The sequence below is a fragment of the Aquila chrysaetos genome, chromosome Z, assembly GCF_900496995.4.
Source record: "Aquila chrysaetos chrysaetos chromosome Z, bAquChr1.4, whole genome shotgun sequence".
Lineage (NCBI taxonomy): Eukaryota > Metazoa > Chordata > Aves > Accipitriformes > Accipitridae > Aquila > Aquila chrysaetos.
The window spans coordinates 33,571,463-33,715,641 of record NC_044030.1 but is presented as its reverse complement, the minus strand read 5'-3'; the positions used below and the strand labels follow the sequence as shown (position 1 = coordinate 33,715,641).

Here is a 144,179-nt window from a genome sequence, read left to right as displayed (position 1 = left end):
CAGTTCTTTGGGCAGACACTAGAAAGAGTTAAAGCATCCCAGTAATTCCCTAATCTTGTGTGTCTACCTCCTAATTCCATCATCTGCTGCCATCCAGAGAATCTAAGGTTACATGACTTGATCATGTCTTCTCTGTCTATTGCAATTACGGAGCGAACCAGCAAGGTGCTGAGCATTCACGTGGTGTCAGCATGGGGTGGGACCACCGTGTGCTTTCAGGGGTTGCTCCCTTAGACTGGGCCCTTAGAGGAATTCAAGAGTCGAATGCCAGTGACATGCTATCACTCCATCAGGCAATATAAAACAATGGGCAAATGTGTGCAAGGCTTGTGAACAATCTGAAGAGGAAAAGGAGGGTGCAATCTCCCAAGTCTGTATTTAGTTTTGCCTATCATTAGCGATTAATCCTGCTCTAATTTACACCCCCTTAAGTATATCCAGGTCACAATGCATTTGTGTGAGGAACAACATAGTATTCAAGATCCAAGTTTGTTTTTCATTCCTTTAAGCAACAGCTGACATAAACCGTTATTCCAGATTGTCTCCTAACGTTCTGTGGAGGGATCATGTATTCTGGGCACCAAACCAGCATCAACACTCCTGGGTGGGGGTGGCTGGTGAGAGGAAAAAGACAAGTGGAGGTATGAATATCTCGCCAAAACAAAACAGCAGAACTTTATGGCTTCTCCCCAGTCTTCTCATGCATTGGTCTTCCACAAGGGTGGAAATTCCACCAAGGAGGATTCTTTGAAATCTCAGATTCTTGTAGATCTCTGTCCTGATTTGTTCTGAATACTGCAGAAAAGAATGCTTGCCCTGGTCATGCAGAAATGAGTATTTATATCACACAGTAGACACATCCAGGGAATATGCCACTTAGGAAGTAAAGTTACTGGCAGGAGTAAGTTGAGCTATTCACACAACCTACCTGAGAAGAAATAATACCTTTCTTTGTGCAGAAGTACAAAAAGTATATGGTAACACAGCTGAAACACATTCTTAAGTAAATAGCTATTAAAAATAAAGCTGTTAAAAGAATGCAATGGTTGGGCATTGAGGTTAATGCATTTGCCAGGGTTTCTACAGCAACGCAGCGAATTAACTTTCAATCATGATGAAATAGTCTCCTATTTTAACTATGAAGAATTTAATTTGTATGTCTTCCACTCTCCAGCTTCTCCACTCTCCTTGACTCTTTTCAGGGGAGAAAAAGAGAATGAAGGAGGCACAACCATTCATTCAGCTTGACAATTTAGCTCCTAAAGTGCACATGTACGGACTGACCACTTCACTGCGTTTGCAACACAGCTGTTATCTTCTGAAAGTGAATCAGTTGCTGCACAATGAGCTTGAGAGATGCTGAGCACTTCAAGAGTCCTGTTGGCTTTAAAGGGAACTCCAGCATCTTCAACACCCTTCCTCCACTCCAGGATCAGGATCTCTAAAGACCGGGTCAAAAAAATACTTAGACATGCACGTCACATTTAAAACTCTGAGCCTTTTTGCACCTTTTTAGGATATGGGAATTAAAATTATTTCTTGGCATATGAAGTACCTGTTGCAAATATGCAGACCATATAAACGCATTTCAAATAAAGTGATTACCATGTTAGCACCATGTTTCTGAAATCTGCTGAGCTGATCCCCCAACTCTAACTGAATAGGCTTCTTTCAGGTCTTTGCAATATTTACCCCAAGTCTGGCACACAGGCTAACAAGAATTATGGTCTTCTCACAAACCAATAAGCATAATGGTACATCTTCTACAATAGGAGCTTAGTCTCTCTCTCTTCCTTACTGCCACACACTGACACATCCAGTCCCTGACAAACCTGCCTCCACCCATACACTGTCCCACCAGAATAACTACAATTTGCTCTACATGTTTTCCACCAGGCAACACAACTGATATCTTCCTCTATCTGCCCTCATGCATTATGTAGAAGAGACATAAATGGTAGTATTAATGCTAGCTCAAAGTCACACACACATGCACACACACGCTCTCAGATAAATCCCTCTCTCTATTACAATAAATATCTCATAAAAAATTACATACCCTGAATGGATTCAGCAGCAAAATAGCAGCTGTTGCATAGTTCGAGTTTTTTTTTTCTTTTTAACTTATTAATATGCTGATCAGATTCTTGTAATCAGAAACAAGGGACATTAATCTCATAAAACATGTAAACTGTATTTTATCTGGGGGGAAAAAAAAAAGGAAAATGTTGGCAAAGCCGTAGATTCTTTCCTTTTTTTTCTTTATTTCAGGAGGTGAGAGCACATCTGCAGTTGGAGTTGAAAGTGACTGCAGGTCATCACCATAGGCCCAGAGCAGTAGAAAGAGATGAAAGAAAGGACAGAGAGCATTTCACCTTTTGGCCCATGGTTTAACTCTTGTCCTGATCTGCAGACTGACAGCAGTTCCTAGTCACAGTTTGTGTGAACAGAGTTGGTGGATGCCTCTATGCCCATCTCAGAAGACTCATGTTTACAAAAGGTATCCCTTGTAAACAGAGACAAACAAGAGGCCCAGGGATTTAGACCAGAACCTGTTAAAGAGAGTGGGACCCTCCTCAGTGACTACAAATAAGTATTGTATAATACTATTAGACAAGAAGAGGGGATGGCCTTCTCACTTACCTCCATGGACAATTTCTTCAGAAGACGTGCAAAAGTTTGGCAAGGAAAGAGGCAATAGCAGGAGTCATTAATTGGCATGCAAGAGATTCAGGTTTAAGCACCGATGGTTCAGAGACTGTGTTATCAAATCTGAGATATTTTAAATAGACCTGATGATAGGAAAGAGGTAGTTATTTGGTGCTTTCTGAAAATTGTAACTTCAGTATAGCAAACTGAACAAGATAGAAAACTTGAGGTACCTATGTATTTAGTCAATCGCCAATCTAGTAGAAAAGAAAAACAAAACAAAACAAAACAAAACAAAACAAAGGAGACCTGCATTTTTAAATTAAAATCAACAAATGGTTATATTTTATTGAACTAAGGACATTGAGTTCTTTAGATGTTTTAACAGTTTAATCAATATCCTTCTCCAGGTTCATTAAAAACAGGAGTGAATGTTTCAAAAATACGTGTAGGGAGATAGCAATGCAAAAGATACATGAGTTTGATCAGTCAGGGTGTTTTCTAGTGGTGAAATACAATTAAAACTAATTGGGTCTTCCTGGGCTTGTCATACATATGTTCTGAGGGAACAGTACTCTGGTCATCTCCATTATAGTCAATCAAGAGATGCATTTACAATGATGATTATATCAGATCTCATTTAGATTGACCCAATAGGATTTGTCATCTAATCTTCCATGAATAGATCCGGTCACATGAAGTTAAATCTAGTGAGGCCAATCCAGTTATATGCACAAAACCAAAACATTTGCAGAGTCTTGGAGGCAACCAGGTAATTATGACATAACTGGCAAGCACTGAGTTGATGAAGCTAACAGCTAAAACTTTTGCTTTTATTTTTCCAAAATATAGGATGTTTTTTTTAGCTGCAGCTTTTTGTTTCCAGGACTAACCTGCCATAAATTACTTGCAAACTATGCATTAGATATCAAATGCATAGCTGATTCTCTAAAGACTGGATATAAATTTTAGGTCTGTAGGAAAATTCTGTTTTAACATCCCTGCATAAGATGAGAACTTTGAGAAAGATGCCCCAGGAGCCATGAATTCTCTTTGAGACAAGGAGACTTTTTTTCTTGCTTTTTTGGTAGAGCATCATAGCACTGGCCTAAGCCCAAACCCACGTTCAACATCCAAACACATTTTGGAAGTCTAGGATTTGTCATAAGCCAGATGAACACATGGGGTAAAATAATCATCCTGTACAAACCCTGTGTCCTGCCTCTTTCCCCAGGAATCTGGTAGCTGTCTGAGGCAAGATAAGGGATTATGTTTGCCTTTGGTATGATCTGCCATCCTTATGTTCTGTTGTGTGGATACAAATTGTAACTTGGTATAGCTGAGAGAGGAGCTTAACAGAAGGTAGAACCAGTGTCCTTGAGGACAGTCAAAGATGTAGAGGTAGCCCTGGGCTGACTACAGGCAGCAAGACACAACAGCTTCTGTAGCCGAATAACAGTCCAGGTAACAGACTTAAACCTTCATCTGCTGTAGCAGAAGTGTAGCATTTCACCACTGAGTGCCCTACACTGCTCTGGTATTTTTCTTTGAATCAGAACTATAGCCATAGGAAGGGAGTAGCTAAAGCATTAAGCTGAAGTGAAAAATTTGAACTGGAAAGATTTTGTGTGTGTGTGCATTTTCATAGAAGCTGTTTTACATGTGATAACCTTGCCAGACAGGTCATTTATCCACAGTGGTCACTGAAATGAAAATCAGATGACACCTACCAGTTCTGTTTGCACATTTGCTATTACTGTTTTTATTTACACGATGCTGGTGAATCTTGTAGAATATAATGCCAACATTGACCTTAGAAAGAAAATGTTCTCGGTTCTTGAATCTCTAAACCTTTGGGAAAACCCTGGTAGATCAGCAAATAAAGGCACTCAAGAGGACAGTAAGAGGGATTTAGCCTCAAACCTTGGGCTGCCACTTGCTACTCATACTGATGAGCTCCAGAATTCCTGTATGAGATACAATAACAGCTGAATCATTCCAGTTCAGGTATTTGCAGATATGCAAGATCTAAGACTTGAAGATACACACAGATGTTGAAGCCTTGCTCAAAAAGATTGAGAGCAACTTATCAGTGCTTTCTGATAAGGCAGATCTTGTCAGTCCATTGACCCACCAACCAGTCTGGCAGATGTTGCTGATGACGTATGGAAAACAAAGCAGTGGAGCCAGCATAAGATGACTGCAGGAATGATGATCTCAGGAGCGATCTTTTTGCACAGCCATTTCATGAACTGATGTCCAAACAGCAACTTTGAAAATGTTTTCAGACAGCTAGAAAAAAAGGGGCTGATGAGGATGTCAGGTCCCAAGGACGTGGGAAGCATCTTGGAAATACATTATTTGTGACCCAGACCAGAGAACTAGACACTAAACTCTATATTCTGGGTGCTAGCAACAATGGAATGATCACCATGAAAAAGAAGAAAGGCAACTAGAACTGGAGAAATATCACTGCATGTATACCCTGCTGAAGCCATCTCCAGGCAACTTGTCTGCTTTATTGATGAAACAGGTTTGGTCCACAGCAGGAAAGTTGTTTACAAGGCATTTGCAGACCTTGTGAAATCTGAGGATCATTAGCATGAAATGAAGGTGCAGAAATTCACAGAACTGAAGCAGTGTCAGGTTCCTTAAAGTTAAAAGGTGCTCAGATGGACAACAGAGGAGACACAAGCATTAATTTCCAGGACAGAGCTCCAGGTGACACAGTCCAATAAAAGAGAACAATTTCACATAGCCCTAGGAAGAAATCACATTTCTTCTTCCTTGAAGAACAGAACAAATAGCGGATTGCAAAGCTAAATTGTATTACAGCGTTCTCTGTACACCATGTGTGAGCTGGTAACCTCCAAGCTCACTGAAGACCTCAATGAAGAAATCAAACATTTAAAATCATCCCTTCCATTCTGTGCTTGAAATAAAGGATACTAATCAGTCATAATCTCTGCTGAACACCCAGCAGGCTTCAGCAAGCCAACATATTGCTGATTGTGTCAGAAAGATGGAACTCTTGAACCAGAGTTATAAGATTCACTGACTTTAATAATATGGCATAGCACACTCCCTTGGGCTTGATGCATGCAGTGTACCAACTAGCCTGCACGTCTTTTTGAAGTGGCACCCTATTAGTACTGTGGTAGGAGAGCAAAGGACTTTAAAACTTGCAGAATTGTTTTTTTTTTAATTTGGACAAACACAGAATCTTTTTCTCAGATCCTTCAGAAGCTGCAGAAGTTAACGTGCCATCTGGATGTCCCTGACGTGTAACAACAGATACCAGTGGCTGCTGTTATCAGCCTTCTGCACCAAAAAGGCAAAATCCAGACTCAGAACTCCAAGATTTTTTTTCTTCCATGTAAAGACATTCCAGTCTTAAGCAAGTGCAGTCACACAGAGGTATTTTGAGATGTAAACCTAACCTGCTGGGTCAGAAGTTGTGAGTGGACAACCAAGGCCAAAGTCAATTTGGAAATTCAGAGGAATGACTATATCAGCGGTGCCCAAAGTTGTCTCCAGGCTTATGAAATGGTGCTATGCCTGTGCCTATCACAGCACTGTGGATTTATGTGTCTGCTACAGATTCACAATTGCATCAAGCTGTAGCAGCTGTAGATCTATACAATCAGAAAGGCTGAGAAAGAGGTGGAGAGGAGCATGAGCCTGTTCCATGAAGATTTTGAGAAGAAGGAAAATTATCTCAGTGTTTGAAAAATAGAGCTAGTGTGGGCATTATCTGATGGACATCACTACTAGAGGCATTAATATGGTCTCCCTTAACAGGCATTTCTAACCCACAGAACATCTCATCCTAAGATAGACATCTCAAGTAGGTCACTGGATTGTGCCCTAGAAAGATTTATTCCTCTCCATTGCCTATAAAAAGCAACCTAGATGATTAGCTGAGATTTAGATATCTAGAATTAAGTGAGCTAAGATGCTTTCATCATAAGAAGATACGGTTATTTGCTTAGTTATTTAAACAAGGAATAAAAATGTTATGCTTGTGCTAAAAGAATCACTTTCTGACTAGTAAACAATTACAGTGTTATAACACAGAAAGAGAGTTTCCTTAGAGGGAAGGTTGACATGAAGAACACAGTTCCCTCAACACAGCTTTCATTCATTGAAGGGTATGTCTGAATGAAGTCTGCAGGCATAAGTAACTCTAAAAGCATTGTTAGAACTTACTGCATAAGTCATATCAAAGCTGAAATTTTAGTCTCATTGACTTTGCATGATTAAAGTACCTAGAGTCAGAAAAATTATCCTGTACTAGAACTACTGTAATTTCAGACCTCTGGCTGTTGTAATGTGGTGCATCTCCATTGATGCCAGCATACCTCTGATAAATTACCCCACAATGAATGTGCCAATTTCCACAAAACTGGGAGGCTCAGCTTATTATCCACCTTGCTTTGCATCAGGAGTGAGTGCAGCTGCAATGGTCTAACAGAGTGGTCTTCCATAGAAACTCCTGGGCAGTCCTGACAGCAACAGACACTTTCAGCTGGCCAAATACTCCAGTAGGTCCATTTGCAAATATTCACTCATTTCTGTAATTATTATATGATTTAAAAAAACTTTTATTGGAGTGGGTATTTTGTTTGCAGTATTGTCTAACGAACAGTAGAGGATGCACAAAGTATACAGGGATTGAAGAGTACAAGGTGTCTTGTACTGTACAGGGCCCAACTTTGTGCAAATCCAGTGTTTCCAACACCTTGCACACAGGAAGCACAGAGAAATTATGATTGCTGCTCCAGTTCAGACACCCTCCGGTGGGATGGACAGAAGCCAGACACACAGCAATCCCCTGCCATGACCATTTGAATGCTTTATATCATTTCCTTAGTTTTACTATGCTCCTTACCATCCATACAAATACCTGAACACAGGCAAGTTTTCCTTTAACACAAAAATCTATATCTCATGCAAAAATTAACACACCCTGTTCTCTCTTAATTTCTATCAGTATTTGAAGTAGGCACTAAGATGAATCATATTAGTCAGTCATTATTTGTCATCTTCCTGGTTGCTGACTAAAATATTTAAGTCAGGGCTTTCACCAGGAGAAAAAATATAAGTGGCTGAAACATCAGTATCACTTTGTTCAACCTCATGCTATTGAGTTTGCAAAGAAGCTGTCCAAAGTGACAATGTAGGGAACCTGAAAACAAGAGATAGAAAGAATGTCCAGCATTACTAAAAATTATGGGTTAAATAATTAGGCAGGAAAAAAACTTACCTAATCGGAACTTTGGCCACTCCCAGGTAAGCATCTGTTTTAAAGGGCAATTAATTTGTCTCCTTTGTTTGCTAGCAATGAAAAGGCTAGCAAGGGTGTCCAAAAAGAAGGTAGTATCAAGAATTAGCAAGGGGAAAGCTGCAGCTTGTTGCTTATTCAAAATTTGATCATGAACAACTTACAACTTGAAGATCAGAAAACAATTTTTTTTTACTTCAAATGTTATTTCTACCTTAGCATATGGATGTGAAATCTGGAATTCCATCAGAGGTATAGTCAGATGTCTAAACGCCTTCAAAAGCAAATGACTAGAAAAATACTAGATATTAAACAGAATTAATTTATAAAGAGTGCTGACATCCCTCAGGCAATGAGTCTTTAACTCTAAAATTATGAAGTAAGAAAATAGAAGTATCTGGAGTATGAGTTAATAATTAAATCAGAGCATCTGCCATTGCAAGTGGGTTATGAAATGCTGTGAAAAAGCACGTAGAAAGGGTTTTAACTGGTAAAATTGTCAGAACTTCACAGCACAGAGGCTTTGGAAATTCCATCCCATCACTGAAAACAATGACTGAACAATCTTTACGACACAACTGGTGTTTCTTACTGCACACAAGATTCAGATTCAAATCGTAGAACAAAATAACAGAACCTCCTGAATTAATAGACCAAGCATGTAACCACATACAGCAGATATACTGAGAGAAAATTCTCTTAGAAATTTGTTCTTACAAGCTTGCTGGCAAACTTGAAGGTAAAATATGTTCTCAGAAACATTGATCAGCTCACAAGTCAGTTGTGAATAGAAAAGCAGCAAGTCCTTTTTTTTTGCAATGAATAATTTTTCTATTTCTAATGTAGGTCAATGCCTACTTTTCACTAACTGTACTGTTTGTCTTTTAATTGAATAATGGACATTGGATTTTAATGTCTTTTCTCTTTTCCTTCAAACAAAACAACCAGTGAGACCAAAATGGTAATATATAGGACAGAAAAAAAAAAAAAAAGCTTATTGTTCTGATATGGAATGGTAATTAACCTAAAATATAAATTATATTTCTTCTAAATGCATCACAGAAGTTTATATTTTGTTTTTTGAACAGATACTTCTGCATCATCGGTTGTTCTGAAAAAGCTAAAATAATCTAACCTTTTCCTCCCTTCCTAATAAGGAGTGTAAACACTTCTCTTTTTTAATTAAATGTTGAAAATATATGAGATCACTGAGATTTATATAGGCAGATTTGGCAGCCTTTTCTTATTTTCTTGGACTGTGAGGTATATTTTTATGTATGCCTCTGTCAAAATAAGTACGTAAACCATTTTTTATTTTAGTAAGTCTTTTTTATTAGACATGGATCAGACACTGATAATGTCAGTGGACCTATTCTCTGGCCACTCAAAGTTGTGTAAATTAGGAATATCTTCGCTGAAGTCAGCAGAGTCACAGTGATGTAAAAACAGCAAGAGGAGAATAGGGTCCAGGGTGTTTGAAACAACTGAGGCACGTGAGTAAAATCACTCCTGTCAGTCAACAATTGCAGATTGGCCCTGTGAGTTAGGTTGGAATTGCATTTTCCTTCTGCAGCCTTGTATTGGTTTTTCATTGGTAATAAGTTACACCCACTTAATTTGTTCCTTTATAAATGCATTTTGTCACTGCCAGTTGTCAATGGGCCTGCACCACAAAATTCAGATCCAGACCCAAATTCAACTCATGTTCCATTCTGCCCTGAACGAGACTTCTGGCTTGGTCTATTGTATAATTGAGAGTAAACCACAGCATGTGGATTTGGACGCAGGTCCAGCCTCAACTCCCCTGGAGTCTGGGATTCTTCTAACCCAGGGTTTTCGTTCCAGACTCCTTGTAATTTGTGCTATTTAATATCTGCTAATCTTTTCTTTTTATTTCTTTGTGTCTCATTTCAGACTTCAGAAACGTATTTGGAAAAAAAACCAGAGGGAGTCAAACAAATCTTTGCATATTTATTCCAACATCAGCAAACATTTGTAGGAAGATGACAGATAAAAAAAGTGGGTGGGAAACAGCTGCCGAGTAACATTTAAATACACAGGGCCAAACAATAAAACTGTTACGAAGAGCAAGTTTCCATCCTTAGGACGGCAAATTGCTTCCTGAAACTATCCAGGACAATGTGGGATGGTGCCAGGGATGCTCACAGCCTCTCCTACGTGCCCAAGCACCGGGGAGACGTGGAGACACCAGGCACCTGCAGCAGGGGTTTGGAAGGAGAAGCAGTCCCACTGCTTGAAGGCTGCAGCCACGGTCACACCTGCCTGACAAAGACAGGATGGGAGCTGGTCACAAAGGATTTCACGCTGTCTGCCCAGAAGCAGGTCTTTGTGCTCTTTGTGAGGTGCACTGCTTTTGGCATCCCCATGCCTGTCCTCTCTGTGGATGTCTCCCACTGGAAGCAGCTCTCCTCCAGCAGGGCTTGCGCACCCCAGGAACCACAATCCAGGGAGCTGGTGACAAACTGGAGGTGAATCAGAGAAGAACCGTGAGAACAATTAAAGTATCAGGAAATGCGCCTGATAGCTTAAATAAATCAAGTCTTTCTCTCTGAAAAACACATTAAGGGGATGAATTAATTAGAGATTACAGCCACCTATGAGGAATAAAAATTTGATAGGTTTTGGTCTGGAGACAAAGGCGCATCAAGGTTTAACATCTACTGATGTTGAAAGTAAAACAATTTAGAGTAGAAAAAAGGCAGGACAATTAACTGCTAGACAAACACACCAAATTTGGATTTAAAGATTTGCACTGAATTTCCTCCACAAATACTGGATTTTTTTTCCCTAGAAGATAGGCTGCAGCTTAAGCAGGAATTAATTTTAGGAGGTTCAACTGCATGCATTGCAAAAGGAATGAGAATAAAAGATCAAAACAGGCCCTCCTAGCTTTGTAAATAAGGAGTCCAATAATAAGCAGCTAAGTTCACATTCCAGGCTCCTGAGGACACATTGCAGGCAGCAACGTAACATGACTTTCCAAAGGCTGCATGACAAATCTATGCCCAGACCTGAAAAGAGACCCCAGGATGCCCAACCGGAATGCACTTTGTCCCTGCTGTGTTTCCATCCCTCCCTTTTCTTCTTTAATGCTCTCATCCCCTTCCTGTCCTCTTTCTTCATGCTTTCCTCTGTGTTTGCCACAAGGTCCTGTCCCTACCCGGTCTTTTCTCTAGCCCTCCTCCCCTCTCTCCCTTTTTTCTGTGGAGCCTCTTGAACACTGCACTGATGTCTTCTGCAGAAGGATTAGGCTGGTGCATGTCCTAGCATGAATACAGTGATGTTGACCACATTTTCCAGGAAACACCCATGGAAAGGGTCACCTGGAAAGGGTCACCAAAGTTCAGGTGAAGGAGGCAAAAGAAAAAGGAAGCCTACTCCTGGCCTGAAGGTCAGAAACTGGGACCAAATGGCTATGCCAAAGAGGCTGAGGGCTGCAGTCCTTCCCCACCAGCAGCTGTCCCCGAGAGCAACACTCAGCCAGCAGCAGCACCAGTAACAGCAGCGTAGAGCTGCTGCTCCAGATAAGTGACACATGGAACTATGCCTGCCATGAAAAAGGATTTAAAACCTCCTTGGCCATCTACCTAACTGCCATGGAGCACTCTGCAGGACCACATGAGAAGTCATCCCACCACTGACACCAACTCAATCATGTTACTGTAATCCTACAACAGGGAGCTGCTTGTCTGAGCATATGGAAATGAGGACGAACTCAGGAGCAGCTTCAGCATTGGCCCTCATCATTTTCCCAGTTTCTTCTTACCATAATATTCTGCAGTATGTTTCTAAAATCTCAACCTTGTCTATTGCTTTAAACAGTCATTTTTCCTCTATTTCCAAACCCTTAGATCAGTTCTGTTCAAAAGAAGAACATATTAATAGCAACCTCTATATTCCCTCTAGGATGCTCTCAAGCCTTACTGTGTTTTTAATCTTTGCAGAGCCCAAAAAACCAACCACATCAGGTGATGTGAATACCAGGTTTTTTTCATTTCTTTATGGACATGACTAGTTAGGAGTTCTGCAAAGATTAAAAACCCCATTCAATAAAACTATAGATTCGAAAAAGGCGCATCATGATATGATTAACAGGGGATTCAAAAGAGAAGATAAAAAGAATATTCCTGACATCCATAGAGCCGTAAAAATCTACAGAATAAGTGGAGCAGCATTGACCTGCTCTCTAACAACAGTGAGAGATAAAACAACCTCATCAAAACTTGGGAGGCATCAGAAGCAGAAAGATTAGGCTGAGATTTCTGGATTTCCAGATTGCAAAGAGAAAGAGTCTGTTTAGCTGGTCTGAAACCACAGAACAAGTAAAACTGTTAAAATGGAAACCAGAACAATTTGGTTTGTATATGGGCTGCAAACTAATATTCATGGTCAGGGGGTAGAGAGGAATGAGTTTCTCATGTGGACTGGGGGAGCAAGAAGGACTTGGAGCGTGTGACATTTAGAACTGTGGTCTGTAAGCAGAGTGCCATGACTGCTGTATCATTTATGATCTCTAACTTCAGTTTTCTCAGTTTGCATTAAGGATACATTCAAAACTCACTTCTTTGAGCTTTGTTTTCATCTTGCTCTTCAAGTATGTTTTTCCCTTCCAGCACACGGTAATCTTTCTGGTTTGTTATATAACAGAATATCCTACCCTGGGAAAATATTTTTTGTTCTTCTTGTTTGCAACTTTTCACTCTTTTCTGAAAAGTTAACCTCCTTTGGGGGGAAAACACAGTAAAACAGAAAATGACAGGCAGAAGAGATGCTTATTATTGCAGCTTTTGAGTAAGTCAAAAGACAGTGCCATGGTCTTGGTCTGTCACCCCAAAAAGTATCTCGACCATTTGCTGTGACTTTTTGTAGGCTGACACATTATGAGGCAATAAAGCTCATCAGTCAGTGATAAGTCTGTTCCATGGCAACTTCCTGTGCTTCAAATTATTCTTCTTCTACACTGGGGCATGAGGAGAATGTTTTCTGAAAGCCTGTAAATGCCTGCTCTCAGGCATTGCTGTTACCTGGTGACTAGAGTCCTCATCCAGGACTTTCCTTTTTTTTTTCCCATTCCAGACCACTCAAAGTGAAGTGTTTGTTTTCCCTTACTACAGTCAAGACGTAATCCTTTTCTCCCCATAATTTCACCCCAATTTTTGACTGGAGTGAAAGCAGTGTCAATAACAGCTAGGAGTTACTTCCATCAGACTTCAAAACTTCAAAACCGAAACCAAAAACCCAATACTTGCTTTACTGCAGCTACACAGTTTACCCTCATTGAAACAACAACAAAAAAAAGAGAAATCTCTTTTACATATCTTTTATATATCTTTATACAAGGATAATCCCATCAAGTTTGTTCAAGTAAATGCCAACCTAAAGCTGTGCAAAAGAAGGAAGAATCAGACCCATTGAACTGTCAGTCGTTAAATAAATCCACCATGAGGATAATACAGACTGAGCACCAAGCTGCAGTTCTGAGTCCAGCATGTGTCTTCTAAACCAGAGTGGGGTCTTTGAGATACAAGATATTAAATTTGAGGGTTTGGGGTTTTTTTTGGTGATTCTCCAATATGAGCAAGAGACTCAGACAGTCTTAGACACCATGTGTGTGCAGCACCTTCTGCACACCTAGTGTCCCCACACATCCTAAGCATCAGTGTCCTGGTTTCAGCTGGGATAGAGTTGATTGTCTTCCTAGTAGCTGGTACGGTGCTATGTTTTGAGTTCAGTATGAGTAGAATGTTGATAACACTGATGTTTTCAGTTGTTGCTAAGTAGTCTTCAGTCTAAAGTCAAGGATTTTTCAGCTTCTCATGCCCAGCCAGCAAGAAAGCTGGAGGGGCACAAGAAGTTGACACAGGACACAGCCAGGGCACCTGACCCAAGGTGGCCAACGGGGTATTCCATACCATGGGACATCACATCTAGTATAGGAACTGGGGAGAGTGGGGGCAGGGGGATCACCGCTTGGGGACTAACTGGGTGTCGATCGGCGGGTGGTGAGCAATTGCACTGTGCATCATTTGTACATTCCAATCGTTTTATTATTACTGTTGTCATTTTATTAGTGTTATCAGTATCATTATTATTTTCTTCTTTTCTGTTCTATTAAACCGTTCTTATCTCAACCCACAAGTTTTACTTCTTTTCCCAATTTTCTCCCCCATACCACTGGGTTGCGGGGGAATGAGTGAGCGGCTGCATGGTGCTTAGTTGCTGGCTGGGGTTAAACGACGGCAATGAGTTACCACCATTGCTTGTTAACATACTCACTTCATGCATTCAGCACCTTTAAGGAGAAAAACGTCAATCACCACTAGCCTCGCTGCAGCGTGTGACTTCATCACAAACTTTGTGATATATTTAGCAAGGGAATATCGCATAAACAGCAGGGTAAATTTGTCTATAAGAGGTGATGAGTGCTTAGTTTTGGATCAGACCTATTTTAATTGAAGGAGGAGACGGTTACCATATTCCTGACATAGTGCTTTTCCCTGTACTGCCATATCCTATTAACAAGACACGAAGACATGAAAGCTTAGAGCTTCCTCCATGTGGTCACACAGTACCACACTTGATTGTCCTAGCCAGATTTTTGCTTTCCCAACCCTCTTGCCGTTGAATTACGCAATGTTTTCTTGAGCAGCATCTGTGCAGCAGAAATCTTCAGCCTCCAGAAAGGCTTGGGAAGACAGACTGTTTCCTTACACGTGGTTGCTTTTGCCAGCACATAAATCAGCCCCTCAGAGGCCGCAGCGAAGCGGTGTTGATCCAGGGGGGATGTGCCTTGGTTGGATAGGGGGGACCAACTGTTCTAAGTCTGGCTGAGAAAAACAGGGAGCTAGGAAAAGCCCAGGAGCCCGGAATTTTATAGTTTTAAAATTTTCAAGGTGCTTTTTGTGATAATGTAACTTCCTCAACAGACATTTCCACAGGAAATTATAGAACATTTTCAGCGTGTATTATCTAACTGCAAAAGATGGGCATCATGCATTGCAGAACATCGCAGACACAGCAGAATAATCCCACAGGAGACTGTACAAGCAAAAAACTTGCAGTATCAGACAGTTCCTCATAGGCAGACACTGATCTCATGGGATTTGAAGGGACTTTTGCTGCTACTTCTATTGCAGCAAAATCATATTTTCCCAGCTCTCCAAGGGGTCACAAAATATTTCTAATTCTCTGGAACATCCAAGGGTTCACTTCCATATCTTAGTCATGGACCAAACCAATGAAAGAATAGCTCTAGCAAATGCCCTTTGAAGAAAGATCATTTGTAACAGGAAAAAGATGCCTGGTGAAGCATTGGAGGTCAATCTGCATGCACGACACCCATGTGAAATTGCAGCTATCCCCTTTCTGAAGAATAGTTGCTTCACTAAAAGCTTGTATAGTTTAGCAGGAGTCCCTGCTTTCCATCAAGGATCATGGAGCAAACTCTTGGCATATAGCAGGGAAACTTCCTCTCCCAGATATAGCAGAAACAGCCTCTAGTCCTCACGTCTTCAAACTGTTTAAAGATGCTTTAAAAAACCTCCTTGACTGCTATTTCTCTACACTAATCAAAGCATCTGAGTGTCTATCAAAGAAGTCAAAGATGCTCGCAGGGTCTTTGGCACACACAGAACTGATTTCACTATTTTCCTTTTCAGCCTCTAGTTTCTCAGCAACTGCTTTGGCAGTACCTTCAAGTGGATCGGCCTCAACTGTTGTCAGCTTACAGCATCCCAGTTTGCATGCCCTACTTAATTGCTTGGAATTCAGAGGTATTGAGCACCTGGGACTCCAGTGGAATTTAATGAGAGCTGTGGCTGCTTCCTCACCTCTGAAAAGTGAGGCCCGGAGGACTTCTTCTGAAGACGTCAATCGCTACCCTCTACCCTGACTTTCCATATTATTTCCAAACAAGCATCTATCACTCTCTATGCTGGTAGGTTTAGCTTTTGAATGTTAAGTGTCCTGGTCAAAGGCATCAATTTTAGTCCAACTTCACATGTTTTAAAAGGGACAGGGATTATATTACTTTGTAATTCCCTCTTAACTTTGTTCTATTCTATATCAAATATGAATTATTGACAGAATCACCCCAATCTGTCATATTTGATGAGACAAACATACCATGGGATATATTAAATGGAGAATATAAGCTTAGAAGCATATGCCAGTGAATCTGAAAGAGAATTAATTTCAAATTCTGTGCATGAAACAAACAACAATGAAGAACTTTATGAAGCTTTGTGACCTAACAGTAGTACTAATAATGAAAGGTTTCAATAAAGTCTAACAGGGTAAACTAGAGTCCCTTGTAAGAAAAAGCTTAAAATCAGACACATGCACAAACACAAACATACAGTTCAACTAGCAAATATGATTTAAGGACCAGATTCCAAGGCTTTTAGTCGTGTTGAATGGTACCTTCCCATCCATGAATGACTCCATTGAACCAATGGGACCATTTGTGGAACAAGGTACTATTCAGCTCAGGAGTAAAGCAAAAGGAATAAGAATCCAGCCCAAAGTTAAAAGTAAACAGGAAATTCCAGCAGCATATCTCACAGTAGTCAACATGAAAAAAGAGTCAGCATTCTCCAGTGGTTCACATACTAAGGTACTGCAGCCATCCTCACACACCAGAAAATAACTGCAATATCCCATATGACTGTTAGCAAATCATCTCCACTACATATTTGCATATAGGTGTTGATTAGAGAACTCAACAGAGAACAGGGACTACTGTGCTAGGTATGTAATATTAGGTAGTGCCTGTTCCAAGGAGGTTATGATCTGGTAGCATAGCCAGACAAATGTGTGTACAGAACGAGTGGCTATGTGACATGGTCATATACAGCTTAGTAGTGGAGCTAGAAACAAAATGTTCAGAGCTAATACAGTGTCTAACTCTTACCTGTCACCGCCACATACCTTATGTGACAAACACCACTACAGTGCTTCACAGGCACTGTAGACATATTGCCAGATGATCAGTGGGGAATCACCTGGCTCATTAGGCATCCCTCAGGCCTTGGCATTGCAAGTTTTTCTTTAAAGACCCTTTACATGTAGAAGTGTTTCACAGTCATTGCCTGATGGACGAGGAGTGGATTTGACTCTGCTAGGTGGCTGCCTAGCTACTAGGCATTGCAGTGTCAGATATATGGAGGACACAACACATATGAAATATTGTTATGTCAAACCATACTCAGAAAGAAACCAATGGCATAAATTACTGTAAAAGATATACAGATGGTTTACAGGGAAGAAAGAGAGAATGCATGAAGGCATAAAGGTGTGAATCAGACTAAAATACAGGGGACTAACCTATAGTGTCAAGTGCCCTTTCCCTCTCCAGTCAGATATTCACTGCAACAATAAAATATTAGCTCAGTAGCTAAACCCTCCCCCCATGTCTTCTTGGAGTAACTTTGATGGGATAGGAGATCTTCTTGGTAAAATTACAAAAGATTTCAATATTGTGAGAAAAACAGTGGAGAAATGGAAGTTTTTTTCAAAAAATACTACTTGTGTACAAATGCTACTGAAATCCTAGAATGTTTATTAATTATAAATTAGCATGGGCAACTTGGCTTGCACATTTTAAGCAGAGAAAAAGAGAACACTGAAACTGGAAGAGTCTCTCTGAGCTACTGAGCTTGCTCCTCTTTGCAGAGTACAGCAAACTGACTGTAATTAACTAAACAGTAATTAAAAGCTTCAGAAAGAAGGTTGTACTACAGTTGTGGAGAGGAAAAGCTTATCAACAGTTGAAGCACAGTATCTTCACACCCAGGAAAAATCAGTATCAGTGAACCAACTGCTGAAAGCAACTACAGGGACCAGCTGAAAATGAGGAAAGTAAGCTCAGTGAGACAGCACACCTGAGAGACAAAGAAATGACACTCTGTTGATGGTTAGGAGGAAAGCCAACAATAACAAAGACTAATTCCATAAATGAAAATAATTCTATTCCCATTTTCACTGGCAATTCTTTCCTCAGTAGAAGGAAAAAGAAACAGTAAAGCAAACTTCTGCCTTTTGCCAGTAGGTATGATGAACAGAGCATAAATGCAAGTATGGGTAGACAGACAGATAACAATCCATGCCAAGTTTACCTGTTTGACCATGGATGCCAGTAACGTTACCTTCCACCAAACTTAAGTCGAAACAGTAACTCACATTACTGATGTAAGAGATGTTTCTGAGGTCCCACTAAGGGGAGTCCCATTGCTGGGTTGTTGTTTGTCTGATATGCCTTAAAAGCAGTTGAAACTCCGTCATGTAAATTAAGGTTTAGACAGTGCCCCACAAGACCTTTCTGAAGAGCTCATGTTGTACCTCAAAAACAAAGATGGTACCTTCCCATGTGCAATGACAGCTAAAGGATGTGTCATGGACTGAGACACAGATGACCACCCTTTCCTGCTCTTTGCAGATTTCTGTGTGTAGGACAGTGACAGTTTGACAGTGACATACCATACACAGTGCCAGACTGCAGACCACAACTGGACATCCTCTTCCTACCAACACCTCTCAAGTTTTAGATGCTTCCTTCCTAAGGAAGCACCAGTGTGCTGTTCCAGATTCTCAACTTTGTTAGAGGGCTTGACTTCAGGCATGCCAGGCTTTTCTGTGGGAGTGGTAGAGTGGGAATTGTCCTTTTTCTCCTCACCAGAATGGGAACTACGAGATTCAGCTTCTGCCACAGGGGTTCAGAAGCGCCAGAGCAAACAGACTGTGAACACTCCCCTGTTTGCTCCAGGGACCACATATAGCGTAGCCTCTCAGAGATGCCCCCTTGCAAGCCTGACAAGGCTGCTCACAGCTATGCCTGGTCCCCCTCTCCATTCCTAAGTTATTTTCGTCTCATACCAAGCAACATTATTCCCTGGCTTCACAAACACAGCCCACTGTAGCTGCTTACTCTAAATCTTCAAGTGTTTTCACTCTCTGCTCTGTGACTACACGCTGGCATTCACCATCACTGACTTCACAACTCAGTCTCTTCCTATACCATGAGCCCTTTCTTCACCGCACTTTCAAGAAACTTCTTTTATATTAAAGCTAAGCTCAACTAATAACCTCCAAGCCAGCTTGATTTACCAAAAGACCAACCAGACAACAGTTTAATTGACACGCTGCTGAAGACACCCTTGAAGTTTCATCTGAACAGGTTACCAACAGCACTGCTGCTTCTTTTTCCTGCTAACAGAGCCACTGAAAATTATTAGAAGTACCGTGTGCTGTTCTCTGCTAGCTTAGTTTCCTCATTTGGAAACTTTAATCTTTTCTGAAGATAGCTTCTGGCTCTTTCTCTCCAATTCTGGACAGACTTTATTTGAATGAGAAGGAGAAAAAATAATAAAAAAGCAGAGTAACAACGACCCCTCCCCTTTATTCGAATTTCTCAGCTCTCAAAGCTTTGAATACACTTTAGAAAAGGTGGTAACCTTTAAAAATTAGCTTTGCCTTCTCTTCCCATGCAGCAAAAATGACCTAAAGAATCCTTACCTCAGGACTGACTAAATTACACCCATTAATGAGCTCTGTAAGGTACACATATCATAGGCTAGTGACTTTGCCCTGTTTTCTGATCAGGATAATGACTACATCTTCTTTCTATTACTCTTCTCAACACTCTCTATATGTGTAATATTACAAATAATAGGGACATGAATTTCTGTTACTTAAATGGATAAGAATCACAAGCATGTGAGCTAAATGTTCAGTGGCGATTATATATCCAATAATAAATGAGGTCAAATAACAGAAGAAACTCACTACCAGAAACTTAAAAAATCTTCATATACATGGGAATTTTGACCATTATTGTGCTCATACATAGCTCACTACAATTTCAGGCATGCATTATGTTGAAACAAAGTATTGATTGTCAGATATCTTCTGGTTGCAATGTTCTTCATTCAAAACTTGTCTTAGACCTATTTACCAAAAAATTTCTCAGAAAACACAAAATTACTTGCATATTCTTCCTTGTGACACACTGCCAGCAGTTCTGCGCAGCAAATCCATGGAAAGACTGACTTATAAGGTGCCTATTCATTTACTCCAGGTCCTCAACATACCTGTAAAATTCCTGGCTGAGATAAGGTTAAGGTTTTAAAATGCTGGATGTTGAATAACTCATGCTGCAAGCTTTCACCTTCTCGGCCACTGTATGATATCCAGCCCAAAATACTGTAGGGAAGGACACTTACCATTAGCACTGCTTGGTAACATCCATACAGGGTAAAAAGGGTGGAAGGCACACGGCATGTCACATGGCAGCCTTTCAGCAATTAATTTACTTCAGAAAGCAGTGGTCCTGAATCTATAACAAAGGAAAACAAACAGCAGCAAGGTGGCCTTGAGTTGTTCTTAAGAAGGCAGGAGATCTGCACCATCTAGAGACCTATTTCAAGGTGAACCTTGGGAATTAGATGAGAAAGGGTCACTTATTCATAGCTCTTCCCAAAGGGTGCCATAAAAGAGGTCTTTAGAGTCATCTTCAATCAACTGTGAACAGTGGTTTCCTCTGCAAAAAGCCTGGCTCCCACATTTTCAAACCACATTCTGTAACTTGAACCTATATTTAATTCATTTTTCCCTTCAGACTACAGGGTATTTAGCCATCTGTGACATGGCTACGCCAGCTACCAGATTCCCTTCACTGCTATGAATGCTGACAATTCAATAAGGTCTAATTGACGACCTTTTTAAAAGGACCCAGTTTAAGAATAATTAGCACACAAATGAGTAACGCTCAAGATTCCAGTGATGTAGTGATTTGATCAAATTCAGCATACCTTAGGGGAGATACACTGAGCAGCAGTATAAAGAATGATCAGATTTATTATAAGAAAAACAACAGACATCTTATATTTATATGCTTACATTCCTTATTAATTGAAGATTAGCCTCAGAAAAAAAGGTATTGTGAGGAAACTGAGAAATCCTTTAATTAATCATGGTTGAGAAAGTAAAGAAAACATTCATACGGTTAAGTGTCAAGACAGACGAGAGTGATATAATACTGAGGGAAAGAGCTAAGTCATGGATAATACTATATGAATGGAGAAACTCTACGCTTAGAAAGAGGTACTTACCAAGAGTTCCCCACATGGGCGTCTGTGTGTCTGTGCACACACTCAGACACACATATGCCATTAATCAGGTATTCCCATGGAGGGATCTGGGTAGTTAGGCAGAAAGGGAGGCTGGCAAGGATAGCTGTCTACATTAAGGACCAGAAAGAAAAAAGGAGCACCAATGAGTCCATGCTGACCTTCCTTCTTAGAGCTGACAGGCAGAAGTCATAGAGAAGCAAGGGAGAAGGTCTAGCACACCCTTAGTACATGTACTGAGAATATCTAACAAGAAAAGTGGTGAAATCTTTCCATCCTGCTGGAGGTTTGCTTTGACATTGGGTGAGAATTGTGCAGCACAAAGGTGCTATGTGGTCACAGCAAGCTTGCCTTCTTGTAGTCCTGTGGGAAGTACCCTGTGCTTTACATTACCAGAAATGGAGCCTTTCCACCATGGAGTTTGGCAACACTGCCAGCATGATGCAAATCTCTGTCTGAATACCACTCTGGAGCTCTCGGACCCCATGCCCTGCAGCAGAATGAAACCATAGCCTGCCTCTCCCCCTCCACTGCTGCAGGCCAGCAGGAGAAGGAGAGGAGTGTTGTGACTTCCACCACCTCTCCCATGCACCACGATGCAACACAAGCAGGATCCAGCACACACCAGAACAGGGAGACAGAGCACAGATGTACCACATAGCAAGGAGCTGTCAGCCTGCTGGCCCAGAAATAGAAGTGCTACCTGAAGTGTTAATACAGACCTCGCTGTCAGATATCTCAGCGTTTCTCCTCGTGCCAGAGGACTACACCCTTGTGACATCCCAGTAGGGTGTGGAGGAGGGAGGGTTAAACCTCATTTTACAGAAGGAGGGTGATGCACTAGGCAGATTCAGAGACTTGCCTAAGGTGGGAGTGTCAGCCCACTAAACTGTTGACTCCACATTATGTTGCAGCTTTACAACTCTTATTATTTGGTCTTATACTGAAAACCGAACCACATTATTAACGTAATTTATTTTGAACAACACCAGTTGGTCATGATGGAGTTCTCATTAAAATATATCACCATGATAGTGTATGTATATATATCATAGGTGGGCTGTACCTCTCAAAGAAGTTTGTCTGCTCTTACTGATACAGTCACTTCAGTGGATGTGCTTGAGTTAAGCCATACTGGCAAGCAAGCCACAAATTGGGCTACTGCATGCACACTGGTGTTGCCTTTTTTCATGCACAGCCTTGCAACATGTTGGTGAATGTCTCCCCTTGTTGTTTGTGTTGCAGTAATTGGAACCACCATGGAAACCCCAGATACAGGAGATACCATCTATCCCTTCAGGGCTTTGGGAAGAAGATGGGAAAGGCACTGGAAATGGGCAGACCCAGTTGCAGGGTGGCTGTGCTCATCCAGGCTCTTTGATGTGCTCCCCTTTGGCATAACACAGAACTCAGCCTGAAGGCTTGGGTTCAGGGGAGATAGATGGGAAACTCAAGTGAAGGCTCAGCCTCAGTGAGATCATTTCAGAGTCTTCAGAAATGGACTTAACCTCTTCTGGCCAATGCTGGAGATAAGATATCTTTGATTTTAGCCAACATCACCTGTACAATTTAAGATGTGCAATACCCATGATGGGGGATATCTATGCTGGATCTGCTCTGTGAGGAGCATCAGACCAGATGATTTCCTAGGGGTTACTCCTTCCTACCTAAGTTATTCTGTGAATCCAGCTTTAATTCTATAAAATACAGAAATCTGGTCAGGAATTGAACTAGTCTTGGAGACAGTTTGGTTTGTTTGGGTTTTTTTCCTTTCTGTCATGACACAACTTCTATGGTTGATATTTTTAGCATGGAACAAGCTGTAGTTGTGTTTCAGATAGGGGAAAATGTCTTCCAAGGAGATATCTCTAGTTGGTTGAGATGGAAAGCAAGGACAACTTTGTCTCATAGAGGGGAAAAAATGCATTAATTTTTGGCAGCATTTCAGACAATATTTTTTATTTAGTTAGGTTTTTTCCTCTTCTGTATAGTTCACTCAGCATTGTCTCCATTACTAAGCAGCCTTGCTTACTGAAATCTGCCAATTTAGTCCAGCCTATATTTAGATCCAGGAAGTTTTATTTTACTTTATCTTTAATAATACCTTTTGCAAGTGATAAGAAGAACACTCTTGGTTCCATACTACCACAAATCTTTCATTTGTGGTAGCTAATGAAAGTTTAAAACCTATTAGATTACAGAAAGCAGGGGTAAAAGTGGCTCTAAATATGGTCCTACCTCCTCACTGGCAAGTTAATGACAGTATTACCAGTGACCTCACAAAACCTTCTACCTCAAAATTCCGTCTTAAAAGTTATGTACTGTAGACCTCATTATAAATGTGAGTAGTGGTATATCTTCCTACCAGCCCAAGTATACTACATAGAGGGGTCACTAATTGCAAGTTTATTTTCCTACGTAGCATCAGTAAAGTCTCAAAATAGTCTTTAAGTGAGAATTAACTGGTGCATAAAATCTTGCTGGCACTTTAATAGAGCCTGGGGGGGGCTCAGTTTTGACAAACTATCAATTGCAAAGGATAATAGGAGACTGTTAAAACCCAGGTAAAGTTAAAGCATGTATGCTAAAAACATATGTGAATAAGAACATAGCCACAGCAAAACAGAGAACAGTTACACTATTAACCTTGGCATATAGACATCCATGAAGCACTGCACCACATGAGTGGAGCCTTAGCACCATGCATGAACCTGGCTCAAGCTAACTTGGGTGCCTCTGGATGCACAGGAACAGTTACCACGCAACCTGGACTAACCAGCTCCCAAGGAACTGAGACCTGACCCCGTTCACATGCAGTTACCTACCAGGCAGTTTACCTGGGAAATGTCCCTTCTCCATATATGTAAATTTCTTTTCTTAGGTCCCCAGATTTTGGAGGAAGTCTAAGTCCCAAACCTGGAAACAAATACATTCATCCCACCACCAACTATGCAAAATTTAACATCCTTGGTACCTGTACCAGGCAGGGTTTCAGAGAGATGTAGAAGGAAGAATCCCAGTTTCACAGCAAGAAGAGCAACTCTTTATTTGTAAGCACAGTCTTGTAGCCTTTAAAAAAGGGTTTCCTGAGTTTGTTTTACACAGGTGTCATCACAAAGGCAAGCACATCAAGGAGAAGACATTCTGCTCTTTGAGTGTCACTTTGAGGTAGCATCCCCTGCAATGCAGTGTGCAAAACCTGCAGTTAAATCTCAGTTAGATAGTTTAGATCAGTCATTTAAAACAGTGTTTTTTCTTATCACAGTCTTCACACAAATCAACACTTGATGACTAAGATTTCTGGCCTTACAGCTCTAAAAGAAGCTCCCACTTCTCACTATGTATTCAAGGCTATGTTTTGAGATGCATGTGGCTCACACAGAAAACATAACAAGAAGATACCAAGAATTTGCTGCATTCTGTCTAGGATGGTGCCATAAATAACACACCAGTTCAAAATCATGCCAATAAAACTTCATGAAAGTACCATCCAGTTTGTCCCATGTTTATCATTAAAAGGAAGCAGACATATTTATAAAGCTTCATTTTCAGACTGTGTAGCTTCATCAAAAATATAAAGAGAAAAAGAACAAAGCACTTCTTACAGCAGCTAACAGCAGCTACATACAAAAAGGCTTTTTTATGGCTTTGGGTCTTGCTGTTGCACAGTTGCAGGCCCAGCCCAGAAAAACTAACATGCTGGATTTCATGTTTGTATAGAAGGCAGCCCTATCTAGCTCCATAATCATTCATATAAGTATGGAATGACTAGTGACTCTTCCCCCTGTTTCAAGGCAAAGACATGTGAAAAGGAGAGTAGAAGATTGTGTGATAAAAGTACATAAATTTTAAAAGGGGTTTTCAGGGGAAGAGTGGGACTTTTGGGGGAAATGTATGTCTGTATCTGTATGCATGCAATTCTTGCTTATCTTGTTTATGTGAGTTTTTCTCTTGACTGAGGTGTATGAATTACTGTAGAAATGTAAAAGTAGAAGTGCTCTCAAGAGGACATCTGTTTCACATCACTGACAGATGTCTGTCTGACCCATTTTCAGGATTTGAAACAAGGATTCCAGAATATCCTTAGAAACCCTGCTTCAGTGCTGTACCATCCCCATAGCCAGAGCATCTATCTGAATTCTATCTCCTCTGAGTATCTCTTGCTTCAGCTTGCTCCATCCATTTCTTTTTACACCATTTTTAGACAGGGAGAGCAAATAAGTGTCCCTTTCTTTATAACATTTTTTAATAATGTTTTTGTATACTTTATGTGCATTATGCCTCTTTCCTTTCCTAGACAACTCAGTTAATTCAGCTTTTCCTCATAGAAGATGTTTTCTAAGCTTTGTTCTTTCTCCTTTCAAAAGGAGAATGATTTCCAAGTTGTCTGTAGTTTAAAATGTGCCATCACTGTTGGACACAGATGAAATATTCCTAGGTCAGGCCCCACGACCCAGGGCAGAACTAAATAGTTACTTCCCAGTTATTCACAATATTACTATTAATTCATACCATCATCAAATTTACTCTTCACACATCTTCACATTTCTGGATTTCATTTTGTTTGTGCTCTGTGCTAAGCCTCTTTTCTGAACACTGCTACCAAACTCGTTGTTTCCCATTTAATATTTGTGCATTTGAATTTTTTTCTTCCTCAAAAGTGATACTTTGCACTTGTCTTTATTGAATTTCATCCTATTGATTTCAGACCTTTTCTTCAATTTCTTAGTCTCATTTTGTACTCAAATCCTGTTCTCTAAAGTGTTTGCAGCCCCTCCTAGTTCAGTATCATATGCAATTTTAAAAAATTTTCTACCTATTCCATCATCAAAGCTGAAAATATTGAATAATACTGGACCTAAGACAGACCACTGTGGTATCTTATTTGATATGTTTTCCCAGTTTGACAACAAACCATTGATAACTGCTTTACCGATAAGCCCAATTTTTCAAACAGTTTTGCACCCATCACATAATAACTTCATCTAAACCATATTTCTCCTGCTTACTTATGAAAATGTCATGTGGATGTGTGTCAAAAGCCTCGCTAAAGTCAAGATCTATCACATCTGCTGCTTCCCCATTATCCACTGGGCCAGTTACCCTGTCAAAGAAGGAAATGAGATTGCTTTGATGTGATTTGTTCTTGACAAACCCATGCTGGCTGTTTCTTATCACCTTATTTTCCTCTAGGTGTTTACAAATTGATTGTTCAATAATTTGCTTCTGCATTTTTCTCAGTATCAAAGTCAAGCTGACTGGCCTATAATTCTCTGGGTCTTCCTATTTCCCCTTTTTAAAGATAGGTACTGTGTTTGCCTTTCTCCCATCCTCCGGGATCTCACCCATCCTCCATGAGCTCTCAGAGATAATTGCTAATAGTTCAGAGATCACTTCAGCTGGTTCCTGAAGTACTCCAGGGTGAATTTCATCAGGCCCTGCTTACTTGAATATATCTAACTTATCTGAATATTCTTTAACCTGTGCACATTTTTCCTGTATATTAAACAACTTGCTGCCCAGCGTGTGTTACAGTTTTAACGCTCAGAGGCAGTATTTCTAATACTGGAAGTTTTAATTTATTTTGACTGGTAAAGCAGTTACACTTCACTCCACAATGTCAATAGAGTGGCTATATCAACTAAATGGATAGGAAAGACATCCCTAAATCCAGACATAGGATGTTTCAGAAAGTGCCTGCTATTCTGCCTCTAGAGACTAAGCACTCTGTGGACAGCATACCACGTGAAGCCCAGTTAGACTTCAGCAAGCTCTCATACCCCCAAAGCCTGCTTTAGGGCAGGTCCAGGGCAGGTCTAGGTGCAGCAGCTCAGAACTCCAGCAGCTGCTTTTTACTTCACCTGAGTGAAATCCAGACATCAGCCATTTCTCCACCTATTTTTCCCAAACCTGGAAGTGTTTCCAGAACATGTAACCCACTTATACAATCAAGCTTCATATAGAATGCAGCAAGGACATCCATTAGGAGATAAAACAAAAATATATTGATCTAGAATTATACCTACAGGGCTATACTGGTTGTCCTCCGCAAATAAGGTTTCTTCAAGCTAGGTATAGCTACAGAATGACCCTTAGCTATTGTACTTCTCTTTCACTAGCTCTGCTCCTGTTTACAAAGCAGCCCTTACCTCTGTCTCTCAAATGCACACTTGACATACTTGCTGTACTTGCAGTTAGTGCAGGAGAAGCCCATTGTTCATGTTTTCCCCTCTGTCTTTTCTACACAAGTATTTCTCACTGGGGACCTAAAAGACAAAATATTGATTTTTTTTTTTCCCTTTTTTGTTTCTAATTGGCTTGTTCTTTTTTATTATGTTATCCTGGTGGTTTTAATTTCTTACCGCCTACTTTGATGTAGCAACCTAAAGACAGCCAAAGATGAAGTTCTAACTCTAAGGCCTTGAAACAAAAGATACAGCATCTTCTCTCTGTCCCTCAGAAACAGAAATAAAATGGCTTAGTTGAAAGGAATTTGCAGCAAGGAGGGTGTGAAGAAACCTTTCCATTTCCTTACCTGTCGATTAACACAAAGGATGCACCTTGGACACTGGAATGGCCTTTCTCACAAGCAAGAATCCATCTTTCAAACTGTCTGTGGGCTACAAAATTATCCCAACTGCAATCCCATGGTGAGCTTCATGGCAGTCAGTGCTGTATGAGCAGGGGGGAGCCTCAGGGAAGCCACCAGGAAGCCATGTGAGCACAAGATCACCACAGGGCTGGCAGCTGGCAGCAGCAAATGAAGGAACTTTGAGGAACTACATTTCACAAGCATGCAAGCATATCATCCATAACTCAAGTGGGGATTCCTTAAACAATGCAATTCTCCCACTGCTTTTATACTCAAGGAAAGCATCACTAAGTTAAAAGCTTCTGAGTGAAAGGTATTATAAGATACTTTATTTCAAGAAACAAATTGGGGTGGGCGGGGGGAGTCTCTGAGGTCAAAAATTGCAGAAATAACCAGTGGTGCCACCTGTAAGCTCTGTTTGTACTTCAGTCAGTAGTCATGGAGTGGGTCAGACTGGACCTCAGGCACTCTCCAGTCCACCCCACACAAAGCAAGGGCTAGCAGGATCAGACTCTAACCCTGGATGGAGATACCACGGCCTCTCTGGGTAACCTTTTCCTGGGTCAGGCCACCATCCCAGGGACCAAATGTGCCCTCTTTGCCTCAACGCAGCATCCCCTTTTGCAAGCTGTGTCATAGAATCATAGAATCATTTAGGTTGGAAAAGACCTTCAAGATCATCGAGTCCAACCATTAACCATGCCCACTAAACCATGTCCTTAAGTACCCTGTCCACTCGCTTTTTGAATATCTCCAGGGATGGTGACTCAACCACTTCCCTGGGTAGCCCATTCCAATGTTTAACAACCCTCTCAGTAAAGAAATTTTTCCTAATATCTAATCTAAATCTCCCTTGCCTCAACTTGAGGCCATTTCCTCTTGTCCTATCTCCAGCCACCTGACAGAAGAGACCAGCACCCACCTCACTACAACCTCCTTTCCGGTAGTTGTAGAGAGTGATAAGGTCTCCCCTCAGCCTCCTCTTTTCTAGACTGAACAGCCCCAGTTCCCTGCACTCTGTTAGTGTGCGCCTTTTAGAAAAGCCCTGCTGCCCATCCTTCCTGCCCACACAGCTTTCTCTACATCCAGCCTGGCCTGGTGTGTGGGTCTGTCCCACCAGTGGCACAGGGTTTTGCATTTGCCTTTGCTGAACTTCGTGAGGTTCTCGTCAGCCCATTTCTTGGGCTGTCACTTACTACAGGTCAGTTACTACTTCTGTACCAGGATCAGCCAGCAGCGATCCTGCAGAGAGACAGAAATACAAGACAAGAGACCTGGGGCCAATATCCCATAAAAAGACAACAAGGCAGAAAACTGGCAGGATAATGGGGTAAATGCCAATGGATGATACAGAGACTCATCAAGAGCTAGGACAGAGTGCAGTGACATAAAAATGCCAGAACTTCAGTCTTGTCAGTCCCTGACATGATACCACCAGAGCCATTGACAGTAACAAGAGCTTTCGTGAGGAATCTTGGCAAGTACAAAACAACCTTAATGGTGTTAAACTCTTCTCTCATTCCCACAATGATCCAGCCAGTCTACGACTGACTTTTACAAATAAGAAAGCCTGGAGGAGCGCTCTCTAAGATGTAATGGTGCTGTAGAGAAAGGCCTCATTCTTCTTACCTGTAAGACACTTCTATTCCAGAAAGGAATAAACCCCCAAAATGTTAATTGCAGCCAAATATCACAGACATAAACCAACAGTAAGCTCCAAAGATGCTTCTTCATGAGGCAAAACGTGATGGGCAAGAGCAGAGGAGCACATTCATATCCAGACCCGTATTTAAGTTTCCTTTCCATTTATGAGGACTGAGGCTTGAAAGCTGAGCTGCAGTTCAGGCCAAGAGTAGCTCCAGCAGGACTGAGAATGGGGGAAAATAAAAAAAATTATGTTCAACTTCAGCACAGATTAGTGATAAATATAATGATTCATGCACTCTAGAAGCAGAGAGATCAAGCTTATTGCAACACACAAAAAAGCACAATTTGACAAAAATATGTTCCGCCATAAAAACAGACAAGCTGCTTTCTAGCATTAGCTGCAAAAAGAGGCTTCCATTAATGCCTCTGAAATAAAAGCACAAGCAATTCACAGCCCTTAAAGTCATTCTATCTGCTTTCTGTGACCAGAGAAGGCTCAATGTTTTCTGAAGCAATGGGCCTGTAGGTCATAACAAGACAACTCTGGCCTTTATTTACAAGCACCTGCACCTCACCTTCTTCTCTGTAACTCTTAATGCACTCTGTGAAGATAAAGATCACAGAAAACCTAAAAATACACACCAGCAACAGATATGCCCTATGCTATTGGCAGACCCAGCTCCACCAATGTCAGTGTGTTGCCAAGTTTTGATTTGGCTCCAGAGGTGAAGTTGTACTCTCCTTGCCTTGATCAAAAACTACCAAAAAATGGTCATCTTCAGCACATGCTGCTCAACACCTTCTTCTTCAGCAATGTAGAATACAGTGGCAGAGAGAAGGAAGTGTCAGTATCACACGTGTTTGCGCTAGGCACACTTTAACACCAAGCTCTTGTGAGTTAGGCTGGTGTTCTCCTGTTATGGTAGTGTTCCCTCCAAAAAGATGCCTCTAAAAGGTGTGTTGAATGTGCATCTCCACACTGGTGAGGTGAAAGGCTCTCTTCACTGGCTGCAGTCACAAACTTCAAATGGAATGTGATAGCCAGGGGCTCATTTCTTAGTATGTTGAACATACTAACCATGTTAACATATATACCAACACATGTTGGTATGTTCCTGCAGTTTCCCTGTCAAGCCAAAAGCCCGAGAGATCTTATGAGATCACATGTCCTTGGTACTCTGTAGGAAGACTCTTCTCTTTAACCTGGCTTGGGAAGAGACCTGGACAGGTCTTCCCCCTGCTTATGCAGGATGCTTCTGATCTCCTAATTCACCAGAATTTTGATCAACTTTAATTCAGCTGCTGTGCTGAGACTGCTGAGCTGGCAGATTCTGTTGTTTGCTTAACAACTTCATTTTATTCAGGGACAACAACCAAAACCTAATGAAATTATTTCTGTGTAGGTAACTTTCTCCAAGATATATTTCAAGGTATATTTTTCAATGTGTTCCTTATTCATTGTCTGGAAACCTGCCCATGAACAGCTAGAGGCAGTATGGACCGAAGGAAAGGTCTTGGTTACTACCCACCTCTGAGAGAAAGGCTATCTCAGTAAGAGAGAACTGAAGATTACGAATATGCATTTCACACAGAAATATCATATGAATAATATAAAAACTCTGAGTATATTCCAGAGAGTCAAATCATAAAATCCGTCCTGAACAGTTTAGTGGCTGGTTGGAGAATCAAACTCACTCCTCCCTCCAGTTCCTCTGATGCTGGCAGGGAGCATGTCTGTCTTTGGTCAGGGGGAATGCAAGCATGGCAGGGCAGGTGGTGGCATGACTTTTCTCAAAATGAAAATCTAGCAATAATGGCTGCAGCAAAGTTGCTCCTTACCAAGGATGTCAGTCAGATGCTAGGCTTTTCTCCCACTCTTCTTTCATGTTTTTTTAGCAGTCTTCAAGCTCATTTCTTTGTTCTTTCAACACAGCAGGTGATCTGTGTTGGGCAGCCAGTAAAACAAATTTATGAACTGTCTGAAAAAGCACACCGGGGCTTGAGCAGACTGTTGTTCGGGTTATTTTTAAGGGTACAGCCATGGTATTGGAGGCAAGTAGTCAGGTCCCCAGCTGATGTAAACCAGCACTGCTTTACGGGCTTTAACACAATGGGGCTACTTCTGGTCAGTCCCTTGCTGCTGTAACTTGGCTGCTGGAGAAACATCAGCAGAAGATCTGACCTACCTATTACTTTGTGCATGCTAAACAACTACCATTTTTCCCTCCAGTGGAGTCAGGATAGTGCTGCTTTGCTGCAGTGCCATCATAAAGAAGATGCTGAGGGGACTTCTAAAAATGCTGTCTGAACCACCATGGGACAGAATTCAAAACAAAGGAGAGCTGAAAGCACTAAACTGTATCTACAAAATGCAAGCCTGTACTTGCGCGCTCAGCTGTTCTGAGAACATTCAAAGGGCATGCCGTGTTTGCGTATACTTTAAACATACTGCTGGCATGTAAACACTCCTTTTGTGAACTACAGCTAACAAAGGGAAACACAATTAGAAAACAATTAGACCTATTTTTGATGTCTTTCCCTTCCTCTCAGCTCCCCTTCTGTTTCTCAGCCAGGTACATTGTTCACACTGAGATGGTAAGCACACACAGAAGCACAGATATATATATATATATATGCGCCTTTGGATCCCATTGCATTTTTCACACATGTACCCACAACAATGCCTGTGTTCTGCTTTGACTCCAGCTCAGGTAGTTATATCCTGCCTTGCTAATGATGCAGGTTCTCTGTTCCTTTGGTGCAAAGCTAGTAGCTACAACTTGTCATTTGAGCACCACCAACATAAGGTTCAACTTGTATGTCTTCTGCTTTTTAAACACCTCTCAGTGCCATTACACCTTTGAGGGAATTTCTCAGTAAAGTGACTTACTTGTAAAGATAGACTTCCAAATTCACATTAGGTTTAAGTGTAAAGTCCTCCATGTTTGCACCTAGCAAAATTAATCCTGGGAGGAAGAGGGAAGACTTCTTATATGATCATCACATAAGTGTACAACACCTCTTCACCCCAGAACTACACTGTAGAGATGAGATTAGCACCTGAGGATCATCTTCAGACAACATATAAATACAATATATTTTAACTCAAAGTACTGTTTTCTTTTGAAGGCAGTATCATCTGCTGGTCTCTTCCACTGCCACTGACTCTCTGGCATAAGTCCATTTTAACCAGGTCTGGTATGAGAAAGCCTGATAAACAGACTTTGCACAACTTGCACTTCAGGGGTGCTACAAGAAGAGGCAAGTGTTTGGCTACTCATAGTCATTTCCATGGCTCTGGGGTTCCTGACATGCTAAGGTCAGCTTATGGCTGATTGATCAGCCACATTCCCTTCTGTGGCTTAAGGCACAGTGTATGTAATGTCCTTTCATGCCATGCCTTGGAATGATCTCAAGTTTGAATGATTTCATATGACCTTCAGAAGGTAAACCTCCTTCTACTTATTTAAACGCACACAGTGTCTGGTAGAAAGCTCTTCTGTGGCAAAGAGAAACATTTCTGGATTCCACCCTGCAGAGCACTGGAAGAAAAGACAATTCTCTTCACATTTGATTGCTGTCACTAGCTACTGTAATGCACTATCACAGGGTGAAGAAAAATGCAGGCTTGGAGCACAGGTTCCTGGAGGCTACTGTCTTGCTTGTGTCATGCAGGAAGCCAGGCAACATTGGCCTTGCAATTTGTGATATTACTCCACATTACATTTTAACCACCGTCCTTCTTTGATGACTTATCTTGGAAGAAAATAAAAAAGCAAGTGCTACAAGTAATAAATGACAAATGACAGATCATCCATCCAAGATTTCTTTAAAGACAAATCAGACTAAAAGATGGAAGTGAGCTGGATAATGTTAGGGTCCTCTTTTCTACCCTGTTGTTTGATGTAGGATGGAGACAAATCTTCGAGTCAAGATGCTAAAGAGAAAAAAGAATAATGTTTTTAATGGCACCCACGGACATGACTTGTGGAGGCCATCCAAATGTCGTTTGCAGGCTTTGTGCTACAATAATGCCTTGATGGCTACAAACAATGCTCTTGGCTACATTAACAACAAAGAGTAGAGTGAATTTTGTTCAAAACTCCACATTTTAAGGAAATTTTTTTCAAACACTCTTTTCAAGGATGGGAGAAAGGGAAAAAAAATCAGCATTTTTTTTCCTCCTGTTTTTTTCAACCACTTCGCAAAATAGCTTTAGAAAATAGGTAGGCAGGCCTCAGTATTTACTGTTTAGGTGGACAGCTCACATGGATAAGGAAGAAAATGTTCTGTCTTGTGTCACAGCTTGATCCAACTGCCTAATTGCATTTTGGAGATTTTGCCCTCCACTTACTCATTTGCGGTTGGATTCCGTCAAAATCAGCATGAAAACAACCAGTGGTTTGATCTAGTATGGCTACACTATTCCTGCATGGTTTTGTATGATATTGGGCCTTGCAGAGTACTGGGATTTTAAAACTCACTTCAAGAATCAGTTCCCTTCCTAAGCACCAAGAACCCACCAAATAACAAAGAAATCTTCTTGAAGTAATGACTAGCTTGGTAAGAACCATAATGAATTCGGGCTGAGGAAAGGAAATGTGGACTGTTCCTACACACAGAGACAATTTGACAGATAATTACTCCTGTGAGTCAGTCATGAAGTAGACTACCTCTGATAAGAAACAAATTGCCATCATCCCTTTGTTGTTGTTGTTGTTCCTTCCTTAGTCTCATGACAGAGCCTGCTGGGGGAGGAGGGAGGTCTCTATGGTCACCAGCTGTTTAAGCAAAGAGGCAGAGCCTGGCACTTTTAGGTTTACAGGTATTCAAATACCACAGTTAAATGTTTTTAAAATTGAGTTTCTTTCTGACCACCCTGAAATTATTGGAACTCCTTCCATGAGGCCCCACAGGAAACAAGTTTGTCCTCCAACACAGTCACTCCTGATTCTGTTTCCACAGGGAAGCAACAAAAGACTTCAGGAGGGGAGGGATTCTCGTTGGGGCACCGATGGCATTTCTCTGCATTTTTGCCATTAATGCTGTCTGATTCATTAGTGTCCTTAGAGAAAGAGGTGCAATGCATGAAACCTTAAAAGTGTTGGGATTAATAAGATCACACACAGTCATACTCCATTCTGGATATACCACAAAAAGTTACCGTTCATCTCTGAAACACTGACTTTGTGGTGAACCTGATCAAACTGACTTTACAGACCATGCAAAGACTCCTACTAGATTCACTGGGTGTTGGATTCAGACCCATGAGACTCAGGTGGAAAATTTTAAACAGCATGCAGTAATTGCTCCTTAGATTGCAATGATTTTATAAACCTTCCCGTTATCACAGTCAATACAGTGCTCCAAGCAGGAGGGGCAGGAATGTATTTGACTCAAGGTAAGGAGAAAAATTACAACATCCTTCAGTTCCTGTTTTAACCAAACACTTTCCAGTTCTCAGTCACTGGTCTCTCAGTAGGAGACAAGCACCCAATCACTAAGGATGGGCATCATGTTAGGAATGCAAAGCACTTAATAAAAGGAAGACTAGCATCTCTGATGTGCAAAAAGACACTAACATTTGATTACCTGGGAAGACACTCCAGGGAGAAATTCATGACCACAGAAAATAGTTTCCAAATTAAATACGGTACGATGCAAACATCAAAAACTAGATGCAAACTGTGTAAAATGGACTTTTCCAAAACAGCATCAAATGGTGAATTTAACAATAACTTGCAGTGGGGTCTGACTTTTCTTTGCTTGGAGTTTGCTTCGGCTGTTTACACCCAAGAAAAAAAGTCAAAGCTGCCATCAGTTGGAGCAGGGTTGGCTTTTTGTCTGCTTTCCATTGCTGCAAACTAAGGTGCAAGATATTAGCAAATAAGTTGCAGACAAAAGGGAGAAAGTCCACCAGTTTTACACTTTCCACATTGCAGCAAAAGCACAGGGTAATAGGGAAGAACAAAAATTGTTTAAAGGTCTGTAGTAAACACTGAATAAAAAAATGAAATCTGATGGGACTGTCCAGTACATTTACTCCACATGGTCACTTGAGGCTGATTTGAGCACTGCAGACAGCAAGACATATAGCTTTACAGCAAGGCTACTATCTTGCTAGGTAAGTCCTTCAAATTGCTGCATTGCTCCTCCTGACTCAACAGCAAGAGGCAGAGATTACCATCACAGGAGAGAGGTACACAAATAATCACAGACATTATTCAGAGCACCAGACACTTAGACCTTGAACTGAAAGCCCACTAAACTCACCAGGAGCATTCCCATTGTTTCCAGTGTGCTTTGGATCTGCCACTAAATCAGTACATTTTAGGGTGGGATTTCCTCTTTCCAGATATGTGCTTAACAGATACTTTTTTCATTTCATCACAAAGGAACAGATGAAAAATAGCTTTCAAACAGTTAAGTTGAGGTTGGGGGCATAGAATGTGTGTCCTGAAATAATTTAAATACTACCATCCCTCACTTTTATTTATTATAAGAGCACTTCTCCAGACTGTAATACTAACACTTGCAGAATTGAAGTGAGCAGGAAGGAAAGAAGCTCATCCAGCAGTTGTCTGTATAACCCGTCATTGCTGCTGGTGGTCTCTACTGGAAAGCCTCAGTGGAGCCAAACCTCACCCAACAGTCATTCTGCCTCCTCCTGGCTGGAAAGAAGAGAGATAAATTGCTTCATCTGATCTTCATGGTTAGAGGGATCTGCTTAATATGAGGTTTATGACCTTTGTCCTGAGGGGGGACAAAGTCAAAGAGACCCTAAACCTCTTGATGAAGAATAGTTTTCTCCTCATTTTATGCAGGTCTGGCCTGCTGGATCCCCCCTCTGCTCACTCCAGACCCATTCACCCATTTTCTTCCTGGCATTCTGCAATAATGCTATGCAAATACAGAGTAGGGATATATTCTTCACCTCCTTGCATGGCCCCACTGGAGTAACCTGGCATTTCCAGGTGGTGCTATCTGAGTCTATTTCATTGAGTGAGGAACCTCAGCTCAGACACATGACAGAGGCTCTGTCAACAAAATACAAACAGCCACATTCACAAATACACTCTGATATGTGTGTGTGTATCAGAAAATACCTGCTGTGACTGCATGCTGCTATTTTTTCTACTAACTAGCCCAGAAGAAATTATTATGAGGCAAAATGAAAAAGAGATTAAAACTTCTCACAAGATTATAACATTTCAGTGCTTTAGCAAACACTTTGAAGATGCTTTCCAGTGTTGGTGTTACACATACCCTCCAGCCTGACCTAACCCCCTGTTGAAGCCAGCAGAATCCCATCCATTCATTTCCACAAACACAATTTAGGCCCCATGTGTGTGAGTAACCAACATTATCTCTAATCCCATCACCTGATGTGTTTACCTGCATACTCAAAAGGAAAAGTCAAACAGGTGAAAATAGCAGCAATGTCACATTTTCAATCCAGCTCTAAAAGCAGGAGCCAGTGGGCATGAATTTGCATGGATCAAGTGATAGCACTGCTTCTGCACCTGCAGAAATACACGGTGCTGTGTTTCTGAGCCTGCCGGCATGATGAACACTACCACCACCCCTTGTAAGTGTCACGTGGGGGGATATAGCCAGCATTGCCACTTCCACCAACACCAGTCCCCACAGAGGGTGTTACAGCATGTGCAGTTGAACCAAGGGTGAATTAAACAGAGGGCCCCATTTGGAGATGTGCAGGGAGGGATGACATCTGCGTTTGTGTGCACATTCAATGCCAGCTGAACCAAAGAGGGGTGTCAGGATGCAAAAAACTCCAAGGAACACTAGAGGACAAGTAGGGGAGGAGTCACAAGGCAAGAAAAGGCATTTTCTCAAGTGCGCAAGCTACTTTATCCCAACGAATAGTTTAGCCAGACATCCCACCAGGTCAGTAGTATGGGCTGACACCAACCATTGCAATATAAGCAGAAGATGGTATGTTTAGGACCAGTTAATGCTTTCCACTGCAGTTAAACCAGCTTGTCCAGGAAAAGCCTATCAATTTAATCCTGCCTACAGAACACCAGGGCTGTCATTTCCCACCTGTGCTACAGAACTACTAGTGTATATTCATGAATAGTGGTCTTATTGCTAAGAATACACCTAATGTGTATTTCAGTGTAACAGGAGACAAGTTACAACAGCCCTATTAAAGGAAATCACAGAGATCACAGAATTGACACATTCTGTTTAAAGGCAGCCACACTTATACTTGATTGCACAACCAGAGGCAAGTTTGTTATGTACCTCATCTTTCATGAACACTCATATTTACTGGTTTAAAACATAAGATAAAAGCCAGCCGTGCTTTGGCAAAGAAATAGGGGACAATATCAGATGATAAACTAGGCATATTTATAGGTTTAAACAGATCTAGAAAAGGAAGAGTTAGATATAATAAGCACTCAATGATATTGGGCAAGCACCGTGAAACTTGAAAGCAAAAAATATCCAACAACTTGTAACATCAGAACTAACAATCACAGGTCTTAGCAGGCAAATGAAATATGAACAACAAGTAAGTATTCATAAGAAAGGAGCAACCACATTAAATACTTTGATCATTGCTACAGAATAAGTGTTTTACACTAGAGCAATACAAAATTGATCTGGTAAGTATTCATAAATGCTGATAATTTTGAGAGTAAGTATGGTTTATCTAGCTTATACCAAGGAAGCCATGCTGCATTTCAGCTAAACTGATAATTTTGGAAAAACAAGGCAAGATATCAGGAAGCTTGCAGAGGGAACACTGAATTGTTAGTAGTGAATTAGGGCCACAGGTTTAGGTGATATAATACTTACAGAATTTAAAAAAAAAAAAATAGAAATTGAAAGTCAAAGAAGCATCCTTGGATGTTTCCACATGAAGGCTGTGTCTAAGAGAAATGGCTTATGGACTCAAAAGTGAATTATATAAGGCAGTTATTTGATTTTTGTAAAAAAAAAAAAAAAAAGAGGACAAAGAGACATAATAAAAAAGGAACACAGACTGGACCATGTTAATGTCAGCAGTAGAGACAGCCTGGGAAACTATTTTAAGAGATCAAGAGGAAAAATATTTAGAAAAGCATGAGTTGATTAAGAACAGGCAATGTGAATATCTGGAAAAGGAGATCAAGTCCTCCTTGTTGGAATTTACTAGGAATGATGCCTCTCAGGTCCAACAGCGTTGCACATTTGGAACAGCAGTAAGGTCTGCTGTCATCTCCACAGAAACTCATACACACCCTGGACCTGTTTATGGCTTTTTGTGTCCTGCACAGAACCTGAGACTTCCCAGCTCCTGCAGGAAGGAAATCACACAGTGAAGAGCTTGATTCTGTGGCTAGAAAATCCCCTCTGAATTAAATGCAGAGAGCAACAGGAATCTGCTTCAGAATGCCTTAATGCTCTTTGATGCACAGCCAAAGATCATTCTCCTCTTCATATTTCCAGCACATTTAGTCCTAGGCTGCTCAGTTCTGCATTTTTCACATAAGTGGCCATTGTCAATGAAGGAAGGGTTGTGACTATTACTGTTCAGACTGGGGTAGCACAACTGCAGAAGCAGCATATCTGGCGCATGGGGAAAAAAGGTATATGCTTCATTTGCCTGCCAGCAGACATGCAAGTAGCTGATAGGTGAAAAGTAAGGCCATCTCATCCTTCTCAGATGAGGGTAAGCCATGAAAATCAATGCAGCTCCATTTATTTGAGTTCTGTCATGCCTAGTTAGGGAGAAAAGACATGGCAAGTGACTGGCACAGGTAGACTGGAATAGTGAACACACATTAGCTAATACCAGTTGGGGATCTTGTCTGGTGATAAGACCAGGATAATGCTGCCTGGGTCATTTCAAATCTCACAGCCTTACAAGCTGAGGACACAAGACAATTTGGGGATCACTTCAAGATATTATTTTCGAGCACCTTCTTCTGCTGAAGGAGCCAGAAGTCAGTGTGATAGCACTGGACCACACGCCAATGTCCAAAACCAGAAGCTATTAAGAAAAGTTTGTCATTTTGGTGAACAGGAGGCTAGCAAGGAGAAATGTGTCTCTTTGCTCAATTATGGGAACAGTGAGAAGGAAAGGTCACCACAGTCTAGACAGTCCCGTTCAGTAAATCTCTTCCTCTTCTTACATGTGGGTTCTAACAGATGTTGTGCAGCAATGATCATATCAGGACAGAGAAGACAGCACAGAAGGAATGGCATGGCCGGAATCAGCCACTCACTCATTAACGAGGAATGCCTCAATGGTGCATGTTAGCAAGGAATCTCCTGCAGCACACTTGTGCCCAACTGCCTCTGGAGCACAGGCACAGAGAAATCAGACCCATGGGTCTATGCAGACTCTTGCCTTCTCCAGAACTTTTCATTTTAGGGGGAAGTGCACAATTACACCCAGGAACCGCCAACCTTTCCTTTCAAACACCCTGTTACACTCAACAGACACAGCATTGCTGCAGGAATCTTCTTTAAGCCACCCACTACTTTGTAAACCTCTAGCCCGTGTTCTTCTTATCTCCCCTTTTCTCAGGCGGTCAGTCCTGACCTTTTCATCACCTGATCCACTGATGGCCTTTCTTGTGTTCCTCAAAATGAATGCCTCAAACTCCCAGCAGCTGGAATATGTTTGCATTTGACAGGAACTTTGCAGCCCACCCGAGTCAAGCAAGAATGGTGCACACTTCTTGGAGATGAAAGGGATTAGGAAACAGAGGGCCTGATGCCGATGTGACTCAGTGGGCCCCTTGTGTACAGAAGGAGAGGGGGAGGAGAGATGGTGCTCTTATGGAGAACAAGGACAGGTGGGGTCTGTATACCAGTGTTGCCATTTCAGATGCCTGTGGAGAAGAAACAATAAATACTAGATAAGGTGCTTTAAGGGTTAAGAACTTCAAGGGGATAGCCTGCACAGTCTCAAAGAAGAGATAATAAAGAGCCTGTAACACTAGATCCAGCCTCTATGTAAAGATAATCTACTCGATGGGGGCTTAATCCTTGCAAGGGCTCTATAAAGTCTGGGAAAAAAAGGGAGTATAGTGTGAACCCTGAATAGTCTAATTGATCCCAAAAGTAGAGTCCCTTTTTATATGTAAATAACCCGTCTCTCTTCAACCTCTTCATCATTCAGGGTCTAATCAAGGAGTTTCCAAAAAGACATCTGCTGTCAGCAGGAAAAGCCATTCCCTTGTTTAAGGCTCTTCTCTCTCACCCAAGGTTTGAAGCTGTGACTCTCCTCATGCCCCTTTAGTCTCAAAAGCTCATGCTGCTGACATGGACATCCTCTGGCACAGGTGACTGGGTCTCAGTGCAGACAAAAGGATCTCTGCCCATCACTCCATGGGCCATGGCAAGCACAATGACTAGAGAGACAAAGCTGAAGAGCAGAGCTCATGGGATTGCTTCAGGAAGTTAGTTACTTTTGAGCACTTTCTTCTGCCTAAAGAGAGAATTAAGTGTGGCAGAAGCTACTTTAAATGGAGATCTCATAACCTTTCTATAGCAGCTAGCCATCTCTGTTGCAGGACCAAGAAGAATTACCTGAGATACCAAGCCAACAGTCTTCTCAGGTGCTGGAAAACAGCATAATTCAGTTTACCATCATCATGGCTTTGATATTTTGGAGAATGCAAGAAGAGGCAAAGGCTCCTGGTAAAGGAGGGCAAAACATTGAGCTGATGAGAACTTCCTCTTGGACAATCCTGATCCAAGAAGTGATGAACCACCAGGCTTACCCTACCTCCAACGGCTGGGTTCATCGCCAGAGAAGCAGCAAGGACACAGCTAATGGTGATAGTGCTGCCTCTCCAGCCTGCCCCACTGCTTAATATATACAGCCAGATGGGTCGCAGGATGCACAGTCACATAGCACCTGGAGCTCTTCTGTTACAGCAACCTCTTGACATGAAGTGGAAGGACAGAGATGTTGTTCCCTGGCTAACACTAATCCCACAGACACTGGTGGGAATGGGCTAGGGATTCTCTGGTCCCCCCAAGTAAGCTCCCTTTCTGGGAGACTGCTGTCTTGGACTTGCTGATGGCCATAAAGCCTTGCTCCTCCTGAGGAAAGAGGAGGTCTGAAGACAGCTTTTTGCCTTCAGGGTGCCAGGAAGGCCAGTTGAAATGGGGTGGGACGAGAAGGGTTCCTCGCCACAGGGGAACCATTTCAGTGGTTTCTTCCTGACTTTTTCTCACTTGTCAACTGTTTTTGCTTCCTTCTTTATTCTGGAGGAAGAGGTAAGCTTGGGAAAATGAGAAGCTCCAAAGACATATCTGGAAGCCAGAGTGAGAGCCAGTCCCCTCCTGTGCTCACTGCTCACCGTCTGCATAGCAGAAGGCAACAAAATCAGCAGAGGTAAGGCTAGCACATTCTGCACACCACAGTCTGATCTAAAGCCCATTGAAGATCACTGACATTAATTAAACTTTTGCCTTGTTTCCTTCTAACAGCTTAGATGGCAAAGCAAAGGAAAACTGTCTAGAAAGAGATTGACTGGGTAAACTCTGTGAAAACAGAACAGCAAAACAGCAAAACCAGCAGATGTGATTGACCAAATGGCCTCTGCTTGTTCTGCAGAGGTCTCACAACATATCCCTGTTACTTGCATTCTAGATATATGTGCTTTTCTTACAAATTGCATTACTACTGTATATTGTCTTGTCTAAAAAATTTCCTTCACTCAGATGAAAACAAAATCAATGCTCTAGCTGGTGCTTGGAATGATGTGGCCCCAACACACAAACACACACATCTGTTGTCAGAACTTTTCTGCCTTTCTGTTTCTTGCTTTTAATACAAGTCTGGAATCCACTGAGTGTTCTTCAAGTCTAAGCTCCAAACATTTCAAACAGCACAAAAGGTATGACAAGATGAAAGAAAATGTCCACAAATAGACAGCTAGACAACTAGTTAGCAGCTGTCTGCTTTTCTTCAGGTTTTTTTTTTTTTCCTACAGGGAAAAAAAAACTTTATTTTTCAATCTTGAAGGAGCTGACTGCAGATTCTTTTGTGCTGGCAAGAATCCAACCCTGTTTAGCACTGGAAGCAGGGGAGGAGGTGAACTCCTTATGATGCCATGTGTAACCCTGAACCTGAGAATGAATTGTCTAACACCGTATGTGTACAGTTGCAACTGTTTAAATAGCTTTGCTCATTTTCCATCTTTTGTATTGTAGTGATCGCAGCTTAATGAGGTTTTGGTGTTCTATCAAGTCAGGGCATTTATATAGAAAAAGGAATCAAAAAGAGCAGGTTTTGATTAAAAATGTGTATGGGCTTTTGGGACCTGGTTTAAATATTTCAGATCTTGAGCAAGCATGGAGCCTGCAGTTGAAGTTATTTATCTTCTCCCCAGACAAATCTGGCTAGGGGGAGGGGCCGTAATGCTTAAATCCTTGATTTTAATTACTACTGTTGTTTGCAAGTATTTTTCTTCTGTCATTTCTGTTCTCCTTTTCCCCCTAAACAGATGATCAGCAGACAACATGGACTCCTGTCTAACTTGCAGATTTAATTTGGAAACCTGAGCATCCAACGCAAATATGAAACACAAGCTGCAGTTGGATTCTCCTCCAAATCTTTACTGCTCGTTCAGAGAATTCACTCACTCCCTTTGTGAGGCTGAAAACTTTCTCTCCTCACCTCCTTCTGGGTCTCTTTGTGTGTACATAAATGAGTGCGAGTGTGTGCGTGTGTGTACACACTCATGCACAGGAGTCAGCATGCCAGACAGCATTCCACAGCAGATGATAATTCCTCCTTCCTCCCTTTGTTTGCACATTTAGCATGAGTTGCATTCCTCCAGTACCTGCTGAAAGGGTGAAGAGATAGTGTCCAAAGTTGTCGAGGATGGGTGGAAGGAATCTCCCTTGTCTGGATAGATCATACATTACCAGACACGGCAGACTTTCCATCCCTCTGAAATAAACTTGTATGACAACACTTAACTCTGCAGCTCTTTCCATTTTCAGGTTCCAAGCCATTTTGCTTCTTTTTCCTTTCCCACCCATTATCTTCCTTGTGCTTTTAGGTCTCAAGTTCTTCAAGATAGTGCCTTTATTACTGTATTTGTACAGTACCTGCTACAACGGGATTAGTAGAATGGGACACTGATCTCAATTAGCATTTAGACCAGCTTTCATACAAATAATTAACAGATAAATAGGTCAGGTTAACACCAGATTTGGCTGGCTGACACAGGTGTTCCAGGTTCAGCCTTATCCAAATTGTACTTGGGGCAGCGCTGGCCAGAGAGGCCATATTGGTTTGCATCTCCCTTGGACTGTGGGACATATTCTCCTCAGCATGCACAAACCTGAATCCTAAGCTAGGACTGCAGGCAGCAGTATGCATTTACACCACACACCATCCCCACTGAGCAACATTTGCCATATCTAACAGTGAGGCTACTTGAAATTTAAACAGTAACTTTTCTTGTTTGGCTACAGAGCTCATGTTCAACTGTTTTACCTCCCTTCAGCCAAAAAGCTACTGGAATTTTACTCCAGTGGCCCTGTATAAACTTCATCATTCTTAACAACTAGTGACATCTCTCTCCGGAGAAAGAGTAACCATCAGGTTCAGGTTACGGCTGTTACTCACAAGATTGAACCATGAAGAAAACTCAGAAGAGCAGCTCCTTAAAAGTGGTGAATTCCTGCAGCTAAGTTAAAGGGAACTGTATGGCTACACCTTGCCACCTCATCCCTTCCTGGAAATACCAAAACCCCAAACTTCTTGAATCAGTGAGGATTGTCTAAAGTAGAGAAGGCAGCAAAGCACGCAACTCTTATTAGGCAGGAGTCCTGTTTGTGCTTGTCAAGGTACCTCTGCAAATATCCACCTGCTTGGAGGACTCCTGAGGCTTGTGCTCCCAATTGAAGCCCTCAGTGGATGTAAATGAGACACACTGATAGAAGCTGAAGGCCCGCTTTTCTGTTTTTTACTGCAGTTCCTGAACTAGAGGTCAAAAAGACAAGGAGGTCATTGTATTTACGAGGGAAGCCATGAGCTCAAGGCAAAGTTTATTACAGAAGTGGGGCTCACAAGCACCGATGGGGCTATAGGTAGGATTATCAGCAAAAAAATCTGACTTAGTCCCTTGCCTTTGCACCAGTGTAAGAGGTATGGCCTGGTGGGACATTACTCCAGCGTTTTTCTAGCACTGCTTAAGCATGAGTGATTGAATCAGCCATGGAGGACTGGGGAATCAGGTCATGAGCTACCAGAAGGTTAAAAGGACTGTGCAAATAAAAACTCTTTCAGCACAAAGGACATTACAGTTCAAGGCCAAAAGCTTCCCTCTGTTGTTCTGGAACTAATTTCAAACACAAATCAGAGGCCTAACATGGAGATGTTACTGTCAGTAACCCCTTCCTGAGAGTGCCTTGTTTAATGGGATGTTTAACAGGATAATACACAAATGAATTCATAAGCCACTGAGGGAAAAGGTCCATTGCTTTCTTTTTATCAACAAAGAAGGAACAAAGGAAAAGAAGGATACCGAACAGATACCAAAGGAGAAGAAATGAAACAGATGGACAATAAGCAAAAAAGAAATAAATTATGTGAACACGCACCCAATAAAAAGCACTTTACCCAAAATCAGTGGCTCACCATAAGGAGGGTAAGTATGTGCTGCTAATAGTGGAGACTCTTGGTGTGCAGGGGAGAAGGATTTTGGACTCTAGCACTGTGTGAGCTCAGTGTGCAACTGCAACACTTGGAAAGTCATTCTCTCCACTGCAGTCCAGCCACCCAGCAGCCAAGACTTCAGCAGGGAGGACTGGGACCATTGTAATTCACTCAGTATAACAAGATCCTCCTCTGCACCATTTTTAAGCCTCCAGAGTAGAGCAAAATCTCAGCAATTTCAGGCCACCAAAACATTTCTTCACAGTAGTCCCTTTTCAGTCCTGTCATCATCAGCACATGGTAAACGAGAGATTCAAAATCTCAGGCCTGGATCTATAGCAGATGTTTGCTATCTATTTCCTGTGTAGGCACAAAGCTCCCACTGATATCAAGGCATGAGGAGCTCAAATACCTCTGTGGAGCTGAGCCTTGGAGTGCAAGACAAATATGTGGGAAGGAAAAAGGCACAGAGAAAGCTGCTTCGCAGCCTCCAGGCAGCTCTAAATTAGATGAAGGCACTGCTCCAACTCCAAGCCAGCCCTCTGGACATGTTTCAGCAGCCCACATCTGCACTATGGAGCCTCACCGAGGACATCCACAAAGAGCTCCCAAGGAAAGACCCACTGTTCAAGCAAAACACACATTGCTGCAGAGTGTCAGGACACAGAGTCTGAAATTTCCCCACATTTTTCCTGCCTGGGCTGTTCATAGAGCCATTACAAAGAGGCCTGCTAGGCTTCGGAGGCTCACTGCTTTGTGTAGGCATAGAGGAAGGAGGAAACAGGACACTTCAGGTATTTATTTTAAAAGTCTATCATGCATTTGTATGGTTGCTAGTGCCAAAACTAATCATGCTAGTGGAAAAGGTATGGAAGCAGAACAGGCAAAATACAGAGAGCAAGTAAAAGGGAAGGAGCCTGGAATGACAAGCAGAAAAGGTAGCTCTACAGATCAGAGGGTTTTCAGTGTGTTGCATGTGTTGCAACCTTTTAAACAGCATATTATGGCTCCTGAAACCTTATAACAACATAACATGACTTGAAGATTTAAGACTATGGCATGGCATCTCCAATGTATATCTCTGCTGGAGCCAGATATTGCAGGCTGCTCTCCCAAATTGATAGGAAGAGAATTAAATTCAAAGAGGAAACAAAATACTCATTTTAATCACACGTGTACTTGGAAGAGTTTTTCTGTCCCCTTTGTATAGTAATGCAGAGTAACAGGCGATTGCTATACCCCCAGCTGATAGTTAGACTACCCAGGATCCCAGGATTATAAGCTCCCTATTTTCTCTGACCTCTTTCACAGATGCATCTTTATATACAGTGACAACCGTGTCAGTGCCATTACCTTTGGATGGAACAGTCTGCAAAGTGAAAGCATCGGTAGCCAAAAGCAACATAATCAGGGGTTATGGGTGTTGTTTGTAGAAAAATTATAGAGGTGAACAAGGCTGACTAATGAAAGTGCAGAAGAAACATGTATATGAGGCATTTGCCTCAGGATGAGGAAGTATAGCATTATCTGAATCATACTGGACTCAGAAATCATCCCTCCTTACTATCTGGTGTCCTTCAAGAAATGAATCCCACCCACAAGGCATTTAATGGACTTTTGCAAGAGGCTTCATTAACTGAGGTTTCAAGATATCTAAAATACTTAGTGCAGGCCCAGGTAAGTGAGGGGATTAAATTATACTTTACTTTGCTAAGCTATCTTTTACCCAAGTATGTTTCCAAGTAAACTATTGTTTACCCAAGCCATCTTTTTACCCAGGTATAAATTGCAATGGGTGCAAACTGCAAACTGTACTGCTTTGGGAGGAAGGAAAAAAAAGAGGTAATCATGACAAATTATACTTTTTTCAAGTTATCATCATCTTGCTCTGTCTCTGTCAAATTGTTCCTCAAACACAGCAGTCTGCAAAGCCACCTGATTCCTCTTCTTGTTTTGGTTTTTTTTTTCTTCCTCCCTTTGTACTATTTATACTTCTTGGATAAAACGTGCACTTTTGCATATCTCAGCCATTTCAAGGGCTGAGATGATGAACTGCACTGTTTAGTCCTTTCCATCACAGTGTCACTAGTGGTCATGTCCCTGATTATCTTTAAGGACAATGCATTCAATAATCGCTTCAATCCAAATCTGTCTATAATTATGATTGAGGATGATATACTAAGTTATATATGTGAAGGAATGGTTCATTTTTCAAGCCTACATGTTGTTTTCCAAATTCTTTGTAACTGCAACATAACCTTGGTCTGCAACTTCACCAAAGAGTGAATGTGACTTTTCACTAAACTGATTTCAGCTCTCTAAAAGAAAAAAAGGAAGAAAAAGGACAAACCATCCTTACACAGTCTAGTTTTATTCCACTTTTACCATTTCAGGGCTGTTGGTTTTCTCCTGAGCTTTAGACAAAACAAATCCAGTTGCCTGTAAAGCTCACTCAGTATGTGGTGTGGACTTGTGGGTGATGAAAGAAAAAGAGAAATCTGCTCTGAAAAGAAAAGCCCTGCTCTGTAAGCTCATTCTGTGCTCAGGACTCCTTCAGTGTTTTAGGAAGGCAGGTAGAGCTCTGTTATTGCCTGCTTGGACCTTTAAAATTTCTCTTCTGCTCCTTGCCTCTGCTGGGAGCAATTTCACTGCAATTACTGAAACGAAGCCCCTGAATTCCAGTCTGTAGCTATTCACATGACCCTCAGTGCTTTGGACTTGATTTTTCTCCAGTTTTCTCCACAACAGGAACAGTCGTGAGGAAATTTTCCTCAGTCAGTGGCTTCAGGTTTCTATTAAAAACTTTTGCTACTTGCAACACTTCTCAAAACCTTTAAAAAACAAACCTTGCATTGGAATTATTCAATCAAATGGTATTAAAAGCACAGATTATGCTTTAGAAACGACTTACAAAGAAGGTTTTTACAGATCAGTGAGGACGCTAGTGAGGAGGGGCCCCTGATATGAATGGAAACGTTTGTTTCGATCCTCATTTATCTCAAGGCCCGGGTGCTTTCTGGACAGTGAAACATTCTTCTCCTCCCCGCGCTTGGAAAAGTGAGGATCGAGTTGCGAGAGAGTGCCCTTGAATGCTCAAGTAAGGAATTTGCTAAGTGGCCTGCTCAGCCAACACAACTCCCATGTTAATGGTGGCTTCTTAATTCCCTCCACCCTTGACAGCAGGTTACCCATCCTTTCTCACCGCAAGGCATCACCACCAGCTGAGCCCCCACAGTTGTACCCAGGCACAAAATCATAACCACTTCTCAAGTTAAAACATTTGCCATTTATCCACCACCCTGAAATTTTAACCAAGCCTTGATAAGGACGTAAAACATGGTTTTGTAAAGGTCCTAGTGTTCTTACTTTTTCCAGAGCTGCCCAGGGATCTCTGTAACTGCATGTGTGTACGGGACTGCCCCAGCCTGCCTGGATTCCACACACCCATGCAATATAAGCATTAATTAAAGAATAACAAGTCACTATTGTCACTGACACCAGCAATCATGTTGCTCTGGAATCCTCCTATATTCAAGGGAAATGTGAGAAAGCATTGGAATGTTTTGGTTTTCTTATGAAGAAGCATTAGATGGATTAAATCTAGTTTTGCCTAAGTAACATATTCAATGCAAATGTGGGGTCCCAGTGGGTCCCTTCTGAAAGCAGCAGTGAAGCTCTTTAACAGAACCAGAAAGTGAGACAGTGACCTATACAACTGTATCAGAAACCAAATTTGCAGCCCTAGTCTCAAACACAACTTTCATTGATGGCAGTGGAAGTTTGGCCAGAGTAGAGTGCAATGTTTGTCCTGTAACTTGCAGAGCTAACCTCAAGCTTTTCTTCCTGCTATCCAAAGCTTCTTGGGATTAGTCAGGACTGATATTGATGTATGAACATTCTAAAAGGACTGTACATAGCTCCCAGGCTGAAGACTAAACATTGCTGCATAAAACAGAATTTGGCAGTGATTCTATAGGATGAACCTAATCTGAGCAGACAGATTACAATACATGGTAAAGGCATGGAGTTGAAAAGAGAAAAGGACTTGCTCTGCAGCATTGCGTAATATATTCTGGAGAAACTAGAAAACCTTTCAGAGCAGCTGGGACAGAGGGAAATGAACCATTTGTTCCCATGTGAAATAAACAAAAGAAGGAAATGCTCCAATCTGTCTCCAAACTAGGAAAGGAATGGTGGTGAGAGAAGTGACCAGAGACTGAACCAAGCTTTTCACATTGTCCAGGTCCTGATAGTAGCTGTGTTTGAAGTGCAAGGAAGATCACTGCACAGGCACATATCACCTCATCCCCTGGTCAGACCTGGTGAGCCACAGACCTCTGCAAGGAAATGCAGCCTTTGGCAGATGTCACTGGATGCCTGCAGTATAGCACCAGAAAATAGAGGTGCTCTATTTTTGAGTCCTGGTATACTGCCTGATAAAGGAAAAATCAAAGCAAGCCCATATAGCTCCAAATCACCTGCACTGCTCTGTACATGACCAAGAAAAGGTTCTTCTAGACACTTGCAAAGAGTTTCAGTGAGAAAACCCACACAAAAAAATTCAGGCAGAATGGAAAGACCTGCAATTCAGAAGAAGGACAGAACTCTGTATGGTGTTGGCTGTGAAATATTCAACACAGCCAGTCATCTCTTCCTTGCTTGTGTTTTTTTGTCACTAAAGCTTCACTTGTTGGATTTTGTTTATAGATGACAACCAACTCAATCAAGAAAGAGCGCATAAAACTTACTCCTGGTACCTGCTTGACAACAGCATAAGTTCTCCACCACTCTCCTTTTAAGGGTTAAAGTTAGGGACCATTCTGATGTTTTGATTCATGTAAGAAAACTGTTAATATGAACTTGAGAGCATGAAGTGAAGCCAAGCAACCATCTTGTCCAGACTTGTTACCTTTGTAGTGGACCTCTCAAGATTTTGTATTTCCTATTTCAAGACAGACAGAAATGTCAGCACTCCTTCCCCTCCCAAGCAGAACCCAGACAAGGTTCTTGTTTAAGTAATATGACCATGAGTCAGTCTGCAACTGTGATCACACTGCCTTTGTGTGGACACTTTATTAAATACTTAGAAGATAAATTGCCCATTCTTTCAAACAGCCTTAAATTCACAGCCAGTGAATTAATGCAGATGGAAAATGTTCGCAACTGACCCATACATTCTGATTCATATTTCTTCAGTCTACTTCTCAGTGCAGACCAAAAAAGATGAGCAGCTAAACCACTGAGCATCCCCAAAGGGACAGATTTGGAGCTTGTGAGTGACTGCTTGCAATCGCATCCCCTAATACCTCTTGCAAATGGACAAAATTCAATCAGCTTTCCCCTGCACACTTCTGCCTGTTCAGAGGCTGCTCCAGAACTTCCTTCAAGTGGTTAAGGATCTTCACCTAATTTCCAGAAAAAAACAAAAAACAAACAAAAAAAACCTCTACAGAGAGCATGTAACGATTTCTTCATATTACAGCTCTGTTCTTTACTAAAAATTTTCTCCCCCAGCTCTTCCCCCTCACCCTAGTATACTTATAATCCAACAGTCATGTTCCCTGTCATTTATCATCCTGTTAAGCCAAGCAGATTTAGCTTCTTAAGTTTCTGGTCTTAAAACAAACTGCATGTCCAGAGCAGTACACAGGTGTATATAGATGTGGTCTCACCACTACCTGGTTCTGCAACAGTAAACTGCTGGACATATATCTTCTCATGAGCCCTAAAGCACACCTGAGGGCTCTCTTTAGTCCTTGGTTAAGCTGCAGCAGTTTACTGAACTGGGAATTGCACTTTACAGGTTCCTGTGCCAAGACAAAGGAAGAAGGTAAACACGTTTCAGTGGCTGGGAAAATCAGACCCCTCTTGACCTTGCTTTTTCTGTCTGAGAATAAGGACGGTTCTGCTTGCCTAAATTCCCATATTTTTCCTCCTTTCATACGGAAATAGTGGAGTTCAGGCAGTTGAGAGAGGCATTTGGAGAAGGAACAATCAGAAGAGGGTTTCATGTTGCAGCAGCTTCCTGAGTGAGGGAAGACAGGCATGGGAAATAATAACTCTGCTCCAATGTCAGGGCTGAGGAGATTTCTATTTCCAATTTAAATGTAATTTTAAGAGCTCTTTGTAGCAGTGAGGGTTCACTTCAAGAACCCAGAGGCTTAGTACACAAACTGTGCAGTCCACAGAAAGGTTCCCATCAATTTCGGGATGGTGTGCCTTATGAATGTATGCTCTTATGCCACAATCAGGAATGAGGAAGCACTTTAAAAATGCTGGTGCTCTGCAATATTTATAGGGTCCTTCTTCCTGCATCATTCAGTTCTTACACTTGGCTATTCAGGCAATTCCAAGAATTGCTCATCTGCAGTTTGTGATGCTTGGTTTCCTTCACAGAGAGCAAAAGAGAAACTGGTAGAGAGATCTTAGAAACATGGGAAGAAGGGGAAATCTGTATTGCTGGGGTTTAACAGTCTTAGGTTGATTCACAACAAATAAAGAAACAGTTAATGGCTGAGTACTAAAATAACAGACTACCCACACATGCAACACACTATGACTTGACATACCATAATTCCTGTAGCCCTCAGAAGGTAAATATGTGCTCATCATACTTCCCCGCATAAAGTTTACAAATCGTCACTGTTGTTTTTCACAGTGATTAATTAGGTTGAATAATCAGATGGACTAAAAAGGAAAGGTTTTTTATTCTGGAAGGACAACCCATTGGCCAAAAAGAAGGAGAAGATTAAACACTGTGCAGGCTTTTCAACTTCGAATATCAACAAAGTTCTTCCAAATAAATTCAGCAGTAGAAAAGAAAGACAGGCAGTTCTGAGAAAATGCTCACTCAAAAAAGTGCTTGAAAGGAATCCAGTCTGGAGAGTGAAGAACTCTCCAAACCTAGAGGTGGTAAATTTTGACTCAAGTCATGTCCTAGTTTTGCCCAAATACAGTAGCATTCACTCAATTTCCATAAAATATCAAGTAGCTGAAACAACATTCACAGCACATGCCTCCGAACTACTTAAAGCACAGCAGGATTTCTGAGCTGTAAATCTAGTAGATATCTACTCTAAAAGTAGATATGGCATTCCTCCACTGTATCAATGCTCTGGGTAGTGCAGGACTGCAACCAGTAAACGTTAAGAAAATATGTACAAATAGGAAATGCCATATCTGGTTTTACTCTTGGCATTAGAGCTGCAAAATCCAGATATGTGGAAGCAGAGTGTGAGGCTGTGTTTCAGTGTCTTTGCAGCTGTATGAAAACCCTGGTTTTCTCAAAGAGCCACCCAAGGGGATAACTTACTTACTTTTTCTTCAAACATTTTTCTGTGTTTTTATTACTAAAGGGGAAGTGCTGCAGGACTTATTTAGGGAGTGATAGTGGATGACAGATTAAATATGAGCTCACAGTGAGAGACTGTAGCACAAAGAGGCAAATACCATACTGGGATGTGGAGCAGAATTACTTGCAAGACTACAGAGGTAATAATTCCTCCATACGCAGCCCTGATGAGGCCCCTCTTGGAAGGCTGTGATCAGTTTTGGGCAACTCAATATAAAGAGGATGGCAATAAAATAGAGCGAATACAATGAACAGTGATAAAGATATGTGGGTTGGAAGGTATGATGTATGGGTAAAAGGTAAGGGAACCTAACTTACTAAACATAGCTGAAAGATGGAGGAAAGGAAAGGGAGAGGGGAGGAAGGACATGACAATGCCAAAGTATTCCTAGGTGGGTGGGAAACTTGACTGCGTCTGTAGATATATTTCAGAGACAGTGAAGAAAAAATGGCATTTTTCATGGAAAATTTCAAAATAAGTGTTAAGAATTCCCTTGCTCCTCCTCATCTTATAGATGTATTTTGGTTGTGGGAGGGAGGAAAGTAATTCATTGAGGAAAAAAAAAAAAAAAAGGAACATTTTGGAAAGAAAATAGAAATTCTCTCAAGGAAAAAAAAAAAACAAAACAGACTACACACACACCCATGCCCCTCCTCCCCATACATGTTCTCGCACACATGCACATTTTCTACCCAAGAAAAAACATTAATGGAGCATTACTAGCCAGCTCTAATCAAAGGCTGATGTTGAAACTTCAGTCTGTTCTTAAAAAATTAGATTTTCCTATGTAAGTTTATCACATTCTGGCCCACTGTTCATGTAATCACTCTCCCCTCAGCAGAAAGATGTCCATCATCGCAAAAGGGCAGCACTGTGCTTGCAAAGGCTTCCTTCTGGATGAGTTGGATGATCTCCATCTGGACTGATGGTCAGAGAAGAGCAGCTGGCATTGCTCCGAAGTAAGAAGAGCTCTTAGATTTCAAACTGCTGAAGCCTAGACTTGCTTGGCTGTCTTTAAGCGCTCAGGTAAATATGATTAATAACAAGGTGGCTGAGCCAGGCTGGGGGTGGAGGTAGCAGCTAGAGCCAGAGTAGAGGAAGACTGTCAAAGTCAGCACTGTATAGTTCAGACAAAGCTGGGTTGGAGCTGGGGGAAGGGGCTGGGGGGGGGCAATAAAAATACTCTTTTGCGTTGTTCATTCCCACTCATAGCTTTGCATTAGCTCAGCTGCACACCTGTAATTAATACATGAAACTGTCTTCTGGAGACAGTATGTTTTACGAAGTTGTTTGCATAATCCTTCCACCAGCCCATCTGTTTCCTGGCAATTTGTGACTTTCCTTCAACTTTCTAATAACTTTCCTGGAAAAAAAAAAAAAAAAAAAAAAAAAAAAAGACACTGGAACAAAATGAACTGTTTAACCAATTTCTTTCTTTCTCCCTCCCTCCCTTACTTTTTCCAGGACAACTAACAGAGCCGAAGCCTCTCACTTTGACTCGACAATATCTTTCTTCTTCCAACTATTCTGCTTTTGACTGGCAGTGTGTCCTGCTTATAAATCTTCCACAAAAATTGGTGTTTGCTTTTCAAACCTTCAACTCCAAATACAAGTCAGCCTTTAAATTTATTAAACTGCATTTATTTTCACTGTATATTCTATAAGTTATCCTGGCCATCTTTCCAGTTCTTTTTCACCCTTTTTTGCTCATGAAAGCATATTTTTTGTTGTTGTTACGCAGGTCCTCATCTCTAAAATAAATAGTCTTCTCATTCACTTTCTTCCCTGCTTTCTTGCCTAACACTTACAGTAGAAGTTGGGTTCAAACCATTAGCATTTGGTTTGTTATTTTAAGGTGGGAAAGATGTCAAAAGAGACACTGTCATCTCTTTTAAATTAACTGCTTGGTACTGGTCAAGTCAATAGTATGCATTCACTGTACAGTAAGCTATGATTAACCAGGAGCCTGACATACATGAACTACGCAAGCATTGGGAACCCTGGAGCAAAATCCTACACTGTTACAGCATTCTGAGCCATGTGCCAATATCCCAGCATCAGCTGTCATCCACAATACCAGTGCCCTGACTTTCACAGGGGCTATTCAGCAGTTTAAGAATTGTAGGCACCTTACCACTGCTGAGAGAAATTGAGCAATGGTTTCACAGCAGGATGAGTCCGTGAGTGTTCCTTGTGAAATTACATACTTTTAACCTGAAAAAAATATATAATTTAGAGGTGAATGTGTTTTTCTGCAATAGTTAGTGTTGCTTTTATTTACCCTAAAGGAGTGAAGGTGAAAGAAAATGTTGCCACCCATAAGCACTGTGGAAGGGAACTACAGCAGATTCACTTGCAGGATGGAAGCACTGTAGGATACCTGTCATTTCCATGGGGATTCTCACATGTCTTTACAGTGTTGTCTGATGAAAAGGGGAGCTGCCAATGCGGAGTCAAAAGCAAACAGCCAAAAGAGAGATTTTGTCTGCATGCACATTGGATGAGAATCACTGAAAAACTTCCTTTGCACATACACAGAAAATTCACATCAATGCTCTTATCAATGTTGAGATGTTCTAGGCCTGTAAAAAGCTGTATCCTAGAGAGATTTGAGTCTCCATCTGGACTTGGAACCCAATTGGCATTTCTTCTACAGTGTGCTCAACCAAAACTTTTTATTCTCACTCAGACACCTATTTCTGATGTGTAGACATCCACCAAATTGCATCTGGTTTGGATCCACACTTGCTTACACTTGCTCCTAAATGAAGCCTTATTTGCATTAAAATTTGATCACTCACCCACTGCAATTCCACAAAGGCTGAATTTGGTTAAAAAAGAAAGCTAGAGAAAGGTACAAGTCTGATGTGAATTCAGCTGAGAATCTCCACCTTGGCTAATGTTGGATGCAACCCATATCAAAAGCTAGAATAAATAATTTAGATACTGTCAAGCAATGTATGCACTACCTGATCAAGGAGCATTTCCCCTTTTTAACCCCTAATGGTAACCAACTACTTACATTACTAAGAGAGCTTCTTCCCTTAGAAAACTTTCATGTTGATTTACTTTCAACAGAACAAATAATTAAACAATTAAACTCTGCAATACTGTCAACACTGAGTCTGAAAATGCAGAAGTCAGAACTTTTTTGAAGAGAATAGCTCCCATTCCCCCACTAGTGTGGATGCAATGCTTAAACTCTGAGATTTTACTAAATTTCTCAGTTCGGTTTGCAGATTTAGTTCAGGCACATACCAAACATGGAGGCTCAGAACTGTCATCACATGCTTGCCTGGAAGTCCAGCACTGGTTCTGAGACTGTGTACAGAAGTCTCACATACAGCCTAATACCAACATCCTTTCAGATATTACACACTTCCTTGCTATCTAGAACTATGACTTAGTTGAAAACATCCCAAGTCAGATGTTCTGAGAATCTCATTTATACCTAAAAATACTGTCATGGCTTCTTCCATGAGAGAAAAAAAACCTCTCCAGTAACCACAGTAAACACCTTGAGAGAAACATATGCAGTGGGCACAGAACATTTTGAAGTCACAGGTCCACTAGCATTCAGGTCAAGATCAAGGTTATTAGGCAGCGCTCCAGCCTGGGTAGCACTATGGAGGCTGGGTGCCTTGGGGGATATCTGCATAATGAGGTGCCCTGGCAGTGGAGGGGACGTGCACCTGCTACTTTGGGCCATGTGATGGTCATATGTGGAAGCAGCAGAATCAGAGCTACCTATTTCCCATCCTCCCCTAGAGCCGCAGGCAACACCCAAAATGTAGGCAAGGGATGGACAGTCTGCTTTAACCCACATGTGGGCAAGGATAATGGAAGATATCTTTTCTCCCTTCTCCTTAGGTATCCAACTGCAAGGAAATGGCCAGGCACAAGTCTGAGCCTGTGGATTTCAAGACGCATGGGAGCAGGAACTGGCAAGGGGTATAAGGGATCCCTAAAAAACTCCACAGGGGACATAACTGTTCCTGTACCAGGATGACAGCTGTCAACTGGGTGAAGCTTGGCACCACTTTGGATTTCATCTTCAGAAGATCCCAATCGACTGGCTGAGGGGAGCTAAGGAAGAAAAGGAAGTTTCAGCTGTAGCCACAATGAAGAAAATTCATTTGTCCCAGCAATACCTCCATAAAGACCACCACAACAAATGATGAACCAGGAAAAAAAACACAGTGTCCTGGAACTATTTATACCCTTTGATACAAAACAAGATCAGGTCAAATCTGCCTACTAACATATCCTGTATTAGCAGCCAGCAAATGGATGTGGATAAGGAACACTCTTCTTTCTCCCCTACCATGTAGCCCCTTGGGTAAGAGACAGAAATTCATGCAGTGAAACAGCAACAAAGTGGGGACTCAGCAAGAGTTACTGGCTGTGCTGTTCAAGCAGCTGTGCTGTGGGGGAGCACAATATTAGCGCTGCTGCTCTTTCCCCTTGAAACCCTGCACTGGCAGGACTGCCCAAAGAGGATGCAGCTTTTGCAGAAATCTCAGTTGTCCCTGGTTAAAAGCTGTTCCCTTTTTATGGCTACACGCATCCAAAACTCACTTCTTTCATGTCCACAGTCTAAAAGGAAGTAATTTTGCACATTTTACACAAATACACCATATTCTTTTCTCCTGCTTAAAAGGGCTGGGTGCTATTCACTTCCCCAAAAATTCATTAGTCAATGGACCTATAATCCAGCCTACACTGAATGAAACCAGACCACACCAACTAATTTCCAAGCTAGTAAGATGGAAACTACTTCAGACTCTGAATGACAGCCAAAGCTTCAACTTCTTTTCTGCAAGAGTTTCCAGACATCACTCAGACACCACACATCAAACTGAACTTGCCACCTTTGTTGAAAAGGGCTTCTTTCTACAAAAGCAGCAAAACAGACCTGTAGATTGAAGAAGGAGACACCAGATGTAACCCTCTGGAGGAACAATATTACTTGACCATCAGCCCAATCAGGCTTCCCTGAGAAATTATAATGTAAATTTCTTCATCAGTGAGATTCCAATTCCTTAATGAGAAAAGGCTCACCACTCCTTTTGCTGAAGTCACAAGTCACTGTCATTGACCTCAATGGCAAGAGGAAGATCACAGTAGCCTAAAAAATTACACAACTCAAAATCACCTCCCTTCCCGTCTGAAAGGTAGTTTGAGGATCCTAAAAAAAACCTTTCCTTAGAAACAGGACATCCCTTACCTACCTAATTTAGAACTTCCTCAATCTTGGAACTTCTTGCAGCACAAGAAATTAGTGGCAAGATGTCAGACTAGATAGACTATCTATCTCTGGCTTAGTGCCAATTGGTTCCCACATGCTGCTAAACCCTCAGCTATATCTACGTACCCTCTACAGTTAACTTTGTTTAGAATTTTTAGATTTGTCTACCATTTCCAGCTTTGAATAGAGTGTGATGTGGACAGGTGGAATTGGTGTGTTCACACTGATAATTAATACATATTTATATCTCAGGTGTATGATCATAGGCATATTTTAGCTGTGGACAACATGTCCAAGGTCATTCAGAGACTCTGTGGAAAAGCAAGAAAGACAATTCAGGTACTCTGCTCTCTAATGCAATGACCTAAACCCAAGACCACTCATATTCCCTCTATAGATCCTGATAAAACATTGTGTTATTTGTAATGCATATAAGTACTTTATTTTATTTGGGGAGGTCTTCATTGCCCATAGTTTTTCTGTATGTTATTATTCAAGCTCCAGGTTGCGTTTATTTATTTATTTATTTATTTGGGGGTGCATTAGCACAGTTTTGAAGGAAATATGTAGGTGGAGAACATAATGCTTCCAACTGAACTGCACTAGCAAGCACACACTACAGTAGTTTAGAGATTAAAAATAGGATCATTTGGATGCGTGGATTTGAATGTGATTTATGGATCACTTCCAGAGACATTATTGTTGCTTATCATTCAGATGACTGTGAAAGTGAAGACTATGTGGGAAATCATGCAAGAGATACATTGCCTATAGAATGGGGAAAAACATTAAATCTTAAAGTGGCTGATGCAGCAATTAATATTGCAACCTTCACTGACTTCAATACATGGAAGAAAAGGGTGAGATTGCCTAGATGTCTGCTTCCCATAAATAACTGATCTCAAGACTTAAAGGGAGAGACAGGCTTAAACACACATTACATACTAAAGCCCCTTTCGCATTTGCCTTGGAGGAAATGCTTAAAATAATAGTCACTGGCAAGTCAGAAATTTATATACAGGTATGATACTCAGGACTCTTGGGCTGCACCAGCTGCACCTACAGGTCTAACAGAGTGCAAAATATCAGGGCAACCACATCTTCGGCAGGGATGGATGGGAGGCGAGGAGACGTGCTGTATGTTGTTCTGCTGCTGTGTGAGTAAGGACACTTGGTGTCTAAAGATCTTGACTAGAGCAGTAATTACAGGGGACCACAACTTTCCACAGCTGAAATTCAGACGCAACTATTTAGACACCTACATGACATTTTTTTAGTGGATTTTTTTCTTTTGTTGGCTTGGTCCAGAGGAGACTATAAGTGCCAAATAGAAGCATTGACACAGCACTCAAATATCTGAGTCTCCTAAGTTTGCTTTAAACAGCAGGCTAACTCCACTTATTTCAGCAAAGCTCATCTTCATTTACAGTGGCATCAGTGAGGCAAGGATCACGCTGCTCATGCTTTATGTCCATCACTGTGAGGACAAAAAAAAACCCCCATATAACTGACCAAGCTGCCAGAAACGAGTCCTTGGTTTTGGCATACCCTTTCTGACAGAAAATAATGAAAGATGCAGTAAAGCACATTTATTCCTCAAAACAGCTGATGTGCGGACACACTCAACTCCATACAGAGACAAGTAAATTTAAATACACATGCACAGAATTGTTGGAACAACATCTCAGAGGCATTTGGCCATCACCTCAGTATCCTTCCCTTACCTCCATAATGGATGCTGGTTTGCTGAGAAAATTATGGCTCCTTAGCCAACAGTCATAGTTACTTTTCCAAGCTTTTTTTTTTTTTTTTCACATATGAATTCATAAGGTTCAAATGAGACTTTTTTTTTATTTCACACTTTTGTTAAGTTATTTGTGAGTTGGTTAATAAAAGTGGTTACCAATATTCTTTGATAACTGGAGTAAAAATTTAAACTCTTCAGTGTGCAAAGAAAAATTGTTCATGTTCCTCAAGAAATTTTCTTTACATTTTGAGAAATGTCCCAATGACTGCAAAGTTAATAAGTCATGATTGCATTTCCAAAACTGAAAAAGTGAAGACCCCTGAGAGAAGGAAAGAGACTTTGCTCAAAAACATCAGCTATAGCTGCCTCAAAACCAGCTGTGAAGGTCAGAAATTATTTATGGAATGCATGTTTGCAAGCTTCTAATTAAAGGGGCTGGAGACCAGTGTGCTAAGAGGGTAATCTAACACTGAAATATAATAATAAGCCTAATTCAGCCTCACTGTAGAATTCCACTGGTGTGACTTATTTGGGAGAATAGAATATGCACAATGGGAGTGCCAAGGTGAACCGTATTATAACCAGAATTACGGTCATACTATCAGTAGTGTGCATATCAGTATTGGACACAGTAAAATACACATCAGGATATAAATATGCCAAATTTTTCTCTAACTACCTTACTCGCTGCCAACAGTGCAACCCTGATGTGGCCCAAATGTTGTCTTCTGAGCTGCTTCTTCCAGCAAGATCTGGCTCAGCAACACATTAGCAGTGTGGCGAACTTGGTATTTGGTGCATTTGGCAGCTTTGGATAGAAGAGGACATTGCATCTTCCTGAGCTGTGGAGAGAGAAGCTCAGGGTAGCTACCCACTTGCACAGAGAAGGGGAGCAATGCGGTCCCTGCTGCTCAGCCAGCAAGAGAATGAAAAGCAAGCGGCACACTCCAGGCCCCCTTTATTTTTAGCTGTATCCGGAGCACACCAGTTCTGCTGGCTGCATTTAAAGAGGCTAATGGCTGGTCCCTGATCTTCTGGGTGCATTTTCTTCAGCTCTGATGCCAACCAAAACAAAAAATGTATCCCTCTCAACAGAGTGCCTAAGAGTTTTATTTGAATGAGGGCTGAAAGTCTTGGCCAACAGGTGGCAAAGGGCTGTACATCCAGCACAGAGGACACAAGACCATCAGCAAGACTTTCCCCCTGCCTAAAAAAAAAAAAAAAAAAAAAAATACAGTACAGAAAGTCCTAGTTAGTTCAATTAATTATCCACTGGCCATTTACTTAAGGGACCTCATTACAAATATATCCTCATCACAATGACAGGAAATCTATCTGAAAAGTCTGCAAAAAGGCTATTAATGAAGAGAGTTTCTAATGCCTATAAGCTGAAATACCTTTTCACTCCTTTCGCCAGTAGTTCCTGTGGGTCATTTCTGGGGTCAGCAGTGGTGTGCAGAGTAAAGACTCTGCCAGTGCTGGAGAAGAAAAAAAAAAGAAGAAAAAAAGTACCTCAGTATTGTCAATCTTTTATCCTTGAATGGTACACTAGAGGCTGACATTTAATACCCTAAGGATATAGATGTTTGAAAGCTGGTTATTGTAACAAAGGAAACCATCCAAACTCTGCAAGACCAAATGGATCAGATAAAGCTGACACTGAGATAAATCTGTTTTACATCCATTCTTGCAAAAGTTTTGCTAATCTATGTAGTTATAGCTTTCCTGGAGCAAAAGGAGAGGGAAGAAAAAAAGAACCCTACATTGCAGCAAGTCAACGTCTTGCCCCTATTTGTAGTCTCCAAAGTGTAACATGATGGTCAGAGGACATTCTTGTTCTGGATCTTAGGTGAACTCTATTAAATAGAGAAAGATAAAGAAAAAAATTGAGAAAGAACACAGAGAGTGAGAGAGGGCATGAGGACAAACATGCGTGCTCTTTCTGGTTGAACTTCCATGCTAACATAGATTCTGTTTGTTTGTTTGTTTAACACACAAATTCAGATCCTTCATAGACATAGACTCATCTTCCAACCAGTCAGAAACTTTAACACCTACTCTTCATTATCCAGTATTTATACCACCAGATTGGACTTTCATATGGAAGCCTGGAGCAATGCTGGTACAGATGGCAAGATGACTCTCATGAGATTGATGACTCTGAAGAAATATACAGTATTAAGTCAGAAGGTGCAAATGTTAACATTCCAGCGTAGAAGAGAAATATTCCTTGCATACACTTCCCAGGTTTGTTTTCTCATGCATTACAAAGAGAAAGAAAAAGCCCTCAACACACCTCGTAGCTGGCAAACGAATGATAAATTTACTTTAGTTTCTTTTGTATGTCAACTGTTCATGCCTCAGGTACTTAACCTTTACTTTAAAAACATGGTTCAGATCCTAGCCTTGAAGGTGGGTGGGAAGGGGGGGGATGGTATTCCTGTAAATGTTTCATTTAACAAAGGCAGTACTATAAGAAGGTTCAGTGGTGAGACTCTGAATGGTATTTATTGTTTCAGATTTCAGGGCTTCCATACATCTGCTGCCTGTCAAAGGCAGATACCACATTCATAAAACAAGTGCCCTGTCTGAAAAAAAGAGAAAAAAAATGACTCTCTTCTCTGTGGCTCAGCCTCTAGGATTATGCGAGATGGGAAGCTGCAGGAAGTGAAAATTCTAATTTGCTGTAAAGATGATCAACAAGAAAATATTTTATTATAAGGGGGAAGGGAAACTACTTTCTCTTTTACATTTGGGGGCCCTGATTCAGCAAAGCACTTAAAGAACTATACTGTTCAGAAAAGCTCTTAAACATGTTCTTATGCCTCTCCATACTCAGCAAAGTGCCTAAGAACTTAGTTAGCTGAAGTAGAGCCCTAAAGAAGAACCATTTATATTTGCACTAACTCAGCAGCTCATTTTACCAGGCCCATTACATGATTTCTGACTTTATTAGGTCTGGAATGTATATTTCACCCATGGTGAGAAACATGCTCATTCATTTCTTATGATATCATAGTCTTCTCCATGGTAATCTGGTGCTATGTGAGGAAAAACAATAGAAGAGAAAACTTTTCATGCTGAGATGAAGACGGATAAGGAATTATGTTCACCCGGGTGGGAGAATATATAAGAGGAACAAAACCACAGAGCCCCTGATTCTGAGGATCTGATTTATTTAGTATCTGGCATTGGCCATAAAGTGTGGGCAATGAAAAGAGGAGCTGACCTCAATGCCTCCTTAGCAGCAATCAGAAATTCATTTCAGTGTGGGAGCATTTAATTAGCTTCAGTGAGTTTACAAGACCTTTAGTCATTTTAAGATACTCCAGGCAACTACCCTACGCATAAGATTACCCTGAATCTGGAATGCCAGCCACTTAGGAAGAATGTCTGGAGAGTTTTAATTGAAGGGGACTCCTTTGTTTTTATATCCATTTGATGTGCCATTACCGTTTCCTTCACCACAAATTTACAACAAGGGACTCAACTAGTCCAAACAATTGTTTTAATCAGTAAATTACAGAAAATCTTCAAGAAAGTTTAAGGTTGTTCTGTGTCTAGGAAAATTCAAATAGCACCATTAAATTTTTAGAGCTAATCTAATCATTATACAGTGCAGTCATTACACTGGTGCATTGTACACCACACCACTTCAGACATTTGGGAAGAGAGTCATCATCTTCCCCGTTTTTCCAGAGGACCTGAAATACATTTGCTGCATGCATTTATTGCATGCATACAATAAATATATATGGAGTGGGATTAACTAACAGGAGGCAATTACTAATTTTATTATGGCTTCATGAGGTCTGTATATCAAGCTCCTCTCCTTGGCAAGGATGAGGAATTGCTAAATACAGTTAATTTCTGGGTTGATCTTATTTATATACTGGACACTAATCCCTTTCATATATCTCATGTGCTTCTTTCTTCTCAGAGATACTGTCCCTCAGTGACCTCCTTCTAGCATTTCATTAAATGCCTTCAGCCTCAGTAAATTACAGCACTTTAAAAACATTGAGTTTAGCATATAAAAAGAGTTTCTGTACACTGCCATGGGATAAGGTGCAGCGAAAATCCCATACAAGCTGAACTGTACTTCCTAATCAAATGGGTGTAACAGATGGCTGCTAGAGCAAGCCATCACAATGGAAATATCTGCAGTTCTCATGGTAACGGAATCTGCCAGGTCTGAGGGATTTGCTGTTTTCCAGGACATCTGAGCTGCAATCTCTTTCGAGCTGTCTAGCAGTCTCAGTCTCGCTCTCTCTCACTCTCTCAGCATGATGGAGATAGAGTTGAAAGGTGGAGCCTGATTTTGCATTCCAGCTGTGATTAAAGACATGCACACACAAACGCACACGCGCGCGCGCACACACACACACACACAGAGAATCAATAGGACTGCATATTCATTATGCTATCTAGAACCTCATTAACTACTCAGGCAGAACAGCAAGGAAATTTTAATATGCCTCCTTCTTTAGGGAGGAAAAGAGAGAAGTGTAATGGGGGAGAAGTAGGAGAGAGGAAGATAGAATGTATATGGGGAATTAAGATGCATGAGACGTACCTTTTAATAAAGATATGGAGCAATGTTAAATCTAGCAGTTGTTTCCATTTCATGGCAGTATGTCAAGATGACTTAACATAGCAGGGTGAAACATCTGGCCTGGAAGAAAAAAAAAAAATCATGATGTCAAATTTCCAAAACATTATATAGAATGTATGGAAGAAGGAGGAGGAGAAGAAAAAATAGAGCAACTATGTACCTTAATACTAAGTGAAAGCATGTGACGGACCTCCTGGTACCATGTAATTAGAAAGGTGATCCTTCTCATAAGGTGTAGGATAGCATAAAGACAACGAGCTTTAATTATAAATCTAAAGGACTGGGTTTAAACCCATAAGGCGCTCTTAAAAGGTTCTTACATTTCTGCATGCAATTCAGAATCATCAGCAGGAAGAAAATAATCGTTCATGAGACTTTAATAAAAGTCTTTTCCTTCAAATCCCTATCAATTTAAAGAAATAAGAAGAAGCATACTGCCTTCTTTGCTAGACTACCTGCTAGAAAGCACACAGAGGGTTGATTCACAGCTGCCTATTCTCTTGGGTATTTGAGACTGAGATCAGACAACATGTAAGAATTCAGCCGTGGTTCAAAATGGAAACAAAGAGGACCATTCTTAACCAATGTGAAACGAAAAACTACAGGCTGTAGACCGTAGCCCTTAGCATGCTGATCCACCACATTGTCCTTGAGGGCACTACACTTAAATACATATGACAGCCAAAGAGATGGGAAAAATGCTTTCCAGAATAAAATGACTGGATCTCCTTTTTTCATGATGTAGAATAAGCCACGCAATGCAAGCTCCTAAAGTACCCACTCGAGAACTGGATATTGTAAGATGGTATTGTCTACCTATCATGCAGCACTGAAGAACATTTTATGTGACCTTTTCTGAAGCGTGAACTGCTTTTACCACAACTCTATTCCACTGTAGTAATGATTTCTGGATGAGAAATTTAATTCTTAAGTTGGGTTGGTTAGTTTCAAATAGATATATAGAGCTCACTTACAACAGTATCGTATTACACCTTCAGGGAACTCCAAACACATTAACCAGTTAGAAATAACTCCTGTTGCCAAGCAAAGATGTCTGCAACAACAACAGCATAATAGTGGTAATTGTTTGCATTTATACTGAGCCTTCAGCACCAAAAAACTCAACAATATGAGGGATATAGTCAGTCACCTCTGCTCACAGTAAGCTATGACTTGATTCATAAGCAGCTCCTCGAAGTTCAATAGGGCTTCTCACATTGCAAGGTGCAGGGCTACTTAGCATGAGTTAGCAGTGCTCAAATCCTTGTCTACTTTCTGCCACCCTTGTGCAAACTAAATAGCACACTTACTCCTTCACCTAACTATGAGAGGCAGCTATCCCTGGAGTGAACTTGAACTGATTTTCAAAAGAATGTCACATTCAACTGAATCAGTAGAAGATTTCAGATCCTTTCTTAAAATACAGCAGCCATTCACAACAGGAAAAATGGTGCACAGTTTTACCTTTTAACAGAGAAAAAGCAGTTCTGGGTGGGAGTGAGGGAATAATAGAAGAACATGAAGAGGTAGTTCTGTTCATCATCCCATTATTTGGGGCACTACATGTCTGTATTTCCCCATAAAGTCAACTGAGATTGTCAATGCTATGGGCACACATACCATTTTTTTTATGTTGTACTCAGCACTATGAGGACAAGCATTCTGTAAATACAGCCCCCAACACGGTTGGTCAAAAATTATTGTTTACTCAACTTGGAATATATCCAGGGTTAACACTGTGATTCTTGTAGCAATCATGCCAGCCTCAGCAATGACACAAGAAGTCAAGAACCTCTTTTATACATTCTTACTTGATAAAGCAACCCTTCAGGTAACTGACCATTCAACATTGCACTGCACTGCTAATATTTATTAAGAGATCAGAGTGCCCCTTGCTGAACAGCTTATTAAAAGGTTTGACTCAGACTAGATCCATGTGAAAGATGAAACAACTGCTGTGCAGTGTGATCAATGACACTCCAAGCCATGGAGCTTCACACATTGAATTTACCCATGGGGTCTATTAGCTGTTCCTCAAACAGTTAATGTTAGCACACACAGAACACAAGTCTATCTTCAAAGAGCTCTCTTTTCTAGACACCATTCCCTCCTATTCAGAACCAGTGTGTTGATAAGTCACCTTTTGCCCCTGTCTGCCAACATCTCCTGCCCAGTGTTCCCAGATGGTGCACTTATTTGTGTCCCCTAGCAGGCATCCCATGCCCGCTCACCCTGCTTTGAAGTCCAAGTCCCTAAGTGCTGTTACTCTACCAGATCCCCAGATCTACTAATTTCTGCTGTGCTTCTCACATATGACATTCCTTGGAGGTGAGGACATCCTTGACTGTCTAAAAGGCTTTCATTTCTCCAGTCAGAGCTCAAGCATCTGACCTTCAACATTAGCAAGCTTTCCCAGAGTTCCCACACATCTGGTAGGCCTTAACAGGTTCTCCTGCATCCAGTCTTAATCATGACTTCCTAAAACCCTGTCCAGTTTGAGCCCTGAGACACCTTTTTGGTTGGGCCAATTCCATTATGTATTTCTGATGCAGGAGACCTAGCGAGTCCAGCTGACCTCATGGTTTCCAGCAAATCTTAAGCAGTCCTCAGCCAGACTCTGTGGTGGTCCTTGTTCATCCCCAAGGTAGATCAGAGGATTGTCTTTCAATTTTAGGGTGTTTATGATGGTACATCTCAACAGCTGAAGCTCTGAGAAGTCCTGCATTGGGTACACAGTTTCTTTCAGTCCAAGATTGCTCTTGGTCCCCAGCTGACTCAAGCCCAGACAGAAAAATCATCAGAACTTAAAATTAGTGGGGTGGTGCAAGCTGGTGTTATAAAACTCTGAAATAGACCCTCTTGCTATTTCAGTTCTAATTGTGCTCTTTGCTGCCTGGTTAGCAGGCACTTTTCAATCAATTGCTGCGTTTGTGCTGACAACACTGGATTGCAAGAGTTGCTCTTGTCATTTCTGTGACCTCCATCTCCCATTCTTCTTGCTTTCTGGACAGGAGCTAAGGGACCTTATTTCTAACACTCACAGCTACGAAGCAGGGAAGGAATCTTCCCATACCCAACAGCCTCAGATTCCCAGCTGCTACAAAGAGCATACTGCTAACCTGCCACTGCACATGAGTTGAGGGTCTGACCTATAATGTTTACATGCCAATGGATTCCCAGGATTTGGCATTTTAATGATAACAAAAAAATACCTAAAAGTCCCCTTTCACCCAAAGTTGGTCCTTCCTGGCAATTTCCCACAGAGACCCCAGACCCCAAATTCCTCAGCCCAGTGAGCCTTTCCCATCCCCTGCAGGGACTTAACACACTTCACATACCACAGTGAATCTGCTCCAGTCAATCAACTCCTGCAGCTCCCTGCAGGCTTCCAACACCTGCTGACAGGAGGGGACAACAGAAGAGCCCTGCCCCACCCCTTCACACATAGTAGTGCCTTATTCTTAAAAAACAGAGCTCAGACCATGATGCTCCATTACAGGATGCTCCTATAAATACACTGCAATTTCAGAGGGAGGAAGCAAGCATGCTCTAGTAAATATTTTAGTAATGAAGTGGCATGGGGTTCTTAATGCTTGTCATTTTTCAATATAAGAAGTGATCCATCAGAAGGTGCTTTATACTCAAGGGAGTGAATGTGCATTCTAACAATAACAGGACAGCCAGCGGCCAACACCTTATCAGTATTAGCTTCCCTTGAAAACATGTTTGGTTCTTCCTCCACTCTACCACCTAATGTTCAGGAAGCACTTGATTTAATAAGAAGGTTCATAATGTCAAGTTACAGGCACCATGAGAGGGAAGCCTAGTAAAGTATAATTGGCAAATCAACAAATTATAAAAAAAAAAAATCTTGGCTATCTCCAAGACAAATTTTTTTTTTTAAAGAGCTTTTCTCTGTGTGTTAAGCTCTGTGGTGGTGGAGGACTGCTTGGGAAGATTGGGGAGGGGAAAAGCAGCAGAGCATGGTGGTCTGGAAACCAGTGTGCAAGCAAGGAGTCAAGGGATGCAAGCCCTAGAGATGGCTCTGCTGCCACTAACCTACTTGTTTTGGGGGGATAATAGTGACTGCTGACCGTAGAAATGCTGTCAAGACTAACTAGGACTGCCTAAAACAGGGACAAAGAGCAGGATCGTATTTTACAGCATGCCTGAAGCCCAGACAGAAGAGCTCCATGGCAACATGCAGGGATCTGTTATTCTTCCATTTGTTCTCAAGTGCAGCTCCTGGCATTGATGTGATCTCTACACCATGAGGCAGGAAGGATCTTTGCTCCTCTTTCTCTGCAAGCTGCCAAGTTGCAGCTTTTTCTTCAGCCTTATCTGTCCTCACGGGTGGGGCTGAAAGGGTTACACAGCTTTGCAAAACTGTTCTGGGATGCCTTGTGAGATAATGGGAACTCCAGAGGATGGTTTCTGCAGGACTTTGAAAACTTTCTTTTCTGTGGAAAGTGATGAACAGCCCCAGCCCTGCAATGTGCAAAGACTTGCCCAGAAGTTTGACTTTATGCATGTGATGATTTCTAGAAATCAGACATTTCACAAGCATGTGCACCTGTGACACACACACATACACAAAAAAGAAAAAGAAAAAGAAAAGAAAAAGAAAAAGAAGAAAAAGAAAAGGAAAAAGTCCTGGTCCCACTCCACACAACTTCTCTTCCACCAGTTTGAAAACTGTTTGCAATGAAGGGAACAAAGATCATACCGTATTTTCTTTAGATAATGGAAGAGAAGAACAAGAATGAGGACTGTGGCAAGTGCAATATTTCATTCTTTCTCTCACATACTCAGCAGACTTTGTAATCAGGCTTCCTCAGTTGAAGACACTCTTCCTGCAAGTATGGAAATGGGCAGTGTCTGTTTCTTGGATTTGTGAAATGTCATCTTATCGAAACTGTTATAAAAGAGACAGGACAGACTGTCACCTGACTGTAGAATGGGAGATGTGTTCTGTTGCTTTCCTGCAGAGGTGACCTTGGACCTCTCTTTCACTTCCAAAGCTTTATCTGTCTTGATCATTTAGATGCTTAGTTCGTAGGAGGAACAGAGAAGAATTTTTTACTGTATGTAAAGCATACAGCACAATGACTCTATGTCAGGTGAGGTAATGTGTCTGTACAAATACTTTCTTTTTTTTACATGAAGCTTAAAACATCTGCAAAGACATCAAAAGAGGAATGAGCATGCTGCATAGTAACACAATGCAGCTGACAACTAGCTGATCTAAGATTACTTGAAGTTCTCTTGCAAGCTGTTCCTCCCATCGCTCATCCATAATGTCATTTGGTCAAATTCTAAACAAATGTGGCACAATGCAAAACAAACAGCTGTGGTTCAAAGGAAGCATGCAAGGCACAGGCCCTCGAAGCAATGCCCAGAGGATAGGCAGAAAAGGGCCACTTCTAGCAGGAAGTGTGAAGAACTCACAGGATTACAAGAACTGCACTTTTGCCTTTCAAATCTAAGGAACAATAAAGAGCAAGAGAGCACACCGAAAGACATATCCTTTTTTCTTTTTTTTTTCTTTGCATATCCTTTGCAATAAATAAACCTTCCTATTTCAATATCTGGCAAGGTGACAGAGTCTAAAAAGGAGCGGGAGAGATAATTGATATATACAGGAGAAGAAAGTGCAGTTAAAACCAGGCAAAGACTACTCCATAAATAAGAGGTTCATACTGAGAAAGATTATTACCCAGACCTCTAGGCTGACACCTGAAATCAAATCACCCTTAATGGATAATGTGAACATTATTAGGGAAAAAAAAAAGTCATTGTAGATCTTAGGCTCTGGATTATGGAAGAAACAAGATTTGCTTCTGACCTCACTTTTTGTCAGTTTAAAACAATAAAGAGATCATGGTTTACTCTTGGTAAGCTTAACTTGACATAACAGCAATTTTTTTTTCCATGTACTTAAATGTTCTTCTGCTCTTAACTGGAAGAGGATGCTGGATTGTTTAGAAACAAGCTTCCTCCAGGTCTTAGTCCTGTTGTGCCTAGCTATTTTCCAGAGGTCTTAATATACATTCACCCTACACAGAAACAACAAAAGGAAAACATTTTTCACCTGAACAAGAGGCTCTGAAGGAACAAAACTGTCTGAAATAAAAGCTGAGAATCCAAGCTTCAGAACAGTTTGCACTTCTGGTCCAATTCATCAGGCATGCGTAAGCATTTACATTTCCCATCTGAATAACAGTCCACATTGTTGTAACTCACAGGAGGGTTTTTGGCTTCTGCCAGTCTAAATAGAATGATTCGAAACTGAATCATTTCCTGCAATTTAATTTCATAGCTGAATGCAAACTATAGCAAGATAAGGTCACAAACACATGGAACTACCTCCAGAAAGCCATCTAACCCTCTGGGCTGCTTTAGGTGGAACCCCTAACTGACTACAGTAGGTTTTGTTATTATTATGGCATGGAAATATTCCTGCAAGAGATGGTCAATGACCAGTAGCAGCTGAGACAGTGCAGTAATCACATGGCAACTGGGTTTTCCACCTATTGCCAGAGAAGAAAGGGATGCTTCCCAAGCTCTATCTATCTCAGCTCTTTTTAACTGAAGATCAATATCGCAGAGACAGAGACAGAGGGAGAGAGACAAACAACCAGTGAATGGAAAAGCAACTGCAGCCTGCCACATTCGCAGCAAAGGGAGATAAAAGCTTGCCGCAACCTGAAATCTAATATGCCAAGTCACCTGGAATGAGTGTCTCCTGAAAAGGGCAAGCCTGCTCAACATCCTCAGCCCACCCCCCTTCCAGAACTGAAGCACCAGTATCTGGAAAGCTTTAGCCTTATTAGACTTGTTAAAAGCTAACTGGCATTTACAGCTCACGTCAAGATGAGGTGTCAGCAGCAGCAAGAACCCTGTAAAATATGCGTATAACCAATGTGCTACAGAACAGTCTCCATCCTCCAGAAGACATACACTGTCTTTTTAGGAGTAGATAAAGGATGTGTTGCCTTACCCATTACATGAGCCAAAAAAGCAGTTTTGGGGTGCTGAAGAGTCTTCTGAGAAAGCAACCAGTAAAAGCACCTCAGCAGTAGTAAGCTCTGTAAGAAGGCTGTACATTCAGTCCAATGTAATGTGCCTTTAAAAAGTACCATGTCTACACTACTGTATTGCTTACTTTCTGAAGCTAAGCCAGAGGGATGTACATAGTAAGATCTTTGTCTCATTTCAGGGAGGATACAGGATAAAGATTCTGTGCCAGTAATCTTCCCTGGATTAATGGTTTCTCTTTTATCTGCTGTATTTCTGCTCAGATGTCTTTGCTCTGAATGAGTCAGTGGAATGCAAATGATGGGTACAGTCAGTCTGAAAATATTTAAATCTAGCTTTGCACTGCACTGCAGGTTTGTGGAAAAAAATACACATATATAAATATACATGGTGAAGAAAGGGCAGATGAAAATTACAGATATATCAATAATGCAAAAAAACCCATGGTGGGTCAAATTGACAAGAAATTAATTTTTCTGTTTCTTCTTTTCTTTTTTTTTTTTTTTCTCCTTTTTTTTTTCAGAAAGATCAGCATTTAGATGCTTGCTATGAATGGGTGAGGAAAATCTGCAACACTCCTTTTCTAAGCCTCAGACACTAGACAAAAATGCATCTGTGGCAATAGGAACCTGATTTTATTTAGGCTGCTAAATGCCCAATCTTCATTATCCCAACAAGTGTATTCCTAAAGATAGCACTCTTAATCCTGACAAAGGAGAAGCCAGACAGTCTAGGCATGATTTCTTTGGATTTTTCTCCCTTTCCTTTTTCTATGATATATTTCAATTTTTTTGTTCTGTTGCAATATGGTTCCTCTCCTTTTCTTCTTAGGGCGTAGGGTTTCCTCTAACAACTGGTTGCACTCAGCAAGCAACTAGGTGAGGGGGGATTTAGAACTGCAGCTCTGAGAAGCCAGGAGAGAACCCATGGGTCTTTTTCTCATGGGCTTCAGCAGGAACCGTCCTCAAATGGTGGCTGCCAACAGAGCTTTTACAGACTATACTTACCTGAACGACAGCACAGAGGATCTCCAAAAGCTTTTGTGTACTGCGGTGGGATGGTGGAAGGAGTAATGGGAAGGGAATGAGCAATTGGTCAAGTTTGGGAATGACCAGATCACTTCCTGGGCTTTTGCAGTTTCTGTGGGAGTTGGCTTTCATACACTATGCTCATTCAGTAAGGGACCTGTCCTGGAGTAAGCAGCAGCTTTCTGATTAAGGATGCTATAAAGAGTAAACTCTGCAGGAAGAAATAAAACACCAACATTAACCTGGTAACTACTACTCTACTTAACAATAAATCAAACAGCATCATAAATTGTGCAATCAAGATAATTTGCAACAGAGTATTAAGCCCTCTAGCCCACCATAAAAACAAAGTCTACCTTCGAAAGAGCTGCTCATAAATCCAGCTGGAACAAAACAAACAAACAAACAAAACAAAGACTCATATCATCACCCAATCCATGTGGGACTTGTGAATCAGGTAGCAGGAGGAGTCTGCCTTTACAAAAAAGAAGATATTTTTATTTTGATGGCTGTGCAATTAATCTTTTCTTCTAATTTTTCCATAATTTTTTTTTTACATTTTATTTAGATTTATAATAAGCATTGGATTTTTAAATCTCATTTTTAAAAATCTCGTATTTTACCATGGGCTTGGCTTTCAAGATAGAAGACTAACCTAGTTTTCCATTAGTTTTCATTGAAAAAATAGAGAATTTCCTGAATAATGGATACTTCCCACATCAGCAATTTTCAAAACACATTTTTTAAAATGGTGATCTATTGACAAAAATTAACTTTTCAGAGGAAATATCCAGCAGTTCCATAAAATAGGCCATTTTATAGTTTCTGTTTTCTTTAAGTGTTGCACAAAAGTAGTCCTCCTAACCCAGGAAGAGGAGATACTTTCAGTGGTGGGCAGTTTGTTTTCAGGTTGGTTGTGAGTCTGTTGGTGTATCAAACACAACGAGCTCTGCACCGCCACAGGACCAGCAGCTGGGTGTGAGGAGCTGCTCCATCATTGTGCAATTCCCACATGATGACTCAACAGACTTTTCCAAAGAAATGTGAAGCTGCACTCAGCTCTGTTATGTTGTGATTGATGGTTACCTAGTGATGCCCAGAACTTCTTGCAGCTCTACATGAATGATTGATGACTAAGGTACTTCTAGCAATTTCTAAAACTTCCACAAGTGTTCACGTGAACCTCAGGACCAGGATGGCTTAGGCAAAAAGACAATGAGAGATCAAAATCTACCTTTGCCAGGTAAGCCTGCCTTGCAGTGGAACAAAATAGCTGCTCTACAGAGGAATTAATGAAAGGAAGGAATCTCTTTAGCCATTTTTACACTGAGGACAAGTTAACGATGACCTTCCTCCACAGGCTAGCAGGGTCATTCTGCATGGCTGATGCCATCAGCTTTGCTAGGAAAGCTGCTCATAAGCAGGGGGCTCAAGATCTAACTGTAATTATGTACTGTATCAAACTGATAAGCTGGTCCCAGCTACCACGAAGCATCTGAATGACTTTGCCAGTGATCCTCGCAATTTCACTGGTCTCACAATGGTGACAACAGTTTCAGCTGGGCAAGGCTCTGCTACATGAACAGGGAGCTCACAGTCTAGTCTCAGATTTATACTTCAGATGGATTTTGTCTGCCTTTTATGGTTTCCTGAAAACCACTTACAAGGCAAGATTCACTTCAGCTTACAAGACTCCTGATACCCATGAGCATCTGCTTCATTTATAGGTAAGAAAACGAGATGGCTTTTGGTTAACTTGCAACCAAATTCCTGTGTCAGACTGCTGTTTCACCACACTGGTGGCCAGATTTCCACTGTCAGCAACTGAATATGATCTCCGTCTTGCAATTTATATAATATTTACAGGGTTACAGAAATGCACAGTAGAAATGCAATGATTATTCTTATCTCTTTGGAAAGACTGCATGCAATTTCCCTGCCTGAGATCATCTTCTCTGGGGACCTATTTAAAATAAAACCACTGCATTCTAAAACGTGTCTTCAGCATGAGATTTGAGTATTTTCTGTCTTTGGCCATAATAAAATGCAAGAAATTGAAGCAAAGTGTATTCCTAAAACTATATACTTCTCCTGCATGCTTCTCTCTCCTTCCTACACAAATACAAACCCTGGAACATAACAGATTTCAAACTCATTATATGGCATGAAACAATATTTAGAAGCACAGTACATAACACAACTACTCTACAAATGTGTCCAAACAAACATAAAATTAACCTTTCATGGCTAAGAGAGCACATTTTTTAGCCCAGTCTTTAACTTAATCATTTCTTTACAGGAGAAAACAGCCTATATGCTATTAAACAGTTCCTAGAGTCCTAGGTCAAACAAAGTGAGAAATGAATAGGTCCATTCATGCTTCAGACAGGATAATTCTGGTAAAGCTGGTGCTGACAGTGTTAAAGAGCAGTAATGGAGGAGTCTGGCCTTGTTGTCATTCTAATTGTGACCATGAGTGACAAAAAGTGTGTTCCCTTTGCCAGCAGACTAATCTTTCAGATTTGTAAAATCTAAACTGTGGTCATGTTACTTGAAATTCAAGGGAGAGAAAATTCATGCACTTAGGTGCATGCTTTGTTTGAGCCTGCAGTGGCTCTGGCACAACAAAACGTAGGGAAGGATGAGTAATTTTAAGGTGCTAAAATGAGAAGTGTGGTTCCAGAGTGTGAAACCAACCTGTGGTCTAACCCACTCACCAGCTCTGCCACCAAACTCCTCTGTGACCCTGGCACAATCCCCTGATCATTAAATACTGTGGGTTGTCACCTGCATTAGGGACCACAGTCTTCGCCGGTGCAAGTGGGTTTGGTTTGGAACTGGTCATTTGGTGCATGCCCATATCCTCCTTGTTCCATGAAGGGAAACTCTGGAGCCAGGAGGATTCTCCAGGTAACACTGCAGGACAAATAACACAAAGCAAAAAGGCTAAAACAGCTATCATAAAGAATCAGGAAAACTGTCATAGACTAAACCCCATTCTCTGTTACAGCAGTATGACTCTCCCTCATCCCTCACTTCAAATCATGCTAAGTATCAAAGAAGCATTTTTCTCACCCAAACAGAATACCATTTTCCTTAGAAAGGAACTAAATCCAATGAATTAAACATTATCTTTCACAACAACAAAGGGAAATTAGTATCCCCTCTTACTTTCTTCTTCAGCAGGGCAAGATAGGGACTTCACCCCAGACAGACAATTGAAATAGCTCCCATAGGTATTTCCTACACCACTCCTTCAGAGGGACCATATTAAAAATAAACTAATGCTGTAGGCAGCTTCGGAAAATGACTTCAATGGTATTTATTGCTTTGATAGGGTCAGTGCACAGTATGCGCATGTTGCCTTTTAAACATATGTTTCAGGCAAAGAATCAAAGCTAATTTCAGTGTGTGAAAAGCAAGCAGATTTCATTACTGATTGTGACTTTAACTTCAAAATGATAAGGATGCTGGATGTAGGTTCTCAAAACTGAATGTCCAAATGGGAATTTATGATGTAGAACTTCAGCTTTATCACCCATGGGCTTCAATACAGAAAGAAGAAAGAAATTCTTTGCTAGCAGGAATCTCACAGTTAACCCATGAGCCAGCTGCCTATTTCTCCCCTCTCCTCTAATTCTCCCCGCAGCTATTTCCTCTCCGTAACATGTTAAAGCAAGAATGGCCATTGGCACTAGCCGTTTTTGGCATCCAAGTAGTGGATATGAAAGAGATCTGCAATTTTTTTTCCATCACCACAATGCAGCACCACTTCGACTCTTTGCAGAAGTGTCAGCAGAATTCATAACAAACTCAATACAATCTGAGTCGCAAAGTGTAATAAAAGGCCTGCTCTTAAGTCTTTTTTTTTTTTTTTTTTTTAATGAGGATTCCTCTCTTATTATTATATCAGATCTAGTTCCCAACTTCAGGCAGCCACCTGTAATAACTTTTCCTACATGGTATACAGAAGGAGGTGGACCTGTAGAATTATTAAAACGCTGTAGGCATAAGCAGTAACAAGTAAGTGATGCAGGCCCTTAGCCAATGTTTTGCACAAAATCAGGTCCAGGATAGATTATCACTAGTGGTAAAAGCCAAAAGGCGTAAACCTAGTAGCCTAAAGACAGATATCTAACTCAGGCTTAGATACCTAAAGTAACCATACTTTCCACAAGATAGTTTGAGTACATATTTAACTTTGAAAGCCAGTGTAGCTCATTCAGTACTGAAGAAAAAGCACTTAGATATCCGCAAAAAGTGCTTAAATGTGTATGTTAACATGTTTAAAATGCATATAGATATGCAATTAGTAAGTATATACACATACGCATGTGGGTATTAATGCTTATGTACACTGCTGAATCAAGACTCAAAAAAGCCTAATTTGCACAGTGGGTAAGCACCCACATCTTCACCTTTCATCAAAGAAAAGTGCAAGGTTTTTAAAATAATCAAGCCTTTGTTTTTTTTTAATGCTCCTGACTACAGATACAGATGTGCCCTGACTATTTTCTTAGGCTTTGTCCAGGTCTGTTTAAGAGCACCACACTCCCCTAGGTTCGAATGACACCTTTGAAACAACTGAAGCAGTAAATCACACCTCTTTATTATCATCTCAACAAGAATGATAACAACCTCCTCTGCTTGGTGAAATACCCATGGGAATTTCATCCGATTACATGAGGATAAGGCATCTTTCACGACTTTAGCTGGCTGTCTACCATTTCCATTGTATATTTGGTAGTCAGTCACAAAGGACACAATCCACTGAAGGAAAATATGTAGACAAGGGGTTAGCCATTTCAAGAGTAGAGAAAGGGAGGTAGAAATCGAAGGAAGAAAGGGAAGGATGACAGTGCAATTGCTCAGCTTAGTAGCACAGCTGCTTAAACAACTGAATAGCAATCAATGGGTTAGTATTCAATCCAAGTTTAGATCACACTGAAATCTATTAGAATACTGCATATAATGAATGACTCTTACTTATTTGGTATTCTATCTTGGAATTAATCAGCTCAGTTGTTATGCAGAAAAAAAAATATTTTAAAAAAATCGGTTGGGTAGACAGGCCCAAAAACAAAAAAAACAACCACCTTGATTTCCCTGGTGGTTAACAGCCTGGCAGTACTCAACAACACGTGAAGTTGAATACTGTGAGAAACAATGCAAGTTAGAGGTTTGTTGGCTGTTGGGGCAACAGCCTGGTTTGTGTGTATGTGCAGCTTGCCCCATCCCCTCCCTTTCAGGCTCTCATGCAGTACTCATAGGTTTGTACCATCTGCTGGAGCACAATTCAGAGGTAGCTTTAAAATGATGATAGCTCTGAGAAATGATAATCACTGGGTCATAGAAAGCTGTACTGCAGCATATAAATAAGATAACTGAAAGTGCTGAGCAGGGCATGTTTGCATTATGAAATGTATTTTCCTTTTTCCTGTACAAAACCCATCTTGAAAGCGTGGGGAATGCAGCAGGATTGAAAACCAGAAGGAAAGCAACACTGCCCCAGAAGCTGCACAAAGGAGGAGGGGGATGGAGGAATGGTAAGCTGTAGTATTATTGACTGAGGAATGATAAAAGAGGAAGGAATTCAACAGTTACATCTATTTCGCTTGGTGCAATGGAATGAGATCAAAGGCTTACTTTCACATTAGCCCAGAATAATGCATACTCTATAAATGATGCAAAGCTAGGCCACATTCCCAAGATGTGACAATGCCTCAAGATGCCCCTCTGCTAAGTTCAGGTCAAGGCAACAGGCTCCTGCATATGAAATTCTTTTTCAAAGCACACAAACATAGCTAAACCATTGGGCACGGAGAGCAACAACATTCAGGACAGGCATGATGTTCTCCATTGGCTTCTACATTTCCATAGGTGGCATTGCGAATTTAGGCAATTTTCATTCACTTGCAGGTTTTTTTTCCCGATTGCACCTGATCTTTCAAAGGACCCAAACTGTCCACTCAAGCACAAAGAGAAGCTTGGGCTGAGAAACTGAGTTTTATTTTATTTGTAAAACAAGTATCAGAGAGGAAGGCATCAGAACGTAGTCAACTCAAATTCCAGAGATGTGGCTCAGTCCCACCATTGCACTGGCAACCTCTGTGACCTTGATCAGCTCATCTGGGACAGTCCCTTTAATGACTGCAGAGCAAGAACAATGTCAAACAGCTCTTGAAACCCCAGGTTTAATTTTTTGTGAGATACATTTGTCAAAGCCACCTAAAGATTCAGATCATGCTGTTTGTTCCTTGGCTCCTGGGGGATCCAGGTATTATGGATACCTTAAACAAAACACTATCACGGCACATTCATATCTAAATTCCTTTAAGAAATCTTAAAGTCTGGGATACTGTTTTCCATTAGTTAAATGGAGATGAATAATTATTTTCCCTCACCTTTCACGGTTTGGTTAGTGCAGGGATGCGTTGCCATACCAACAGCAATCCAGTCTGGCGGTAGGACAGGGCTGGAAGTGGGGAGGTGCAGACATCCCAGGCCAAGGAAAAAAATCCTCCTCTCTGTCCCTCCCTCCCATCTTCCCTCCCTCCCTGCCTCCCTCCCTCTCCCTGGAAGAGAAGCAGTTTCTCTTTGTGAGAAAGCACAAAGGGGAAGAAAGAAAAGGAATTGTCCATCAAGCTCAGCAGAGCCTCGGGGGCTTTCAGCAGAGGATGCCACAGCCTATGAGGAGAGCGAGGCGCACCGAAGCCTGATTGTAAAAGGACAGTTCAACCCCAGCTACACTGAACTGCCTCCAGCGGTCCCCAGCCTGTGAGGAACATGTGGCACCAAAAGGCTCACTGACATCTTTCCGTGGTTTGCTTTCCACAGGCAGGCACAGCTTCCCCCTAATGGGGAGAGCGAAGCCCCCCGCTCTTCACGGGGTGCCATTTGCTCAGTGCCGCTGCCCCAGCTGTGCTGCCAGCAGCCAGACCCTCATCGGGAGCATGCGGCAGGCACCGCTGATCTGGTGGGTCTTCTGGGCCCTTCCCTACTTCCCAAAAACATCGGTCAATCCGAAAATGTTACTTTCGGGAAAATGTAACAGATATGTTCATTCCCTGCCAGAGACTGTAAATCCTCCACATCCAAACAGGGGCTCTAGCCAGTACTGGAGAGAAACAAACCACGTACTCAGTGCCAAACCTGTGTCCCATCCCAGACACCCTTCTCAAGACACCTGAACCAAAAAGGGACTGGCAATAAGCGCAGTGAGCAAGCTGCTTATGAGAGGAGGCTGGAAAGAACATGAGAGCGCCGCAGAAATGACTCAACTAAGGGCAGACGCAATAAAGCTGTGTTTATATTTATGTATCTCTTTGTGTGTATACAATAACTAATGGTGTAGAAGAAATAAAATAGGATCTTCCAGTCACCTTTTCTCACAGTATGAGAGGAGAATGAGTGTAAACTGAAATAGAGCAATTCAAAACCACTACAAAGCTATCACACAACGTAGCCATAAGGAACTCCAGACCACACAATCCCACTGAGACTACATGTTCTACCACACTCAAAACCAGAATCAGAGCTCCTTGAATATCTAGAGGTACAATTATATCTTAAAAGTAAACAAGCCCCAGGGAAGTGCAAAAACCCTTGGAGTGCAGGAGGATAGGAAAACATCCATTCATCAGAGAGAATGACAAATCATCTGTGAAATGAGGAATCTTCAAGTAAATGCTGGGCGATCTACATCAAGACGTGTTGATGTGCATTTACTATAAGAAAAGCAAGGTCTTTATGGGATTGAGCCTCTATTGACCTTTGGAGACAGAGGTGCCAAACCAAGGTAGCACGGAACAGCAAAGTGAGAAGAAAGAAAGGAAATGGGTGATATTAGGACTACTGCTGCAGTTTAGGGCCCTCCCCTACCCCGGACAGCCTCTTCAGTGATTTTTCACTGATAAGTGAAACCATAAACCACTGCTCCACAGGGGAGAGTGCAGCCAGGTCTGCAGGAGGCTGGTGAACACACTCCCTCAGAAACTGCCCCTCACCCCTGAAGCAGCATGGGGAAGACAGCCACCCCCAAGAGACAGCCAAGCACCTGCTTGGGCTGGGTAGCACCACTGCTGTGCTACAGGACAATGGCACTTCTACAGTAAGGCGGTCATGTCCCCTGCGCTGTAAGAGGATTGCCGCAAGCACCCAACATGCAGTTGCACACAGAGCACTCCAAGCTGAGCCCAGCTGCGTAAGCCAGGAAGAAGGACTTCTTCCTACCTACAGAAGCCATTGCTGAAATGTCCCCCTTCAGCTCACTGAAGTCAAGCCTAAAAGCCATGCTCTGGCTGTGACAGACCATTCTTTCTTGTAGGCAGCATGACCCACGCAAAAAAAATGATGTCCTATCTAGGCTGACAGCCCCAGTCTGTGCTCAGACTGCACTCTGGCTCTTTCGCCTTGCGGGATGTATCCATCCCTACCAGCTCTTTGGGTGGGACAGTTCACCAGGCACTTCTTCCTCCACCACCCCATGCCCCCACAACAAGGGCCACCTTCACCCTGCACCTCCTCCCCAGCCCTCTCTCCTCACGTGCTGGGCTGCCCCTGCATCTGCTTTTACAGCCTCAGATCTTCCCCATATCTTGTCCAGTCCCAGCCTTTCACTGCAGTTGGGTATTTTCCTTTTTGTGCTTAGTGACCAGACCCATAATTCAATACAAAGAGGATCTCCTGGTCATGTCACTACAGTTGACACAGCTCTCCACTCTCAGCTCGCTGGCCTTTCTCTTCAGCTCCCTATGACCTACGGTGTCTGTCTTTCACTCACCTGACAGCCCTTCTTCCATTTTCTCTGGTTCTTGATCTACAAGACCAAGCTGGCATATTTCTCCATCTTCCCTCCCTTGGGCCCCACTCCCTTTGGTGCCCTGATCTTTAGACTACAATGATGACAAGGAGTGAAAGAGATTGACACAGCTAAGGCAGTGAGGGTTAGGTGTACAGAGAAATAAAGTTATATGGCTAAGTACATTTTTGGACTGGACATCTACTAATGCTTGCTCTTTATGACCTGAAGAGTCTATCCTACCCTACTCACACCCCCATCAAAGCTTCCTGGTTGAGTAAACATCCACTTCTTGGGAACCTCAAGGGCTCTGATATGAAGAACAGGTTTAGCAACTCCTGTGAGATATTTTATTGGAATAGTTGTACCACTTTTAGAAACTAACCTTGCTAAGAACTGTGAAGTTTGGGTGTCTGCAAACATATCCACTGACTTCCAAAAATTTGTCATGAACGAGGAAAAAAGCTGGATTTTTTTAACTATGCTGCTGGCCAAGGAGATTGTAGGGATGAACTAGATGAGCAGATGTAGACCAGGCACAGACTCCTGCTATGCTTGGTGGAGCTATGTTTAAGTGAAATCCCTTCACCAGAAATAATGAAATGGACATCTATGACAGCATCTGGAAGCTATTCCTGGATATACTTCAACAAGAGCAAATGTATCAAGGGTGGACGAGTTGTATTACGGGAAGAGGCAGCCGCAGAGAGGTGGGAGAGCATGGAGGCCTCAATTAGGGGGAAAGGAATATGAGAAGGAAGAAAGAAGAGCAGCAGCCAGCCCCACTGACAAAATGGGGAAGCACTGCTGCAGGTCACAGTTTGTAATCATACCAGCCTGCTAGATTTTATTTCTGTGCAGGAATTACACTTGGAGTACAGCTGCTACTCCCTGGACTTAGAAAATTGAATTGTTAAGTTAAAATGAAGGGGAGTAAAATATCATTATAATGAATGAAAATAAAATGTTCTTGATCAAGCACCATTATCGAGAGAGATGGATGGTTAAACAACAGCCCTAGCTACATCAGGACAACTTCCCCCTCCAATTTTTCTACCCCTCTACCATTGTGGGTTTAAGAAATAACAGTTATGAAGTTTGTCTAAGAGTGGCATTAACTGCTGGTTTTTATTGATGCAAAAAATATAATAGATTAATACTTTGTAACTGTATTTTCTTTAGTTACACGTTTAAATATCAATAAAAGCTTTAAGGATGTACACCAGGTAATTACTTCCTTGGAAAGTCGATTAGACTTCCTATGCTTTTATGCCACAGAACAAACACCAAAAGAAAGGTTATAGACCCGAACAGTTTCTGATGTAAAAGCTCATTTTTCCTCCACCTTTTAAAAGTAAAAAATGTCCTCAGGGAGTGAATAAATAGCAATCATGCTGCCAAAGCCAAAGGAGAGCTCCTCAGTGAAGATGGGAATCGGTTCCTTAGCATTCTCATCTCCTCACTGTCTCACAGGCATGCCAGAGGCACACAACACAGGAAAAGGCCACACACCTATTTGCAGTAATTTCAACACAACTCCAGGTCCCATCCTCACCTCTCCAAACATCCTGGAAATGCTCTTTCTGCGTAATGCCGGGTGGTCTGGTGACCTTTACAACATGCTAGCTAGCTTTGGGCTTACATTTACAGCCCCACCATTATCACTGGAGAGTGTTTTCATGTTTTACAGCATAAAGCGCCAAACTGCAGCCTTCTTCCTCCGCATACAGACTTAATGGGTTCAGCAGGACATAACCCAGGTTGACTGATACTGCTTTCTGCACAACCATGTTAGCCTCTTCTTGAAAGAAATGCTCCTGAATTTGATTCTCACATGCTGCACCTCCTCCAAAGGTGCTCACATTGCTTCTGCACAGCCCCAAAGAGAGGGATCTGAACACAACATAAAATTCTTGATGAGGTGTAAAGCAGTTCTTCTCACTTTGTATTTTATCCCTTGAAGTGACACATCCCAACGCTCAGCCTGCCTCTTCCACCAGACATGGTGATGACTTGGAAGGCATCCTTGGCCGTTGTCTTTCTAGAGCTCTGGGAAACGTGTTCCACCCCACACAGAATGTTCTTTCTATTGATCACAGCTTTTATTGATTTATATTTGTCTGCATTACCTGCTCGGGTTATTTGCTGGCCCACTGACAGAGAGGGTCAAATTCATGCTGGGTTTTCTTTATACTGCTGCTACAAAAAATTACTAGCATCAGTGGAAGCAGTTCTTTCTTTTTACTGGTCTTAATTAAATTGGTTAGGATCACATCCCAAGCTGAAGGTGTGGCTGGAGAGGCACACAGCACAGCAGTGTTTGAATCAAAAATGCTTTGGCTTTGGAGGCTGTCCTCACCCAAAGCCAAACTCTTGTTTGATGGGAAGCCATAGCAGGAAGCCTCCTCTGATGTTCCCACGTGGAGACAAAGGGGTTTTAGCTCCTGAAGAGGAAAGAAATCCAGCTTGCAGATCTAACCAACATGTTCTTAGCTACCATTTTACAGTCATACCTGCAAAAGCTAAGGATTTTAATTCCTTTAGGATGAGAGCTGATAGTACCATCTCTTCACACTGATAGCTCATGCAGAGACACTCCCTGGGAAACCTGGTGCCTCCTTACTGCACAGACTCTCTGCAGGGTGAACAGAAATTTTGACAAAGGGCTACTCCAAGTAGGAGGAACTCAGCATGCACAAAATCCCCGTGTTGGGTACCAGCTCAGCAGGATCCTACAGCACAAAGGGTTGAAACAGTCTGTATGAGGAACAGTGCTCTCTCAATTCCTCCAGCAGCCCTTGCACAGGCAGCAGTACCTTGGCTGCTTCTTTGTATCACCAGCCTCAGGTTAGGTGACTGATTCTGACCCACCCCTTCCTCTTCTTCAGATATGGCCCAAATTTGGTGAACAGCAGGTGAGTCTTGCTTCTGCTTTATGCAGGCCAGATTTAGAGTTAAATCCTCCAAGTGTCTTTCTTGTGCAGAGCAACCCTCCTTTTTTGCAGCATTTCTGCATGTAGCAGGCTGGCACTACAATTCCCATTACGCACTACACTTTGGAGACCCCTCACAGTAGACTTGCATTTAGAAGAATTACAGCATCTGAAACTTCTACACCCTATCCCGCCAAGACGTCTCAAAGTACTTCAGAGAAGCATTAGAACTAAGTGCACCCATCCAACAGACTTAATAATTAACTGGTATCAGGTAAAATCCAGCAAAAATACACATAAATATAGAACTATAGATAAATTGATATGTATTTATACATACATATAATACTTCATAGATATATATAGACTTTAGGCTGACATGGCTGGACAACAAAAGGCTCTCAAAAGCAAAAAGGCTGTTTGCTTTTGCAGGGTGAAGTGTGCCCTGATTAAATGTATGAGCACTCACGATTTTTACAACATAAGATTCTTATGAATGCTCTCCTCCTGTGAAGCACTGACTTCTGGGATGTCATCTAAGGTCCACATCACCAGTGGAAAGATTACTACTGACTTCAGCAGGATCTGAAACCAGCCTAAGCCTCTCTTTTAAAACCTGCTTTTGGAAACCAGCTCATGCACCTGAGCCAAGTTTTGGCTGCTTTGTTTCTGTTTTTAAATAACAGGCACCTTAGACTCCTAGATGGATATCTGGGAACTTGTTTTAGACTGGTCTTATTTCAGAAGTCCTGAGCACTTTCAGGGCTAGGGAGCAGTTGGGAGCAATTCAGTCAGCATCTGCTCTTGAAAACCGCGGTCCAAGACTTGACTGGTTCTGCATGTGCCTGGGCCAAGGTCGCACGACATGCATGGCCAACCCCCAGGATGCTGCTAGGAGCAGTTGCAGCGTAGTGGCTGTTGTCTGTCAGAAAGTACTGTGTAGAGCAGCATTGCTCCCACAGTGACAAACAGGGGCAATTCAATTTTCACTTGCCCCACTTCCACACAACAGAAATCCAGTCTGTTCAAGTGTACCATTCTTGATTTTGTATTACCATAGCTAATAGGAGAATCAGGACAAAAAGCCAGGCAGGATTTTGGCCTCAGCAAATAAAAGGTGAGTGTGCTAGGAATATGGGCATGTTTACAGTTCCTTGCTGATAATCACAGTGATGTATTTGTATCACTTTCACAGATATCCATCCTTACTCCTCAGACTGGTTCTAGCTGATCCATATAATGTATGCAGAAGGCTTGGTTCTCACCAAATAGAAATAGAAAGGAAGATTTGCTGTGAGAAAAATCTATTTTTTTTTCTGTGAATATTAATCATTTCAGCTTTGATAGTGAAGTGATACAAGTGAAAAAGCCAAGAATTGCTCCAGGGCTCCACACAGATGAGTATTGTAGCAAAGGCATTTGCTGGAGATAACACTGCTTAAGCTCAGAATCATTATACAGTACACAGTTAACTCCAATCAACCTGCTTGCTCCCCAAGATTTAAACAGAATTAATGTGACATCCCAGCTGAAGTTGGAAGTCAGCAACTCAGAAAATAAAAGTGACAAATTAAAGCAAGTTCCATATGTGTTTTAATTTTAAATGGCAAAAAGAAAACCATTATGCCAGATGATAGGAGAGCAATATGGTCCCAATACACTGTTCATCTCCTTAACAGCTTTAAATAATGTTTGATATGTTTTGCAGTAAGAAAAGTATGGGGATTGCTCTAAAAATTTCCATGGGTAAGATAAAGGTCATCACCTTTTAGCCTGGAAAGTCAGAATAGATTTTGGACCAACTAATATGTGTCACCTGAATATGCTGGTCATTTGGTCATCTTTATCAATTTCCATAACATGACAAAAATCTTCACATTTCAAACTGAATAAAAAATCTTTAGGTAAAGAACAAATAAATGAATGCCTTTCTTTTCTTTGGGAAATGTATAGCCACTATTCCAAGGGGAAACTTGTGTTACTTCACCAAAATTTTTCTTCCAATCTTATTAATGCCATAATATTTTAAGGGTCCATGAGGGTCACACTTCTTAAAGACAGACCTGGCAAAAGAATAGTTTGCAGGCTAAGTAGACAAAGGAAATACAATCATCTCCTTTTGAACAGATAGGGACAGGCACACAGAGGCTGTAAGTGAGACACTCAAGGGCATCCAGAACACCAGTGTCAGAGCTGGAACTGACTGCATGTGTCAGTCTTCTTCCACTGACTTCACTGCACACTTAGATTTCAGCTGGGTAGGTGACCACTGCTTTAACAGGGAAAGATGACAGGTCACAGAAGTGCCAACAACAGAAGGTGCATTAACCATCGGTGTGTACATTCTGCACATTGTGTGAGAAAGTACTAATGGATAATTGAGATGGATGGTCAAAATGTGCACTAACAACTGATTATTTCACCTAGCTGGAAGGACTGGCTGCTAATGGAATAAAAGCAATACTGTAAGTTATGTTAAACAAATAGTGAAATTAAAAAAAAAAAAAAAGCACCTCTGTTACGATTGATGCTAAACATCCTTCCACTGTAAAAAACAGCCCTAAGTAGCATTAAAAAGGTTTTTTATTAAAACCAATTGTGCCTATTTTCTCCTACCCTTCCTTCTTCCCCACCATCATCAGTCTCACAGGTCATTCTCTCCTTCTCCTTTTACCTCACCACATTGCTTTCTCCTGCTAATTTACGGTAACAGAAGCAGCAGCAGGGTTTTCCTATTCATCAGTGAAGACGTCTGAGCTCTGCACCTCTGGGAGCTGATGCATATTTACAGTATCATCAGGAAAGCTCAGTCATCATGTTGGTTTGGACAGTTTGTGCTCTGACAGCCCCAAAATAACCAAACAGCACTGCTCAAAGCTTCAAAACACAAGAATCTTCCAAGTTTTACCTAACCTGTAATTTCTAGGGAGGTTTTTAAAAAGGGGAGAAGAAATAATCCTAAAAATGAAATATACTTTAGAAACTTCTAATTATCAGAATCTGTGCATTACAAGGAATAAATGCTAACAAAATGTAAAATATAGCACGAAGAAGTATCACACAAAAGCACAATGAGACTGATGATAAGAAGAATCACAAAAAGAGAGAAGAGTATCTTCTCACACATATATGAAACCTTTCACTTTGAAAAAAATTACAGCCTACAGGTAAAACTCCACTAGCTTGTGCTAGTATAAAATTAATTTTGACCTAGTTTTTTTATTTTGCATTGTAATACATAATATGAAATTAAAAAGTCAAAACATAAAATTTTTATCCTGCCCTTTGAAGCACCGATACATTTCATTCTGACAACATGAGGACATTTTGATACTTGTCAGAAGTTTTTGATTTGTTCTTCTTCCACCATCTCAAAATGAAACTGGATGAATGTATCAAGACTTCAAGACAGATGAAAAATGTAATGATGTTACGATAAGTTCTCCAGAAGTGATACGGCACAGGCAGCTGATGAAGGCAGTATGTAACAGCAGAAACAGGAACATAGCCAGGATACCAAGTCTGGCTTTCTAAGCTCTGCTATGGATCACTTTAACAAATGATCTGGACCTTATTAGATATATCACACTGACTATGTTTATATGTACTGCATGGAATCAGTCGTTTTTATACGAAAAATCAAACAAGGTTACAGGTAAAGAAGATTGTGCTGCAGCTAAACCTTGAAGTCTTCTTGGGACAGAAGAGCCCCAAAGCACAACCCAGAGCTATAATGAAATTAGAGCAGCACCACAGTAATGAAACTCCATACTTGACGTGTGTATGCAACCAAGAGATGCCACCCCTAAGCTACATCTCCCATAACGAAGGACCAGGTTAAATTACGTAGTTAGGCTTAGCCTAAGGAATAACATCTGATATACCCAAGATTGAATAGGAGAATGGATGAGGAAAGTATATCAAGTGATAAGAATAGCATAAAAAAGAGCAGAAAGAGAAATGACATTGAGAAAAACGATAGTCCCACTAATAAATGGTAGTTGGGGTACAGGGTTAATCTTACGGTTTCCTTGTTTCAAAGTGATAGTAGTTCTTGTAAGATATTGGTACAGTAGCTTTCTTTGACAAATCCAAAGGAAATTTTTTTTTTTAATAATATGGAAAAAAGAATACATTCTATGGGCAAAAAGAGGTGTTAAAAAGAATATTTGTACATAAAAATTCCACAGGACGATAGGAACTTGGTACCCATAACTTTAGGATCCAGTGCTTCACTTGGTAACATTAAAAATACAAAACACAGAATATATACAGCACAACTGAACATACTGCTGGCCTGGTCCACATTCCCATTACATCAGCTCTCCTCCATTTCAACTGCATGTTCATTTCACCTCAAGCAGGCCAACAGTTCCTCTTAGGCAGACTTTCTTTTGAGAGACAACTCATTTTACCTCCCAAATTGCTTCCATTCCTGGTAAGCCTTCCCTGCTCCACATCGAAATTCCTTTGCATCCCCGACAGTGATTCCTAAAGTGGAGATGACAGGCAGTCCTTCCGGCCAAGGGCTGAAATTCACGGCATCCCAGGTTTCCAGCCAGACTTCTTCCTTCTCTGCTCCACTCTCTGCATCTGAGTTACACAGTGAGACCCATCTCTGAGCTTTGGCACACAGAGAAGCATGATTTCCACCTCCAGCAATTAATGCTTAATGAAAAAACAGTAGCCACAACAACTCGTACCAAGATTTGAGACCATCTGTTACTGTCTTGTTAGTGTACGCTTTCTGGAGTGACCAATCTACTTCATACCAACAGTTTGGTATGCATCTGTTACAGAAATATTTTACTGCACAGGCTCTGGATGGATTTCTGATGTGGGGAATAGATGCAAAGAAAGCCAAAATAAACACTGGCTTGATTATTTTAAGATGTATCTCTTGCTGAAGTACACATAAATAAATCTCACCCAAGACACAAGAAGGTGGAGTTACACTGGGGAATGCCTTTGGCTTGTCTTGGGAAAGCTGCTAAGAATAATCAGAATGTTTCAATTTAACTGTTTTTTAATGATCCATGCATGCACCCCACCCTTCACTTTCCCTAAGATGGTGTCAAGCTACTACATGCAGACCAGCAGCAGGGAAAGGAGGGAATTGTTGACAATACATTTGAAAAAAAGGCACCGGCAATGTTGTGTGTCAATACTCATCCGAATGTGCCCATTTGATATTTTACTGACAGAACTGAAAATATGTTTGAATTTCAAACTTGTCGAGATGGCTAGGATGCAGGGATTATTTTCCCCTGAGGGCAGATAAACAAGACGGATGGGCTAAACTCCGAATCGCCTAATGATCAAAATGCAAGGTAAGCTGTCATAGAGAAGGCTCTTCTCATCCTTGCTGACAGCATGAATTCTGCTGAATTATTTCTAGTCTTTCTGATTAATGGGCCTAGTGACTAATTAGTTCATGAATCTTGCTCATAAACGGCACTTTGATAGCTGCCTAATGTTCACTTTGAGAGAAAGACCTCACTGATGTCAGCTGGAGATGTGCTCTCCAACAAAACCTGTCCCTGGACGATCCCACAGCTGGCAGTGGGTGCACAGATGCAGCCTGGCCCTTAGGGTAGAGTTGCAGCCCTGGCTGGAACCTCAGATCCACACTGCCCCACGGGGCACCCAGACTTTCTCCCCAGGCTGAGAACAGTCGTGTCACCAGCCTTGTGTCACTCCCATGACTGCAGTGTGGAGAAAACTTACTTCTATATGGCAGAACACTTTCCTCAACTGGAAAATCAGTTGGGATGGTAATATCCTCTCTTGTGAGGGGTGAGATCAGTGCATGCTGGAAGAGACGTAATGTGCTCCTAGCACTGTGGTGGGCTAGGGGCACCCCTGAGCCATAGGCTGCTGCTCTGGGCGGTATTGCTGCTTCTGGAGGGAATTAGACCAAGCAGTCGTCACCAACCAAGAGGGCAGGCAGAACCACCAGGATGACCTATAACAGCACCACACTGCCCTCTGACAAGACAAAAGCACACACGTCAGACTCAGACAAGTGTCTGCTTGTCAAAGTGCCCACAAAGTATTTGGTTGCACCGGAAGTAAGCTGGGTTCTTTGACGAAGGAGAACTATTTCATTACTCCATCCCATTACTCCCAGTTTCTGCTCTCTTCCTTGCCTGGAAGAGCTAGAACCAGTTTACTTTGTTGTCACAACACAAGAAAAATGTCTTACGCATGTTTTTATATCCCACTGTTCGCTACAAATGCTCCCAGCTATGGAATGTCAGGGACAGGGCCTGTACCTATGGCAAAGGACACATAGCCTTTGGCTTTATAGCTCTTCTGACACCCCAATAGCTTGTTGGCATTTCATCTTAACCCATCACAACATTTGGGGATTTTATTTGCTGGGGAGGGGTTCAGTTTCAAGATGTACCAATGCACTGCGATGCTAAGAAACACTTGCTCTACTACAGATAGGGAAATTATCTTGTTTGAATTGTTTGGCCTGATGAACAAGAAGAGAAAATGTAAATGACCTTAGCCACTTTCTGAGTTCTTCCTCCATTCAAAGAGCACTAGCAGCATTTGCTCAGTGTCCCCCAGTACACTCATTTTGAATTGTGGCTCAGTTTGTGCACAGGTAAGAAGCATTCAGGATGTCCCCTGTTGTACCAGGGCCCACACGCCCAGAAGAACTTCTCCACCCCAAGCAAAATGTGTGTATTACTTGGGGAGACTGTCAAGAGTGATGCTGCAGACTCATCTCCAGCACCATCACTTTGACATCCAAGATGTATTTCTGCACAGATGTGTTTCCTTGCAGCATTTAATTCTGAAAATATGTCCCTGGATGCCATACCCCCTGGAGTCACACATAGGCAGAACGGAGGGAAGACAGCTTACAAATTCTGTGCAATTAATGGTCTTTCTCTGATTAGCATTGCTTATGTTGAAATGGGTTACACAAAGCAGAAAGGCCAAGCCTTCTGCATTTTCTCAGCTCTGAGGTCCAAGATCCGCATACTTAATCCACCTGTAACTGAGGCCCAGCACTGATCTCCCATATTTAAAGAGGTGTAAAACACCATTCCATTTTATCTTTAAGTCACAGACTTCCCTTCCGACTTGTGTCTCCCTCAGTTAATGTAAGAGCAGACCAAAATCTGGGAGCAGTTTGCATCCCATGGTCCTCCACCGCTATGTGAGGACCCATCCGCTGGGGATCACTGCAATGGCAGCTCCTGCCAAGAAAGACAGATGCACATAATGAGGGTGCAGGCTGTCCTGATCCTTCACTTAGTAGTCACACAGGTATCTGCAAGTCCCCTAAGCTACTGGAAAACTTTTCTTTACCACCTTACCACAAGCTGAGTATTATCTATGCCAAGATTTGAACCTCTGATCTCAGTGGTGCTTTCAGAAGGGCGAGCACAAAAAATCTGGACAAACAATTTGCTCCCTCTCCCTCTTCTGCCTAAATGACAAAAACACAGGCCTAGCCTTGGCCACAACGACTACCACTCAGTACACAACTGGCAAAATCTAGTCCCTAGAACAGCCTGTATGACTGATCGTCCATTTTCTTCACCTGTAGAAAGAAAAAACTGTGCATGAACATTCAGTACAGAATGCCCTAGAGCTCAAAAGTCAGCTCAGAAAAACGGAAAAGAAAAGGAAACAGTATCAGCTGTGCAGCCTCCACTCAGCAGGTGTTGCTTTTGCTGTTTTTTATCCTGTGGTGGTCCAGTGCAACTGGGTAGTGGTGTCAGGCCTTGACATCAAATTTCATGCAAGTTAACTTCATCCTTGTAGTCTGCAAGTCCTCCTGGCTCCCACCTGTGGCACACAAAGACTGCGGAAAGGAACCATTCTGACAGTCTGGGGGAGAGACCATCCACTCCAAGTAAATTATGAGGTATGTCCAGCTGATTTAAGAAAAGGGTAGCCTTTGCAAAAAGACTGGAGTCCTTCTACTAGCTAGCCAACAATACATCTGCACTTAGAAAAATATCAAAGTAAAACTCAAACCAAAGGTGCTTTCCAGCATTCAAATCTGAGTAGATAACTCTGCAAGCGTGCTGAAGAGGATTTTTGGTGTAAGAAACTCTTCTCCAGCTCAGAGAATTAGACACTGGTAGAGATATGCATTATTCAGCTCAGTTCTATTCTGATGACTTGTTCAGCTCAGCAGCTGTATTGCAAAAGGTAAACAGGTTTCTACCCATAATCTTGTTGTCTCTGAGCAGCAATCCATCTGTCTCTCATTTATAGTATCACCTAGTGGTGTGTCTTCTTACCCAGGTGACACTCCCTTCAGATACTATTTTAATACCATTGAAGACAGACGAAACCCCAGATTTGCCTAAGCAAATTTAAAAGAGCTATTTAAAGATAAAGATGCAGCAAAGCTGAAGCTAATAAAGTAAAGATTTCTCAGGAGGATTCCTAAACGGAGAAATTACTGAGAAAGAAAATAATTCACCAGAAAGCTCTACCAAATAAAATGAATTATAGCAGCTTCTAGTTAGGACACTATAGTAAGGGATATATGCATATAGAGATATCTTGGTATTGTAAATTTCATTCCTAAGAGGCTTCCGTCTACTAGTGAAAGATTTCAGTTTGACTCTAGTCTTTGGTAAAAATATCTAATGCTCAATTTAGAAACTTCTCAGGAGCAACTTGTGCTGTTTTTCAGCACACAGAGGACAGAAAAGTCCATACCTCATGAGATAAAGGTCCTGGGAAAGAGTTAATAGGGCAGTGGCTGGAAACTCAACAGCCCAGTGCCATGATTGGGGAACCTATGTACCATGGACCAGTCTCGCATACTGCAAACTGTGTTATGAAAATGGAGGTTATTTGCCCACTCTTTAAATAGATAATTACCCGTGCCATTCAGGCAGAGTCCCTTGCACAAAGAAATGGCTATTGTTGAGATGAACCAGTTTTTCAAGTATAACAAACAGATCTGCTCCTGAGGGTGTATGGATTGTCTTGTTAACTAACCAAGAGTCCCCTTGACAAAGAGGACCTACAGCTATAAAAGCATGCTGGTTCTCACTGGCCATTTTTGATGAAGAGTGAAAAGGCAGAAGCAAAAACTGACTTCAGGAATATGAGGACACTCCGGACTCTGGAGAAGCAGGCATGTGGAAGGATATTGAGGAAGAGGAAAGAACCTGGACTGATTAAAAAGGTCTGATCAAAGCCCAAGGAACACTCAAGAGCAATGCCAAAAGTGAAGCAAGGTTAAGCATATGCAGATGTTTCACTGTTCAGCCTCAATCTGTACATGACCTCTTGGTCTATCTGACACAGAGAGTAAGTGTGTCTAAAAGGCTTTGGGATGCCTACTTGTTACAAGCCTGAAAAGGTAAATAGTAAATCAAAACCGCATGCAAAGGCAGAGAACTGGGAGAGAACATGCTTAAGTGGCGTGGGTGCCTCCAAATGCCAGCCCTGGTCCAAAGGCAGCTGGGGGTCCTGACCCTGTGTTTGAGCAAGGAGGTGATTGATCGCCTGTATGAAGAAAGTAGAAGGAAAAAGATAGAGTCTACAACCTAGTGAAAGTGGGGAAAACTTCACAAAACAGTGCCCCAAGTTGGTTACATCAAAAGACAGCACAGTCATTTTTGCAACTAGCAGCTGTAGGAGGGCCCCAGGAGGGCCACCAGGCTGAGGCACAGCAGCCTGGCATGACTGGGACACCCTATCCTCAGCAACTGGCTGGGTATTAGCAACCCAGCACACCCAGCACAAAATATCCTCGGGAGGATGTGCGCAGCATGTAGCGCAGCCATGCTCCTCTGCCGTGTAGTCTCCCACAAACACAGCATGTCTACGCTCCCCTATTTTCACCACTTCTCACAGAGCACAGTCAAGACTATAAGTAGAGTCCAGAGGCTGCATCCTTGGTCTCCAGAGCCCCAGGTACTTAGTAGATTGCCTGGTGCTCCAAAATTTCCTGTCTCATGTGAGTCATCCATACCTCCAGGGACTTTCCCTGCCTCTAAGGCAGAACCACCTGCAGATCAAATGAGTAGATGGGCAAAAACCCTGCCTCAGCCTCGCTGTGCCAAGAACCCTTCCCTGACCTTGCCATTGCTGGCACACACAAACAGTGCAAGGATCAATATGGAAGTGTGTTTAAAACCCTAGACCAAGAAGCTTGTGAATTTTTGTCTTTGGAAGAAAAGATAGATAACTGAACACAGTAAGTACTAATCACATAACTTAATGTACTTCTGGAAGATAGCAGAGTGATAAAGGGCAGCACGAAGAAAAACAGAGTAAGGCAAACCTCTCTGGTGCTTCTTCATCCTGTACTTCATCTGTTTTGTCTCTGTCAAATGCAAGCTCTTAGGTATGGAGGATGTCTAATAGTCTCCATCTCTACAGCACCTTGCACAATAGAGTGAAATTTCAATCAGAGCCTCTAGGCATTCAAGCAAGACAAGCAGTTCATACCAAGTGATAAATACATGAAATACCTATTATTATTATTATTTCCACAGAAATCTCATGGGTGGAGGTGGGGATACTTTGAAAGGACCATATGCATTCAGTCCTTGATGTTAATAACTCATCTACTGCAAACTTTCTTTATTTTAAAAATAATACAGTGAATTGGAAAAAACAGGTAGATGGGTCATGTTATGGTGCACATCTTGTGAGATAACACACTGACAGAAAACGGCCAAGACATTGAAAAATACTACATCAACTTGTGTCAAACTTAAACCATCACAAAATCACTCAATTTTCAGAAGATGGGTACTCATCGTTCTTTCAAAAAGTAGGTCCCTTCAAAAGACTTCGAGTATTTTTAGACCAAGATCGCCTCACATCAGTAGTCTCTTCTGAAACTATTTTAGACCTCTCATTTTTAGTTCTGCTAGTGCACCAGCAGTAAGGAGAAGACCTGAAGCATGATTCTATTAATTCACAACCTCAGGATTATTTTCACTTATAGACAACTATTTTTGGAAAGCTTCATGCAATAGTCAGGACAGATCATTATTTGTAAGCATGTATCTGCAGTTTGTTCTAAGTACATACCAAGGACAGACAGCTCTTAATATTTACCAGCCAAAGAATTGTCTTGCCATCAAAAGTTGCAGAAACCTCCAGAAGGTATAGCTGAGGATGCAGCCTCTGATGAAATATGGGTTGGGAATCATAAAGAGGTACATTTTATCTTTTGGTCAAAAGTAGGAGAGTAGAACTGGCGCACTGTAGAAATGTTTCATGGAAGAAGTAGACCATAATCTCCCAAAGAGAGACTCCACCACTTGGAGTCATTATGGGAAGGTCTTTGCAAAAGCTACACTCTCTATCAGCCATTTCTGAATCAAATCTGAGTCTGACATCATGGGACAATACTGCCTGACCAGTCCTATGAAGGAGTGCGAACTAAATAACTCTATAGCATTCAAGAGACTGTAAGAGTAAGAATTAACACATTTTTCTAGACTTCAGGAATATGAGGACTAGGGGAAAAAAAATGCAACAAAATTCTTTCTTCAAACTGTCTTAATCCAAAATACATTTGCGTTCTATGAATGCTTCACAAGACACTAATGCAGCTATATGTAGCAAGAGAAGCAACTGACTTGGATATCAAGGTCTACTCACCCAAAAGGAAAGAAAAAAAACCATGCCAAGTTTGTTTTGAAAAGACACAAGCAACAGGAGTCTAAAACTCTGGCAGTTAGACATGAGACAGGAAAACCTCTACACCTTAAACATTGGTGCCAGCCCAGACCAAACTGCAGCTGGTGAAATAACTGTACCATTTATTGACTGTTTGGTAAACCAGGTTGGAGGCCTCCATCTCATTCTTTTTGTTTTACTCTGTCAGGAGGTCCCCATACTGGAGAGGATGTTCAAGCCTTGGTGGTGTCAGCGCCTGGACCCTGCTGAACAGACTGCCAGGAAGTGTCCTAAAGGGGTGAGGGGAAGGCAGTGGCAGCATCCCTGCCTGAACCATGTCTTCAACAAACCAGCAGACAGCTTAGGTCTCTAGAACTGCCCAGCTAACACCTCTCATCAAGAGAAAAAATTGAGGATTTTTTTTCTTCCAGCTTAGAAAGAGTTATGGTTCCAAATTGCTATGATAAAAACCTCAGTGTCATTTAATGTAGTTAGAAGCAGGCTTGTACAATTCAGCTGTGATCATATCCTCTTCCAGGTGCCTATTAGAGAAAAAAAAAATACACAGGAGATCGCCATACACACAGAAAGATGGAGAGAAAATAAAAAAATCATGTATGTGTATGTGTATAAAATACAGGACACATCATTTATATATAAATATTATTTACATATCTATGAGCTACTAAGCATCAATGTTTAAAATATCTAAATGCAAACAGCCTAAACAGCAGAAAACCAAGGTTTTCCTCATGTCTAATTCTTAAATAAAGCATTTCAGAACATGTTTGAGGTATAATATCTTCTCTCACAAAGGCTGCGTATTAAATTCCTCACTGGCAAAGGAATTTTTATGGAAGGTTAATGCTTCCTGTAACATTTATCCTGGATAGTGTGGCTTCTCAAATAATTTTGTGGGCTTTATTTCCTGCACTGTTATAAAGCTTTATCTTCACCATAATAGCTTTACAAATACCACATCTTCTGCTGATACAAAGGCAGCAGTTATTTCTCAGTCCCACCACACAGGTTAATTAAACACAAAACCCAAGTTAAAATAACATGCAGAGTGGACATAAAATCCAGAAAGCAAAGAGACACCGAGTTGTGGTTGTCATACCCAATTCCACATAAACTTACCCAGTCAATATACTGCTCCCCACTACAACAGTTATATCTGAAGCAACTGCCTTTCAGCAAGGGAACTGCTGTCCTCTCACATGCCACAAAACAGGTATTTGCTCACCTGCAGTTAAGAGCGGGACACTGGCATAAAACAAATACTGGGGGCTGAGGCTCCCCAGCCACCACGGGGTACTCTGGCCCAGGGTCACCATGCACACACTGGGGGAAGGGGGACCTGCAAGCTCCTAGCCAGAAAACAGGTGTAGCAGAATAGCAACTAAGAGTAGAGTGTAAAATATAGCAAGAAATGCACATGCAGCTTCATCTGATACTCTCACACTAGCTGCTCTTTGAAGTTAGATAGATTTTTTTAAGCATACTGCCATTTTAGCAGACAAAACTAGCAACACCGGTCGGCTACTACCTGTGACATCTGACAAAACACTGACCCCGGGACACATTACTCCAAGACACAGCTATCCCAGTACCTGCACACCTCACCCAATACTACAGAGCAACACTGTGGGTTGGGCACACATGCACTGGGCAGTGATGAATGAAACAAGCCACAGAGGCATTTTTTTTTTTGTCATGTGAATGCAAAAGCTTTGCAGAAACCAGCTCTGCATGTTCAGGAAAAAAAAAAAAAATAATGTAAAATAGCACATTGTGTTTGTGTTTTAAAGCTGACCTTCTTGATTCTTTCCACATACATTCAGCTCTAGCATCAGTACAGTGAATGTGCTAGCATCGCCTCCTCCAAACTGGCTAGTTCATCAGGTCATCATTGTGTATGTCCTAGTGTCAGTCCCATTAACAAGAGGCTCCACAGCCAGGACATCCTCCCTTCTTGAACCCTTGTAATGGATGCCAAGTCTAAACATACTGTGCCATCATCCTGAAACATCTCCAGAGGCACAACAAGGGTTATGTTGTGGTGAGGGCCTATACACGAGACAGAGTAGTACCAACTCAGAGATGTGAGGATCTGTCACTCCTCAAAAATTCAACAAAACACTAAAAATGGAAGCTTGAATTTAAGGATGCTTTGTCTTAAATATGCTAGTTTAAGTATCCACACAAGTACATTTTTAAAAATGTGGTTTAGGCAAACATTTGTACATAAATATACAACATGTTGGAGAAAGGGACCAACAGGGACCCCGTGCAATAGAAGCACGACCAGCAGGCAGATCTGCCCCAGCAGGGGGCTGGGGAAGACTCAACAGGCTTCATTGGGACACTGAGTCCTGTTTCATAGTCCTGGTGGGAGAGATGTCAACAAACTGATGGGGACCAGGGGATGCCACTAAGATAGTGTGGCTGGAGCACTGCCCTGTGAGGACAGGCTGTGGGGCCAAGGATGGTTCAGTGTGGAGCAGAGATGGCTTCGGGACACCTGACAGCACCACAGTGCCTAGTGGGAAAGGGTTGATGAGACAGGGACAGGCTCTTCCCAGCAGTGCCTGACGGGAGGGCGAGAGACGGTGGCATCAGCTGAAATTAGAGAAGTTCAGCCTGGAGATAAGGACACGCTTCTACCCTTGAGGACAGGCAGGCAGTGGAGCAGGTTGCCCAGAGAGGTTGTGCTGCCTCCATCCTTGGAGGTTTTCAAGACGCAACTGAACAAAACTGTGAGCACCCTGGTCTGATCTCATGGCAGAGCCTGCTTTGAGCAGGAGGTTGGACTAGAGACCTCCCAAGATCCCTTCCAACCTGAATTAACCTGTGATCTTACATTATAAATGTCAATGCGAATATATAAATATATACACACTGTGTATAGCTGTAGATGCACACACAAATACCTATGTACATGAGTACATGTGCAGTACTGCACTGTAGTAAAACACCACCTTCTCCAGCTACCACTAAGGAAGTCACTGTGCAGATTTTGATTTTTAGTTGCTTATATTTGCAGACATTGTAACAGATGTTGGTTTTGAAAGAGATTTGATATAAAAAATTTTCCTTCCTTCTTTCAGCTCAGATACCGCTGCTCTCCTCTTGCTACAGAGTTATCCTAGAGTTGGGGGGGGCTGAGGAAGATGGCTGAAGAAGTGGGGAGGGCACAGGAAGGTGAGTGATTGTCTTGTGGGCGTGACTGACTACCAAGACACACATATGGGATGCGCTCGGCTCTTGTATATAGCTAGAATGTTCATGTACAGGATACACAGCTACTATTATCCTTTCAGAAGCACAAGCAAAATAAAATACAAGTGAATTTGACATGTGAGGTCTGATATCAGAGCAGAGCCTCAGATCTTTAGAGAAAAAATTATGTCTGTTAAAATTTCTTTCCAATTAAAGCCTATTATCAGTAAAGGCAAAAAAATAAAACAAAAAAGTAAACCCAACAAAATCCAAATCGTTTCTCAGCTCCAAATCATTTACACTCACGCTATGCTACAGAAGTCTTGATTCAGGGCAGAATTAGCCCCACTCCATCTAATAGCTGTTGTAAAAGTGGTATCATTGCACCCTACATGCAATTGGATTTGATGACAAACCTCACAGTCACTTGTCTTGCTTATTTTTCCTGCTCTTGGGGGTTTCTGAATAGCTTCACTACAGTGCAGGTTAGAAGGTGACTCACTGGGCCAATGGTCAAGGAAGGAGATATTGCTTCTCATCAGGTTGCATTCCTAAAATTCAACAATTTCAAGCAGGTTTTCCCTCATATTTTTAAAAATTAGACTTTTGTTGGAAGGGGCTGAAGAAAAAACCAAAAGGATCTTCTCTATCATTTTGTAAAAATCACCACTGGCAGAAGATTTTCTCATTTGGGTTAATCCTGAGTTTCTTTTAAATCAAGACATAATTCTAGGAAGAGCCTGGTTATGACCCAGTTTCAACAAACAGTACAGCAACCTGGGCTGATCTAGGTTAAATGCCAAGAGGGTCATTGCTTTAAAAGTAAAACAACACAGTGCAACTGTTGAGTACGGCCATGTATAGCACCACAGAAGGAGTACAAATGAGCTAACAGTAGGGCAAACAGGTGCTGGGTAAGGGGTGTTGTGATCTGTCTCCTTCAGCAGTACTGAAGACCTGAAGGTAAAGGAGGAGGGGGCACCTACCACGGTTGCTACAAAGTCAGCTTTACTGCTACTGCCTTTGTGACAACAATATAAAGTAACTCCCACAACACAGTGAAGATAAGCTCTTTAAAGAAAATATAAAAGCATTAGCTTGGCAATTCATCCGAACCTCATCATGCATCGTAGACATTTTTGAAGTTTAACAAAGAAAAGCACATCATTAAAGAATACTGCTCTATCACCATTCTTATGCAAATACTTTCAGATAGTTGGGTGGAAAATTCCATCTAACACGCAGTGAGAAATAGATGTTGCAGGGTGGAAATTTCAGCTATACCGAGTGCATCTATCACTTGTATAATCCAAACTACTGTATGTGCCCTGACTACAGAATTAGTATTGATCCATTCACCATGTAAACATCAAGTACTTTCTATTATTACTTGAAATAGCATGCTATCACAATTTCTATTTCCTCCCTCTATCTTAAATAGAAGTATTGCACATTAGCTCTTCCCTTCATGTACTTTTTTGCACAGCTATCTAACTACAGTGTTCAAGGCTGTGCTGGGTTTCCTGCAGACATCTGCAGTATTACCATCAAAGTACTTTATTTTCAAGTCATCTCTGATGGAAGGCAATACAACTCTCATTTACACTGAAATCTGTTACTGTGGCTTCTCTTGGTAAAACACACAGGATCCTTTGTTTTAAGATCTCTGTTGTGACTACCATTATGAATGACTACATCAAACAGCTTTCCCAAATGTTACTCACACACCTCTCATGAGTATCACCAAGATAAGAGTGGACTGCAAGAGTCTGAATAGCTGTGTCATTTGAGCACACACAAGAGGGGAAAAAAAAATAAAAATCATTATTTCCATCTCATCTGTCTCAACAAAAAAGCAGATGTGGCTGAAATACAGCTTTGGAAAGTGCTGGGAGATGCTTAGAAGCATAACATGTTTCACCTGTTAGAACCTTGCTTTGTCTCTGAGCACAGTGAGTAATTCAAAATGGAAAGGTAAGGGCTTGTCTCCAGAAAAACTTTAAAATTTTAGACTTGAGAGTTGGTCCTAAAATCTGGAGACTTCAAGAAGACAGCAATGCTGCCTTAGAGCCGTGTGGCACTGGATGCACTTTGGCTGTTTCTCCAAGTATGCCACGACTACGCATTTTGCATTCTGGGTGCTGGGTCACACCACCAGCAATGTTTCACTTACTCAGTGCAAAAGGAAGTGTCTTCAGCCCATACAGCTACTGCAGTCAGAGAAGAATTTTCTTTAACAATAATTTATAGATTGCAATGGAGACTTCTTCCCAAAAGAACAAACAAACTTTGGTGCCCACTTCTTACTGCAGCCCCAGCAGAAGCTGAGACCCCAGCTCTCTTAACAGTTTGAAAATCCCCATCTGCAGCTTCTGAAAACATTCACACCTCCCTCCCTCCCTTTTGTATTGGTGTCCCCATGTATAAATAATGCATCCTGCTGAAACTTCAGTCACAGTTCAAGCCGATGTAAAAATAGAAATGTGGTCACACCCTATCCAGGCAAAATCTACAAGAACTACAGTCCTTCCAGGTAGCTGCAAAGAAAGAACCATCTGTAGGCCAACAAGGAGGCATTACAGTTGAAAACATTTCATTGATAATGCCCTGCTGCCTCCTTTCTGGAGCCGTTGATTCAAGCCCCTGTCTGAGCTCAAATGCTGTGCGTCAGATGGCTGAGATCATGTCTCCATGGCAGCCAGACCCCAAGTCATTTAAAGCTTTAAATGTCAAAAGAGACTTCATGGATTGCATCAGGGAGTCCTGCAGCCTCCAGGGACAATTGCCACACACTGCCTGGAGCAAACCCCAATGCCTCCATTTACCTCTCTAAAATAAGAGTGGTGATAAAGACCTCGTGTAGTGCTTCCAAAAAGGTCCACTGACGAAAAGTGTGGCGGGGAAGGGAAAATGGCATATGAAAAAGCCAGTGGTCTCCTTTGCTTGGTGGATGCAAGAAATGACTGCTGCCACAGTCAAAAGCATTGGGTAACTATTCATCTGTGCCTGTCCCTGGTCACACAGAGTGCAAAAGTCATGAGCCATGACCATGCATGCATTCTGCACTGGGGAATCTTCTACCCCTTGTAGACAAAGGAAACAGATCCCAGTTGCTCAGGCCTACTTTTTAGACAAGCACCCACAGCAGAAGCACCCTCATTCTCTGCTCTCTGCCCACCACCTGTGACAGCAGCACAACCCCACAAAGCCTCCTTGTGAGATGAGTTTCCCACCTACCACGCAGCCATGCTGTGGGCTATCAAAAAATGCTCACTCTTTCATCTCACTAAATGCAGGAAGACCAGAAGGCCTAATAATCTAATAAACACACAGATTGTAATGTCCATCATCCCCAGAGAAGATGCTGAGGATGGCAGGACTCTTTATTTGCGGAACAACAGTGCATCTTCCAGATCTCCCTCTCACAAGCCAGCACAATAAAGCCTCCAGCCTCAGAGGTCACAGCGGTGCTTCTCAACGCATTCCAGATGCAGGCTACCGGATGCCACAGCACACCGGCATATCAGCTGCAATGAAAATTCCAGCAGCTCTGAGCCCAGAAAACATCTGAGCAATCTCAAACCATGTAAAAGTGATGGCAGACAGTAAAGGGTAGACAGGACCGAGGAGGAGGAGTACTCACAACCTGTAAGTGCCCACGCTCATTTGCCTCCGCAGACTTGCAGCCCCTCCCTGAGAGACCCACATAGAAAACAAAGGAGACAGATGGTAAATGAGCATGGTTCAGACATCATTCTTTTTGACATTACTGGAGTGGTAATGATTTATGCCAGCTGATAATCTGACCACTGGGTGTTGGGGTGCTAGGGGGTGATTCCCTCCCCAAAAAGAAGGCAATAAGAAAGCCCTGTTTCTGGGCAACATATGTAAACTTCAGTGCAAGGCATGGTTCTGATTGTTTATAAAGCATGATGTAGGTCTGTGGTCCCAAGCAACTGCTGACAGCCATCTTCTGAGTGCAATTCTTTTGACATGACCCAGGCAAGAGAGGAGCCTCTCTCCTCAGAAAACCAAATAAACCAGGTGCCTGGGATGTACCAGGGATTATCAGAGAAAAACCCAAACAGGAAGACAGAAGACTGCCTCCAACTTCTGTCAGATAGAGAAATGTTCAAGACTCGACAGAAGCATATCTCCTCCAGCTACCAGCTTCTCAAAACAAGAGGTCCTCCAGCAGTTTCTCCGGGCCCTGTCTGAGCTCTCCTTCTGTTGGGAATTTTAGATGTAAGCACAACGTCAGTATCATGTGCCTTGTCAGCCAGACTTGCCTTGGCTGTGGGGCTGCTACAGTGATCAGTGACCAAAGTCACTGGGAAGAAGTTGCTGACAGACCCTGAAAATGAAACTGACAACCCAGCAGTAGCACTCAGGGAGAGGGGCAGTTCAACCGCTCTAAAAAAGAGAGGGTGGGATTGTCAGGTACATTGGAATTCATTGGTAGCTGGGCAAGCAAATCCCTTTAGGCTTCCTGAAAATCCCAGTCTTTGGGAAAATGATCAGAGATGACTGTGTTATGAGCACATCATGGAAGGAGCTGGAAGTGAAGAGAGAAGAAACAGAACATGCATAAGGGGGATGCAGGGGGTAAACACATCATGAACTCATAGTCAGTAGGTATGAACGGAGCTGTGCTTCACTGTCATTGGAAAAACTGACAGCAAGGATATACTGTAGCATGTTAGCATACCATTATCAGTTTGGCCGCTCATTTATCCTCACACCTTCCAAGCTTCTCTAATCATCACCCCAAGATGTTCCTAAGTATCGCCTCTGTGTCCTCTGCCCAACCTACTCTTTGCCAGACCATCAGCTTTCTTTAGTTTCTCAGAAACATTTCAGATACCATGCATCTCAGTAACAGAGACCTCTGGACCATCCCTTGAAATTAGGTTTGCCAGTTTGTTTATTTAAAGCTGTGTTATAAAACATGCTGAAGTGTTCTTTTTTTAATTAAGCAATGTAAAAAAAGGTGCTACCAGAAATGACTTAATAAGTCTTGCTGTTAATCTCACACAACTGCTAATTATAAGGTCATAAAACCATTCTCCTCCCACTTAGGCTAAAATAGTCGTGTCTTACACATAACCAGGTACCTAAGAAGCAACTAATGCTTTATCACTTACTTGTAGCCCATCACCATCAATATCTGCTGCTTGAACCTAGCATACTAATGAAAAATCTTGGCAGAAGAACGCTTGTGCCACACTACTTTTCCTAACATTATGGCTAGAGTCTCTAAGGAGTAAAAGGCATAGCCTCAGTGCTCTCTGGGGCACTTGGGAATGTTGTCTATGGCACTAATTGTACTTTTTTTTATAAAAGGAAGTAATAGTGGAAGCAGAGAGAGAGCGGCGGCCAGACGCCCAGCAGCCAAATACTTTTGACTAACCTGCTCCCTGCACTCTTTGCCCCTCGGAAATGGCAGGGAGTAACCCATGCATCAGATGAGCTGTTCCGACAGCCCAATACCTAGGAAACCTGGGTTTTGGGGTGTCACACCGTCTCTCCTCTATCTTATAGGCTATTGTTCAACTAAAATGTGTGTGACCCTAGCCAGTGACTTCCGTCAGCACATCCACCCATATGCAAGGCTGGCACATATCCTATTTCTCATGGCCGAAGGGCCTTTTGCATTCCCTACATAGGTCTCCAAGATGAGTGCACTGACTGTTACCCAGGCTCTGAAATGCAGCAGAGCAGCTTCCCTCTCCTGCTACTGTGCTGACTTCAAAAGGGTGCTTATTGTTTGCTCACTTCATAATAACCACAAGCATTTCTTCTTGGAGAGGACTTTGGAAGTGCCTGTCCAAAGTCCTGAGTCCATCACATGCACTCCAGAGCGGAGGAGAGATTGCAACAACCTCTTACATTTGCAAGCTTCCAGGTGGCTGCCTTTTTGGTGTTCCTCATTCAGCATGCAACTTCCTTATGGTGCCCATGCCTTGTCACACACTGGAACCCAGAGATCTGGGTGTGGGACCTGAATCAGGGCAGTCAAACACACTGAAGCTCAAAATTTTGCCTCCACATTTAAAGCAGCCTTTGTGTTCTCTGTTGGTTCCCACCCTGGTGCAGATCCCTGGTCAGAGCAGATCTGCTTCATCTGGTGCTCAGGTGCAGAGTACAGGCTGCTGATAGGAAACAGTCATTTTTTTCTTTGGCCGTGCGCTTCTCTTCAGTTTTTGTGTTGGTACCCTCAGCTGTGTTCACCCCTCCTTCTTCTGCCGACTTCATGTACCAATCTCTTCATCTGAGCTCTGCAGACATGAACTCCAGCTGCACAGCCATCCCATCGGCAAAATGTAGTTCAGTCCCACCAATCATCCAGCCCTTCTTGATCACTACTGCAATGTCAATTAGAATGAATTTTCTGTGGGGGCAGTTTCTGTCATGCAGATATATTGTGGATGTGTGTCTACACAAAGGGTTTCCCCAGGGAAACCTCCATGAGATTATTCAGGATAGAATGACTACTAGCCTGCATCTGCTCTAAAAATCAGGAGAAGGTATATAGGCAATGAGTTAGGTAGTTCCTTTCCCTACAGCAGGACTAGGACATGCACACAGGTCAATTCATTCAGCCTAAGTCACAGAGAATCAGTAAAACAGTAATTAATAGCCCAAGCTCTGGAGTCTTAATAAGAGACTGCAATAAAGAACTGAAGTCCAAATCCTCAAAGGTATTCAGATGCCTAAGTGTCTTTGGTTTAAGCACCATTAAGTATCTCGGCCTGACCTACAAAACTTCACCTGCAAAAGCAAGGCCACACTCATGGATAACATGATTGTTTTCTCCACTGAGTTCATAAAGACTTCAGAACCAGCTTGCATAGAAGCATGGTAGTAGGTGGCCTTTAACAACCCTGCAACAAGCTACAAGGGCAGGCTAATTGAGAAGCATCCTTTTTTTTGTATAACGGAAACGCAAGTTTTTTCATTTCTGCCTGTGCTACTCTTCAAATGAATCCCACATAGACAGTTAGTTGGATCCTATGAAACAAGAAGGCTACACTTGGCACCTGCTGCGTTACAGATTGTGCCTGTGAAATTGAATTTACAAGGACAAGACCAGAGAGAATGGCAAAAAACAAGGAGCTGTTGAAATGATGTATTTGCCTATATTATATTAATAATTTGTCATTAAGAATAAGCAAAGACTGCCATGCATTTAGCAGTGAACATCTCCTTCAATAAGTCTTCAGCATGGGATGGACCTAAGCTATTTACAAACTCAGCTTTTGGGAGGAATGACTCTCTCTATCACATATTGCTAATGCACAAGAAACTAAACCCAGCTGACTTGCAAGTACTACTATTGTGTACATATTTATCAGAAAATGCCTATGAAAAGGTTACATTGTGAGTGACAGGTGGCATTACCAATGTAACTTCACTCTGCAGAACTGAAACCCAGGCCCATTGCTAATTCATAGATTTAAAAACACCACAACCCTAAACAAAAGAAGCATAAAGACTGTCGGGCAGCTGTCTGATGTTTGGGCTTGTCTGTTGAGAGCAGAGAAGAAGTCTCAGTAGGTCAAAGCTAACTATTCACTTGAACATTTGTTAGTAGAGGAAGAACTTTATGTAACTCAGCAGAAACCCCCTTCGGGACACGTAGAGTGTGTGTGCACGTGTGTAATGTATACAGAAAAGATAACTCTGTTTGCGTGGGTAACTTTTTCCCAGTTTATAAGGTTGCTCCTGTAGACCAGCCAATGGTCAGTGACACACTCGGAACCAAGATTTCAGAAAGTGCAGGAATAAAATATGTAGCATCTCGTAATACTGCACGGAGTAGCGTCAAGCTTGACGAACAAGCACAGGTGTCTGGAGTCATGTGGTAACATGGGAAGCAACTTAGTGTAAGGAAATTAAATCTATGCTTAAAAAAAATTAAATAGAATTATTAGAATACAAAAAAACAGGGAGAAACTAAAATTCAGATTTCACTACATGAGCCTCAAACAACTTGGGGAGCCACAGGACCCACGCTGGTGGTGACCGTCTTGCCTTTGCAGTGGGGGTGTTCGCTGCCTGGAAGAGACTCTGGCCGGCAGCTCCCAACTCTTCGCCGGGCTGTTGCTGCAGCACGTGCTTTGCAGGCGGGCTCGCAGCAGCGGCGACGGGACGCCGGGATCCCCGCAAACGGAGGCAGGGTCCCCCGGCCACGGAGCCCCCCGGTGCTCGCACAGGGCTCCCCGCCGCCACACGGCGAGCAGCGCTTCGCCCGGCCTCACAGCCCCGGCGGAGGCACAAAGGGGGGGGGGGGGGGACAGAAGGGGAGAGGGAGCGGGAAGGGAAACCGGCACCAGCTCCCGCCGCTCGCGGCTCCTCCCGCTTGCAACAGGGGGCGGCGGCGGCGGCGGGCGGGGCGGCGGGGGGTGGGGAGCCGTGCTTGCTCGCCGCGGCAGCGGCGAGGAGGTGTGCGGCGGCAGCGCTCCACACCCCACCCCGCGCCCTCCCCCGCCCCCGGTGCCTTCCGCAGGCCGGCCAGCGGACCAGGACCGCGACCGGGACGGTGCCCTGCCCCGGGGCCGACCGGCCGGCCGGCGGCGGCCGGCGCACGCCACCTGCCGGCGGGCGCGCGGCGGCGGCGCGGCCACGTGGCGCCGCCCGGGCCGGGGCGCGCCCGCGCGCGCGCTTTCCCGCGCCCGCCCCCGCGCTTTCCCGCGCCCGCCCCCCGCCCGGCCCCGCCCCTCCCGCTCCCCCTCGCCCCCCACACCCCCGCTAAATCCCCTTCCTTCTCGTCCCCCGCGCAGCCCCGGGCGCCGTGGGGAGGGGTATGCCGCAGCCTTTGCCGAGGAACCGCCGTGCGAAAGACCGGGCCGGGGCGGGAGGGGGACGACGCTGAGACACCCCCCCACCCCTTCCCCAGCCGTCCCACAAGTCGTCCTCTGTTCCCAGCCCAAACTTCAAAACCAAGTTGCGCTTTACACCTTTGTTACAGCCCGACCGGCATATTCCTTCACGTGTGCTGGACTTTCAATTTTTCCAACCCCACCCCCTGCCTCTCCTCCTCTCAAAAACGCACGGTCCCTTTTCAGCCTCAGCCGCCTGGGTGTCCAATTTAGCGAGTTTATCCGAAAGAACATCGGTGGCGCCATCCGGGGTTATCAAAGCGTTTGCAGCTTTTCTGTTCTGCTGCGGATGGCTTCAAACATGGGGGCCTTCGTTTCAGCATCTACAATCGGGTCAGCACAGATTCAGAGGCCAAGGTGGCACCAGTTGTACTCTAATACTTCAGTTTGATTGGCTTTGGGTGTACTTTTTTGTATTTGTTTGTCTTTCAGAAATAACAGGTCTGAGCTTCAAAATAAATAAAAGCCCTGAAGCCATCTATACTGTCTGTGGGCACAAGAAGATTCTGTGGCAGACCATTTGCCATCCAGAAAAGACTTCTGGGGGGAGGAGAGTGTGCAAAATTCATCAAAACAAACTCTGCAAAATGAAGCCAAAGGAGACAAGAGATCAGCATGGGAAACTTAGCCAAGTAGGTTATTTCCCACCAACTCGATTGCCAACTGTTACAGGGGGTTTAAACAAAGCTAATTTTTTAGCTTTAATCCAGAACCATTGCAGAAATAGAGAACTGACAGAGAAGTATCTGTGCTCCAGAGTCTCACTTGTTTAATTAAAATCAGGACAACACTTGCATCTATCGACTATCAACTGCCATGTCAGAGCATATCCTTAATATCAAGAGATAATAGGGAAATGATTTCTGATAGTATCCATCTTTTGAGATCTTTATTACAAGGTTTCTTTTTAAAATTCTGTACCATATCATAATACATCCCAGTGCAGAAAGATTTACGTAAACAGTTCTGTCATGCTACCACCTGCACTGAAGGAGCGCATAACCCACCTGTACTCGATTCCCCTCCAGGCACTAAAGAACAGATGGGTTCCTTCGATGCTCAGTTCCAGGTGATTACCTGAGGACAGCAGTAACATGGGCAAGACATTCCAATATTGTTCTCTGTCTTCCATATCCTCCAAGATTTCTGGTGAAAATGTACAGTCAGGTACAGCCAGCACCCACTATAAATAACAAGAATTTGTCAGAGTCTTGCAGCTACTCCAGGATAACATTATAAATACATGAAAGGACTGCAGCAGGTACATGCAGATTTGTATCTTTCGAATCCTTACAGCATCCCCATGGCAGTGTCTTGGCAACTGCCAAGGACTGAAAAGCCCCCCTCAGTTCTCATACAGAGTCCCAATTATTGTAGGTAACTGCATCTTATGGCTCCCTTCATAAACATTTCAAACTCGTACCTTAAATCAAGTTAGTTTTCTCAGACTTGCCATTTACATGGGTGGGGAGTGACCAAGGTATAAGGATGCAAATACTGATTTTTGATAGGGAAAACATAGAGAAAAGTGAATGAAAAGGAAGATTTTAATTACAGAAAACATTATCAAAGTTCTTCTGGGAGTAGCCTTTTTTACTTCTTTTGAACCCTATCTCAGTCTGTTAGCAATGCCCCCAAGATCACATTAGTAACCTACTGCAGAATTGATCTGGCCATCAGGTAGCCTGTAAGACACGTCCTGGCTTCACCGCTGATTTAGGGTACATGCTGCTAGATGGAGTCCTTCCACTGATTCCTGTAAATTTGACATCTAAGCATTGCTGAGAAATACTAAAAAAAAACCGAGTGCATCTATGGAGTATAATAATCATCTGGGTCACTAGGGGTTCATTAAGCTTGATACTTAGAAGGCCAAGACTAAGATTCATTGTGCATACAGCCCATGTGAAGTTCTAATACACAGTAATTTCTAAGAATCAAGTGTCATATCCACAGAGATATTAAGGTGCCAACCTCCCATTTATCAATCAGTTAGTGGGAGTTTCAGGATCAAAAGAGACTTGCAGGCAGGTTCCTATTCATATCCCCAGGGCATTGCTGGAAAAGGAGCTTCAGCATGCACAAAAATCCTTGACTTCTGCTCTGATAACTGAAGGATGCATGCCAGAGCCATCATCTGCAGAACAAAATACTGATGCAGAGAGGCCAAATCTTCCAAGAACAGACTGTTACTCGTGGCAATTGATGGTACTTTTAGCTGATCGGAGCCAGCAGTAGCAGTGGGGCAGGAGGAGATAATGGGAGAGAAAGGGCTGGTAGAAGAGATGTTGTTACAGTTAACTTCTAGCATAGCTCTAACAGAGGTCCTTAGGTTCTTGAGACGCTTGAGTGTTAGGTGTCTGCTATGAAAGGTAGAAAGCATTGGCTGGTGGGCAAGGGCAGGATGGGAAAAAAGCACATGAATGCAACAGTGGTGTAAATGCTCTTAAAAACTCCTAACAAAGGCATATTTTAAATATGTGTATTTTACACGCATCAATTTTACACACGGGTCTTGGTTAGGTGAACAAGTCTATAGTGTACCACACCACCACTACCCACTAAGTCAAACACACCTCTGTGTACAAAGGGAAAAGGATATCTGACTTATATTGCATGGGAAATACTGTCAGCATTATGTACAGCTCAGCCAACTTTGTGGCAGACCTTGCAGCCTAGCAGAGTGCCAAAATACATGACCTAATGGGTTTTGCAGTGTACATGGTCTCATATTTTATTTGGTGATGAATACTTGCCATAAAGTGTTTGTGAAGACAAAGAGAATAAAGCAAGAGTGGTATTCATGTTGTTTGCCAAGAATAATACCACAATATTTGTTTATGTAGTTTGCCAAAAATATCAAGTATCACAATATACAGGCATTAGGCCAAATTTATCTGTTACTGACACCATCTACGCAGCTGACTGCAGCTGAAACCATCATTTGGTCCTCTGTTTTAAATATTCCAAAGAATACAAGGTAGGTCTTTTTTATTTTTAAGTCAAATACTCTTTGCATATGTATATATTATACATTACACATACACACTTCACTTTTGCAGGATACAACATGAACAACCATTCCAAAGAGAATGACACAGAGCCAAAGCCTCCTCTAATTAAAGTTAACAAGGAAGCATAACCAGTACCAAAAGTGAATGCGTTCACAAACACATGCAAATCAAAGTGACATAACAGCAGTAGAAAGTTACTTCCACCATTCTCTGTCTTCTCTGGGATCAGCCAGCCCTGTCAGCTGAATTATAAATGAGCCTTGTGACGCAGACATATTTTAAGTTTGTTTACCTTGATTTACTTTTTTGTTTTTTTGAGCGAGAAGAGGGATGATTTCAAAACAAGACCCCAAACTCGAAAAACAATAGCTCAGGAGAATTTGTACAACATAATCCAGGTTTAAATATTTTGCTCCTTTTTACCTCTTTTATTAATAAAACTCCATAAGGAATCAAGTTCCCAGATACAGTTTCTGAGCAACTGTGCACCTAGACTGAGATTTTGTGACTAGACATTGCCTCCAATGAGTTCCCAGATGAAGTACTACCACACTTTTAGGAAAGATGTTTTTACATCCTGGTCTAGATTGTGGAACTGAAAATTACAAGAAGTAGGAGGAATGAGTAGTGTTAAAAACTGTAAATAAGACCAATGCATTTCAAATTAGATTCTGGCAGAATATAAAACAGTGAAGGTGAAATATCATTTGCAATAGAAAAGCAGAAGGAAATGACAGAAAACCTGAATAACAAGCAATGGAATAATCACATCTGACACATAGCTGTATGCTGTAGAGGGTGAAATGATTCAAAGGATCATAGTTGAGCAGTAATGACATAAGGCCCACTTCTGCTGAAGTCAGTGAAGACATTGCTACTGACTTTACCACAATAAGGATTATACAGCGCAGAGTTTGAAGGCCAAGTGCCAGATACCTTTAAACTGATAACCTTGGAAAAAGACCCATTGTCCATTAAAATCACCTTGACTTCAAGGACTTTGGATTAATTTTGCCAGCCTGCTCCAGCTGATAAAATGACCATGGGAAAATGTGTTGTGAGGAAAGAAACTCATGACAGAACACAGCTTTAATTGTACTTAGTTAAATTGAGTATTCCTTACTCACACTGAGTAATATTTTCTCACACTGACTACTGTTCCTCATGAGCAATGAGGAAAAAGAGCACTTGATCTGGCCACAGACAAAGGCTGCTGAATTTCATCATATCTAACAGGAAGCTTCAAGACAGGCTTCTGGACTCCAGATGAACACTTGGAATTGATGGGAAACCCTCTGTGTCCACTGAAGATTTATTCCTGAAACGAATCACTTTCATTTTCATCTGTGTACCTGAAGCGCAGCACACACCTCCCTCTCAAGGCTTTGCCATCAGTCTGTCCTTTTTCTCAAGAACAACTCAGGCTTCCCTTGAACAAAATATTTGAGCTTGAAGTCCTAAAAGCCATTCCTTTCCCAGTTTCTTGTCACATATTTTCCAATACTCATAAGCTATAAATAGTGACAGATGGAGAGAAAAGACAGACATTCCCTTGAAACCTTTTGGGCCAGAAGAACTTTCTGGCTGGAAGAAATGGAAGAATGATAACTATTTTGCTTTTAAAAACCTTTGAGTTGTTCCTCCTAAGTAAGGCCAGCTGATGTGTAAGGCAGTCAACTATTTTAGTACTGTCATGGAATTGGCCAAGGAGTTGCATATATACTAATTCCTTTTGACAGAAGCCCTGTAAGTCGACTCCAGACAATTACCTCTGGAACTTCCCAAAAGACAGACTTGAACCATGGCAAATTTTGCATACATACAGGAAGGCACAGAGAAGGTGACTGTTACTTGTATAATATTGCCAGTTACAGGGATGCATAATGGCTACTGGAGACGTGCTTTCACAAGGCCATTTTCACATCCAGATACTCATTGTCAGGAGGAGACTTGTTTTGAAAATATGCTGGGGAGGATTGTTCCAAAGACCTGACACTTGTCCTCTAGAACATCTGTGATCTCTGGCTATGTTTCAGCTAGTTCTGATAGTGCAGATTTCCATCCTCCATCAACTTTCAGTGAAAGAAACAGAACTTTTGCTTGCATATATGGTTGGAGACAGGTTGACCGTACTTTAACTAGCAAAGCCGCTATATGAAAGATAAATTGTCATTTATAAGCCATTTAAATTACATGCAATTTACATGCAATTTAAATTATATATGTCTCAATTCTAATCCAAACCTCTTCCTTGGAAGTAACAGTTAAACAGGCAAATCAACTACTAGATCCATGTTACTGTTGATGGTATTCACCTTGCCTATTTTGTACTGATGTAACGAACAACTTAAATGCAGGAGGTGAAATGCAAGGCATTTGGTCCTCGAAGGAGGACCTCCATGCTGTTTGGTCATCATATTTTCCTAGTTTGGGAAAATAAAAAAAAAATCTGACAGCTTTTGGACTAGGTCATCTGCCATTTTGGACTAGCACTGATACTTTAAAGCAAATACTGTTTCTTTGTTTTGAAAAAGAAAGAAAAAATAAGTCCCTACTTTTACCAAAAGAAACAGTAAATCCTACAATATATTGATAGATCCCATGACCCTTTCAGATGGGTCAGGAAGCACCTTTTAATTGCATAAACATGAGCCCGAACATACCCGTTTGCTTTCAAACCAGGGCAGCAGTTGTGTATGCAAAAAGTGCATTTACACAATTAGACAGTTGGTTAAGTTGGACTAGCTATCTGTCTCTGCAGTTACTAGTTTTCTGTTAACCTTTTACTCCCTGAATTGCTTGACATGTGTGATATTACTGCCATCTCTGTCATTACTCTCTAGACTGCTTGCATTCCAAACATGGTGTTCATGCAAAATGCTACAATCGCTTTCACCAGCAGATGTCTCTCAGGCTGTGCAGAAGCGCAGCCTGGAAGCCTGTGTGGTAAGAGAGTAGGGAAACTGAACAGCTACAAACAAACCCTGTTACAATTCCAGGATCTGATATACGGAAATTTTAATGAACGTGCTTCAGCATCATGACTGCTGCATATAAATTAGAGCAAAGCCTAGTTCAATGCATCTCACACTTTATACTAAATTTTGAATACCTCTCACTGCTTAGCATAAGGGTTCCCTTGCTCCATGAATAGAAACCACCACTTGTTTGCAACATCCTCCACAATTGCTTGTGGCCAGACAACTAAAAAAGCTAAACCAAGCTCTCTGCTTCTGTTTTCAGGGATACCTCAATGTGGCTCAGAGTACATTGTTTTATCAACACTACTGCCCATAGGCCAGACAAGTCTGGAAATGCCTGGACTAATACATGTATTTTCAGAGCATGGGAACATTCTAGGAAGACCCCAGATGGTGGCAGAAGATACAATAGTAAGGCAGAACAGATGAGAACCTATAAACAATCCAGGAAGTGGGTTTTTTTCTAATGTATTTTCAAATATGAAAGTTAAAAGACATCATCAAGGCTGTGTGTGCAGAGAGCGCAGTGATGCTGAGCTCACAAAGAGAAACGCTCTGCTCGGACAAGGAACCAAGCTCCAGACTCTTCCTCCCCTTGATGCATCAGGATACTGGGACTACTGGCACCACAGAGACAAAAATGGAGATTACCTCCCTAAATGAAGAGAGCAGCTTAGTGATGTAGTCCACCACCTCAAGCTCAGCCTTTCCCCTACAAAGGTCTTACACAGTTCAGAGAGTATGCGTACCACCTCTCAAGCTTCTCAGCAAAATCCATACCTTGGCAATCATAACTTCAGCTTCTGGGGGGTGGGAATGCTAGACTGTGGAGGTGGGCACTGAAAGACAAGTATTTGTCACTGCAGGTGGAGTATTACTCCATGGATAACACTTCCCACATTCTGGTCCATGCTGTCCTACTTAAGGATTATAAGAGTATCTGTGCTAGTGTAATACCTTCGATGCTGTGTAATTGACTTACTTGGCCTCTTTCACCAGAGTCTTAGCCATGGCACACAGAACCTATACACTCCTACTCTACACACTGATCTTCAGGTTCACATCTGTCTCAGTTGACATCAGGATGGCCCCTCCCCTCTTAAATGAAGCGTGTTGTGTGTTTACAGGCTCATGGCTTTATTTTCACATTCCTTTTGTACCTTTCTCCCATATTTCGCAGGGTGACACTATTACATGCCACCCAACGATGTTCTATGTTTTTAGAGCTCCTAAGATTGAATGTCTCACAGGCAAAGTAATTTCATTCTTTATAAAAATAATCACAATACTGTTACTTTGTAATGTGAATGTCAAAGGAGATAAAGGACAATAAGCATGGGAAGGTGGAAAGAACAGTTTAATTTAGCAGGCAGTTAAAAATCTACCAGAGTGAGGACAAAGGGTTGCCATGGTTTAACAAGCTACAGCTCATCAGTTGAAACACATTTAACTAGGCAAGCTGCAAATACAAAACAGAACAGGTTAGTTTAATCTATTTTTGTTTAAGGACTGTCTTAGATGATGACAATGAGCAGCAAGAGAGGGTAAAATAAGAACAGTTATATGTGTTGATGGAAGTAGCGTGGCTTTATTACCAGCAGAGAAAATATTAAGAATGCCCATTCCATAGAAAGAGGAAGACCTTCTAAAGGACACTTAGGCATCCAGCTTTGGTCCATGACACTAGGAATTGATGATGTCATTTCCCACTGTACTTCTCTCTCCAAATCCCTATGAGTAGCAAGATGTTCACAATGAAGTGGAGTCAGGAGTTGCTACAGCAAGGCCTGTTCTCCAGCTGGATCCTCAGCACACGCATATGGGCTTGTAAATACATGATGGAAAAGCCCTAAATAAAGTACTTACAAGACAGAATGCAACCACTCAAAGAAGATTTCATGGCTGAGGAAATAAAGGCTTTAAAATGTGCCCAAACATGCATGTGTAAAAGAGACTGTAATGGCTCCAGAGAACTGTCCTTCCACTTTCCCAAATTACTTCTAAAAGCAGAGGCACACGCAAACCCAGAACCCAGCACCTTTTCTCACCTAACTGCAAGCCAAGGACACACAATCCCTCAGACAATATTCTCAGTGCTGGATCTCCAGGCCAGATTATCAAAGCCACTCTGGAAATTTGCACACCGAAGGGGAGTAAAACGTTAAATGCGTTCAGCATCTTTCCAAGCATCCTCTGTTAAGTGTTCAGGCTAAAGCTTTAAATGAGCATAGATGTGTCTAGAGCCTTCTATGCACTGCCAATGCCTAATCACACAGAGCTGGAAACAGGATCTTCATTTTTTGATCTTGCTAGTTAGAACATATCTTCAATGTTTTGGGGGCACATGGGGACAATTTTTTTGCTATGGGAGTGCCAGCACAGTTGGTGATGGTCATACCAAAGGAGATTTTGACTCAAACTTTCTCATGGTTTATCTGTAATTACTTTGGCAAAGAGCTTTGGGAATAATAGCAAAACTGTTCACGTCAAGCTCTCCAGAAAATTCCACAACAGCATTCAGGCTATTTCACAAGTTACACTGGAGGTGCTTGACCCACCCATTCCATGCTGAACAGTCCTGCATTTATTGGCTGTATGAGAGCGTACTTTTGTGTGAAAAGGAGCACACTAAGCAGCAGAACTTCTGCACACTCACTAACCAGTCATAATAATATGAGGCAAAATAACACCAGGCAAGTAAAGGAGAGGTTTGTAGCGCTCTTCATAGTTTAGATTCAGTAAACATAACAAGATAAATATAACAAGAAGTAAGGTACTCTAATTAGATTCAAGAGAGCCATGGAAGGTGACCCATGGCTTTTCACTGTTCATAGCCAGGCCAGCCTTGATGTTCAGCTAATGCTAAACACAGCTCCCAGCCCTGACTCCATAGGAAGACAGTGCCCAGATTTTATAGCTGTTCATATCATACAAATCACAGTTCTGACAACCATTAGGTAATACCATTGAGTGGCGCACCATGGAGCAAAGAATAAGAAAACTCACCTTCTTCTGCTGCAGATGTTCCTTCTGGTTGCTGATGCTTCACTACCAAGGTAGAAGCTCAGCACTGCATCCATACCAGTTTCAACACTTTTTCCATTTTGCTTTGTCTTTCAAGAGTGTTTGTGTTTCCATAACACCAACTATAAGGCAGGTAAACAAACGCTTTTCCCACTTGCTTGAGATGCTCTGTTCTTATAAAATGAGAAGTAGAATGGCATGAGTTCTTACAAGTTAAAAAAATCAATACCCTCTCACTATTAATAGCACTATGTGATAGGCTTAAACAGGTACTTTTAGCATCAGCTTAACATTGGAAGGGAAAAAGGACAGGACTGCTGTAAATAAGACTAAATCACTTCTTTTTTTTTTATTTTTTTATTTTTTCAGCCTGAAGCTTTTTGAGGCCCTCCAACATGAGAACAATGCTGATTTTAATGTGGCTTACATCAGAAAATAACAGAACCTCTTTTATGACCAGAATATTGAAATAAAACTCTTACCTGCAACCTGAACAATCAAGCAAGTCATCATATAACCTACCGCATGACCACAACCTGAAGAGGTAAGAATTTTTCTCCCCACGACCCAAGATTTCAAAATACTGTATTATCACAGAAAATTTCCAGCTGCAGTATGATGATTCTTTCAAAAACATATTTGTCTTGAAAAAACAAAATGGATGCACTTTACACACAGAGCAGATATTTGCTGAAAATTTTCATTAAGCTCAGAATCTGCTTTCTGAATGAGATGACAGCTTCAAAGAAAATTTTCCGTCAATACCTAAGCAAATAGATAGAATGCAGCTGAGGAAATTACTTTCTCCCCAAAACTCTTCATTTTGTTTAAGGTTTTTACCATTTTCCCATGATGAATTAAACATCGTTTTTCCATAAGTAATAATACTTCTAATTAAAATCAAGGGGAAATAATTTTCACAAAACAAAATCCCTTTTTTTAAAGAAATCCACTTTTATTGGCTTTCTTTACTACCCAGAGTTATAAACAATTTCCACCAATATAGTTTTCTTCCAAAAATATGTTTCCTTTCAGTCAAACCCACTTTCAGCTGGAAAAAAGCCCTCAACAAAACAACCATACTCAATACTAACAGTAATAATTCAAGCATCTAGAATACCCTTTCACCTGGGCTCCTGAAAGTATTCTACAAATAACAGAATGAACTGTACAGAGGCAAAAGAATGACTTCTGTTTTATAAGGGAGGAAACACTAACAGAGCAAGGGCCCACTTTTCAGAAGCAAATATAAACATTACTACTGCAATACAGGATCAGCCCAACAGTCTGTCTAGCCCAGTAGCCTTTTGTTTCCCTGGTAGGGGAGACACCATGGTCATGGAAGGTGGGTTTTCTAGGGTGAAGCCAATCCTTCACACTCCAGATGTGCTGATCCCTGTAATTTCCCAGGAACCTCAGCTGCTTAATTTTTGGTAGGAGACTGTCTCCACCTTTCCCTGGCTAACATGATCTGCCAAGAGTAGGTGCCAATAGTACATACCCAGAGAAAATCTGAGAATAGGTCAGGCATGTACTATACAATGTACCCATAACACTCTTCCACCTTCTGACAAAACACTATGAGGCCTGCCTGAGTCAGAACTGGTATCTAATTGCTTTCCATTTCTAGCATTTCTACCTGAGGCAATGAGTTCCACAGCTTAATTATACATTGTGCAACTTAAGTAGTAGCTTTTTTTTCATTCGCTCAGGGTCCATTACCTACCAGTTTCACTTGAAGTTGCTGTATTATGTGAAAATCATTGCATGTGCATCAGGTTCAATTTTGATTTTACAGACCTTTGTGATAGCCAGTTCTCCTCTCTCCACTCTCTGTGACAAAGACAACCCATAATTTTTATAAGTTTCCTTGCTCTTTCGTTTCACCATAAATAAGACCTAGTAGCCGCACCAGTTTGATGCCCTCGGAGCAATGAGAAGCTCTGTATTGCCCACAGTAGAGGTGGTTAAATTCTGTGTTGCCTGACATGACTACTTTATCATGTACCAAGAAGCAAGGATGCATTTTACTAGTAGTATCTAGTTCAATGCCCTCATTTATTTTTTTCTGACGTTAATGAACTGCTCAAACATAATCCCACTCTTCTCCACATCATTTCAGCCTGGGTAAAAAAAATAATCAGCACTGTTTAAAGATACCAGAAGTGCATCTCATTAATAACTTGAAATGCCTGATCGCATTCTTGTAGTTCATGCTGCAAACATATCCCCAGGGGTCTTACCCAGCTTGACCTTCTTAATCATTGCTTTTTCTTACAGCATTGATGCTCTAATTTCATAGACATCCATATAGACCAGATACAGACTCAGAATCGCAGCATGTCACCTCTTAGATAAGCAACAATAAGGTTGTACTAGTGTTAGAACCATATTCCTAGTTCATTTCTGACAGCAGTCTGGGTTTCTTCCTCTTGACATAGTAATAGCATGCTGTATACCATTTCCAGGAGTTACTCCACTTTGTCCTAACTCCTTGTGTGCTTGCTTCAGCTTGGTCTGAAGCTCATTAACCTTGTGCTCCATTCAGTTTGCATTTGAGGACAAGAACACATACATAGCAATGCACAATTTGGAAATTTGTTTCCTGTGTCCATATACAGCAACTTCTCTCAATAGCAGTGCATGGGTTTGCTTTCTGAAATTTCTCTGCTTTTCTTAAGTATAGCCTTTTAGCACTAAATTTTTGTTGGTTTTTGGTAAACTCTTTAGCATTTGGCATCTATCTTCTTACTTAATAGATACTAGCATTGGAACATTTTTTTTAACAGCCTTTGTGTCTCAGCTTCTTCTAAACTCAATTATGATCCAGTTCCTGCCAAACTTACTCACATAAAGCTTCAGTTTGAAATAAGCAGGAGATTTAGGTAAAGATAAGGGAATGAAAAAATCATCCAACACATTTGATTTCTAAGGAACTATTCTTCCAGCTGCAAGACATCTGGATTACACTTGGGAGAAACAGATTCAGAAGAATCCAACCTGATCCTAAACTTTCTAATCCAGAAGGTCCAGTATAAAAAGAAAGCATATGTCTACTAGTCACAGGAGAGGATACCCAAATTATCAGAATGCAAGTCTACAGAACCATGCAACATTGCTTCAAAACTTGGATTCAAGTTTCACGATAACGTCATCAGGTCTCCTTTGCATATTATCAGACTCTGAAGCCTAAATTGATTTAAAAAACCCACGAACTCTATAGAAAAGGCTATTGTTAAAAAGGAATTCACTGCTGATCCTTCTTCCTGACATGCTGGTGCTTAGCGCTGCTGGTGGGGTCTGCTATGAACTGAACATATCACATGAGCTACCTCTCCTTGTTTTCAGCTGCTATACTGAATTAAAGGGGCCTAAAAATATATTGGATAATTGGATTGAAGCCAAAGAACAGGCCACAACTAATATAAAGGCAGCTGCTCAGAAAGATGGGTCTCTCTCCCATGCCCCATTCTTTCCCTTGGCTCAACTTGAAAATATTAAGTGAAGCGCTAAGCCTCTCTCCTGCTGTTTTAAGCTTTCATGAGCTAGAAAGCAAACACCAAAGAAAAATCACCTCCTTTGCAGGAGAACAGCTCACTTTGGGAGAGTCAGAACCAAGCTTTGGTGCATGATGGGTGACTGGTAGGCAAAGATAGCAAAGTTTTCATACAAGTAATGTTTGAACTACAGAAATTACTCCTGTGAGAGAGAAGTTGCCGTGAAACTGTACTCTCTTCAATACAAAACTAATTTCTTCATCTCGGATTTTTCTGACATTCTGCTATGACAAAAGAAGAACCATATAAATTCATGTCTTCAACTTGCTCAGCATAATCTTCTTGTTAAGTGCCTTAAAGGTATACTCAAATTCCACTGACAGACACTCAAAAATAGTTCCATGTAATTTCATAAACATCCCAGGACCATAAACGGATGTAATTTTCAGGAAAGAGAATGTGTGCCAAAGACCTTTGGACCAAAAAATCTTTCAGTGATTTTATTCCAAATTTGGCCCAAAAAAAGCCCAACAAAAAAAATTTTAAAAATCCACAAGACTATCTAATCTAGCCCGGATATTCAACTGTTTGATTGTGGTCTTCTTTTAAGGGAAGGAAAAAATCTGACCAAACTAAACGTGACTCTGATTGAGATGACTACCACGAGGAACAATTTGTATATAATTTATCATGGAAAAATATGCCAGGAAGCTTGATAAACTTTCAGCCAAAGACAACAAAGTGGATGCATCTTTCTTGATTTTAGGGTCCTTTTTTTAAGTTCCTTTCATAAGAATTACATGCCACTGGCACTATCAGCTTCTAGGGTCAGTAAGGCTGTCTCAACCACCTTGACAGCATGCTTCAACAACTTTGAAGAAACTTTTTTTCACAGAGTCAAAGAGTCATAGAATGGTTTGGCTGGAAGGGACCTTTAAAGGTCATCTATTCCAACCCCCCTGCAATGAGCAAGGACACCTTCAACTAGATCAGGTTGCTCAGACCCCCGTCGAACCTGACCTTGAAAGTTTCCAGGGATGGGCCATCTACCACCTCTCTGGGCAACCTGTCCAGTGTTTAACCACCCTCATTGTAAAAAAAATTCTCCTTATATCTAGTCTGAATCTACCCTCTTTTTGTTTAAAACCATTACCCCTTGTCCTATCACAATAGGCCCTACTAAAAAGTCTGTCCCCATCTTTCTTGGAAGACCACTTTAAGTACTGGAAGGCCTGCAATAAGGTCTCCCGTGAGCCTTCTCTTCTCCAGGTTGAACAACTCCAACTCTCTCAGCCTTTCCTCATAGGAGAGGTGTTCCAGCCATCTGATCATTTTTGTGGCCCTCCTCTGGACCCGCTCCAACAGGTCCATGTCTTTCCTGTGCTGAGGACTCCAGAGCTGGACGCAATACCCCAGGTGGGTCTCACCAGAGCAGAGTAGAGGGGCAGAATCACCTCCCTCGACCTGCTGGTCACGCTTCTTTTGGTGTAGCCCAGGATACAGTTGGCCTTCTGGGCTGCAAGTGCACAATGCCAGCTTATGTCCAGCTTTTCATCCACCAGTACCCCCAAGCACTTCTCAGCAGGGCTGCTCTCAATCCCTTCATCCCCCAGCTTGTATTGGTACTGGGGTTGCCTCCACCCAGATGCAGGACCTTGCACCTGGCCTTGTTGAACCTTACGAGGTTCACATGGGTCCACTTCTTGAGCTTGTCCAGGTCCCTCTTGATGGCATCCTGCCCCTCAGGCCCATCAACCACACCACTAAGCTTGGCATCACCTGCAAATTTGCTGACAGTGCACTCAATCCCACTGTCTATGTTGTTGATGAAGACATAAATGGTACTGGTCCCAGTACACCATAAAGACCCCTGAGGAACACCACTCATCATTGATCTCCATGTTGGACATATGCATGCGCCAGTTTACTAAATTTCGTTGCAGCAGTTTTTATTTGGTATGGTATTTTGATTATCATGTTCTACTTCTTGACTGTAGACAAAATGCACTCGCAGGTCAGTGTGCAATAGGCTGTTCTTGCCTGAGAATATTAATGTATTTCTTTATCAGTGTTCATATTTCTATCTGTTCCTTGCTGGACATTGTCAGATTTCACAAAAGGCATTTGACTGCTTAACAGGGCAGTTTTATCAAAACAAATGCAAATTACTATTTAGAACACATTTTTGATTCTCATCTTAGTGTCAATTGCTGCTTCTCTGTTCCTACTTTTTGTAAGACTTCAGTTAGACCTTAGAAATGAGGGCTCACCTTATGAATTAAGAGTATTCATTCTGACTAAAGCTTGCATTCACTGTCTAGATTGTTGGAAGATGATAAGATTGCAGCATGGCCCTTATGTTAAGTAAATTCAGATTCCTACAGAAAACAGATATTTGGAATTCTTGAACTGTGTCTTGCCTAATAACACACAGAAGAATCAAGCTGGAAATGAAGTCACTGTCTGTATGATATCCTTCTACCTCCACTTCTTTCCAATAAAATGAAATGGAGAAAATACAGAAGAGGAAAACAGAACACATTTATCATCTTTGGTTCTGTTCATGAATCACATCTTAAGGTATCTCTTTTTACAGAAATTGTGCATAGTTAATAGGAATGAAGACCCAGAAGAGCAACTGCATTAATCAGGAATAGGCCCATCCAGCCCAAGAACTGAGCTGATAAAACAATTCCTTCAAGCCTTAGTTTATATCAGCACAAGAGAACCACTTCTAATTTTACCAGGCTAATGACAAAACTGGATACAGCCAGCTAGTTCACATATGCAGTTCTGCTGAATCTGACATGCTTTACCAGAACAGAACAGTTACAAGGAACTCTTACCAATCTCACACAGAGTTTAGCAGAGATACAGAACTATCAGCATGAAAGCTAGGAAGTAATTGTTTATTTAAGGCATCCTGGACAGACTGTATTAAAGTCTCCTATAAAATTCAGGTTAACTGGTTATCTTTTTTGTATTATAAAAAAAACAGTTCTCAGAACACTTGCATGTAACTATTCAGTATGGGGCTCTTTTGAGCACCCATCCTTCCGAAGTTTGTGGGATCTTTAAACATGGTTTGTTTTCATGGTGCTTACAACAGGATTTCTTTCAGCATAACTTATGTTCTGTCTCACAACAGTATACATTTTTAGTGTGATGTACATTTCTCTTGTGGCGTTTAGACAAGAAAAACAACTTTTTTTTTTTTTTTAATAGTCACCTTTAAGTCCAAAATGAATACAAAACCATGTATTTTCCTTCAAATTGTAAACTTGTTAAAGAGTAAGTCTAAGCATATTTTCACATTTATTTGGGATAAAAGTAGCCAGTTATCATCCAGTATTTCACAGTTGTGCAATGTAGTTCCATACCACAATCCAATTCTGTATGGTTCTTGCGATCTAGTATACACAGTTACACCTTTTCAAAAAAACATCCAGAAGTTTTAAAAACCATGGACATACAACTTTTGCTGGTGTTGCTGAATAACTAGTTGATCATTAACTAGTTAGTTGCCAGCTTCAAGTTTATCCATACATCCATGATACCAAGCTACAAAAAACTGAGACACCATGCAAGTGAATAATCCAAGCATTTGTAACTGTACACTGAGTTTCAGTGTACAATGTCAGGAATATGATTGCTATTTTGTCCAAAAAGTTGGGGTTTGGGGTTTTGGGTTTTGTTTTGGTTTTTTTATTCTTCTCTGTTGAAGAAAATACTCATTTTAGCCCTCAAGGTACAGCACATTTGTTATAAACTTGGATTGCAAACTGAGGAGTTCAATGATTTTGGCCACTACCACAGAAATATGACTAGACAGGCACAAGAAATTTCTTGGGTAATTTTTCTTTTTTTTTCTCTAAGCACACCACTGGTGACAGTTTTTCTAAATTTAGATATGTACCTGGAACTAGAACTTTGTCTTTTCAAATCAGATGTCCCTCCATGTTCTCCTTGGCATCACTGCAAAAAGATTAACCTATCTCCTCTTGCTGAAGAATACCCTTCAAAGCAGTACTCTCTGAAAACAAATAATCTAATTCTGTAAAAGTAGTTTAATTTCTTCTAAAAATTGGCACATCAGTGAAAGATTCCTCTGAAAAGATTCTATTCTTATGAAATGTAACATCTCTAAAATGTCAAAGCTCTCAGTCCTGAAGCGTATGCCACTTAGAACTAACTGCTCCACATCATGTGCAAAAAAGAAGCAACAAGCAGGAAACAGCAGATTTCAGCAACACTAATACACAGTTCCAGTGCTTCTGATAGTATAGTCATAGAATCATAGAATCATTTAGGTTGGAAGGGACCTTTAAGATCACTGAGTCCAACCGTTAACCTAACACCGCCAAGTCCACCCTAAGCACAACATCTACGTGTCTTTTAAATATCTCCAGGGATGGTGACTTAACCACTTCCCTGGGCAGCCTGTTCCAGTGCTTGATAACCCTTTTGGTGAAGAAATTTTCCCTAATATCCCATCTAAACCTCCCCTGGCACAACTTGAGGCTGTTTCCTCTTGTCCTGTCGCTTGTTACTTGGGAAAAGAGACTGACACCCACCTCACTACAACCCCCCTTCAGTTAGTTGTAGAGAGCAATAAGGTCTCCCCTCAGACTCCTTTTCTCCAGGCTAAACAACCCCAGTTCCCTCAGCCACTCCTCCTAAGACTTGCACTCTAGACCCTTCACCAGCTTCGTTGCCCTTCTTTAGATACACTTCAGCACCTCAGTGTCTTTGTAGTGAGTGGCCCAAAACTGAACACAGCATTTGAGGTGCAGCCTCACCAGAGCTGAGTACAGGGGGACAATCACTTCCCTAGTCCTGCTGGCCACACTATTTCTGACGCAAGCCAGGACGCCGTTGGCCTTCTTGGCCACCTGGGCACACTGCTGGCTCATATTCAGCCAGCTGTCAACCAGCACCCCCAGGTCTTTTTCCACCGGGCAGCCTTCCAGCCACTCTTCCCCAAGCCTGCAGCGTTTCATGGGGTTGCTGTGACCCAAGTGCAGGACCCAGCACTTGGCCTTGAACCTCATACAGTTGGCCTCAGCCCACTGATCCAGCCTGTCCAGATTCCTCTGCAGAGCCTTCCTACCCTCATGCAGATCAATACTCCCGCCCAACTTGGTGTCATCTGCAAACTTACTGAGGGTGCACTCATCCAGATCATGGTAAGATACTAAACAGAACTGGCCCCAGTACTGAACCCTGGGGAACACCACTTGTGACCAGCCGCCAGCTGGATTTAACTCCATTCACCACAACTCTTTGGGCCAGGCCATCCAGCCAATTTTTCACCCAGCAAAGAGTACACCTGTCCAAGCCATGAGCAGCCAGTTTCTCCAGGACAATGCTGTGGGAAATGGTGTCAAAGGCTTTACTAATGTCTAGGTAAACAACATCCACAGCCTTTCCCTCATCCACTATGCAGGCCACCTTGTCATAGAAGGAGATCAGGTTAGTCAAGCAGAACCTGCCTTTCATAAACCCATACTAACTAGGCCTGATCACCTGGTTGTCCTGTATGTGCTGTGCGATGACACTCAAGATGATCTGCACCATAACCTTCCCTGGCACCGAGGTCAGACTGACAGACCTGTAGTTCCCCGGATCCTCCTTCTGGCCCTTCTTGTAGACGGGCATCACATTTGCTAACTTCCAGTCAACTGGGACCTCCCTGGTTAGCCAGGACTGCTGATAAATGATGCAAAGTGGCTTGGTGAGCACTTCTGCCAGCTCCCTCAGTACCCCTGGATGGATCCCATCTAGTCCCATAGACTTGGGTGTGTCTAAGTGCTGTAGAAGGTCAGTAACCATTTCCCCTTGGATTATGGGGGCTTCATTCTGCTCCCCTTCCCTATCTTCCAGCTAAGGGGACTGGGTACCTGGAGAACAACTGCTCTTACTATTAAAGATTGAGGCAAAGAAGACATCAAGTACCACAGCCTTTTCCTCATCCTTTGTCACTGTTTCCCCCTGCATCCAATAAAGGGTGGAGATTCTCCTTAGCCCTCCTGTTGTTCTGAACGTGTTTATAGAAACACTTTTTATTGTCTTTTATGGCAGTAGCCAGATTAAGTTCTAGTTGGGCTTTGGCCCTTCTAATTTTCTCCCTGCATAACCTCATGACATCTTTATAGCCCTCCTGAGTTGCCTGCTCCTTCTTGCAAAGGTCATAAACTCTCTTTTTTATCCTGAGTTCCAGCCAAAGCTCTCTGTTCAGCCAGGCCGGTCATCTTCCCAGCCAGCTTATCTTTTGGCACATATGGATGGCCCGATCCTGCACCTTTAAGATTTTCTTCTTGAAGAATGTTCAGCCTTCCTGGACTCCTTTGCCCTTCATACTGCCTCCCAAGCAACTCTGTCAACCAGTCCCCTAAACAGGCCAAAGTCTGCCCTCCAGAAGTCCAAGGTAGCAGTTTTGTTAACCCCCCTCCTTACTGCTCTAAGAATCAAAAACTATCATTTCATGACCAGTGTGCCCAAGATGGCCTCCAACCATCACATCACCCACAAGTCCTTCTCTGTTCACAAACCAGTCCAGAGGGGAGCCTTCCCTAGTTGGCTCACTCACCAGCTGTGTCAGGAAGTTATCTTCCACACAATCCAGGAACCTCCTGGACTGTTTCCTTTCCGCTGTATCGTATTTCCAGCAGACAGCTGGTAAGCTGAAGTCCCCCATAAGAACAAGTGCTAGCAACTGTGAGACTTCTCCCAGCTGCTTATAGAATATTTCATGTCCCTCTTCATCCTGGTTGGGTGTCTATAACAGACTCCCACTACAATATCTGCCTTGTTGGCCTTCCCCCTGATCCTTACCCATAAACACTTAGCCCTATCATCACCATCATCAAGCTCCAGACAGTCAAAACACTCCTTAATATACAGGGCTACCTACCCCACCACCTCTCCTTCCTTGCCTATCCTTCTGAAGAGTTTATAGCCATCCATTGCAGCACTCCAGTTGTGCAACTCACCCCACCATGTTTCTGTGATGGCAACTATACCATAGTTTTCCTGCTTCACAATGGCTTCCAGCTCCTCCTGTTCGTTGCCCATGCTGCATGCATTGGTGTAGATGCACTTCAGTTGGGCTACTTGATCCTGCCACCTTTTTTGGGGGAGAAGCCCTAATTCCTACATGACCATTCTCAGGCACTTCTGTGGTTTCTAAGACATCAATAATCCTTGCGTCTTTGCTGTTACATGGCTCTCCATCCCCTACCTCCACTGAGATGGCAGACTGAAGGAACTCACTAGCACACTGCTCCTCACACATTGGTATGCTGTCCCCAGGCTTATCTCTAGCAAGACTAGTGTTATCCCTTTCCCCCTTCAAATCCAGTTTAAAGCTCTTTCAATGAGCCCTGCTAACTCCTTTGCAAAAATCCTTTCCCCCCTTCAAGACGGGTGTACCCCATCTGTTGCCAGCAGGCCTGGTGTCACATAAACCGAGCCATGATCAGAAACCCCAAAATTCTACTGGTGACACCAGACTTCTTCCCCAATAGCACCAGAAGTAATTGCTATAAACTAGTGCTGGTGTTTATTAACAGCAGGCACAATAGGGTCAAACTCAAGAGAAACAAGGTAAATGTACTGCCCAGTATTCTTTTTTAAAGGGAAGTTTGGCTTTGAAAAAAAAAAAGTGTATGCTTGCATAAAAGTGCAGGCAGAGATGTCTAGTTCCAGTCAAACTAAAAGATAACTACAAGCCACATGTAAATCACCTATTTAAGATGAAAAACAGCTATATATCAAATGCTTGCAAATAAAGTGTCAAACAAAAATATTGAAATGTTTCTACTTGCTAACTGTAAAGTTTTTTTTAAAAGTGCCAGATAATTCACTCTTACTTTAAAAAATAGAAAAATATTAAAAATATTTACTTAAGTAAATGACAAAATCTAGACCAGTGCACTGTGAATTACAACAGTAATTCGGTTATTTTTCTAGTTAAAGGCATTAGTTTGGTACATTGTCACAGTTTTACAGTGCAATGTGATTAAGCCTTACTTAGATGATGACCTTCTTATTTGGGACATGCTACTGTGAACACTTGGCAGTGCAAATCCCTGCTATCTAAATGAAACATAAGAATTGGGGGGGGGGGAGGGGGGGGGGCGGGTAGGAAGAGGTGAAACAAGTGATAATATCAGAAAAAATAACAAAGCTGATTGTCACATTTTGAAACTATCTTTTTAGCATGTAAGCACTTAAAAGTTATGATAAATACAAAATTTAGTAAATTATAACCACTATAAAAATTTATAGTTTTTAACTTACAAATCCAACATGTGCATTTAGACATCTGAACAGTAGCTTACAAAACACATTCCGAAGGCAAACAACAACACAATAGCATACAGCCCTGTTCTCTCCTCACATGCATTTCTTTAAACAATTTTCTCAGCCAGCCTAATCTGAAATACAAACATCTTCAAAGGTTATGACCATCAAGGATTTTAAGCCACTTATTCTGTTTTCTTTGCCTGTCTTTTCTTAACACCATCATGGTGCTGTTCAGAAGAAGACCGGTCACAGACTGAAGAACCATTGGAAGATGCGGCACCTTCACCCTTCACTTTGTATGGTGTCTTTTGCAAGCCAAAGAACATATGGCCTAATGCAGCCTCAAAGGGAGCAAATGGAGAAGTTGCAGATCTTGTCGACATCATTGTTACCTATGAAGAACAAGGATCAAGTTACAATAAAAGTTTTAATGACTTCACAGCGATTAAAAACAAGTTCCAAGCTGAATGGATGTATGGCATTTCTAACTTTCTACATGAGCATGAGGCCATGCCACCATAAACAGAAATATGTTCATTTTAGCTTGACTTGATCAAAGAATGCTTTTCTTTCTGACCTACGCTCTTCACACAGCTATACGCAAACAATGTGCACAAAAACTTTCTATGTAAGTTTACTAAAATCATCTTAAGCGTAAACTACATTTAATGTCGTACAACTAAGGTGAAGAGCAACTTCTATGTGTAAGTTTTGTACCTTGCTCAAACTGAAAAACTGTAAACAGAGTGGCTACTACCATTTAAATTAAAAGAATGCAATGTGTAAGCACCTAAATCTATATGCACAGCCAGACTTCAGTTAGAATTCCAGACAGCCATACTCACTCCATAAAGTTGAGAGATTTAGGTGGAAATTCCTTAGAATACAAAACTTGGAATCAGGATAGAAAAAACTGTTTGGTAGATCCAGGTACTGCACAAGTTTATACTGCAAGAGTTTCTACAGTTTTCAGAGACATGAAAAGTTTCTATAACAAGACCCTACTACAGGACTATACCAGATTCACAACTGTTGTTTATTAGTAAGTGGATGCTCCAGTTCCTGACCATCAGTTTAAGAACTTATTCACTTCAGTGCAGCTTGACAGCCAGCTTCTGAAGACAGATGTAATTTCTCACTTCCAGAATAACATTCCTTTCCTTCTCCATTCCCAACATCCCCAGTTCAACCATGCCTTTATTGGTTTAGGCGGAGAATCATGACCATTAGTTTGAAGTTTTGGCTCCCTAAAGCAACTTCTCTAGTATTAAACTTGTCAGCTACTTTACAGAAAGAAAACTGGCAACCACCACTTTAAGACAGTCTCTAGTCTGTTCAACAGCAGCTCTAAAGCTCTTAAAAATCACCAAACTTCTAACATAGAGACTACACTTTCTTATTAACTAATAATCCTGAAGACAGACATCATCCTGGAAATGAACAAGACTGGAGGGATTAAAAGATTCAATAGAGAAGTAGTATCTATTTTATTATAAAAGTAGTTACAGCAACATCAAAGTGGTTTCAATACACTTTCTCTTCCCACCTAAACACTTACATTGTGAACACTTTGAGCTAGATGAGAACCTAGTTGGCTTGTTTTGCAAACCCATAGATGACTGCACAGGTACAAGGAAGGCATTAAGCAGCTAGCAAAAAGCAGAGAACAGGAGAGTTTCTTTCTACAAGCTTAAGCTTTGTTTGAGATTACGGACATACAAGCCTGGCATATCAACTGTTGCATGCCAAAATTCCTGATTTTTTTTTTTTTTTTTTTTTTTTTTTCCCCATACATTGAACAGTATCAGTAACAGAATAAGTCTTCTGTTCTGCTCATGTGTAGAAGACTAAACACAGGTTTAAGCCTTCCAGGAGCTGGCCTTCCCATCCAGAAGCACACATTCTAACTTGTGGTAGAATGTTTCAGGGCGTATTTTTTTGCTCTGAAAGAATAAAATAAAATATTTTCTGTTATTCAGTTATTGTAACACTTTCATATTCTTACCTTGGAGATCACAAGAAAGACAGTGTATAAAAACATGAGGTTGTGTCTTGTTATTGGCAAGTACTGGCTGTGTTGCAGGGTGAAAAGAACTGCTCCTATCAAAGTTACCTTCACAGGGCTGGAAATCAAACAAACAATATTAATTTCTCTCCTCTACAGTGAAAGCTGCCATGGCCTGGAAAGCAATAAATGTTCTGAGCTTGCAAAAGAATTATTTCTGAATAGAACTAATGAAAATTTGTGGTAACAGTGACATGGTCCAAAATGTAGCTGTAATTAAACTAAGACTTTCACTTTACATACTATTACTATGCTTTCTGTCCATAATATGGACAAGCTTGAAGTTAGCACTACTTTACACACCCAGCAAACTCGTATTTGACAAATCCTCCTCAGATCAATGCCTCTATTCAGACTCCATACGCCAGCTTGCTCCTCTTCTTCCTATTCCTATATATCTTACTGAAGAGTTAAATCACAAAGCTTGCACTACTCGGACTAGACTTAAAAATATGTTCCTCTCCTATACTCCAGGTGTTAGTTACTCCAAGGAGTTACTTAAGGTGTTGAAGAACAACCTAGTCCAAGTCTTGGTCCACTGTGACACTCCAGGAGTTGTAGGGTTCTAGTCAGCTTATTCTTGACTTGAGCCAGGCCTATGTTACCAGGTTTTGCCAACATAGCTGTGTTGACTTGAGACATGCAAAAATTTACATCTTCTATCTATCTTCATTGTGTTGGTAAATCCCTTGCTAGGTATGCAGTTAGAAAACAAGAGAACTTTGGTCAGTTATCTAAAGTCGTCTGAAGTGAGAGCACTAACATACTGGCAGAAAAATTCTGTGCTGCTCTTAATCTGCATCTACATGTGCCGTGTACAGGTGACATTCCTGTTATCACAGAGCATCTAGTGTAGACACATTCTTCACTGTCTTTTCAGTAACTCAGAGATTTACTGCATCAACTGCCTGCTCTGAAGCCCAAAAAACAACTCTGTATACCAGTATCTCATCCATTTGCAGCATGTTTTATCCATTTAACTCTGCAACTTACTTCTATTTAATATTCTTAAGCTTTATATATTAAAAAAAATTTTAAAAATCCTTCTTGAGTTACTTTGAGGCACATCCACCATAGAGAAGGAGAATATATGCAAGCGCTGTCAGTCAGTAAGCATTGCTATAGTGTTGCACCTCTAAGTACAGTGTTATTTGCGTTTACAGTGCTATTATTGACAGTGACCTCTTCCTTCTGGAATTCTGCTTTCAAGACTGCCACTGAGGCACTGACAGAGGGAGATAAAATCTAAATACCTGGAATTTCAGAAAAAGCCAACAACTAACATAAGCCATAAAAAGTTGAAATATTGCCAAAGGAAAGACTACAAATTTCTCTTCTTGTTCTGTTGCTAAGACTGGCTGCAAAAAAGCAAGATAAGTTTAAAAAAAGTAAAATTATTTCTAAAGACCTAAGAGTAACATAGGAAAGATGAAACAAATTTTAGGAAATTACCAGAGTGATCTTATCTTGACTTACAATAATAGCTTGTGGCTTTCTAGCCTGTCTCAATTCCATTTTACTGCACAGACTAAACCGGGAGCCATGTAATATTCCCATTCTTTGCTTCTGCAAGAGAAGTAACATTTCCTGTCTTGTGGTACATTTTTGCTATATTGAATAACCAATCTGCACCTTCTGAAATAATTCATATCTATGGAGGAAAACAGTACTGGCAGAGAAAGTAAAAGTGACAATGCTCAAAGGAAGCCATCTTAGTGATGCTCAGAACACGCACCAAAAATGCAGACTTCACTTGTATGCTTCTGGTACCACTGTCCTTTCATTTTGGGTAGAAGACCATGTCCCTGTAGGACAAATTGAGTCAATACTGCTTTCCAGCAACTTCCTACTGACTCAGTACTGCTTTCTGCCAAATAATTTTTGTTGACTTGTCTTCCCATTTGATGTTCTTGTCCTGCGAACCCAAAATTATTAAAAAAACTGCCAAAATTACCGAAGATCATCAACCAGTCTTTCACAAGATACACACCAAAACATTGAGTACAAACATGCCCTACAGCTTTTTTTTTTAATCTGAACCACTAAAAGCGAGTGTCAACACAAGGAGTGAGCAAACCAACAGTTAACATGTTGCAGTCTTTTTTTAAAAACTTACTAGGACATCTTCAGTAGTTCATTGGTTTCAGGTTTCCACACTCCTCTCACCAGCTGCTCAAAGTTGGAAATTAGTCCACCACCAGCTCCTGAAATTGCAGAGATTTACAATAAGGCTCCACTGACTGCTACCAGTACTCTGCAACCTATTATTGCTTCCAGCAAAACTCGTTACACCAAGTCCCAAATGTGGCACCCGAAGCTCAGACTTAAAGACACTAATCCAATCTTCTATATGTGCATGACTTGAGCAACTGACATGAAACCTCAGAGGTTTAGCTACTTAGTGAGAAGCTCATGTTTACCTTTATGTGATAGCATCTGAATTGATACACTCATCACTACAAACAAATGCCTGAATTGCCAAAGTAAATCTTCAGAGGCTTATATCATTCCATTCTTCATGTCATTGTGCAAGTACACAGAGTGTCTCTATAAACTACAAGGATCCTCCGCAAGAAAAGTGGATAAGTATTTTTACATTAAAAGAATACAAGACATAAGGACATGTTAGACACTCTGACCAATAAGACTGATCTGTATTACAACCTGGGAAAACAATATGTTAGATCATCACATTAACACATGTTGTTTCACAAAGCAGAACACAATCAAGCCAATAGAAACAAGAGCTGCACTACTACTTCCTGAAGTGGTTCTAACATGACTACAAATACAGCTGCTACAAGGGTAGCTTCCAGAGTCATACTCCAAACAACAGGTAGGCAAGAAGGTTCATTCCTGTGTTTAAAATCAGCCAATGGTTACAACCCAAAAAGCTAAGAAAAATAAGTTCTCTTCTTCAACTACATGCAAGGACAACAGGTCTGAGGAAATATGCTGTTGGAAAGTTTAGTAATAGCAGTGAAGCTACACGGGAGATCTAATTCTTTATTGCCATTAACTGCCCATCCTACAAGTCCTCACAAGACCTTCTGAAGGGATAAGATGAACTTCCCTCAAAGTCATTCAATGTCACCCTTAATCCAGGCAGAAAAACTGCTGCACAGGCTTTTCCCTTGAGGGGATAACAGACTGTATTAGGACTATCATATCCAGCACAGCAAGGAATGGTGCTACAGTTACGCTGAAGGGCTAGCAATTTAAATACCACTCCAAAACATCACAATCAATCAGAACGAGATGTTATGCATGTTACCTCTGGCCCAGCCCACAGCTACCATGACAAGCCAGGCATCTTTGAAGTGACTGTCTGCATGTGCAACACCAGCTGTTATCTTCCAAGTCCTAGTCACTTCTTTCATTCCTGCAACCAGAAGCCGAAGAGGCAGAAAGGCAAAGCACCGGTAGAATATGTCTTGTGGGCAGTAAAACACAAGATACCTGAAAATCATGAGAAAATCCATTAGCAACATTCAAAAATTTTTGCTAAAGAATTCATTTTCTAATAACCTTGAAAGGTATTTTTGGAATATGACTAGCAACGCATGATATACTACTGATAACTCACTGTCTTGTGTGGTAGACATATTGGAACAAATCTGAAACGCTTTTGAGCATGCTTGAGCTCTTGCACCAAAATGATCAAACTTTACTTGAAATTGTTCTTACTAACTCCCTGTCCCTGAGAAGAATCCATTAAAGTATATCAGAAACAGCTTTAAATTTTACCAACTGTTCTATAGCTTATATATCATGGTTTTATATTTCAAATTATTAAATTAATGTCTGACTGACTTTGTGTGGTTTGGTTTTTTGTGGGTTTCTTTTGTGTTGGGTCTTTTTTGGTTTTAGGGTCTTTTTTTTAATAGGATTACAACAGGGTGGTAAACTACATGCTGACACCATGCTTTCATACTGATAGGTACATGGAATTATATAACTTCAGCAAGAATGCCTCCAGTAGTTATTGTCATGCCAGATGAAATGCATAGCTATTTTCAAACACATTTGACATCTTAGTAACCACCAATTCTAGCTTTTCCAGCTTGCCAATTACAAGCAAATTTCTTTTTTCAAAGCATTAAAAGCACAGTACTCAAAATTTAAAAATACCTTTTATCAACTTGCTTTTAAAACAAAGTAAAGGTAAAGATGGCTAACAATGAAATCCTAAGCTGACAGTAAATTTTAAAAGATTATATTATGTGGTGTTTTATTGTATGTCTTCAATCATAAACAAAATTCAGTTCTTTCAGAGACATTCAAGGTCTCAAAAAAATAATCAATATTAAGTATCTAGATTATTTCAGCACAGGAATAAGAAAGTAACAGTTAAGTAAAAGCAGAGAAAGCCTTTAAAAGATGGGAAGGGTATTTTTTCATTTTCTTAAAAAAAAAAAAAAAAAGATACTTGCCTGTTAGTTTAGGCCTCTGAGCTCAACCCTGTCTACCAAGAATTTCTAAGGCTGTATCCTTCTCCTGTTTACTCAGGCTGCAATGCAGAGATGCACCTCTCATATCTAGTTCACTGCATTAGAACTACTAGCAAGCACCACAGCTAGGAAGAGACATGCCTCATGGCTAGAGAATAGAAATCAGGACAGCACTCAGGGTTTCGGGGGGTGTTTTTTGGAAAAAAAAAAGCTTATCCTTTACAGCAGAATGCCAGGAAGCTTCCTCCACAAAAATGCAAAGTTTAGCTGAAGTCCTGTCCTAGTTATATATTTTCTTTTTTGTGCAAAGGATACAGTACCTCACCACTGCAAACTTCTGAAGCTTCTTCTCTTCAAGACCTCTGAGAGTGGAGCATGCAATAGCCTATTTCTCACATACAAGAAAGTTATTGGAATTTACACTAATAGCTAACCACTGCTCTCGTGTTCAGTTTTAGCTTTACTTTTGACTACATTTAGTCTTCCTTTTTTCCCTATTGTAAAGTCAATTGCCTTTGTACACAACCAAGCTTCAGTTGATACAAAGATGTACAGAGAGCATGTATTTTAAATGGCTATTTGCAGTAGCCATTAAGCCATGTACTCAACAGACAACACTAACCAGAATCAATTTACTGTTGCAGAACGTGGGTTCAGGACCCTGAAGCACAGGTAACTGGATTGAACCCAGCATTGCAGTCCCACCAAGGCATTTTTGCCTGCCATTTCTGCTAGCAACACTTGCAAACAGCAGATGTCGCTGTCCTACAGACTATTTAGGAGCATTTCTCAGGCATAGCCCAACCCCTTCCATTTTTGTTTTATGTATGGCATGGGGAATTTCGTTTTGCTTGATTTGGGACCAAGATTTAAAGTCATTATACTCATGAAGAGAGAACTTTGTAAAACTCGAAGCTTAAAATGTTTCATAACGTTCATAGCTCCTCGTTAAAACCTCATTTTATTTGTGCACAGCAAATCACATTTGACCATGTTAAGTTCAACAGAAATCATGTTGTTTACCTGTACTCCTAACTGCTAGCATCTGTTAAAACAAGCAGTCATGTTGCCCGAATCAGACTAATATGAACCATAAGAAGATTCTATAAGCTTTGTTAATACTGCACTATTTATTACACATTATTCATTTCACCAATTTGCCTAAATGAAATGTCATCTTCCATTGCAACATGAAGACCAGAAGACTAATATATAGATATACATAGACAGATAGAAACACTTACCTCCATTTTAATGGATTTTCAATTATAAAACCTAAGGGGCTACAAGGAACAGATACTAAAAGATTTCAAGCAGATAACACTCTTCTAAGAGAGGAATTGAGATTTTTTTAATTCAAAAACCTACTGCTGCTCACAAATTATGTAAAGTTTGAGAGTTTCTTCAAAGATCACTTTCTGGAACAAAGAAACTCCACTGGAAGGCCACATTTATATGAAAATAACTCCAGTGCTTTTTTTTAAATTCCAAACCAGGCCAAATTGCTCCTCGTTCACATACCTGGCTTCCCATTCAGCTCTCTACTGTCTTCCACTACAATGCCCATCTATTTGGGAAAAGGCAAAATATAGGGAAAAAAAATTATGTCAGGAAGCAGAAACTAGGGAGGAAAGAAGATCTGTGTCTTAGATCCCCAATTACATAAAAGTTCAAAATCTCTACATCAGACAGGTTCTGGTCTTCCAAGTGCTACTGCTGAAAAACTAGACTGCATTTATGACTTACCTATACCCAGAAAAGCAGTAACTGAAGTCCACCTTATGCCAAAATAATGTTTTCAGCTATTTGACCAGAAACACTATAAAAATCTAAGGCAAGTCTAATCTAGTGACTGAGTATTTTGTTATACAACAGCCCATAAGAGTTGCTCTCTTACAAGCATTTTATTCCTATAGAACAAGATCATAACAGCTATTTTGCTGCAGTGACTTCCTGGATGAAGAGACAGCATCCAAATCCATAACATTTTTAAGTTAAGCTTCCGATTTACATGGAACCTTGATGGTATAATATCAGTTCACAAAGTATAGCTTCCTCAGAACCAGTACTCAATTGTGGCTGCTTACCAGACTGAAGATGCCAGTAGAATATTTGTGCCCTTTGCCAGAAATGCTGCTGGAGGTTCTGCAAGCATCAACGAAGATAAAACTGAACCACCAAAGCAATAAAGCATAGCACTAAACCAGCAGGCAACTGGACTTTGGACTGACACTTCCACAGCTCCTGAAACAAAGGGAAAAGATGCACGAATAGAAAGAAACATTCTAGAATCACATCATGTTTTAAAAGTCAGTATTTTTCAAATCATTCAGTCCAACATTGTTCCTTCAAGTAATGAAAAATCCTGCAGAAATCTGCAGGCTTTCACAGGAAGTCTTCAGAAATACAAATTTCAGAGTACACTGATGTAAGCATATGCTACCTAAATAAAAAAAATGGACATTGTGTTCTCTGAACATCTTTTGTGGGTTGGTTTATTATAACTATTTGGCTACCAAGAAGAAAAGCTTTCAGAGCATGGCTGAGAGGTCTCATTGTTAATAATCTGGCATAGATATACAGTTGCTTTCAAATTTGTATTAAAAAGACACAAGTGGCTTTGCTGACCTAGACAGGATTGGTATTGGTAGCTTTTGGGGGGTTGTTCTACAAATTCCATTTCTGCTTTTGAGTATTCATGAATTCAAGGTCACTGTTTTCCTTTTTCCTCATAACACCCTGCTAAGTGTGTTTGCTGACCAAAATGAAAGCAGTATCCGAAACAATTATTAAATAGTTTCATCTGCAATCCTGAACAGAGAAGAAAGGTTACCTGAAGCCATAATAATAAATTTAAGTTTCCCTTGTTATTAAAAGGCTTACAGTTTGGTCTATTTTGTTATCTTTAAAATGACCTATCCCTTTTAAATTGCAACTGAACTATGCCAAAAGAGTATTCAATATTAAAATATTATGCTGGAGGCAATGGGAAGCCTTAACCAGTTTCAGGCAGAAATCACACTTTATCAAAGCCAGAAATGTCCTCAAGTAGTTGACTATTTCCTTCCACTTCAGAAGTCTAATGTTGCCAAAGCTTCTCCTTTACACAGGTGCAGAGCTCTGTTTGCCCAAACTACTTTCATCTTCCATAGTCCAAAGGCTGAAGTTCACAAAAGCAGAGATGAAACCTAGTGTTTGCCCCAAAACGAAATTTGACATATGTTCCAAATTCAACTGAGAAGCTTTTGGTTCTTCAGGCACTTCTGTGGGAAAAGAAGCTTCTTACCCAAGATGAGAAACTCAAACATATAAAAGAGAATACAGCACTATCAATACAATTCACTTCATACAAGAGTATTAACAAGATTGTTCCAGTTTTAGTGCTGGCACAGCTATCACGTTTTGCAGCATTACCTAAATTCCTATGTAACAGCCAATTTATAAAAACGAGCACTCCTAAGTATTACAGAATATGTGAATATAAAATAACTTTTTTTTTTCTATTGTGCAATTTATTTTCCATACTGCAGTACCTGGTGCTCCAAGTTCGTTATGCTCAGCTTTGTTACTGCATATTACCACTTCTCCAAAGTAGCTATCAATTATGTTTGTGTGCATAAAATTAACAGGAGAAAATTCTAAAGCCTGCTAATGTTACCTAACAGCAAAAGTAAAAATATAAAGTGGGCCATTACATCCAGATCCCATATAACTGAATGTGGACCTATTTTCACCAACATATTTGAAAAGGATAAGACACTTGCAGAATATTAATGGTTTGTGCTAACTATATTGAGGTTTCCTCAATTTAAAAAAAAAAAAAAAAAATCTAAAAATGCTGACAGCCATTGCATTCAGAAAAAAATGCAAAATTTTATTAAGTAGACACTTACTGGTCCAAAAGAACCATAGTTGCTTCCTTCTCACATGTAATTATTCTCGTTTGATGACATAGCCGCATTACAAGTACTACTATATACCTACTTTAGCATGAAAGGACTGAATTCCTTTACTTGCAACAACAAGAGAATATCTTATCCCCATATTCTGCAGTACTCTCTCCCTGTTGAGTAACTCCACTAAATGCTGCTGTGGCATTATAGCACAAAGTGACCATATAGAGAAGAAATATAGCAAACTTTACAGGACAATAAGAAAACACAGCTAACAGAGGCAGCCAGTGTAAACCACGAAGGAATATTTGCTGTAACTGGGGAGTACTGCTCATAGATCAGCTGTTGCGTTACGCACAAGCTTTAACTCCTGTACAGATGTAATACAGGATGTAATCTGCACAGTAATCTGGTCTTGGAGGGAAACCAGTAACCAGATTGTGACAGGAGGTTCCACATGTGAGAACCATCGCCCTCCAGACCAGGTTAAAAAAAAAAAAAAAAAATAGACTTCAGACATCCACTGTCATGTGGGTGCACACCAACCTCTCTTTCATTAGCATGAAGCTTCTCACCTTGCATTAGCAGAGGAGTAATCATCTTAACATCCTACTGGTGGCCTTCATCAGAGTATCAAACTACCTCCTCCCTCCCCACAAAATGAAGCATGACTGAGAGCTAGCCCAACTGAAACTCAGCTGCTTCTTTACTTCACCAGGTGTTCAGTCAGATTACTAACATAACGAAAGGAAACCATTCCAGGTGCTGTGTCTTTCAATTTAACACACTGTATTTTATTTTTCACCCCCATGGACATTGACTGCAATTAATGAAACACAGCTAGTAACAACTAGTTTTAAGGAAAAAATGGAAGATTTTCATGTATCGGGTTTGAAAAGGTTTACATTGATTTCTACTGTACATTTGACTTGACTTCTAGTTCAACTTGCCTTCTCTCCTACATACTTTGTGAAAATTTTTTCATGATTTTTCACTTCCTATACTGAAGGCCAGATTAAAAAAAAAACTTTAAAAAAATTAAAATTCAATGAAAAGTTGGAGTTGTTCTAAAATTAGTTAGCTATCTGTTCTCTTTTTGAATCCATTCCCCTGTCTTTCAGCAGTCACCGCTTCTCCACTCTTTCTTTCCCTATCGACTAGCAGCAAGTGGTTTCCAGTTTTGAGGTCACATATAGGAATTACTATTATTATTACCAGATTAGCCTCTACGAGCAAGCTCCACAACAAAGCATGTCAATGTCTTCATTAAGCTATTACGTGTAAAAGGACAAGAGACTGGAAACTCTACTGGACTTCCAAGATTTTTCTGTTGGTCAACATTAGAATTTTCTTGGCTCAAACACCAGTATTTAACAATTCATACCTGCTTTCTAACAAGGAATATACCCAACATAGAAGGCAGAGACAAAAACCACTGATACTAATTTAAAGCTCATCTTACCATTGCTACCTAAACTATGACTGCAATATAACCTTTGAGAAAACAAACTCAATTTTAAGTGGGTCACATGTTTTTAAACAAGTGTTCATTTATATTTGTCCTCCGATGCATCCTGTAAAACATACAACCATGCAAAATATGATCTGCCAAAAGGCCACTAGTCCTGCCAATGGTATACTTCAGAAAGTAAAGTTTCAAAATGCAAGGATTATTGTTGAATACAGTTTTAAATGTTGTTTCTAGACAATAGTAATAAGAGAAACCTTGCCAGCAAACTATTTGTGTCAGTAAGATAAGATCTGCTTTAACCTTTCCAACATGTTCCAAAGAGGCAATCAGGAATACATTACCACATACACATCTAAAAAGCAAACCAGAAGGACTTGTAGAAGTTTTTCTAGCACCCCTATTCAACTATATATAATAACATCAATTAAGCTAAAGGATTTATAGTCAGATTTAATTTAGCAAAACTATGTCAAAAAACATTAGTTCTCTTCAAATCACCAGAATCATGTCCTAGAAAACTTGCAAGAACAAAACCAACACATTCCTTCCAAATATGACACATCCTCAACCCTCAACACCTCTTGCTGTCCCTCCATCCCAAGAAAATTGCCAGTTCTACAACTGACTGGAGTTACAAATAAGCAACTCCTAAGCAATCCCAAATGCACTAACCAAGGACTCTTAATTTAAAATATGTGGAAAGCAACATGTTAGTTGTCACTGCTGTAGTTTGCCAGCACTCACAAGCGAGCCAGAAAATCCAGCTAGCATTGGAAAAGTCCCAGTTAGTGTGCACCCATTCATGATACAAATACCCACACCAAATCTGATTTTAAGCGGGGGGGGGGGGGGGGGGGGGTGGTGGTGGTATTTTAATGAGACAGTAATCTGGGATAAAACAAACGTGGCTCTGATTTGACCACATACTTCTTATATCACCAGCCACTTAAGGTTACTCAGTTATTCCCCTGTGAAATATAGCTACTGCTTTAAGTTTCCAGAAAGAATATATAGTAATGCCTAGAGAATATTAATCAATGATAATATATCATCCTGAGTATTTCATAATGACTGCTATTTCAATGGAAAGCTTCAATTCAAACTGCTTGCAAGTGAGCAAAGACCAGCATGCAGTCACCTGAATTACAGTTGTTAATTCAAAGTATTAGAGCATACTCAAGAGTTCTGAACTTTCCAGCTATTAAGCTGAGAAGAAAAAAAAAATTATCGGCACAGATCTGACCAGACCTCTGAGAGTAATTCTACTGTCCAGAAGTGCTGTCTCACTAGAGCTATGCTGATGCTAGCAAAGTGGAGAGACTCCTCTCATCCTGGTCTTTTAGTATGTCCATTCCAGAGGAAAGTTTAAAGGTAGTGCATGGTAACATCAAATACCTTCAGAGAGAAAGTCCCTTTCTGAATGGAACAGTTATATTACACAATGCCACAAGTCAGCACCCAGAAACAATTTTAGCAGTAGTAACAACATTTGGTGAAGACGCTAGCATACATAAGCATTTTATATCAGTCTTCACAGTCTGCTAAGTGCACTTACTCAGCAGGAAGTAAAAATTCACCTCGACACATTTAGGAAGGGACCAAAGAACAAGCCCTCACTAAACAAACAGCACAGAGCCTTAAAAATGTGAAGCAAGCAGAAGCTCCCAAATCTGCACTATAATCCTGAAAGCCAGCTTAGCTCCCTACACAGTTACCAGCTCGGATGCACAGTTACTGTAACTGTCCAGACCCACACCACAAGTAGTTATTCTAAACATTAAAACAAAGCTAGCTTCTACATTTGTGACAACTAAAAACTAGGCTTGGGGTTAACAACCATAGCGCAAAAGATTTTCTAGAAAAGATCTTGTAGAGATTGAAGTGTCATTAGGTGTACTTATACAAAACCCAGAATGCTGTTACTGGGAGTGAAAAGCTTTCCTAATTTAATTTTACAATCTTTGGGTACAATGTGAAAAGTCAGTAGCACACAACCTGCCGGTTAGATTCCCAAGCTGTGCTTCCTAGAAGACAGAATTGCCTTAACAGCTTCCTGCATATCCAGGGTGTGTGAAGGATATAGCCCCACAAGTTGAGCAGCTCTCCTCTCGCCTCTCAGATGCAATACCTGACAGCAAGTCATTGGCCTACTATCTGCATTCCTTCTCTGCACGCATAAACCTAATTTCGGGGTGTTCGGCCCTCTTATTCTTGGGACTTTCAAAATCTTAAACTGCAAAAAGGTTTTCAGCAAAACTCCTGGCTTATTTCACCAGTGCCTCTAGTTCTGAGAGAGCAAGAAAAGTTCAGCTGGGCGCTTCCTACGTGCTTTCTGCAGTCAATTAGACACCACTCATTGACTGACGGACTAATACAGACTGCAGATAATCTTACTTGCACGCTTACAGACTAACAGAGAGCATCTGGATTTTGATGCAAGAACAGCAGCCGGCAGGGGCACGCCGCTGCCAGCTGAGCCCCCCCAGCACCCGGCCGCGGGTCTCCGCAACGCTCCGGCGGGAAAGCCGAAACTTGCGCTGAAGGGGCTCCCGCCTCAGAGGCCACCCGCAGCGCTGACAAACCTCTCGCTACACCAAACGAAACACGAGCCACCTGAGAGTTTGTGGGAGGACGGACAGGAACTGAGGTTTCGCTACGCGCCGTCACTAAAAATAAAATCCCAAAGTGGTGAAAAAAAACCCAACCAACACTTCCTACCATTTTGCAGGCGGAGCGAAAAGACCCCGCAGGTTCTCCCACACCCCAACCCGGGTGAGACACCTGCGGCTCCCGCAGAGACCCAGCGGCAAAGCCCGGGCAAACGCAGGTCACCCCGGGCACCGCTCGGCACCCGCCGGCCCAGCCCCGCTGCCGGCACCCCGGCTCTCCTCAGGCACCCCCCGCCATCTTGAGCGGCGGACACCCTTGCCCAGCCGGGGCTGGGGCGGCCGGCGCAGGGGGCTCCCCGGCACCCGCCTCTGGCCTGGCCCGGCTGGGGGACGGGGAACACGGTGCGTGGGATGCGGGGGAACGCGGTGGGAGACACGGGGAAACACGGGGGGACGACAGGGGAACACGGGGGGGGCGCTCCGTCCCGCCCCGCCAACCGCCCCCGCTCACCCCGCTGCTCCTTCAGCGCCATGACGGAAGCCACATAGTGCGCCAGGTCGAAGAAGGGGAACATAGGCAGCCGCGAGAAGAGCAGCGGCACCTGCCACAGCTCCATGGCCGGGCGGCGGCGGCGGCAGGACGGAGGACCGGGGAGCGACTGCCCAGCACAGCTGCACTGGCGGCGGCGGGCACCCCAAGAAAAACTTGGCCCCTGCCGGCCGCCGTCAGCGGGGCGGGGCCGGGGCGGGGCGGCTGGCTCCCTTCAGTCAGTCGCCGGCCGGTGCCGGGGAGATGCGGCCGCTCTTCGCGGCGGCTGTAGCTCGCAGGGCTTGGCGTGCTTGTCCTCATGCGCTGCCTGGCTCCGTTGCCCCGGCCGAGCTCGGCCAGGCACTCCCCGGGTCCTGCGGGGCGTTCCCGCCACCCGACCTACTCGGGGGCCGTCCCGGCTAACCCCCGCAAGCCGCCTCGGGCCGCAGCCGTGCCGTTCCCGGTGGATGGGAGCAGGCTGTGCTTGCGGGCGGGGGGACCGGCCGCTTCCCGGGGGGCCGGCCCCAGCCCCGGCCCCGGCTGCCGCCAGGCGTTCCCCTGGACGCGTTTCCCTGCGGCTCGTCCTGGCAGCCGTGAGCACGGCGGGCGGCTGATTCCCTTCGCCTTGACAGCCCTGGTTTGCCTGTCTGAGCATGAAACGTCTCTACCGGATGTTTTGTTTGCCTTTTTTTACAAAACCGTGGTAGGCCTGGTTCGTGATCGGCTTGAGACTGGTTGTGGCCCCCAGAGCTTTTTGTACCCTTGTGCTTATTCTTTGTCATACACCGCTGGAGCTGGCTGTTCCTATGTGCGGGTCGCTATACTTCCCAGGTGTGAGTGTGATACCTTAACTGTAAGCCTTTTTTCTTTCTTGCTCCACCC

The 144,179-nt window shown here is 41.7% G+C and overlaps 1 protein-coding gene, 2 long non-coding RNA genes and 1 pseudogene across 3 annotated transcripts; 1 reads left to right on the top strand and 3 right to left on the bottom strand.

Moving 5' to 3' along the window:
* Window positions 1–9,890: 9,890 nt before the first annotated feature.
* LOC115337282 lies at window positions 9,891–20,685 on the bottom strand. The gene is made up of 2 exons (XR_003922073.1): window positions 20,173–20,685; window positions 9,891–10,416 (listed from the first exon to the last, which is right to left on the bottom strand). It is a non-coding gene; the product is annotated as an uncharacterized LOC115337282 (long non-coding RNA).
* Window positions 20,686–60,310: 39,625 nt separating this feature from the next.
* LOC115337281 lies at window positions 60,311–121,061 on the bottom strand. Its single transcript, XR_003922072.2, has 3 exons — window positions 116,458–121,061; window positions 63,884–63,982; window positions 60,311–60,785 (listed from the first exon to the last, which is right to left on the bottom strand). It is a non-coding gene; the product is annotated as an uncharacterized LOC115337281 (long non-coding RNA).
* On the top strand, window positions 117,783–117,924 carry LOC115337524 (annotated as a pseudogene).
* Window positions 121,062–127,914: 6,853 nt separating the features above from the next.
* Window positions 127,915–143,496, bottom strand: TMEM38B (transmembrane protein 38B). The gene is made up of 6 exons (XM_030005355.2): window positions 143,280–143,496; window positions 136,883–137,039; window positions 133,619–133,803; window positions 132,461–132,548; window positions 130,285–130,402; window positions 127,915–128,671 (listed from the first exon to the last, which is right to left on the bottom strand). Exons 1-6 carry the CDS (start codon window positions 143,383–143,385, stop codon window positions 128,462–128,464), a joined length of 864 nt encoding a protein of 287 aa, XP_029861215.1. The 5' UTR covers window positions 143,386–143,496; the 3' UTR covers window positions 127,915–128,461.
* Between the last annotated feature and the right edge of the window lie 683 nt (window positions 143,497–144,179).

What these genes read in the sequence shown, in the direction of transcription:
- TMEM38B (XM_030005355.2), bottom strand. Translation starts at nt 143,385, where the DNA reads ATGGAGCTGTGGCAGGTGCCGCTGCTCTTCTCGCGGCTGCCTATGTTC. An exon ending in CTACTGGCATCTTCAGTCTG is followed by an intron (nt 133,804 to 136,882) that starts GTAAGCAGCCAC and finishes CATGATTTTCAG; the next exon opens with GTATCTTGTGTTTTACTGCC. An exon ending in GAACTACTGAAGATGTCCTA is followed by an intron (nt 130,403 to 132,460) that starts GTAAGTTTTTAA and finishes TTTGATTTCCAG; the next exon opens with CCCTGTGAAGGTAACTTTGA.